The 129497-nt window shown below is 35.8% G+C and overlaps 3 protein-coding genes across 7 annotated transcripts in view; 1 reads left to right on the plus strand and 2 right to left on the minus strand.

Moving 5' to 3' along the window:
- LOC118735651 overlaps positions 1–10213 on the minus strand; it is a 61249-nt gene extending 51036 nt beyond the window's left edge. For 2 of the 4 annotated variants that reach the window (XM_036465533.1, XM_036465532.1), the window contains exon 1: positions 6736–7352. The gene's annotated coding sequence lies outside the window, so the exon portion shown is untranslated. Of the gene's footprint in view, positions 1–6709; positions 7353–9107 lie in introns of those variants that run through there. The other 2 variants (XM_036465535.1, XM_036465534.1) reach the window with 2 other exon arrangements.
- Positions 10214–22154: 11941 nt separating this feature from the next.
- LOC118735653 (sodium/hydrogen exchanger 9B1) lies at positions 22155–78112 on the plus strand. 2 transcript variants are annotated; one of them, XM_036465540.1, is made up of 8 exons: positions 22155–22556; positions 54336–54707; positions 57638–57776; positions 68625–68879; positions 68965–69137; positions 75789–76556; positions 76846–77200; positions 77585–78112. In XM_036465540.1, exons 2-8 carry the CDS (start codon positions 54348–54350, stop codon positions 77734–77736), a joined length of 2202 nt encoding a protein of 733 aa, XP_036321433.1. In that variant the 5' UTR covers positions 22155–22556; positions 54336–54347; the 3' UTR covers positions 77737–78112. The 2 variants fall into 2 exon arrangements, with proteins under 2 accessions (XP_036321433.1, XP_036321432.1); XM_036465539.1 differs by lacking the exon at positions 22155–22556 and adding an exon at positions 53619–54011.
- A 41-nt stretch (positions 78113–78153) lies between these two features.
- LOC118735652 (HEAT repeat-containing protein 1 homolog) lies at positions 78154–87693 on the minus strand. The gene is made up of 4 exons (XM_036465538.1): positions 86405–87693; positions 86102–86349; positions 82195–86049; positions 78154–79402 (listed from the first exon to the last, which is right to left on the minus strand). The coding sequence occupies exons 1-4, from the start codon at positions 87568–87570 to the stop codon at positions 78252–78254; spliced, it is 6420 nt and encodes a 2139-aa protein (XP_036321431.1). The 5' UTR covers positions 87571–87693; the 3' UTR covers positions 78154–78251.
- Positions 87694–129497: the final 41804 nt, after the last annotated feature.

The following is a 129497-nucleotide window of genomic DNA, read 5'->3' on the forward strand; positions in this document are numbered from 1 at the left end:
CAATTTTGTTGCATCGCACGAAAACCAGGCCGTTGCCTATTGGCGGCTGAAATAAAAAGTGTTACACCACGTTACAGTTTTGCTCGTCACTGTATGTCATGTAGGAGTATGGACGCGTTCGGCCATGTACGATATGGCGTATGAGTAACATTATTTCTTGCTCCTATTTCATAAAAAAAATTATTGCACATATTCATTTGACCATTCGAAACTTGTTTATTTAATCATAGATTTTCATCGAGAGTTGCGTGTCACTTTTATAAATTTTTTTCTTGTTAAAGGGCGTGTGTGAATCGGTAACAAAGTTCTATGAGGAAAGCTGTTGAATAATATTTTTACTATGGTGAGACAGTTTTGCCAATCTGCTGTGTGAAATGAAATATTTTTTGACAGCAGTAAATTTTTGATAAGCGCAGATTTATACGGAATAAAATATTACAAAAATTAATTAATTAATATTTTAAGAAAACATCTGCCATTGTTGATTGCAATTCATCAATTTAAGATTCCTTTCCTTTTGTTATCAGCTTCAACAGCAGGCAGTTAACGACAACAACCCAAAGCAACGGCGAAGGAACTCCGGTAACACAGATGAAAAAAAAATTCGGATATTCCGTATTGATAACCACCTCCTTCTTTTGAAGTCGTTTAACAAGGCAATTCTGGCAAATGCCTTTCAACTCTCCACATTCTTTCGTAACACTGTCAAATCAAATAAAAAAATGTATGTGTATTTCTTTAAACAATAAAAACTTATAAATAAAATAACATAAAATAATAAAAAGAAAATAAAGAAATAATATAATAATTTTAAAAATTAAATTAAATTAAATTAAATTAAATTAAATTAAAATATATATATATACTTTAGTATAAACAGGTATGACTTCTACAGTTTTGGTGTTTCCATTCTCCAATTTTTACAGCTTACTCCATAAAGTTTGACAACTATTCAGGTTGAAAAAAATAAAAATCAAACATGATAAAGTTAATAAAAAAAAATCGATTTTTTGATGCAAATTTTTTTTTCATTTTAATCTCTCTCACACTCTCATAGAAAGCCGAGGTAATTACGCACATTTTGATACCTTAACTGATTTTCTCCGACAAGTAGTTTATCAACTGCAAACAATTAAAAAAGATACTTCTCCGTGAGTACAAAATTTCGGGAATTTTTTTCTCGGGATTTTCGAATATCATGACGAAATAAAAAATAGGTGTATTCTTTTTTTCGATAGAGAATGTAAAAAAAATATATTTCACCAAAAAAAATATTGAGGTGTAAGTATTGTATGGAATGACCCATATTTATAAGAAAATTTTATTAAAAAAGAAAAAGTTTAAATTAAAAAAGAAGAGAGTAGTAGTTAAAAATTAAATGATATAAAACAATAATAAACAAAATTCTAAAAATTAAATTAGATAATAAAATAGATATATTTTTCATTTTAAAACAATAAAATCAGAAACCAAAACGAAAATTAAATGGAATAGATAAATAATAAAATAAAAATTAAATGAGCAATTTTTTTTTATTCAAAAATATATATTTATCTTTTTAAAACAATAAAATCTTAGAAAAATAAAAACTGAAATAAAGTAATATTCTAAAAATTAAATTACATAAAAAAAGTATAGAGTATACTTCTCTTTTTAAGGCAATGAAATCTAATAATTAAGTAAAAATTAAAAACGAAAAAGAAAAAAATCCGCTGATATTTATTTTCCTTTAAAAAGCATTCATAGCATTCAGCATAGATCATACTAAGCTAAGAAGGTGAAACTATGCGTGTATTTCTTGGCAGCGCCCTTTTTTACGGTGGCTTTTCATTACGAGTGGTGAATGAGGAAATTTTTTTTCTAAGGCTTTTTTACTAGAATAAAAAAGTGTTTCGAACTATCTCGCCATCTTTCATTTGTCTCACGAAAGACTTCTTACTTTCTTAGCGAGAATTGTTCTGTAAGAACCGCATTCTTCTTTCAAACGAGCGTAATTTGGAGTGTGTACGATAATTTTGACAAAAAAAAAATAAATAAATAAATAAATACGACAACTTGCTAAAATTAAATAATTTTAAATAAAATAATATCACAACAGCCGCTATGAATACCAAATACAACAATATTCCTCCAATTATACTGTACAATACATACATACGGAAATTTTTGTGTCCAAAAACGTTTTTTTACTTCATAAAAATTAAACTTACACCTCCTTATGAGTATGCAAGTATTCATGCGTTTGCACCTTTTTTATAAGTCCCCATAATACATTTGTCATGCTTAACAGGTTGTCGTAGGAACATCATTTTTCATTCTTCTCGAAAATCACTCAATTTTCATAGTGAATAAAAACAATACAAGCATTTGCAGAATCAACTACACACACGCAAACACAGCATTTGTTTTTTGTTTTTTTTTTTATTAGTACATTTGCATATACTCCTATAGTCATTTCGGACATTTAATGAGGTCCTTGCGCGCTCATGCAAATTTATTCCGCATAATATAAGCATCACACAAGCACCTTTACGCACACATATGCGTACATACATATGTGTTGTGTGGCATACAATCATCCCCACAGACATTCATATGCAGACGAAAAATTTGTTTTGGTGCGCCGATTGTCGATTTGACCCAAAAATGCCACTGCATGACTTAGTGCCAGCTGAGACTGGCGTTGCGGCTACATACATATGACTGGTGGCTGGCTGGCGGTTGCTGACTGTGGCAATCACACTCACACTCGCTGGTACAGTTACTGTTGCTATTGCCGCTAGTGCTATTGAAGTTGCGGTTGCTTGGCTTATGGTTGTTGGTTGTTAGCTGTTAGTAGTTAGTTGTCGTCGTTGTACCCATGTCCTTGCGGTTGCCAACGTATACAGACAGCGTATATACATATGTATATCTACATAGTATAGAAATATAATTGCGAGAGCGGGTGCATGCAAGTGTGACACTTGTCGCAGTGTTGGTGTGTGTGACACAGACATGCGTGTGCCTCCGCGGTTGGGAAACAGTGTTGCCGGCTGTATTAGCATTAGGGAGAATGTGGTTTATTTTTTTCGATTAATATTCCTGCAGTACGGGGGAGCGACTACAGGACTGATGAATTGGTAGCTACCTGATAAACTCCGTCAATTACTCACCGACTACTTGCAGTGTATTTCAGCGATTAGTTTTACAAGGCAATGTCCTAGGCGGTAGTCACGATCGGCTCTCTCTGCACTATCGGGAGTTACTAATGTAATCACTTGCGTGATTTTTGGGCGCCCTCTGTCGTGGTTTTTCGTAAGATGAAGTGATGAAGTGAAATGGGATTTGAATTCGGTTTCTGGGACTTTACGGTCATACGTATGTATATCATAGTACAACTTCACACCAAGCTTTTTACACATTCAAAGCTTTTCATGCATTCAGCGCTTTATTCTGCTATAAGTTTTATTTTACGGTTCGAGCAACGAAAACCACAACGCCAGAAAAGCTTCTTGTGAAGTTGTACTCTTCTAACTTATTAAGCATAATTACTTCTCGGTCGTTACTTCAATAGTCGCTAAAAATGGAAGAAAAATCGACTCATGCACCAACTCACGGCTAAATTTTTGATACGAGTTATTTCTTCCTAATATACGTTCTAAAAAGATACAAATCGGACCATAAATATGGATTTCCCAAATATCTCGCCACCTGCGCCACCTATCGGGCAAACCTTTTGTGGAGTTATTCCCTTTATGTGGGTAATATACATACGTTCTTAATATGAACCATATCGGACCATAATTACGATTTTTCAAATATCTCGACAGCTGCGCCACCAAGCGGATTAATTCATCTTTCATTGCAGGTGGCATTGTCATCGGGCTATGAGCCAATTTTCTAGTTTCAAATCTCTAGCTGATCGGGAAGTTGGTTAAAAATTTATTGCAAGATTTAATTACACGCGGGTGAAAATTAATGAAAGCTTGTAATATAAAAAAGTTGACAAACTTGCACTGGAGCACGCCAGAATAAAGCTTAAATTATTAGCAGATTTCATGGCAGACTTAATCTCTCAAAAGTTACAAGTGAGCCGCAGTGTATAGGTTAATAATAATTTCAGGAATGCAGTTTTGTAGCCCATTCAATTTTAGTATAATAAAGTGCATGCAATTTTTTATTGCTATGAAAATTTTGTCAAGCATACTTTATATAGAAGAAAATGCGCTAAAAACTGCATACTTAATTTTTTCTAAAAAGGGTAATTATGGAGAGAAATAATGCAGTTAGCGAAAACAAAAAAAAAAAACAAATCGTTTTGGCTATTTTTTGGCCTAATAACAATATTCATATTCTAGAAAACAAAAAAAAATAATAAAAATTAAAAATCTGTATTGCGAAAAAATCTCTATTGGGCTAGTGTATTAATGTATAATACATTTTTTTAAGTAGCAACATTTTTTCTTTTTTGTGATAAATAAAAACGAAAATTCGAAAAAAATTTACAATTTTCCTTATCAGTGCTAAGAATCTATGAAGTTTCTCTTGAATGTTTATATTGTTGTCATAATATAGAAAAACCTGCTAAATTTTGTTGCTATGTATTTACGGATTGTTAGCTACCTGGTAGCTTTTGGATAAATCTTGATATTGAAACCGTCATAGCGAGGCATGTTTTATAACATGCTTACAATAATGTTTGTAATTTCAGCGTTGATCAGAGGGCCGTATTTTTTTACTTTACTTTAAGAAAATTAAGTAAAATGTGCTTTTTTGGCAAAATATATGTAGTTCTTTGTCCATCGATTATTTTTATTTCGATTCGAATCGATTCAAAAATCGATTTTTTTTTTAATTTCGATCTGGCATCTCTACCGCGAAAGCTTACGACACTACAAAAACAAGTGCGATTGAAGTGCTGCATAAATTTGTTGGAGCTCTGTGGGAAAAATTCAACGAGTATTTTGGACCGTATTTTTAATGGAGATGATAAAAAAAATTGACTCGCATAGCGCGTGTTTCGAGTGCCGCTGTACGCGATTGTGGCTTCGAAGAAATCAATCACCCAACGTATACCATAGACCTGGCCTCTAGTGATTACTTTTTATTCCCAAATTTGAAAAAAGATCTTCGTGGAAAAAAAGTTTTTGTTGCTGAAGAGCTCAAGCCAATAAAGGCAAATTTAAAAAAAAAAAGAGAAGAGAATTTAATTCGAGTAGGGTGATAATTGTAAAGGGGTGATAATAGTAATGGTACTGTTATTGTTAACCCAGATTTTCAGCACTTCAAAGTTTTATCAGTGCCCAGCAAACTTTTATTATTTTTTTCCAGCACTTTTATGCAAATGGAGAAAATGATAATTTTTGAACGACTGTAATGCCAACAGATGGCAGGCGAAGAATTATATGTGGGTATGCAAAAAAGTTAAACTCCAGTCACCGACTCCATTTAACCATTCAAAGGCAAAGGGCACTTACAAATGAAAAGTCCTACAAAGTTTATATAAACATGTGAAGTGCATGAGGTTTTTCGTATTTTTATTTTTTAGTTTAAAATTTACAACAGTGGCAACGTTGCTGCCAATCGCGTACTGCTAACTCTGCTGCAGGCTATGTAGACAAACGCTTCTTAGCAGCGTGAAAAACATCAACAACGCCAACTCTGACACTTTGAGGCTGATCCAGACTCCTTCAAAGCTACCTACATATGTACATATGGTAGGCCCTCAACTACACCCGCAGTGCGGCAACCAGCCAGGCAGCCAGTCCAACCCTTGCTTGCTTTCTACAATTATGTGTGTACATACATATATGTGCATACATACATGCTTATACATACATATATGAATAGACTTAGCTAGCCGCCTGCTGTGCTAGGCCATGATGAACAGCCCCCAACGAGCCGAGAGCAGCGTTACGCGTCGACAGACCGAACGACTAACCGACCGACCCACCAACCGATCCAACGAATTGTGTCTCTATCGCAAAGCGGAAATGGCAACAGCAACACTGCACAAACGCATGCACAAACACAAAAACAAAAGCAAATACATTGTATCGAAATGTTAGTGGCAAATGGCTAATGGCAACAGTAACGGTAACGAGAGCACGACAGCGGGGGCTTCTTTGTTTGGTTTTTTTTTTATTTTTATTTTTCAACTTTTTCAACAGAAACAGCCACAGCGGGAAAATGGCAACGAGCCAGGGCAAAGCCAGCAAGCACAAACAACACAACCATCCATGGTAGTCACATTGGCAGCGGCAACGTCAGCTTCGGAAGCTGTGACTGTACGTGCGTAGATACGCATGTGTGCGTGTGTGTGCGTATGTGCATGCATACATATGTATGTATGTACATAAATGTGCGTGTGTTTGCTGTTGGGAAAAAGTAATGCTGCGAGAAAATGTATAGCATCTTTTTGGGCGTTGATGCCCTTTCACTTTTTTGCATCGAATTTCGTTTTTCTTCTTCGTCTGCTTCTTCTGCTCATTTTAATGCTGTGGGGAATTTTCCAGTGCAAGTTTTCTTTTTGTTCCTTTTCATCAAAGAGATAACAAAGTAAGTGTTCTATTGAATTCTGTATAGTGCTGTGTTTTTGCGTGTGCGTGTGCGTTTATGTGTGGGTACTTCATTTTGACTTTTTAGCATCTAAAATAGGGATCTGGGATTTTTATTAGCATCCTATCAGCATAAAGTGCATTCGTGTTTTTTTTTTCGCATGCCATATTACCGTTAAGATAGTCGTTTTGTTTTCACCTTTCTTTATTACTTCCAACGCATAAACGCCAATATTAGCCTCGTTATTTTCGCCATTTGTGCTTAACACTCTGGTTTCGGATTTTCACACAATTAATGCCTTATTGCCTGTATTAAGTTACAAACTTTTTCTGCATAGCTGGCAATCAGCGCAATATTTTCTTCAACAATGTTGTGTTGCAAGTATTTTTTTAGCAATATCTTTTAATTTTTTTTTTGTTTTTTTTTTTTTGCAATAACGTTGTTTGGTTTCAGTTTAAGTTTTGTAACTTTGTTTTTTAATTTTTAAATTTCTTTTTCGTCTTGATTTTTCATTGTCAGCACTCGATACACTTTTATGAATCGCGCTTTTGCTGGCTTTGTTGTTGTAAACAAATTTGCTTAACTTTAAATTTTTTTTTCTTTTTTTCACTTTTTACTTGCACAGATTTTTTTGCACATATATTTTTTTCCACTTGCAACTTGCACATCAAATACTCCAATGTACCAAAGTTAAATAGCAAATCGCAGCAGCACCGCCGTTCCGTGTCGGCGCGACCAAGCGTTCGTCTTCTCTAATTGCGTTAAGATTTGTTCACTTACAAGGATTTCGATTGAATCGTGGTTGCCGCCGACGTCCTCGTCCTCGCCGTTGCTGTCAGCAACGCTGCCATTGACTCTGCGCCGTATTTGTGCTCCCACTCATGCTTGCTCTTCTTCTTCTTCTTCTGTTATTATGCTCTCCTTTTACTCTGTTTCTGTGCTCTTGCTGCTGTGTCGTGCCTGCTCCTGATGCTGGCGCAATTTTAGTTGATTTTTTTTTGTTGTTATTGTTATTTTCACAGTTTTCGCCTCATGGCATGGGGGACAATGGAACGCAGCTAAGTAAATATTGCGCAGAAATTCTATTGAAATTGAAGGTTTTTTAAATTCAAAAGTTTTAAAGGATGCTAATGGAATTTGTAAGAGGCCGAAATTTTTGTACGACAAATGACACACTAGTTTTATTTGATCAGATACATTCCCTTTGGCCGTTTAATTTTAACATTTTGAAGTATCTTGAATTATTAAAATTAAAAATCGGAAAACTTCAAAAACTAAAAAATAGCTGTGACATACATTCTGCATGCTTTAATTTTTTTAAATTTCGTGGCACACTTTTGAAACTTCACATCACATGTTGTATATGATGCCAGCATCCATTGCCTCGAATATGAACATGCTATTTGAAAACTTCCCAAAGTTATTAATAAAAAAAAAAAACAATTATAATTTTTTCAAGTGACAATGAAAAAATTAGTAATTTGTGTACTTGATTTATTTTTTGTATAGAATTCTGTGGTCGTGAGCAATAACCGCCTAAGTTGACTTAAGAAAGAATTGAGTTATATATGCTATCGTTTTCTGCAACTATTATTCCATGTCTACGTGAAACTCCCATCTCGTTACCTATTCTATTTAAAAAGTTATAAATGAAAGTCTTTTGGTTTCCCCATAAGGTTAACATTACAACCCAAATCTTTAAAGCGCTTTTTCTCGAATTCAGGTTTTTCGACTTAGGCGATTATTGCTTATGACCACAGAATTTATGTCCAGATTTTGAATGATCGAAATTCGTTACCGGTTTTTAGTGATAAAAAAATTCGTGTTAAGTTTTTGTATATGAAAAATGTATGTCCTGCTCTTATATATTACCAAAAATTAATGTAAATTTTTAAATCATCAAAAATTTTTAGTTTTTAAATTACCAAAAATTTAAATTAAATTTTGGATTGCTAAAAATTCATGTATAGTTTTTTAATGACCAAAAATTTACTGCCGAAAATATGCCTATTTTTTATTACCTTAATTTTTATATATTACCTAAAATTTATAACGAGTTTTTAAATTACCAAAATTACGACCTCAAGCTCAATAAAAATTGTTGAATATAATTGTTATAAGGCCATAAAATTACAAAAAAAAAAAAAAAATACCAAAATTTATGTCCAATATGGAAAGGAATAAGTATCTAGTTTTTAAATGTCCAAACATTTATGTCCAAAAAATGTATGTCAAAAAACAAAAAAAATGCATGTCTATTTTTTGAATAACCAAAAATTTATACCCAGTTTTTAAATAACGCAATTATTTATGTCCACTTATAAATTACATGTTTATTCTTAAAATGGCCAAACACTTATGCCTACTTTTCATATTATAAAACAATTATGTCCAGTTTTTAAATGACCAAAAATTTATGTCCCGGTTTTATTTTAAGGCATTCCATTTTTGCACATATTTCACTTAGTCACTTGTTAATATATTTACGCGTACTTTACTCTCCACTCCTTCCGAATAAATATGTAGTTAACTGTCTTCACTACTTCACTACTTTTTGACTCAACACTTACCCCACTTTATTCCACAGTGCAAGAGCAGCTGTTATGTGGTTTTGTTGTTGTACGGGGTACGAGTAATAGGTTTTGAACCTCGCTCGCTTTTGTACACGTACTACATGTTCCAAGGGCTGTTATCCTTTGTCGGGATAACTCATTGTTGCACCACAAGCACGAGCACTAGCACGACGACGAGTACCATAAACACAACGCTGGTGCGGGTGAAAGTGTCTGCTATGAGTGTTTTCGTTAGATTTTTTTTCTTTTTGTTTTCTATTTGCTGGTGGTGTGGCTCGCCTGTGTGCGTTACGTTGGTTTATTCTGTTGTCTGTAAACTGGCTGCTACATCGGTTCGTTGGATGGATGTTGACTTGCTTGCTGGCTGCCTGGCTTCCTGGCTGCCTGGCTTCCTGGCTGGTTGACTGCCTGGCTCTAGCTGTATTGCTGCACGCGTGCTATCTATCTATGCTCTGTGTGTATCGTGGCACTTGCCTCTGTTTTGAGGCATCGCCAAAACAATCGTTGTCGGCGGCAAATCGGTGTAGTTGCCGTTGTTGCGCTGTGCACAATCACTTTTTTGGCGCATACTCAGTTTGCGGCTACGACGACTATGGCTATAAGCATTCTTCTCTCTAAACGCATTGTTCTCTGTGGCAGCTGATGCTGCGATGCTGGCTGCTTTTGCTGCTTAATGTTGTTGTTGTGCAGTAGCTATGATAAACGTTTTTTTTTTTTCTTGCCCTGCTTTGCCCACAGCTTTCGATATTTGATTCCTTTTAATTTCTTTTTTAGCCATCAACGCGATTCTCCTTAGCTCTCGCTTCTCATCGTAACTCTACATGCTATGTATGTTTGCTCTAAGTGCCCCCTCCGAGCAAGCGTTTTTATATTATTGTTTTTTCGTTGTTGTTATTTTATACGCTGTTTACTTTCAATGAGTGTCTGAAGTGTAAATTTGCTTCAATTACTTTGAGGCTTCTGCCCTTTCGAATGGACGATGATTCTACTCAAGCGCACACACACATCTTCACGCAGTAACACACTTTACTGCACGTATCCTCCCTGCCTGAGGTATGGTATTATTATTTTTTTCTCTTTTTAATAGCGTTTACTCGTAGACCGCCGCCGTTTTCAAACGACTTAAAATGATTATTTTTTCGCTAATATTTATCTGGTATTTTGGTCCAGTATGGTAGCAGCTGGTAACTGGCGACTGGAGGCTAGGGTGGCTAGTGCCTGACGACGACTGCTGTTCGCTGCTGTTTGGCACTTCGTCGACTCGTGCTGGTTCGTTTGACATCGTCGCTTATACGCCTACACACGTCCATCTTTACTCCTCTCAGACCTTCACTCTGCATCATCCTCCGGCGTCGCTTTTTAATGGTAATTGGCCTTAATTGATTGTTGTATGTGGCTTTTCACTTTTACTGTCGCCATCATCATCGCCAAGTCGTTGCTGCTGCTGCTGCTGCTGCTGCTGTGCTGCTTCGGGGCTATTTCTGATTTCTGTTCGGAGTCTACTTTTGCTCCACAGCTCCACTAGCTGTTGTCTGTTGGGGTGTCTGTCTGTCTGTCTGTCTGTCTGTCTATCTGTCTATCTGTCTGCCTGTGCACACTCAATGACGACGATTATGACGTTGAGTTTGTTGGGTTTGTTGCTGTTGGCAATTTGTTCATGCAATTTTTATTGGCGCTAGGAATTTTTGCGCTTTGCATTTGCTCATTCCTTTTTTATATGTTGCTTTACATTTTTAGCTTTCTTTGGTGGTTTTTTTTTTTGGCATGCTATTTCAACAGTTCTGCACGCGCTCATAATCACGCAAAAACAATTGAATCCAATGTTTCTTCTCACGTGAGTACATCAAGTCAATTGTTTAGCATCAACAACAATATGACTAACCGCACAGCCGCAATTCAATTTGGTCTCGTGAGCCAACAGCAAAAACGATAGCCCCTCACGTCACGTCTCACTTACACTACATTCATATGTACATATGTACTTACTAGGGTGGTCCAAAACCAGTAAAGTCGGAATTTTAATGGTCTCGCGCCCTAGGATTGTTGTATATCGGAAAACTATACCACTATTTTTTATTTTGAAATCAAAAAATATTAGAGATCGCTCAAAGCGCTCAAAGGTTTCCATGTACTTAATATGGGAAAAAACAACTTTACGTAGAAATGGTATCGAAATCTTGAAAATCAATATTTCAATCGTTCGGAAAACTCTGATTCTCCTCCGGACGCTTCCAATAATAATACCCAATTGTTTATTTAACAAATTCTTAATACTACCGATTTTTTCTTTATCCCCTCATTGCATGTTCTGGAATTTTTTGATTTCAAAATAAAAAATAGGGGTATATTTTTTCGTTATAGAACAAGCCTAGTGTGTGAGAGCATAAACATTCTTACTTTACTTTTTCACATGCATTTCTGGACCACCCTAGTACTTACACATGACGCACACTGGGGCAGGAGACCGCTGTCACTGCCCTAATATAAACTTAAGCTGTTAGATCTCCCAAAATGGATCGTCTGTTTGCTAGGATGGGGTGGGGTGGGGAGGTGAGGTGAGGTAAGGTGAGATGAGTTGAGTTGAGCGGAGGTTAGGTGAGTTGAGTTAACCTATCGTGAATTGAGCTGAGATGAGGTAAGTTAAGGTTATGATGATTTCGATGGATTCTCATATTGTAATAGTTTATTTGGCTTATCAAATAATTTGAATTGAATTCAATTAAAAAAAGGTGGAAAATTTAAGATAAAGACAAAAAACGAACGCATAAGAATTAGGGTAAATGTATGTTAAGAAAATTTATTGAAATTTTTCAATAGGAAACTAAATAAATTCAGTCATAAAAAATTTAGTTGTCGGAAGTTATGAAGTTACAGAAAGTGTGAATTCCAAAACGTCAAAATACAAAGCATCAGTGTCTTTTATTTCTAAACAGCACTTGGAGAAAAGGTCTAATTTGCGCAACCTAGTTGAAAACTAGCAACTAACCTTGGTTGCGCACATTTGGAATTACAATCTACTGAGGTTTGGAAATAAAAGATACTGATGCTTTGTATTTTGACGTTTTGGAATGCAGCCAAATTTATCGAATCATCGAAATTTAAACTTATCGAAATTTATCGAGTTTTCCATGTTTATTGAGTTATCGCATCCAGTTATTCAAATTGATCAATGCTTATTGAGTTGTCGAAATTTTTAGAGACACAGAAACTTAGTTGTCGAAATTTACGAATATTTATCGAGCTATAAGAATTATGGGTTTATCGAAATCTGTCCAGTTATCGATATTTATTGAATTAACATCATTTATAGAGTAAATAAAATTTATCGAGTTATCGTAATGCATGGAGTTATTTCGACTTATTATTTATTTTCTGAAATTTTTCGAATCGAAGTTTTTTCGAATCGAATTTTCAAAATTATATAAGTTTATCAAGTTATCACTGCTTATCGAATAGTATCGTGTTACCAGATTGTAAGAGTTATCGATATTTGTCAAGTTATCATAAGCTTATAGAGGTGTACAAAGTGTATCGAGTTATCGATTTATATCCAGATATATACATATTCGAGTCATCGAAATTCATCGAGCCCTCGAATTGCATTATCGAAATTTATCGGATTTTAGTGTTTTTAAATTCATTGGATTATCGATATGCATCAAATGATCGAAATTTGTCGACAAACTTGAATGTATCGGGTAAATTGCAAGTCCTGGCAAAGTTCTGCCTTTCCACGTTTTAGTTCCAAAGCAAGAAATTTTCCGGTTCGTAATGTTGTAGCTTACAAGTCAGTGGTCACGACGTGCTAAGGTTGTAAACCACTCCAAGGCTCTTAAAAAACTATAAAATCACTCGGATGAGAGTAATTCCAAATTTAGTAAACTCGTAAAGTAGCAGAAAAACAAAAGATTTTTTTTTTAAAGCCTCACTAAATAAGTGGATGGTGTTTATTGATTGGCATATGACTCCCAATACTTTTTGTAAAAAAACTATTTGAACCCTTGATGTCTGACGGGTCTAAAGGGGTCACTTTTAAACTTTCAGTTTAACTAAAAAAGTTTCAATAATTTTTTTAATATTCGTATGATGGAACAATATAAATGCCACTTAGTTATAAAACCCATTTATACAGTGGAAATATTTATTATTTATTAATTTTTTCTTTTATTTCACTACATGTATAACTAAACTTGTTTTAGCTTCCTAAAACTATTTAGGTAATGGAAAAAAAAAATATTAGTTAAACATACATACGTATGTAAAGGTTTCATAGTAGAATAGTTTTTTTGAATTTTCAGCAGTTTTGAGGGTATCTGACCCATTGTCTGTCGCCTTGTACACACATGCAACTGTCTGTAGCTGGAGTAAGTGGTGTAGTAATGCGGACATTTAAAATTTAATATAAAAGCATCTGACCAACCAAGTCTGCCTCTGCGCCTGCGCCTGTGCTTTTATGCACTTTTGTGCGTATGTTCGTTGCATTGCAAAGGGATTTGATCATTCATTTTCATTGCGCTGACAGTTATGTATCTGCATACTTGAACCAGGCATTTTTTTTTTGCATCATTTTAGCGCAATTTCAAGTGAAGTCACGCGAAAACCAATAGGCTGGTACTTATGTAAGTGGAGTGGTAATGCAAAAATATTGATTTTAATTTATTGATTTAATTTCAGTGTGCCGTTAGGCCTAAAATTAGCAGATAGAGCTTCTGAAGATGACAACAAAAATAAAGTGCTTGGGAGCTATAATTATGAAAATTTGTTTGGTGATCACTTAAGCTGTTAGGGTACTTTATACTCTCGTAATTGGATGCAGCTGACTTGATATCACGTGCTATATGAAAAACTGACTGCATTGTGTGGAGTAGAGTAATATTCACATATGTATGTATGTATGTAAATACTGTAGTTTTAATTGAGCAACAGTAGCTAAATTTTTCCATCAAGATTATGGGAAAAATTAATTTATTTTGGCGCGGAAGTTCAGAAATCACGGTTAGTTTCTTAGTTTATAATTTACTACAGTCTCAAAATTTACACAAAATAAGCAAATATCACTGTTCACTTATAAAAATGAACCTGACGTTAAATTTGGGATTTTTTCTTTCACATTTTTTTTGAAATTGTATCATTACATCTCGTCCAATAAGCGTTTTTGTGAAGCTCCAAGAATTACAACTGCAACGTTTGAGCAACGCATCAATACTTAGGGTGACCAGACGAGTCAAAGGAAAAATCAGGATCACCCTATCCATACCGAAACCAAAAACTTATTCTACGATAAAACAAGAAAAACTTTAATTTGCAGTTTTTAAATGAACAAATTGAAAATTTTTAAATAGGTGTTTTTAAGGGTAATTTGAGGGCACAAATCTAGGGCTAAATTTATTTTTCCATTTATTATCGAAACTTCTAGAAACCGGAGAAAAAACACCCTTGTTTATCATTTAGTTTACAGAAAGACGAAAGACCATAAAAAAATGAAGTGCGCCTGGGCCACACTGGAGACGTGAAACTTACGTTACTTATTTATTTTGTCTCATAACCAATGTATACATACACATATCTGCTTTTGCTTAAGGTTATATTTTTTCTCTTTTTTCTATCTAGATCCCCTACCCTCTACACCTGTTCGTTGAATTGACATTCATGTTATTCTGTTTTTCCATTATCTTCATTTATATCTTTATACTCTATCGATAACAAAATCGTTAATAACGTCCAACAAACTATCGATAGGAAAACCGATAGAAATATCGATAACATATTCGATAATAATTTTAATGGCAACATCGATAACACCACCGGTAGCAAAATCGATTAGAAAATCGATAAATATCGATAACCAAATCGATAAATACCGATAACAAAATCGATAAATATCGGCAATACAATGAATAAATATCGATAAAAAATCGATAACATAACTGATAAACATCGATAACAAAATCGATAGATATCGATACCAAAATAGATAAATACCGATAACAAAATTGATACATATTGATAGCAAAAACGATAACAAATCGATAAATATCTATAACAAAATCGATAAATATCTATAACAAAATCGATAAATATCGATAACAGAGTCGATAAACACCGATAAAAAATTGTTAAATACCGATAACAAAATCCATAAATATCGATAACAAAATCGATAAAAAATATCGCTAACAAATTAGTTAAAACTATCGATTAAAACATCGATAACAAAATCGATAAAAATATCGATTATTATATCGATAAGCTCCGAAAATATCGATAGCAAAATTGATAAAAATATCGACAAATACCGCTATCAAAATCGAAAAATATTGATAACAAAAACGATAACAAAACCGAGAAATATCGACTACAAAATCGATAAGTGTCGATAACAAAATCGATAAATATTGATAACAAAACCGTTAAAAATATCGATAACAAATCGATAAAAATATCGATAACTTCCGAAAATATCGATAGCAAAATTGATAGCAATATCGATAAGAATTTCGATAATAAAATCGATAAAAATATCGATAACAAAACCGATAAAAATATCGATTATTTTATTGATAAGTCTCGAGAATCCCGAAAATTTCTAAAATCCCAAAATAGTTCTGTCTCTGTGTATATCCTTTCCTCTTTTATTACCTTTATTTTAAACTTTCTTCCCCTATCTTCGTCTTTACTTTTACCGGTATCCTCATCCTCATCTTTGTTTTTACTTTTATATTTATCATTTTCTTTAACTAAATACTCCCCTTCACCTTGGCCCTTATACATATAAGTGAAGTGTTTAAATTTACCTTAATCTTCATTTTTGCCTTTATCTTTACGCATCTTTGTTTTTGTTTTTGTTTTTATTTTTACCTTCGCCTTTATCTTTTTCTTTATTTATGTACGTACTCACTTTTACTTTCATTCTTGTATTGGTCTTTTTCTAAATGTTATTCTTTAACCTTTTATTAGCAAATTTTTAGTTAAATTAATACCATGTGCATACACTCAAGAAGCAGCACTTGTTTCAGCCCCAACCATTTCCGTTGCACCATTTCCGTGTGCAATTTCCGTTGAATTTGCCAATTTACTCCCAACCAACCAACCGCCGCTAAAGAAGTTTCATTTCAATAAATACGTGCACCATAAACTATTTTGGCAGGAGTCGTAGAATACCTAAAATTGTATGATTTGGAAAGGCGAAGCAATTTTCTTGTACTATATAAAGTATGAGCCAATCGATTGCAAGTGAATATGTACATATGTGAATGTACATAACTACAAGCTTAGATAAAAAATTAAGTATTTTTCCATTTTATCTGTTGTTATTATAGTTCATGTGAATATGTTTTCGAATATGGTGACAGGTAAACATTTCTAGTGTTAAAAGTAACAAAGGCCAAGCACTCATTCGTTTATAGCATCTATAATTGTGACTTTTGGTTGTTTTATCCGAATTTCGCGATAAAAATGTTCGACTCGATCGTAAATCACATCAGAGCGCAATTAAAGGTAACCGTAAAAAAATGCTACCGCCATTACTCGTATTTTGATTGAGATTATATTGTGCGCTGTGTAGTGTTTTTGCTGTACTTGTTTTGTGGCACCTGTCGTCTAACGAATCCATGCAAGGTTCTTTCTTGCAAGCATTTTGGCTCTTTTTCTCCATACATCCAACCAGTGAACCCATATTCGAATGAAGAATAAACTTATCAAAGACCAATGTGGCCACATTCATAGTTTTAATTGAAAATCGCAGTTGTTTTTTAAGCAAGGTACAGTTTTTTTTTTTTAATTCCCCCTAGAAATAAATTACAGTTTTTTTTTCAACATTCGGACAGTGCTGCAAACCGCTCCAAAAATTGGTGCGGTTCGTCTCAGTGGGTCGAACCACTTAGCGTGTTATTATGCAGACGGTCAACGGGTTAGCTTGGTCAGTAGGTGGAAGTTGTTGCTTTCACTGCAAAACCATACCAATCCAGTGAAATTGTACCAGCCCGCTGAGATCGGATCGTTTCGATTTAAAACCGGTTTGCATCCCTGGATTTGGCATCTGGCAACACTGTTCATGAACCACACCTGTACTTGTACGTTTTATTTATTTAGATACTTATTATTAGCTTTCTTGCGCGTATTATCAGAGAATTGGTTGGCATTCAGTTTGCGATATTAGTCGAGTAAAAACCTACAAATCGTCGTTTAAAGTACAAGACCGCGTATCAACAAAATGCAAAACCGCATATGTGAGGTTGCATAAATTTTTTTCTAGAGAGTAAAAGAAAGAGTGGCTGGTATATTTTAGGACGAATGGATAAGGATTGAGCCAATTTTTGACAGCAAATGTAAGTTACGCGGTTTTGCAGAATGAAGATACGCGGTTTTTGTTTTTTTTTTTTTTAATTTAAACAACGATATGTATTGTTGTATCTACCCTGCAAACCATTTGTTCAGAGTATTCTGAATTGTAGAGAAATTTTAAGGAATTCATAAAGATCTCATCCGATTTTTTGCCGAATTTTCTAAAATGATATAAACTGTGCACGCTTCGACTATTTTACGAAATTTCGGAAGAAAAGCAATGAAAATAATGCTGCTATGTGAAGAATTTCTTGCAGATTTTTTTTTAGAATTTTCTCTATTTTTTGTACATAAATTTCTTTACGAGTTCGTGTCAATCACTTCATATAAATTTCTTTGAAAATTCGTAAAGAAATCGTTACAGAAATGAGATACTCCTAAAGATTTCGTTAGGATTTCGGGAACTATGGTTTGCAGGGTAGCCACATTTACAATTTAATGACTGCTAGATAAACAAACACATGTACTTGTACATCATATGCCATATTAACATCAAATTTTCTAATATTTATCTTAAAGTTGTTGCTGTTGCTTTTGTTGTGTTTGTTTTCTTAATTAGCGAGTTGACCGAAAAAATTAAATTTAGTAAATTCTTTTGCTAAAAATTGATTGCGCGTCAGATATTATTTGCATTTCATTATTTAGATATTATAATGTATATATGTATATGTAGTAGAGATGTTTCGAATGTCATATTTTTCACATTCGCCGAATGCGAAAGCGATTGCGAATTCTCGGTATGCGAATGTTAGGAATGACATTAAAAAGCTATAATCAATTAAAGTCATCTTTTTTATCATGATAAAAATATAGGAAGGTAGAACCGCTGAGAGACATTTTTAGCATTTTTGACGTTTTCAAGCAATTTAGTTTTAAAATTTACTCACAAGCTTAAACACACATTCTGATTTTCAATATCACACAACAAAAATTTCGAACAATTTCATATATTAATTTTCAGTTTAATATGATTTTAAAATTTTTGCAAACGGTTATACCTGTGTTTACATCATGGTTTTTATTACTTAAAATTTTTGTAAATTATTAGAACATTGAACGAGTGCTTAACCTATGCAGTGTTTTAATCTAGTAGTCAAAGTTCAAAAGGGGCATATTATTTTTTAAAAAAAAAAAAAAAAAAACAATTGCTCACTTGGAACGTTAGCGGGTGGAGCGCTCAAATATTTGCGGGCCAGATCTGTCAATTTGTCATATTTTAGTTTAGCTTTCCACCGATCGAGAGGATTTTCACCGAGATGAGCTCGTTTTTCTTTAAGATAGGGCTTCAATTGAGCTTTAATTTCATATTGTTTAATGTCTCCAGATTTTACATCCGAACCTTCGCTGGAGGAATCTAAAATTACTTCTAGGTTGCTTATAAGATACTACGTAACGGTTTAGAACCTGAAGCTAAAAGCCGGTTATTGTCCGCACCCTGATTAGACAGACTTAGAGCCATTTCAACAATATTAGAGTGGATTCTCTGCCCATGTACACATTCGAATTTTTGATGCGAATGCGAATGTCGAATGCAAATACATATTCGCAACATCCCTGATATGTATGTATGCACACTTATTAGTAATGTTTACCCCCCTACACAGTTGTAAGAATCGCAATGGTCCTCAAGTAATACTCGTAGATCGCATTCGTGCTACTTAGTACATGTGAGTAAGTATGTATGTACGAGTATATGGGTGGTGGAATTTTTATAGAGCCATATTCAAACATAAATTATAATTACCGTTGTCTAGACTCTAGAGCGCCAAGCAAATTATTTTTTTAAAAGAAATAATGACGTCGCTTTAAAGGAGCATACCCAAATGCGGTTCTTGCCCCCCCCGTAGCATACCTACAAAACGATCGAAAAAGTTTCCTTTCAATCGGACGTTCCTCATCAGACAATGGTAAACCAGCGAGTACTGCCCTTAACAAAGCGGCGACTGCCTTTTGGATGCAGTTCGTTTCGTTCCGAAACTGGTACTTTGAAAATGATTTTGTACGTTGGTACGTTGATTTTGATTTTGGTACTTTTTCCTTAAAAGCGACAGTTAAAGCCTGGTTATGCCGGCCTTAGGCTTGATTTGACTAACCTAGAAAGTTATAAACGATTGGCTCTCCATGTCTTCAGCATTTGTATTTGTACACACAAAATTTTAAACGTTTAATTTGTTTGGGGTAAAATTGAATAAAAATTACAATTGTTGATTGTTGAAGTGAAACTTCTTTAGCGGCGGTTGGTTGGTTGGGAGTAAATTCGAAAATTTAACAAGTGCTTCTTGAATATTATGAATATTGTATTAATTTAGCAAAAACTTCCTAATAAAAGGTTAAACAATAATGCCGAATTTCCGCTAGGCGTTGAAATTACAAAAAATTAACGAAATAAAACATTTCAGAAAACTTTTGCAAAAAAATTATTCGTAACCCGAGTTTTTATGGTCAATTCGAATATCTGAGAATGCAGATTTTAACAGTTTGTAAAGTATTTTTAGATCATCGTCTAGTTTATATAAGTATATGCATACATACGGCCGTTTTTGGCCGATTGTTAGCCGATTCTTTTTACTTTTTCCGCAATTTTAGCAAATGTTCATCAAAATTTGAAACTGTTCATCAGATTTATTAGAATTTTTTTTTGAGTACGCAGTTTTTTTTTAGTTTTAGTATAATACAGTGAAAGTTTGAAGTATGTAGCTAGGTAAGTGTTGATTTTTGACAATTTCTTGTTCAAAAATACTTTTTTTCATTAAAAATCTACGGTTACTGTTTATTAACAAATTCAATACGATTCTGTTTATTAACAAATTCAATACGACACCTTTATAGTCAGCAGAAGCTGCATATTTTTACTAATATGAGTACAACTAAGAAATGTGATATCGAATGAACTATTTTCTTAACATTGAATAAGAAAAAGACTATGGGACAAAGTAATGCAATGATATGTATGCATAGGCGATATACTACTTTTTATATATATTAATGTATGTACATAAAAATAAGTGAATAGATTCTTGAATGATTGTTTCGTTTGTAATGTTATTTTGTTATGTTTTTCTTTTTTGTTTCTATAAAAGTTTATCAAAAACACTTGTTCTTTAATGAATTGATATTCAGGTAGTTTTAGTAAAGAATCGGCATCGGCATCGGCCGATTCTTTGCCCTAAGGCCGATTAATTGGCAGCGGCATCGGCCAAAAATTGGGAATCGGTCGGACTATAGTTATAAGTGCCGTAGCAATTAAATTTATAAAATTCTTTGCATTTATTAAAATTACGGAAAATGTAAAAGAAAATTTACGTCAATAAATGCTCAACTTAAAAAAAAAATAAGCTCTTCCTTTTAGCTACTATTAGTATTATTTAGCTCTTTTTAGCATTTTTTTCGACCCTACTTAGCTCCAAACGAAATTTTTTTTCTGGCAACACTGATGAGGATACCGATAAAAGTAAAGATGATGATAGAGGATGAAAGATTAAAATAACACAGAGACTCAATCGGGGAACTATTTCTGGATTTTATGAAAATCTTTAATTCATTTTACTTTCCGCTTTTGTAAATAAAAACTATCTCTAACTAATAGTGTTTCTGCAATTTTTGGTCATGACTTCATACCAACATACGCTTTTTCACTGTATGAAAACTATACGAAATAAAACCAGTATGTCCGTTTTTTTTTTTTAAATTGCAATTTTTCGAATAACTCGAAACCCGGTTTTGGAAATGAACACTTTCGGAGGCTTCGTGGTAAAATTGAATAAAATCTACAGTGAATCGTTCCCTTTGAGAGATGATGTATTTTGTAATGAATTGCCGTCGTCCCTTATCAAGGTTTGTTTGTTGTGTTACTCGACTTGTGAAACTCGAAATCTCTAACGCCAAATCCACCACCTGGGCCAAGGAGTTTAGGCTAGAGCTCGACGTATACGTCAATGATGTCAAAATACTGACGGTGAATTATCCAGAAATTTTGAGTGTCACATTCAATAACCTCTTCTCACTCTCGGCGCATAACAATATTGAATGAAATGAGTCGGCTGATGAGAACGGCTTTGAACGATTCCGTCGGCTACAATATCTTGTTATTTTTAAGCCGCGTTAATGCTGTTCCCCCGCCCCTCGAAATTCAAAAACGTTTTGAAGTGGTGAATTCATATTTCAAGTATGTAGGTATAATCTGGACATCTGTTACCAGACTTACATCTTCGTAGCTGCAGGAACTAATCTCTGGTTAGCCTTATATGTACATTGGGTATAAAATTCTAAGTAATAGTTACTGTTTAATTTTCTCTCTGTAAATATGTAAATATATGCCTGTATGTAGATAGATACAGACATTTATTGCAAATTGTCAAAAAGTACTTGTACTTAAATTAGTATAGCATTGGTGTATACTTAAGTATGTATGCAGTTAATGTATTGTATCGTATTGATACGAGATCGTTGTTGCCGGCGTAATCAAATCGTTTTGTTTTATACGAATGAACATATACATATATGTATGTATGTAGATACTTCTCGTGGTTATTTGTTTTCGTATGCGATTTCGTTTGTTGATCGTTGTTGCTACATACATTGTAAGCCGATCAATATGCATGCCTGGTGTGGGTTGTGGGCTGATGGGTTGGCAAGTTGGCAAGTTGGCTATTTGGCTGTATGATCGTTTCGTTATGACTTTGAGCCTATAAAGCATCGAACAAGTCTGCGCGCATTGTCAGTTGGTGTTTGACTTAGCTGCGTCTAATACATATACGAACGAGCATCTATATTAAAGTATCGTTACAGGAATCAGAAAATTTCGAAAAGAGCAAAAGAGAGTTGATGCCGGCGCGCGTATTCAAAAAAAAAAAAATAAAATTTTACATATGTATGTTGTGTACTTATGAGTGGATGATTGTAAATTAAAGTTTAAAAAAAACGGGCATGTGTATAAAAAATGCTTAATTAACAAAAAAAGAGACTCGTAATCGAATACTTGTATTGAAACAAAAACGGGTTTTTTTCGTAAGGGTTTACAAAAGTGCATTGTGCTGGTTAAAATAAAAACGCAGTAAACGCACAGCGGCTGGAGTAGTAGTGTGAAAGCAGCTAAAAATACAAGTATGTGAGATTTCAAAATATATTTTCCTAATTAACAGAATGTTTAAATGACGCTATAAAGACTGGTTTTTGGCGAGTGAATATTCTGCTATATTTGGGGCATTAAAAAAAAAACTTAAAGCCAAAAATTGGTCTCGAAAAACTGGGATTTAATTAAAAATATTCAATTTTAAATTCTCACTAGAAAATGGCTACAAAAAAACTTTAAGTATAAGAAAAAAATTTGTTTGGAACAACAAACGAATTCGTTGACCGATCACGCCAAAAAACAAAATCAAAAAAATCTACATTAAAATAGAAAATTTCCACTTTAATTACATATTTCAAAACAGCAAAAAAAAAACAGAAAGTGGTAAAAACGTTAAAAAAATTTATCTGAAGCAACAAAAAATTCGTCTTCCGATCACTGCAAAAAATATATAAAAATTTAGTTTAAATTAAATAATTTGCTTTTTAATAACATACCGCAGGATTTTTAAACACCAGAAAAAGCTGGAAAATGCTTACAATCGTAAATACTCAAAAAAGAATTTATCCTTTATCTGAAGCAACCAAAAAATTTGTTGAGAAAAAATTTTTGAGAGAAATTTTTTTTTTGCTTCTTAATTGTCACAATCCAGCGAAGCAACATAAAAAAGATAGAAAATATCTACAAAAGTAAATAGTGAACTTAAAAAAAAATTATCAGAAGCAACAAAAAAATCGTCTACCGATCACGCCAAAAAAAACAAAAAATTTAGATTATCTAATTAAAAAATTGGTAATTAACACAAAACAACACAAAAAGCCAGAAAATGTTTAAAAAGTTAATACCCAAAGTAAAAAAAAAAAAATATTTTTTATCTCAAACAACAAAGTCTACCGATCGCGCAATAACAAATAAAAAAGAAAACATTAAGGAAAAAATATCTTTTCTTATGGTTTTTGTTCTTCATTTTTTACTAGTCAAAGTAAAAAACTATGTTATTTTTTATCTGGCAACAAAAAATTATTAGAAAAGTAGTTTTGAGAGACAAAAAAAAGTTTGCTTTTTTGTTATCACAATCGAGCGAAAAACAATAAAAAGCTAGAAAATGCCTACTAAAGTAAATTCTAAGGGTATAAAAAAAAATTATCTGAAGGAATATAAAAATTGACAGACTTTCAAAACAACAAATAAAATTTTTTATCTCAGGCAATCTTTGTGTCTTTGATCGTCTGCCGATCATGTAAAAAACAAATAAAAAAAACATCGACGAAAATCGGTTGATTTTTGTTATGGCTTTTGTTTTTTATTTTTATTTTGTTTTTTTTTTTTTTTTTCGTTTAAAGTGTCTAAATTATTACTACGCATCAATAACAAGCTTTAACAACCGCATGCGGCTGTGCACAATGTTGTGACGATGCCAACGCGGTTACAAGATCTGCGGGTGAGAAACAAAAAAAAAAAAAATATAACTGGGAAAAAGGGGGAAGAACAACGCGCTTTATTGTCAATTCTCAGCCAAGCATGTGACTTGTGGTTTGCGATGTGTGCGGGTCTCTATTTTTGTTATTATTGGTTTTTGTCATTATTTTGACTGATTCACTTTTTTTATTTTACTGAATTTTTTTGCACCGAAACGTTTGTGTTTTTAGCAGACAACAAATATTTATAACAGTGATAAAAAAGCCATATACCTACGTACTACGGGGAAGCACTAAAATATCATATAATATTTGACAATTTTTTTACACAAAAAATTTGTTTTTTTTTTTTTTTTGTGTTGGAGAAACCATAATTTTCCGAGGGCCATTGTCTGAATTAAGTTTTAAATTGTATCAGTGTCCCCGTTGTGATATCAATTGAGAGCTCGTATTCGATCATGTCCGTTCACTTGGAAGTAGAACCGGTTGGTTAACTTAATAAAGCGCAAGATTTCTTGAATTGTTGCCTCGTTTAGGGCTGCTAGACAGACAAAAAGGTGGTGGTGAAACGAGCGCCTTTTCAAACACGAAATGGCAGGGCTGCGACAGAGGTGCTGTTCTACAATCTCAATTGATTCCTCGTCGCGGGAGCTCGATCAGAAGTTATTGGCCGGCAGGTTCATTCTGCTAGCATGCCTTCCTATCAAGCAGTGATTCGTTATAATACCAGTCATTTGCCTTAGTAGAGGGCGTTCTAACCGAATGAGTACATCGGATGTTTACTTGTGAAACTGCGCCAGAGTTGCCTAGTCGTCGCACACGTAGGTTCTTCCGACCATCTTTTATTTGACTTCTCCTTGAAGGGTTCCCTTCCTTGCAAGGTCGTCTGCTGTGCAGTTACCTTGTAAGTTTCTGTGACTTGGTACCACACAATGTGGGTAGTAGACTTTGAAGCTAACTTGTTGAAGATTTTTATACATTCTATCGCAATTTTTGATGAGCTTTCATAGCAATCCAGTGACTTAATAGCTGTTTGGCTATCGGAGTATATGGTTACTGATGGCAGACTAAGAAAAGATTCGAGTAGCGAGCTCTGTTTAGAAGAAGCTGCAGAGGCCTTAGAAGAGGTCCCTCGAGTGTATCCAACTCTATACTAGTAGATTTTGTTCCATGCGTTGTTTTGCAGGCCTTACACCGAATCCTCCTCCCTCCTAATATCGAGCTCGAGAGGCGGTGTTGCGTAGTCGGGGAATTTAAAAGTACTCGAATTTTGGTATGACCCAATCCGAGGTCTTTCCATTTTGGCAGTGCACTTAGTTTTACTGCATGTACCTTGACTGAAGCCTCCCGAATCTATGGGCGGAAAGATAACTAGTATACCAGGGTTTTAGTCTGCATATTAAACAAGGAACGTTGGTAGAGGCACATCTCAGCGTGGAGTAATTTCGTAGTTTCTTCTTGGTGGCAGCCTCGCGAAATCAGTATAATCATTTAAAACTATTAAGAGTTATATATTAAAAACTGATTTCCTCTAGACCTTCATAGCTTCAGTGTTTGTTGTAAGACTCATAGAACTGGGTGTAGGAAAAGAAAGAAGTCCGATCGGGCATAGTTATATAGTTTCTCCTTTGTCGTCTTAGATTAGACTGGGCATCTATTAGAAATTCACGACCTAAAATGGAATTTCACGGGTACTTCGGATATATCGTCTGCACCTACATCGATGGCTCCAAATGGAACGCGTATCCGGGGCAGCCATTTTGCCTGAATCCCTGGAATTAATAAAATCAATCAATCTGCCTGACGTTGCAAGTGTTTTCCATGCCGAATTATTTGTTATGACTGAAGTCATTCGACTTTTAAAATGTAGTAGCTTATGCCACCGTCAAGTCGAACGAGTCGCCACTTTCTTGGACAGCTGGCTCTGACGTATTTTACAACATAGTTGTAATCCTTAAAATACACTAGATAGCAGTTAGGCTGCGATTAGGTTAGGTTAGGTTGATGTGGCAGTCGGTTCAAGTTACCAACTCACTTGAAGGTCCATTGTGGTTCCACTGAAGAACACGGGAACCTCGGTGACTATTCTTCAGAGAACCAATTTGAGGCTCTTATAAAGCGGAGAATCGGTTTTATTCCACCGCGTGATAATTCCGTAAGAGAGCTAAAGAAGGGCCTACCCAAAAAGCCTGTTCTCCTCTTGGCCGAAGCTGGGCAACTATAGAAGAAGTGCTCTGCGGTTTCTTCCTCTTCCTCATCTCTGCAACTTCTGCAATATTCGAAGGAGAAAATTCCTAGTCTTGAAGAGGCCTCAAAGAAAGAGGCTCAAATAGCCAATAACCGGTTACACAAGCCGTGACTTTCGCAATATCCTCTCTTGAGAGGCACAGCAACTCTTTCGTCTTTTTCTTTTCTATTCGCGGCCAAAGCAGCCTGGTTGTTTTACAAGTGCCCTCCTCTAGCCATGACCTGTTGGCCTCTTGGATCATGCTATTTCGAAGTTCTAATTTGCATGCCATGGGTATCCCAATAGTGCCCCTGTTTTCACATAGGGGTAGATTGGTACCCTTCATGGGTAGCTCATCAGCCCTGCAGTTTCCATCAATATCTCTGTGTCCCGGAACCCTTATGAGGCTGACCTTGATTACGGCGCTAATATCGTTTAGAGCTGCGAGGCATTCCTAAGCAACCTTAGATCTCAGCATTACCATGTTCATTGATTTAATGGCCGCCTGGCTATCCGAGAAAATATTAATCGTAGTCTTCGTTACGGCATGCGTACTAAGGTACACAGCCACCTCCTTTATAGCTAAAACTTCTGCCTGATAAACACTGCAGTGGTCCGGAATTCGGACGGATAGTTCCAGTCCTAGTTCCTTAGAGAAAACTCCGTAACCAACCCTATTATCTAGCTTGGATCCATCTGTGTAAAAATTCAAGTCCCCCCCTTTTCCATGGTCTTGGTGTTTGCCATTCTCTTCTTGAAGGGATGCTCGTCTTCAAGAGCATATAGAAGATTAGTTTCGAAGCGGAGTAGTCAGCTTCTTGGTTGTAACTACCCAGAGTGTAAAGTATGGAAGCGTGCCCAAACCGACGATCCTTCCATAGCACCATACTCTTTAGTCTGAGCGCTGAATCGGCGGTTGCGTATTTCCCCATCAGGTTTATTGCGGACAAATTGGTTATCACCTGCAGCGCCTTATTTGGGATGTTCCTTAAGGCACCTGAAATGTATAGAAACGCTGTTCTTTGGACCTTACTCAGTAGTTTTAGGTAACTGGCCTTTTGAGTTGCTGGCCACCATACAAGTATTCCATGTAAGGGTATTGGCCTGACCACCGAGGTGTACAGCCAATATGTAATACGAGATGTTAACCCCCACTTGATTCCGACCGTTTGTTTGCAAGTGTATAATGCAACGTTGGCCTTCCTTACTCTTTCCTCTATATTTGGTTTCCACGCAAGTTTCCTGTCTAATATGAGTCCTAGATACTTAACATTCTCCTTCAAGGATATCTTCACACCCATAAAGAATAGCGGGCAGACTATGGGAAGCCTGTGTTTCCTTGTAAAGAGAACTACTTCGGTTTTCTCGGGGTTTATTCTGAGTCCCCTACTCTCTGTCCAGTTTCTAAGCGTGGTCCTGTTAGAGCGCAGAATCTCCATTAGGGTATTTGGGTATTTGCCTTTAACGGAAATTGCCAGGTCGTCAACATATGCTCTATCCTCTCTAGTGCCACCAGCAGAGAGTTCACAGCCAAATTCCAGAGAAGAGGGGAGAGAACCCCTCCCTGAGGAGTGCCTCTACAGACCTTTCTGCTTATTGTGGTGTTGTCAAGCTTAGAGGTTATCGTCCTGCTGACAAATATAGACTCAATCAGCACTGCTACATTCTGGTCAACTCCAAGCTCTTCTAAGGCACCCGTTACGGCGCTTGCGGTTGCGCGTGAGACAATTCACTCGATATCTGCCTAATTTCGAGGGTAATGATGACTTCCAAGTCTTAAATCGCAGCTGGCTTATTCATGACCACTTTCGACATTACTTAACTCCAAAGATAGAAGGCCTTTTTAAACGTAAAGCTCTTGGTAACTGCGATTAATATTATTTTCCATTGATTTACAAACTTCCATTTATTTACAAATCACTTCAAGCTAGTAACGCTACTTTAGAAATAAGCTTTTAAACCCTAAAAAACATGGATGCATTGTATATGGCTGACAGACAATTTTTTGGTATGACATTTTATAGCTCATTCAATTTCAGTACAAAAAGTGAACGTTCCAAGTACCTCAAAATTCGCACTGCTTCTTGAGAATTTTTTTTGGTTGGAGGAGTTTCGCATTTTCATTCACACAAAATACTTATTTACATATGCAAAGTCGTGACTAAAATTTTTTATTTTTTTTCATGAAATGATGTGGGAGTTGTAATTCGATGAAATCGATCATATCAATCAAAAACTGGATTTTTAATTTTTTATTAGTCACGACTTTTTGAATTTCAGCGACGATATGTTCTAAAATACCCGTATTTTTATATCGAAGAAAATGCACAGCTTCGAACTTGCACCTTATTATACATAGTGGCATTAAATTGGCTATAACAATGCATGCCCAAAACTTTTCTAAAAAGTTTGATTAAAAAAGCTTAAATTTTGATAGCAAATTTTTGGAATTGGTCGAATTTTTGCGAATTTCGCATTTTCTGACAAATTTTACATAGCACAATTACTTGATTTCAGCATGATTTTTTTATGAATTACGAATGAGCGGTAAATTACGATAATGTGAACATGCTTTATAAAATACTTTTTCTGTTCAAAATTGTTAATGTGGAAACCGAGAAAATGACGATGTTTGAAAAAATCGTGTTACTTTTTTCTTTGTGTAGTTAATTTAATCTTATTTGACAAGTTGACCCAGTCAACCCCCCCCACTCCCCCCCAACCAAAAGTCTATATCCTATCCGCCACTATGTGCGCAAACGTCTGTCAGCAGCAGCAATTTGTTTGAGTGAGCGTGATTTGTGTTCGATCAAATTGATGTGAGTTAAGAATGACAGCAAAACGTGTGTAGCTAATGTTTTTCTAAAGACGAATATGATAAAAAGCGTATATAGCACATTTTATATCAATTAAATTGTAGAGCTCTTATCTTTGAACAATATTAAAATAAGTAAATTGTTTGTGACAAGAAAATTGCTAGGCATACATAAATATATGACAATAAATAAGTATGTATGTAGTATGTATTGGCTCTGAATTTAAAACAAAAGAATACTATAGCGCTTATCATAACTATTCGACAAGTTTTGACCAGCAATTTTTTTTTTATTATTTTATTTTAGTTGTTTTTTTTTATAAAAATATAGCTTATTCTATAAAAGCAGCGTTTCAAGATTTGTCCAAATATTAAAAGAACATATAAATTCAAGTTTCAAAGTTTGTTAGAAAAAGAAAAAAAATAACAAAGTTTCATTAAAATTTCACGCTTGCAATAGCAAGCAAAATTTCTGCATTTTCCTTCATATAAAAATATTGTCGAACATACATACACTGAGAAAAAATGAACCAAAAATTGGTTAATAATACCAAATTCAAGTTTGAAAAGGAAAAAAAGTTGGGATTTGAACCCGGACCGTTCATCGAAACACGGGCAGTGGAATAAAACCTGTATGAAAAATGGGTGAAAATGAAGTTTTTTCTGACCTAGCGTAGACCGAAGGCGATCAAAGGATCTCCTGAGGCTCACAAAGCCGAAATTCTTAATCTGGTATTTGTATTGACGGCACATTGACCGTTGGGGGACAACCGGGTGGAATCATCTCAACACTTTCCATTAAAATGCACAACTTTCGCACGACTGCGATCTAAACACCTAGAATCGCACTTTTTATTTAGACCGGAAGTGCTAACGCTCTTGACTTCCAACTTTTTTTACTAAATATATCTTAGCAGTTAGCGTTTGTAGTGGTTTAGCCTAATTAAAAAATCGCTTGTACGAGCTTTACAATGACGTGGATATAGTGAGAAGCGCAACCCTTTGTATGGCTTGGGCATGTCGTACGGTGAAATGATCCTTCAATACGGCAACCATTGGCGGTAGCCACGAACCTAATGGAAAAAGTGCAGTAAAACCTTTCTACTCGACTGCGACCATTGGCGAAGCTTTTTGCAGTGTAAAATAAATTTACTAAAATTTAAGTATTAAAAATGTGAAAGTTTGTAAGCGAGTGTGTTCGTTGCCCTTCGGCGCTAAAACCGCTGGATGGATTACTAAAAACCCGGACCGTTTGGAAGTTATCAAATAACATCAAGAACGTAAGACCAAACGAGATCATGCGATCTTTTTCAATCTAATGCTTAATGGCGTCTTAAGAGCTGCCAATCTGAATCGCAGCAGCAGCAGAAAATTAAGCTAACGAGGTTGGTCTAGCGGTGAATGCGGACAAGACAAAGTACCTTCTGGAAACACATAAAAAGTCATCGCGCATTGGGACACACGCATAACACACATAATGTCACACACGGCAGTCATAACTTTGAAGTAGTGAAGGACTTTGTTTTCTAAGGATCCAGCATGAACACGACCAATGATGTCAGTCTGGAGATAAAGCTAAGAATAACTCTTGCCAACAGGTGCTACTTTCGGCTCGGTAAGCAATTGAAAAGCATAGGCCTCTCTCGACGAACGAAAATCACGCTCTACACATCTTTCATTTATGCCCGTCCTTTTATATAGCGCAGAAACATGGACGATGGTAAAAAAAATAAAAAGGCTTTGGGGGCTTTCAAAAGAACTATTCTACTCAAGATCTATGGCCCCGTTTGCGTGGGCGACGAGTGCTGAAGAATATGGAATGACGACCATTTTAAAGACATGAACATAGTTAGGCAATGTGAAAAGATTCTTCGACTCCGCACCCATGGGTGGACAACAAAAGGAAGGGCGCCTACGAATACAATGGAAGGACCTGTCCGCACATGGGATGAACAACTGGCGCCAACTCCGCAAAGGAGAAAGGCAACTGGTGAAGGTTTTTTGGCCTCGGCCCAAACCGACAAACATCTGTAGTGTCAAATAAGAAGAAAACGAATTTAATATGCTCTTCTTCATCTTTTTGATTAACGCTCTACGCAACTAAGTCTAAAGTATTTTTGCATGGCAATTTCGACAAAAATATTGTTTGACCTTTTTACATTTTTTCTTATATCTTTGGCATTTAACGTCGGATCTTAAGGTCTGATATTTCCAGGTTTTTATTTCGGTGAGCGAATATTTTTGTTCCAAAGTTCATTGACCTCAAGTAACCCTTTCCAGTACTACCCAGCAGATCTCAGTTCCTACCTCTTAAACATACCACCCCAATAACAGTAAATTAAAGCACGCCAAGGATCATTTAACTTTTGCTAAGGAAGTATGTATTTGAATTAGTCCAGTAGAACTATTAAAAAAGGGAAGGGCGCCTGGGCCACACTGGAGGAGTAAAACTTACGTTACCTATGTATGTATCAATTTTGTTGCACAACCAATATGCACACGTATGTAAGCATGCACATACATATCGATAACATAACCAATAAAAATATCGATAACTAAATCGATAAATAATCGATAACTAAATCGATAAATAATCGATAAAAAAATCGATAAATAATCGATTAGAAAATCGATAACAAATCGATAAATAATCGATAACAAAATCGATAACAACTTAGATAAAAAATTCGATAAAAATTTTTATGAAAAAATCGATAATAACATTGGTAGCAAAATCGATTAGAAAATCGATAAAAATATCGATAACAAATTCGATAGAAATATCGATAACAAAAATCGATTAGAAAATCGATAAAAACATCGATACAAATATCGATAACAAAATCGATACAAATATTTATAACAAAATCGATAACAAAGTCGATAAAAAAATCGATGAAAATATCGATTATTATATCGATAAGTCCCGAGAATCTCGAAAATCTCTAAAATCCTAAAATGTTGGATCTATCTATGTACAAATATGTTCTTTTCTCTATAATTACCTTATTTTTAATCTTTCTTCCACTATCTTCATTTCTACTTTTGTCGGTATCCTCATCCTCATCTTTTTCTTTATATTTATCTTTGTTTTTACTTTTATGTTTATCATTTTCTTTATCTACGTATTCCCCTTCACCTTTTCCCGTATATAATTAAATTATTTAAATTTACCTTGATCTTCATTTTTGCTTTTATCTTTACGCATCTTTGTTTTTGTTTTTAATTCTACCTGTGCGTTTATCCTTTTCTTTATCTATTAAAGTAGCTATTCACATTTACTTTTATTCTTGTATTGGTCTTTTTCTGCGTGTTATTCTTTATTAGCAAGTTTTTGTTAAATTAATAACATACATTCAGGAAGCACTTGTTTCTGTCCCAACCATATCCGTTGCACCATTTCCGTGTCCAATTTCCGTTGAATTTGCCAATTTACTGCCAACCAGCCAACCGCTGCTAAAGAAGTTTCACTTAAAAAAAAATTGATTGCCGATGTAAGGTGTCGCCGAAAAATATAAAAAGGCGAACATTTGTTTTCGACATTGCCGTGCAAAAATACTTCAGACTCGGGGGGTTTACAGCGAACTTCTTTTTGTTTGCTTCTAAGCTGATGTTCGATAACTTAAGTATGTGTGTAATTTATGATTATTATAAAGATTTGCATTCTTAAGCCAAAGTAATATAAATAAATCTTGGTTTTAAAGAAATTAATAAAGCGAATGCTACTCTAATTCTTATCTACACATAACAAAACGAAAAATCACATAGGGAATTTTATGGAGGAATGAAAAAGCTTAATAATCAAGGGTGATTAGGCCAAGATAAGATGATCGAATACATTTCACGCATATAACCTAAACAATTATCGTTCATCGGATTAGATATAGCTGTTATGCTGAGATATCAGTTAATTTGCGTAAACCTGCACTTATTTAACACATATTGAAATATGGTTTAGCGTGTCGCCGCAGTCCGCATTTGCAATGCGAGTTAAGAGTCTTTGAACCGTGTTAAATGTCCGTACAAACACGATCTACGTCAAAAGGTTGATTGGATGGAGACAAGCAATTAGCAAGTTTGCCAATTTGATTCCACAACTCGTGCAACTTAGGGGCCATTCACATACAACTTTCTTCGCTTTGCTTGACAGTTCAAACTTTGACAACAAAGCGCGAAACGCAGAAGGTATGCTACAATAAACGCTTTGACAGCTTTTGCGTTCTCCTTTTCCTCCATATTTTTTATCTGTAAAATAGATAGCAATATAATAATATGCATTAATAATAGCAATAAAAATTCCTATTTACCCTATTTTTGTCATTAAATGCAAATGCAAGCGCACAAGAAAAGATAAATGTAGACAGCTAATTGCCAAAGCGGGCAAAAGTTGAGTGTTGCCCAATATTTTGCTTCGTTTTGCTTTGCTTTGCTTCAAACGTTTTTTATGTGAGCATACTCATGCATATGCCTACATCGATCTTATACGTCAAAGCAAAGACTATCAAGCAAAGCGAAGAAAGTTGTATGTGAATCAGCCTTTAAAGCCATTTGGTGGCTTTTACGAATTTCAGTACGTCATACAGATAGAGACAGCTGCACAGCTGCTGATTTGCCTCATCCTTTGCCATTTGGTCTACAATAGTTTCTGGTTTATGTTCTTCCCTAAACGCGTAGCGAATGTGATTAATCGAAACACGGGCAGTGGAATAAAACCTGTATGAAAAATGGGTGAAAATGAAGTTTTTTCTGACCTAGCGTAGACCGAAGGCGATCAAATGATCTCCTGAGGCTCACAAAGCCGAAATTCTTAATCTGGTATTTGTATTGACGGCACATTGGCCGTTGGAGGACAACCGGGTGGAATCATCTCAACACTTTCCATTAAAATGCACAACTTTCGCACGACTGCGATCTAAATACCTAGAATCGCACTTTTTATTTAGACCGGAAGTGCTAACGCTCTTGACTTCCAACGTTTTTTACTAAATATATCTTAGCAGTTAGCGTTTGTAGTGGTTTAGCCTAATTAAAAAATCGCTTGTACGAGCTTTACAATGACGTGGATATAGTGAGAAGCGCAACCCTTTGTATGGCTTGGGCATGTCGTACGGTGAAATGATCCTTCAATACGGCAACCATTGGCGGTAGCCACGAACCTAATGGAAAAAGTGCAGTAAAACCTTTCTACTCGACTGCGACCATTGGCGAAGCTTTTTGCCGTGTAAAATAAATTTACTAAAATTTAAGTATTAAAAATGTGAAATTTTGTAAGCGAGTGTGTTCGTTGCCCTTCGGCGCTAAAACCGCTGGATGGATTACTAAAAATTAATCGAGGAACAGATTTGGGCTGCTATACTATATATTTACTCGGAACCAGCAGGTGCCTATTTGAGCTATATGCATATATAAAATATCGGTCGAATATGATTATTCAGATCCGGGATTTACTTCAGTAAATATCAGTTATTGGTGACAATAAAATTAAAAATGAAAAAAAGAACGTAAAATGGGACTGACTTTTTATTGTGAGGAATTTCATTGAAAAAAACAAGTAATTGAAAAATACGAGTAGTAGTATGCGTTTTAGGGTGCATCACTCTCCAAAAGAAAAAAAAAATACTCGGAATTCTAAAATCTGTGAGACTTCCGCCAAAACATTTCAGAAAAATGTTAAGATTTCAGTTACCGATTTGAAAACATCTCCGAAAATTGAGTTTTTATCAATAAAATAATTTTATATTTTTTTTTTTTTCAAAAAATCTCCTCTAATTATAGAAGAGTTTAAGCTTTTATCAAACGAATCAAAGAGATATAATCTTTGCAGGCAAATCTAAATTTTTTTTTTTCTGAAATATATTAGCGGAAGTCCTAAAATGTAATGGATCTTAGAATTCCGGTGGAAAACCGCAATTCTTTTTGGTGAAGCACCCTAATAAATATATTTAATATAGAATTTTGTTAGAAATATTTAGCTAGTACAGCTAATTGGAAATTATTCTACACATTGGCATGTATGTACATATGTATTAACAAATGTACGTTCTACTTAATTTACAATCAAGTTACTATCAAACACTTTGCTGGAATTTGTGGTAAGTAGGTACTTGAAAGATATAAATATAAGTACTCTTGTCTCTTGTTAGCAGATTCACAGACAAACTTATGTAAATACTTAGGTGCGTATAAATATAAACTCAAAGATAACTTGGTCTACTAACGCCAATAGCACTTGTGCACTTCGTTAACAATTGCAATAATCAGAATTAGCCACAAGCTACGCTTACTTACCAACATTATTATTTTCCTTATTGTTTTTGGGAAGAAAATTTATTATCTCAATCAATTATGTACTTTCATCTGCTCGTGTATTACAATCACATAGAGATACATATGTATATGTACATTAGAGTGGTCCAAAAAAGTAAAGTCGGAATCAGTGGCGGATCCAGCGGGGGGAGGGGAGGTTTTGGGGTTTGAACTACGTTTCAGTCAGTGGCGGACCCACAGGGGGTGTTTTGATATGGCGCATATATATATATGTATATTATGGCGTCTATGTATTAAAACACCCCTCGTAGGTCCGCCACTGACTGACACGCAGTTTAACCCCAAAACCCCCCCAAAATCGAAAAAATAGACCCTTACTTTTAGCGCTTAATGCTTTGAGGACACCCTAAATTTTTTTTATTCAAAATAAAAAAATGGGAGTTTATTTTGTTCGGTATAGAACAATCCTAGCCGGTGGCGGCATTAAAATTCCGAATTTACTTTCTCTCATGCGTTTTTGAACCACTCTAGTGTACATACTTACATATAACGGGTGATTTTTTTGAGGTTAGGATTTTCATGCATTAGTATTTGACAGATCACGTGGGATTTCAGACATGGTGTCAAAGAGAAAGATGCTCAGTATGCTTTGACATTTCATCATGAATAGACTTACTAACGAGCAACGCTTGCAAATCATTGAATTTTATTACCTAGAAAAGTTGGCAGAAAATCCGCTTTTTTATCGACAAATTTTGTTCAGCGATGAGGCTCATTTCTGGTTGAATGGCTTCGTAAATAAGCAAAATTGCCGCATTTGGAGTGAAGAGCAACCAGAAGCCGTTCAAGAACTGCCCATGCATCCCGAAAAATGCACTGTTTGGTGTGGTTTGTACGCTGGTGGAATCATTGGACCGTATTTTTTCAAAGATGCTGTTGGACGCAACGTTACGGTGAATGGCGATCGCTATCGTTCGATGCTAACAAACTTTTTGTTGCCAAAAATGGAAGAACTGAACTTGGTTGACATGTGGTTTCAACAAGATGGCGCTACATGCCACACAGCTCGCGATTCTATGGCCATTTTGAGGGAAAACTTCGGAGAACAATTCATCTCAAGAAATGGACCGGTAAGTTGGCCACCAAGATCATGCGATTTGACGCCTTTAGACTATTTTTTTGTGGGGCTACGTCAAGTCTAAAGTCTACAGAAATAAGCCAGCAACTATTCCAGCTTTGGAAGACAACATTTCCGAAGAAATTCGGGCTATTCCGGCCGAAATGCTCGAAAAAGTTGCCCAAAATTGGACTTTCCGAATGGACCACCTAAGACGCAGCCGCGGTCAACATTTAAATGAAATTATCTTCAAAAAGTAAATGTCATGGACCAATCTAACGTTTCAAATAAAGAACCGATGAGATTTTGCAAATTTTATGCGTTTTTTTTAAAAAAAAAGGTATCAAGCTCTTAAAAAATCACCCGTTATAAAGAATTATCCGCTCGTCCATTTTTAACTGGTTCTACGTAGAGCTGCTGCTTGCGATAAATAGCAGCACACTGCAGTCGAACTTCTAATCAGCTAATAAAAGAGAAATAATACATACAATAAAGTTAAATCATAGCCTCAATCAATCAAAATTTGCGCAGAATATTGATTGATTGCTAAATTTGCTTTTGTTCTTGTTGCTTAAGTTTTTAACACTTGGCGTTGAAATGCTTTCTGCTTGATGCATATGTAATCAGAAAAGGCGATTGGCTATATAATTATGTATGTATGTACGTAAATGAACGATGTAAGTATGTATGTATGTAAATTAAACGATTTTTGATACCTAATATACATACATACATAATTGTGAAGTTATTTTTTTATTTTATTCAGGACATTAGATCTGCACCGTTCGATCGATTTTCAAAAATATGGTGTCAAATTAAAGCGCTTGGTCTGTAGATGTGAAAACTGGTTTCATTTTCATTTTCAAATTCAAATTATTTAATAATCAATGTCATCAAATTAAAAGGCTTGGACTGCAGATGCGTAATAGGGTTTTACTTTTTTGAAAAGAGTTCCCACCTTTTAAAAATTATATATTAAAACTATTTAAAAAAAAATAAATACACCATTACAAAATGGGTTTCAATGGTAATAGCTTTGAACGGCTTTGTTTATTACTTTAACTAAAGCAGGGTTGGCACCTGTTCAAAAACTCAAATTCAATTTGAATTAAAGGAATTAGCTAGGAGAAATATGTACCAGCATATGGGTGACAAACCAGAGGGATTTCAGAAGGTAATAGTTTGAAAATATTTTAAAGAGCGTTGCCACCTGCTTTAAATCTCGAATTTGATTAACTTAAACACAACTTATATGAAATATCAAAATATGGATTTCAAACGAAAGAGTGTTAAGAAATATTCAGTTTGGACACAATTATATTTTTGAAGTGTTGGAAGGGGGTTGCCACCTGTTCAAAAAGTTGTACTCAAATTATTTAAAAAGTTAAATGAATTACTATAATATGGGTATCAATGTAAGGGGCTTTGAAAAATCGTATTTCTGACCTATGTATATTTTTAGCGGGGTTGCCACATGTTCAAAAATCAAATTCAACTGAATTCATCAGTTTATTAAAATATGTATTGCAATGTCAGACGAAGGAGGGTTAACAAAGTTTTAGCTTGAAAATATTTTTTGAAAATGGCTGCCACCTGTTTTAAATTTAATTAACCAATACCAAAATTATACGACATATAAAAATACGGCAGTCAAATGAAAGAATGTTAAGAAATCTTTGTTTTGAACATTTGGAATATTTGAAGAGGGTTGGCACATGTTTAAAAAAGTTACATTCAAACTGATCAATAATATAGATTGGAGCTTTAGCAATATGTGTTTTCAATAAGTTAGATGAAATAAGTTTAGAAAGGCTTTATTTCTGAAATATGTGTTAAAAAGCAAATTAAATTTAAATTAAGGCAATTCGATAAATGAATTACATATGTACATATGTTTGTATCACGACAAGGGTGTTAGACGAAAGAGTTTAAGAAGGTTTTAGTTTGAAAATATTTTTAAAAGGGTTGCCACCTATTTGAAAAGTCCAATTTAGTTAACTATTACATAGGTTATATGAAATATGGATGTCAAACAAGAGAGCGTAAAGAAATAATTAGTTTGAACGTTTAGAATTTGTAGAGTGATTTCAATGGGGTTGCCATCTGTTTAAAAGTTAAATTTTAATTTCGTAATAAGTTAAATTAATTACACGGTTCAACAAAATTTGGTCGTATTTTATCTCAAAAATTGGACCGACCTCGTTTTTTATATTTTTTGATGCTGATATGAAGTACGTTTACAAAATGTTTCCAGCATGTCCTGTGGAAGGTCAAAAAGTGGCAAATTAAAAAATAAAAATAAATTAAATAGAATTTGGACGTAGTTTTTCTGATGAAAAAGAATGCGCGCATTATTTCTTTCCAACCATCACTATTAAATTCGTTATTTACATCTAGCGTTACAACCAGACAGTATTCTTTCGTGACAACCAGCCAACTTTTGTTTTTAATCGCTTTTTCCCTATGAACTTTGCCAGTTCGATGGCATCAGTCGCTGAGCGCCTTTTCCTAAAGCCAAAGTTATATGTGTCTCTCTACTTAAGCTTCAAGTCAGTTTTTAATTATCTGCTCGAACAGCTACCCCATGCAAAATTTAGACAGGTTCAACAGCATTTGGTCCTTCCAATGTGTTCGATTGCACCCAGATTCCGGTGCCTACCCATGAGTGCCGAGTGGAGTAGAAGGAACTTTTTACCAGAGCCCAATCCCCCATACGTAAGTCATGTCCAAGCTTGCTTTGTTTTTTTTTAATATGTCCGAATCATGAAAAAGCTCATAGAGTTCATCATTCCATCTTCTTATGTACTCGTAAGCGGGATCATAGGTCTTTCGTAGACTAGTACTTTCTCATCCTTGTTCGACTTTGTGTACGAAATAAAAGAAAGAAAAGAAAGATTTTGTTGGTCACCCAACCACGCCTAACGCAGCGATGCGAAGTTATTGGAAGATGAGAGCCATTTTCCAAGGTTCTCGGCTCCTTGTTGTGACTGCAGCTTTCCGCCTTCAAACTTTCGCTTAATAAAAAAATTCCAAACTACAGCACCCTGTAGTGTCAAAATCTACAAATTTGTACAAAAGCACCAATCGTGTGATTTAGCCATAAGTGTTAGGCAAAGTTACTCCTCCAACTTGTGGTGTAGGATTTGATGTTGTAACACAGATGAAGGAACAAACAGAACGCGATGCCGAGCCGAGCGGCTCCGAGCGAAGCGAGACGTCTATGTTTCGGCGCCACATAAAATGAACGGGCATCATGAGGGAATTTAAAGGCTCGATTCTTATCCTTAGAGGGCCCTTTGGATTAGATTTTGGTAAAGGAATGAAGATCCTACTCGGCCTTAAGACTGGTTTTCACTGTGTCATATTTTGACGCCAAAATTTGGCGACACATTTTGACACGACTTAATCTCCTTTATCCATACCTTTACCGATGATATTATGGGCCGGCAAAAACTGAGAGATAGCCGATTTCGCAGCGCATGTACACGACTAAAGACCTATCCTGATCCAAATCAATCGATAAACCGCTTTTTGTACCCATTTGACAATGTATTTTCTCTTATTTGACGACAATTTGACATAGTGAAAACCAGACCTTACTAGTTGGTTATACCTTTTTGAAGAAAATATTTCTTGAAAAATAAGCCGTGTCATTAAGGTGTTGATAATTCAGCAACCAAGTGTTATTATGTAATATATCACATGAAATCATATATTTCTATGTTTGAGAAGTATTTAACACCAAACTAGCAATTACTGTTATAATTGAAAGTTTCCATAAAAAAAAAGTTTTAAGAAAGCCATCAACTCATAACTGTAAGAACGTGCCGCGATCAAATTCGTTGAATTAAACGGCTTGCTCAGCAGATATTTTAGAAAGTACGAATCAGTTTTGAGTTCATTGGATATTTCTAAATAAGAATAAAACTGCCGGTTAATTTATCACAATTTTAAAATATGCCGTTTTCGCGTAAAACATTCCTTCTTCGACCACTGTACGGCACTCACATATTGACAAGATGTTGTTTTTTTATTTTTTATATTTGCCTATAATAGCATAGTATATTCTTTAACAAAAACCCAAGTTTCAATCTTTGTGCAACATTAAAAAAAAAAAATTCGATTTTTTAGAAATATTTTGAGTATGCAGTTTTGTAGCTCATTAATTTTCAGTATTATAAAGTGCAAGTTTAAAGTAGCTCCGACTTTTTTGTTGGCGATGTCGGCCATTTTCTTGCATACAAAGTATGTTCGACGATTTTTTGTATATAACGAAAATGAGCAAGACCTCCGACAAAAAAAAAAAAAAATCCCAAAAATTTACGGTAAGTCGGAGCTACTTTGAACTTGCACTTAATTGCACTAAAAATGAATGCGCTACAAAACTGTATACTCAAAATATTTCTAAAAAATCTAATTAAAAAGCTCGAAATTTTTACGAAAGTTTGTTGACTTTTTTCAAAAAGTTGCACAAAGTTTGAATCCTGGGTTTATTGGGTTTTTATTAAGGAATATACTATCTTTTTATAAACAACTAATTAAAATTAAAAAATATTAAGATAAATGCTCAATTCTTGTCAATATATATGTGAGTGTGGTAAAGTTATGATAAGTAACCATATAACATACAAATGTATATTCACAATCCGAGGTTGTTGTTTAATTTATTTACTGCTGTTGTCAACTCTTCATTTATATAAAAATTATATCATCGTATCAATTCTGCAGACATACATATGTATGTACATATAATGCATAACACACGAGAATTGAGTAAGTAAAAAAGTTAATAAATCGAAAGGAAAACGCATCACTAAAGCTACTAAAAGCCAAGTAAATAATGCGTGCGATACTCAATTATCACCAACAATTAACACAATTCAAATTACATATTCAGGGTATTCATCTAAATGCGTAAATGCCTCGTAACAGTGTAAACCTCGCAAATAAACTGGTTTTCCATACAAAATTAAGCAAATTTTCGAGGTTTATGTGATCACGATTTACGCGATTTACGCGTTTAGATGGATTGCCCTAGTCTTTGTTTTTTTTTGAGATATTTACAAATTCCTACGTTTTTCAGATAACAATCCAATATTGCTTTAAAATATTTGCAAGAGTCATAAATTGGACGCTTTTTTTAGTAAACAATTTGAGGCTATACATACATATATACATACAGATATATCTACAATATGTACATATACATATTTAATATCGATATGATGATTGTGATAATCAATTTTGAACATATCGATTTTGATAGACAAATACGTTACCGATACTTTATGTTTAGCATTTAACTATGTTGACCAACATAAATTGATAGTTATTGAATAGTAAATAATGTGCGATAATCAGCTAAACAATCTATAGGCGTTGAAAGCACATGCTAATAAAGAGATCCGTAGGATTCTATAAAAAATTTATTGTTAAACTCCAATTAAATTGCTAATCAGGCACATCTGCGTACATTGTTCTGTTATATTCTTTAAAGATTTTTATTCTTCGCGTTTAACCAATAAAAACTTGTTTAAGTTATAATAAGATGGCAATTCAAAGTATGCTCAGCGTAGCCTGATGTATCCTCCGGACAATGCTTCTGGAGTTTTTTTTTCGGTTTTCCTCGGATTGTATACAACAGTCATTCTCTCTCGCTGTTGAAAAATTAGCTCAGCTGGCATTTACTTACTTACTAAGCTTACTGGAGTAGCCCAAAAGTGCACTTTTGGTACCTGACATAGATTAAAACGTAACTGAGCCAATTTGGCATGCTGCAGGTAAGCTATGATACTGACTCACTAAGCCAGGATTATGTAAGCGTTTTTCTGTGTATTTTTTTCGAAGTTCCAGAGTCTACCGACGCATTGCCATTAGGCGAAGGGTCGCTAGATCACACATGGGCATTCGACTATGGAGCTGTTCATTGAATACATTAGAAATGGCCTCGGTTGAGGAACCTCGGTAGAGTTCCAGTGCCGGTCTTCTTCTTAACAGCATAGGTTGTTAACTGGCAATGTGTGAGGTGCATTAGAGGTAGTCAAGGGTGTTTACCTCTGCATTTGATGTCAACTAACTAAGAACTACTAAAGAAAACAATTTTGTAGCTAACTACAAGTTTTATATTTTATAGAAATCCCGCAAAAAACGTAACTACAAGTTGTTTATTTTTTATCAATTGATAATTTTTTCTGTAGGGCATGTACATATATGCACTCACATATACATACTCAGATGTGAACATTCAAAAACGTGCGTGCTAAATTTTTGTACGAAAATGTTATATTTAAATACGAACATTTTGAAACGATAATCAAATATAAAGTAATCATTTTTAATATGCATTATTTCCCTCAGTGTACATAGTATAGCATTGAGTGTTTCTGAAGGAATAATACCGCCGTCGGTAGCCATAATACCAAGGAACTTCAGACTCGGAAGCTATCGGCCAATACTATACTCTCTCTAAGTAAACTCAGTACACTATCCTAGGAGATTGTAATAGAAAGTAAAGTAGTATTCGAGTTGTATGCGATGTTACTCTGAATCTGCGCACTTGCTGCAGAGACTGGGGGATCAATTGGTATTTAGGTGTCATATTTGACACAAACAAGTGCCTCGGCATTGTTGACATCGAATTAATTTTGATTTTTTACCAATTAAAGCGGTGGGTTTCCGCGCTTGATCAATTAGGGCAACTGTGATATGTATTTACATATATGTAGTATGTATGTATGTATGTACACCCGTTTTTTGTGACTGAAATATTTACGTATGCATGGGATAAAATCATTTTGAAAGTAATTTGAACGTAAATTCAGTTGCGTATTTTTTCACCCCGAAAAATAACTGATCTACATACGTATATATTACATAAGTATGTACATATGTCTGAAGATATTTGCATATACCGAAAACAATTCCGATATTCATGCACATTACACCGCACCGGAAAAATGTTCGAAACACATTTCTGAGTTAATACCACACTAATGTCAGCATATTAAAGCTCACCAAAAATCATTAAAATTTTTCTAATGAAGTATTTCGATTCGAATTTTTGTTTTTTTTTTGCCTGGAGTAGGCAGTTTTTTTTGTTATAAAGTTCATTGAGCTGAAGTACCCCGTTGTAGTACTTACGTATCAATTCTCAGTTGCTACCATCATAATGTCAGCAAGTTAAAGCTCACAAAAAATCATTAAAGCTTTGCTAAGGAAGTACATATTTTGATTATCTTAGTAGAACTATTTAAAGAAAAAAAATATATTGCCGAATGTACGTGTTACCGAAAAATGTTAAATGGCGACCCCTAGGTTTGCTTGGAATTCGCCTTGACAAAAAAATGTTTAGTTTAAGATTGTATGACGAATTTTATTTTTTTTCCTTGTATGTTGGTGCAGTCTAATGTGCATACAATCAGCGCCAAAAATATGCATACCAAATTTTTCCATTTTTTATAAAAATATAGTTCATTCAACATCAAAAATCACAAGAATATTCTTATATTTTTTTAAACAGAATTCGGTGAAAATACAAGAAATTTTTATCGAAATTTTCAATCATTAAATTTTAAGTGATTAAATTTTAAAGTGATATTTTCAATCGCTAAAACTTACCGATGATTTTTGAGTCAATAAATGTTACCTTCGATAAAAATACAAAAAATTTATTCTTGTGATTTTAGCTGTGGAATGAACTATATTTCTATAAATTATAATACGAAAAATTTGGTATGCAAAATATAAATAAATAAAAAATCGACGGTAATTTTTAGCGATTGTAAATTCACTTTAAAATTTAAATCGAATTTAATAATAGAAAATTGCGATGAAAATTTCATGGTATTTCTTGCACTTAACACGAGTTCGTATATTTTTGACGCTGACTGTATATATGTAAATATGTACGCCTGTTACGAATGACATCGTCAATTAATCAGGAAAATATTTGTAGCACGAACTTTTTTCGTATTTATGTACATATATGTATACATAGCTAATGACAGTAGCAGCGGCTTTGCACAAGCCCGTGTCACCCGCGAGCTTATGAATGATGACGCCTCGCGCAAGGCATCACGTGCGGCGCATCTTGAAAAAGCACTGATTAATTAGCATTCATTGTGAGTTTACGCGCCGCAAAATGTCAACAAATTACCGCATAACTACATAAGTGCATACACACATTTGCACATACATATACATTAGGGTGCAGCACTCTACACCAAAAGAAAATATATATATAAAAATCCGTGATGTTTTTCCATCGGAAATATTAATATTTTTGCAAATTTAAAACTTTCGCCAAAATATTTCAGAAAAATATTAAATTTTTAGTGAGCTGGACCTATTTAAAAACACCTGCAAATACCAATTTTTTTTTATAAATAACATTAGATTTTTAAAAAACAATTTTGGAAGAAATCACCTCAGACGATAGAAGATTTGAGCTTAAAAGATCTGCATAAAAGAATATGATTTTTGAGTGATTTTCCAATCGGTGTAGCTTACATAAATCTTAATATTCTTCCGCCAAAGTCTTAAAATATAATTGATTGTATAATTCCGGTGAAAAAACCGCAAGTGTTTTTTGTTTGTGATGCACCCTAATATGGTACATAGATACATATGTGAAGTATATAAAACACTAACTCTGCGAAAAAAAAAATATGAAAAGTGAAAAATGGATTCGTAACAATTTACGAGGAACATCGTAAAAATGCAAAATAGCGATTTTTTACGAAAATTTGTAATATTAAATTGAAAACGTAATGTAGAAATCGAGAGTAAAAAAAAACCAATCAAATAAAGTCCCACGAGTTACGTAAGTTAAATAAAAATAGATTTTTACTCGCTTTTAGGCAAGGTTGTGAAAGCACCAAAAACGGCTATGGCCACAGGCTCGAAGGCGAGAAGCGCGAAAATATGGCTTACGTGCCACGCTTACAAATTTATGGCAAAAGACTCGATAAAAATCTGGCACTGTACTTACATGCATACATATGTATGATTTTATGTACATAAATATGTACCTACTTCATACTCAGCATATACATTGTTCGCTTCACTAGTTGGGCTTTAAGTACCCTGACGGAAATAAGTGAGTTTTTTTTTAATCAACTAATTGAAAGACTTCTTTTTAAAACAAATGCAATGAGTAAATATTTCGAATTTTTATACTCTTTTTGCTAAAAAAAAAAAAAAAACCAAAAAAAAATGTGTGTCTTGGAAGTATGAAAAAGCATCTGTGAAGTCCAGAACGCAAGCGTATTCAAACGAAACATACTGACTTTCAAGTTGTTTAAGCAAATTTCATTTTAAAGTAGTTGAAAATACATGCGGGAAAATGAGTTTGTTGCAGGTCAAATAGTGGGAATTTCAATTAGTTATCATTGAAAATAAAGTGGTTTATAAATTACTTTCAAACTAATTCAATTTCCTGCAGGGTAGTCAGTCAATAAGTCAATACCGCTAACTACTTGTTGTATGAAGTTAATTTTAATAATATCGGCTTGACAGGGATTGTCAGTGTGTTCATTTTACAGACACAAGTACGTACATATGTATGTACATACATCTGTACATTTGTTTTCAAGTACATTCGTCCCTTTGACAATTAATTTACTGACAAGTATACAGTTTAAATATTTACGAATATTTATCTACAAGACCGACAGTTAATTGTAAAACTTATATTTGAGTTGACAGACATGCTAATTTAGGGGGTTGTTAAAACAAAAACAATTGTTAAGTAGTGGAGTAAAATTAAGTGAGAATGACATAAATATGTACATAAAAATTAACATTACTAAAACTTAATTGCCACTTGTAAAGACGTAGTAGCTCGTACATTTTCGAAACACACACAAATAATAATAATAATAATAATAATAATAATAATAACAATAACTTATTTCAGTTGATATAAATTTTGTATAAGTAAATTATTTAAATCACTTGAAGTGACGTTTTTACGCGCTCACAGCTGCCACAAACAAAGTACCAAAGTAGACAATACAACTTATAAGATTGCCATAACTTAACAATAAAGCGATAAACATTTGTTGAATATCAATTAAGTAAAAAAATAATAATAACAATAACAAATGCGAACATCTACAGCTAAGCCGGAATGTTGAGCGTCTTTTCATGCGAGAGGCGTTGAAAATATGTCACATCCGCCAGTCAGCTGTCAAGTTTGTTGTCAGTGAAATCTTTTACGCTGTGAATAGCACTTTTTGCTCAAGAAGGCTAGGGTAGATTTGGTGTTACTGTTTTAGCGAGCGAGAAATGCCAATTTGTAGAAAATAAAAACAAGTACATATATGTAAGTAATTTCGTTCACAGAATTTACAGCGGTTTCGGATTGTACACACGACAGAATTGTAATTCTATTGGAATGGAATGAAATTGAATTGTTGGCGGCCGAAAAACACAAAAAGCAAATTTTTCCAAGCACCCAAGCAGTATTGCCCTTTGTACTTAAGGCCAATAGATAGGAGTGGGAATTCATTGCTCGTTCTTTCAGTTCGTTACTTGAACACCGTAGTATCTTGGCATCTATACAAGTTCTAGCTCATTCTATATTGTAACAGAGTTCAGAGTTTAGCCGCCAACTTAAATTCCTGGACTAACTTTGAAGAGGAGCGAGCGGTTTTCAGGGTTTTTAGAGCAGCTTGGCTATCACTGCAGATCCTGATTTTATGTCCGCGCCGCCTTTCGCCAATTATCCAGTCTATGAATATCAATATTGCAAAGACTCCCGATTGAAAGACCGTTGCTACCCTGTAGGGAAACGAACTAGTGCGGAACTGGTACGGTTCTAGTGCGTTTGGAACCATGACTAGTAAGCGTTAATTCTCTTTTGCATGCTAGCGACTGGCGAATTTAACATTGCAATGTCCTAGGAAGTGTCAATTGTCCCCCGTTGTATCCCTTTGGCCCTAGTTCCGAGCCAGTTCCAAATTCGACAGATGAGATCTAGTTCGATCTGCATCCCCTTTTCTTGAGTTCTAAACCAGTTCCTAATTCGTCAGATGAGATCTAGTTCGATCTGCATCCATTTTTTATAGTTCCCAACCTGTTATAAATTCCTGTATTAAATTCGATCGGTTGAAGGAAGGACAATACCATCACAAATGTTTAAACGCATTTATTAAAAATTTATAAACCACATTAGTAGTAGTAGTAGTATTAAACTTAAGTAGTAAGTAAAAAACGAGAGTGCGTTCTGCTTAAAAGTAAAAATATTAGTTCACTTTGTCTTACTTGTCTAAATTTAAGCATATTGATTTTTAAGTAACTTCAGTTCTTTTTAAGCTTATATGTATATGAAGTACTTTGAAAGTTTTTGTCGTACTTAATGTAAATAAGATATACAGTCAGTCAATAAAGTTTAGGTACAGCGAAGTTTTTACAATACCGGCAACTATTGTTTAAATATTTTATTTTTCCCTAATTTAATTTATAAAAATATGGTTAATTCTACACCAAAAACCCCAAAAATCATAGTTCCAAACCTTATGCAAAATTAAAGAAAACTCTGCAAATTTCCAACCAAATATTGCAATTTACACCATTAATATTTAGCAATTTTTTTTTTTGTTGTTTGGTAAGTTCTAGCTTCCTCATACTTGCACTTCATTGTACCAAAATTGAATGGGCTGAAAAACTGCAAACTCAACTTTTTTCTAGAGAGCGTAAATAGAAAGTGGATTATTTTAATGAAATTTTGCAGAATTTTCTTAAATTTTGCACAATGTTTGGAACTCTGATTTTTGGGGATTTTGTTGTAGAATTGGCCATATTTTTATAAAAAAATTACCGAAAACTAAAATATTTTAAAAATAGTTGCCCGTATTGTAAAAAATTCGTTGTACCTAAACTTTATTGACAGACTATATTAAGGTAGTTGTGCTGGATTGCATAAAAAAAATAATTTGCCTTTTCTTAAAAAAAAAAAAAGCTGTGGTGGCTTACATTTTTAAATAAATTTAGTGAGAAAGTGGTAATTATTTTGACACTTTTTTTAATGACTCTTTTTCGGCAACTGCATTGCCTTTCTCAATTGTCCTTCAGGATCTTGGCCTTTGTTTATGGAATCACTAAGTATAATGATTATTGAGCAATTCAAAAACTATAACAGCGTGATTACCGACGTATCCTTATGAGAGGTAGCCGCACCCTTATAAAAGGAATAAGACCCAAACTTTTCAGGTCAAATTTTCAGTAGGTTGCGTCTGTATGGTCTTTTCAATTGTATAAATTATCATTATTTTTAAGTGGAAAAATAAAGCTTTAAATTAATGATAATCTCTGCGCGAAAAAATAAAAATCATAAAATAATCATTATTTGTAATCCCAAAAATAAAAATCAAATAATAATTATTTCCGTTTGAGCGAAAAAATAAAACTCAATAATAATTCATAAAATAATGATTAAATTCTGATTTAAATTATTTTACTCATAATGATTACCTTCCCTGCTTTTAAAATTTAAAATAAAATAGTTTAGTGAAAGTAGCACATTTCATTGCTTTTGGGCCGGGGGGGGGACTAGTTACTATCGGCCTGGTTCGTTTTTGGCGAAAAAGAACTAGTACTGAAATAGAAATCTGGTTCACTAGTTCATGTTTTCCCTACAGGGTATTGCACCCAAAGCGGTAAAGCATCTGAAGTTACCGTCCAGATGCCATTCAGCTCCAGTTCCGTTTTCAGTCGTTGAGCCTTGAGCCTACGGTATAGAAAGCTTTCACCGAACTTCCCAAAAGAGTGTCAGGATGTCTCCATGGTTCCCTTCTGGGAAATCTAACGACAGCCCGCTTAACACAGACATCGTTGTCTTGACCATGCTTCTGCGCCACCATACCAAAGCAGAGTACGTGACGATTGGCCTGACTTAAGCTATGTATACCCAAAATACCATAGCCGGTCTCAGAGCCCAGGTCTTGCTAAGGGTTCTTCGACACGCTCCAAAAACTTTCAGCGCTTGATTTATCTTCAGCTCGACGTGAGCTTTCCATGTCAGCTTCGTATTTAGAGATATTTCATATCCACGGTAAGAGTTGGGTTTACGCCTCTTAGCACTGGAAGGTTGGGACCTTCTTTTCCGCGTAAACGAGACTAGGGTTGTCTTGCTGGGATTGACTGCAAGACCCTGCAGAATGCACCATTCATCAGTCTTACTCAGGGTTCTCTGTGTCTTAACACAAACCTCCCTGGGAGATTTACCTGATCACCGTGCACAAACATCATCCGCGTTAGTTTGCATGTGAACGAAGTCTGGCATTTCCAATAGTAGGGAGTCGACTACCAAACACCACAAGTCGGGTGTCTGGACGCAAAGCACGTAGAGTCAAAAGCGGTGTTGTCAAACGCCTCCTCAATATCAACAAAGACTCCCATTGTCCACTCACCTGCTTCCAGGGCTATTCGCCAAAATCCTTGATCTAATGTACTTATCGACCGTGAGCTCAAGACTTTTCAGCATGAAGGATGTCAGGCTGATGGGCCTGAAGCTTCTGCAAGCGCATAGTCTTTGCCTGGTTTGGGAATGAATACTACCCTGATTTTTGTCCAAAGAGTGGGAACGTGGCCAAATGCCAGAGAGGTCCTAAGCGCTCTTATAGAGCCCACATAAGCCTGCCTCCCCCACACTTTAGCATATCATACCGCTATTATCATACCGATTTGATTCAAATTGATCGAACGGCTATCGAGGTACACATATCGTCGTCTAAAGTACAAAACCGCGCATCGTCATTCTGCAAAACCGCGTAACTGACATTGGCTGCCAAAAATTGGGTTTGCTCACACAAGCTCTTGGCTCCATCCTTATCCATTCGTCCTGAAATATACTTGCCAGAAATGCGATTGCTTTATAAAAAAAAAGAAAACCATTTTGAAATATGGGCGATTTTACGCTACGCCCATTTTACAAAAATTTATAATATTCTTATTTTCCGCCTAAAGATCATTGTAAATATGAATTTTAAGTAAAAACGTTTCAGTAGTTACTAAAATATCTCATTTGATATCTTTAAAAAAATCAGTTTCTTAAGAATTTCAGGATTTTCAAAATCGTTGCAGGATTTTGTATAAAAAAAAATTAACGAAACATTTTTATAAGTTTTAAGTTAATTAAAACTTTTTTTTTAATTTTGATTTTTCTTTTATATATTTTCTTTGTAGCTCTTTCTTTCTGTTTCTTTGTATACTCGAATAACTTTTGAAACGAGTTCAGAACCATTTTCGTAACTATAAATTGTGAAATTTTTGGAATTTTGCATAACGTTCGGTTTTTTGATGAAATTGTTCCAAAACTAGAAATCTCTAGGAAATTTCAGGCCCTTCTTGAAGATCGAGCTCTCAGGAATGCAGGGAAGCTATAACCAGCCAAATGTGAAGATCTGGTACACAGATGGATCCAAGCCGGGAAAATGGGAAAACTGGGGCTGACATATTTGGGCCGAATTTTAAAAAATATACACCAATGGGTAGCCCCGCCACCAAAGCGGAGATTCGTGCAATAGAAATCTGCGGAACGACTTTCCGACCTATAAGTTTCACCTCTTTTTTTATGTTGAAGGTAATGGTGAATATAGAAAAAAATCAGAGTAAAGGTATGCCTTCAAGGAGGGGTTCCATATCCTCTTCTGTGTACCTTAGTAGTAGATGAACTCCTTCAGCTTCCCCCTGACAATGGTATCCGCTGTTCAGTCGCCAGCGAAGTGAATAATTTGGGACTAATCGTAGAGATCATACTTCTGTGGAAGACACATGTGGATGCGACCACCTCTAGGGCCACGAAAGCTTTAATGATGTAGAAATATCTGGCAGGAAAGTCCTAATGAGCTACTGTCTTCCCGAGGTAAGAGTAGCAGACTACAGTAAATAACACAGTCGCTCACCAAGCTACAACTGAAAGTAGTCCTCGAGTCCGAGCTTCTTTATATAAACATAAATTTGGTATCCAAAAGAGCTCTAATGAGCTTTGGTAGATAAGGATTTGGGAAAGGACAGGTTGGCTTTGCCACATGGCGCTCAATGTTGTCTTATCATATTATATAAAATCACCGTTAGTTATTGAGTGCATTGAGCAACTTCATTGGTAGGAACAACAACACCCAGTTAGCATGGGTACCTGGCCACAAGAGAATAGAGGGTAATGAGACAGCGGACTGTCTCGCAAGAGATAAAGCAGCCATCACTCAATTGGCGCCGAGCCCTTCCTAGTCGTATGTCCCAATACTATCAAGGAGGTACCTAGGACGAAGAGAAACGTATTGGGGGGCCTTAACTGGCACGGCTCGGTAGAACTACGCCATGCAAAGACTTTTTGGTATAACAGGGAAAAGATTTCCGCACCTAATTAGCGTCCCAAAAGACGTAGACCCCCAAACTGTATTTTCTCTGATACCTTTCCTTTCCGGCTTTGATAAATTTTGCAATACCTAAATCTCGACAGTAGGGGTATTCCCTTAAACTAGAAAATTGTCGAAAGCCGCAGAACTCTGTGTGGAATGTTCAAATTCAAGATAAAAACGCTTAAATAAGAAATGTACTCGTTTCGTAGTTTTCTCTCCTAGAGAACCTCGAAACTAACGTAAATGATTTTTTTTTTGTGCAGCAATACTCCTGTAGCAGCTGGATGCATTTCCGCATCAAAAAAGAAAAATTTTAATATCTGTTTTTATTTACAGTCGAGGGTATTTTTTTGACATTGTAAAAATTGTATATTAATTAACACAAATCTCCAGCGTACAGATATTCTCAAAAAACAATCTTACGAGTATAAACAAAGTTAATTTTCAGCTGAATTAACATAATTAATATTCAGTTAAAACTGTCCTACAAAGGCAGGAGCAACAGCGTTAATGAGACGACGGAATTTTACGCACGTGACAATATTTTTTGCTACGCAGAGTACAAAAGAAGAAAGAAAACAAGCACAAAAAAAAGAAAATACATATAAAATAAACGAAACAAAAGTGGGGAAAAAGCGAGGAAAAATTAAAACTAAGAAGGAAACTAATAAAAAGAGTAGTTTAAACTACGTTGAGAAAGACAGGCAAAATATAAACAATAAAAAATCGGCAATTAAATAAAATTAACTGCAAAATCGTTTAAACAGAATGACAAAATCGAGCGAGAGATGAGCCTTAGGAGAGCATAAGAAATAGAGTGGCAAAGAGTTATAGCAGCAGCAGCGCACAGTGGGCAATTAATTGAATTTAATGTTCATAATTCACTGGAGCCTTCATTTCTTAACCAATTCGATTAGATATTATTTTTTTAATGAAAGCTAATAAAATTTGCAAGAGACTAGTTGAGCCCAATTATTGATTTTTTATTTGTTTCTATTAAATTTTTTAGTGCAAAGTGCAGAAAAAGTGCCAATTTTGAAGAAGATCGATTCTCCTGTTCCAGTTAATAAATGTTACATAATAAAAGCTAGTCGAAAACAATTGTAGGGTTCTCACAAAATGAAAGAAAAATAAAAATAAATTAATTTTAAATGTGATAAAAAATTTTTACCAACGTTTTTTTTGTGTTTGGTTTCTATTTAAATTTTGGGTATGCAGTTTTATAGACCAATAAATTTTAGTATAGCAAAGTGCAAATTGCAAGAGGCTGAGGGTTCGCGTTGATTTTTAATAATACAACAAACGCTTTTATTTCCCATTTAGCATGATGATGTGCTCGAAATTTTAGCAAAAAAATTATTAAAAATCAACGCGAACTCTTAGCCACTTGCAACTTGCACTAAAATTGAATGATCTATAAAACTGAATACCCAAAATTTGTGTAAAAACCAAAACCAAAAAAAACTTTGGTAACAATTTTTTAGAACATTTCAAATTATAATTTTTTTATTTTTTTCCCGTTTTGGGAGAACCACACAATTCTTTTCAACTAGTTTTTATTATGTAACATTTCTTAACTGGAGCAGGAGAATCAATCTTCTTCAAAATTTGCACTTTTTCTCCATTTTGCACTAAAAAATTTGATATAAACAAATAAAAAATCAAAAATTGGGCTCAAATAGTCTCTTGCAAATTTTATTAGCTTTTATTAAAAACAAAAAAATAAAATAAAAAACAAATTTCTTGAGAAATGAAGGCTCCAGTGAATTATGAACATTTATTGACCACTGTGCAGCGGTGTGAGCAAGCGCCTTAAAGGCCCAATGAGAAAACGTCAAAGCCGTTAATTTGCAATGAGACAAGCAAGAAAAAAAAAATGCGATCAAATCAGATGAGCAGCGAATAAGTACAAAACTCTTACTCGATATTGCGAGATATACAAATATTCACACACAAATTGAAGCTAATTAATGCTAGCACTTTTCGTAATCAAACCAGACACATACGAGTACGAGTACCAACAATATCAAATAGAAGTGCTAAATAACTTGAAAATACTTTGCAGTACTTTAGTAATTCCAACGCAAATGTGAAGTTATGTACTTTGAGTAGCATTGCTTACAGCCTATGACATTTCGCTATTAAACGGTGAACACAACGGATCATAAGATCAATCAACGTTTGACCGATCAATCAGTGACAGCAACGGCAATCTTCATACTAAATAAGTACATACTTATAAAAGGGATTAACAGCAATGCGTTCGGATATTTATCACATCGTAAGTGAACGTGGATGGCTAAAAATGTTAAAAAAAAAAAAAAATACAAAAACTGCGTGATTGTTAAAAAATAGAACTAGGTTTTTCAGATTTTTTGCAAGTGAAAGAACTCATAAATTTGCTGCAATGAAAAAAAAAAAAGAATTTTGTGAACTGTGCACGATTTTGGTATTCATGACGCGTCACGCTAAACGGTTAAAATACATACATACATACTTACATTCGTTGGAGTAATTTGAGTTAGTTTCGAATAGATTACGAAAAAAAAATTCCAAAAAATTATTCGGCTTTATTTTAACTTTTACCACGTTCTGTGTCTTACAGAATCCCAAAAGTATGAATGAACGCGCCGAAACGGTGCCAGATGTCCTGGTCAATGGCCAAGTGAATGGCACTGTCGTATTATCAACAGCAGCACCAGCAAGCGATGGGCATGCTGGCGTACCCACACTCAACAAGAGCAATAGTCTTGCAAGTGTTAATCATAGCAATACAGGCATTTCAGTGCCGATACCAATGGCGCCCAATCAGGTCAATCATTTTGGCAATGGTGGCTCTTTCAAGAATACCATCGTTATCGATAGTCAACCGAAACGTAAGGTTAGCATTGCCTCTGAGCCGGCGAGCGAGGTGCGTAGCACAGGTGCTTACGACAATCCAGTATTTGAACAAAATCCACAACGTAAAATATCACAGGTGAGTGTAAATTTTTTTATTTAACAATCTGTCGAACTAACTACCTTAAATACATTAATACACGAAAAGATTTATAATCATATAAATTAGCTAATAAAATTCCATAGTCCAATGCTAAGTCAATATGCCGTCAACACGCTAATAAGCATTTTATTCGGTCCACTGTGTTGTTGTTGGGCGCGCGGGAATGTCCAAATATGATTAGCGGCTATTTTTTGTTGGTTGCAAATCACTTGGCAAACATTGTAAATCAAAGCTTCACTAACGAAAAGATTAGCTGTTATTACTTTATTATAGATTTGGATTTTTTTTGTGTACCTACTCATTCGTGGTGTTAGATAAGCTGCTATAGCTTCGCACTAACTGTGAATTTAGTAAACCACGTGACGGAGGTAGGGACGGAGGAATGGCCCCGTCAGAATGGGTACTTTGCGTACGTTCCGCTCAAGGATGAAACTGACAGTTGAGTAGACTGTGTGTATTTGCATAGAGAGCGTCAGATTGGCAACCCTTGCGTCGACGGACCCAACGAACGTTGGCCAACACTCAACTTTTGACGCCCGTAAGTCCGTCACTGCTGATAGTTGTATAACCCCGCGTTTACACAAGACAAGACCAATGAGAATATGCACTTAATTTACGCATTGTTTGAGTAAAGTAGGCATCCAGACAATAAACTCTCTTCGAACAGCCAGAGACAGTGATGAATACATCAAGAGAAGTGGGAATAAATTAGTAAAGAAATGTCAATGTTTTGCTATTGTATCTGAAAAATTGACTTGTGTAAACCCCAAGTACACGGCGATAAGGAACAGCTGATTTTTATTTGCAGACGCAACACCTTCATTGTGGCGTATCTCCACGGTACGTACGCCACTTCCTTCGCATACTTTTCCGTTATTGACATACAAGTACCCATTCTGACGGGCCTAGAAGGTAGCGTGCTCGTAGTGGAATCTTGACCCTGGAGTTTCCATTCTTCTTTAGAGTGTTTTCCTTGACGACGATTTTATAGGCAATTTTAGAGGCGATTAGTTGGTTCAAAAGTTGACTGCCCGCCAACTTCATTGGAGGCGATTATTAGAAAGACCGTTCACACCAGGCGATTGTTGCTTTAAAAAAAAAAAAGTTGCCCGTAAAATCGCCTGATGTAACACCGTATAAATACGATTTTTTTTATTCCCTTAGAGACTTTGAAGAGAGTGAACAACATAGAATAAAAAAACTGAGTGTATGTAGTTCCTACGCGTAGAAGAAGTGTGTTTTTTATGACTAGCTTTATTTTTAACCGACTTCAAAACGGGAGAAGGTTATCAATTTCTCGGAATATTTTTTTTTTGTTTTTATGTATGTTACCGCATAACTTTGGACCAAGTTAACCGATTACTATAATTATTTTTTTTTTTAGAGGAAAGGCGTTACGCCAGGGGTGGTCCTATACTAATTTGGTTTAGATCATGGTCATGAAGAGATTAAAGATAATCTTAAATTTTTATATGAGAATTGAATTGAATTTCTATTTTTTATAACAAACTACTTAATTTTCTTACATTTAATTATTTGAAAATTAGCTAAGTTTTAACCTTAATCTCAATTTTTTTTTTTTGCAAAAACAGAAGTACATACTTCTTTGTATTTATATCAGACTAGGAGTGCCAATTACTGTCGGAATTCGACCGTTTCTCTATTTTTTAAGACTCTTGGAGAGGTTTTCTAACTTGGCACATCGTTTAACTTTTAAGGTACAAAATTACTTACCGAGAAATCTCCTGCTTTGGAACTGAAAAGTGATTAATATTTTTTAAATAATTTAAATTTTTAAAATTCGATAACTTGACTAATTTCGATAATTCAAACATTTATATATCTGATAAATAAAGGTACATGGATAACTTGATAAACTTTGAATAATAAATTTCGATAACGTGGTTAGTTTTAATTGATACATATTTTTCAGGAGCTATCGACAAATTTCGATAACTCTTTACACTCCAGTAACACGCTAAAATTCGATAAGCAGTGATAACTCGATAAACGTATATAACCTTTAAATTTCGATAACTCGATAAGTTTTGAAAATACCATAAAACTTTGAATCGATAAACCGACAAATTTCGATAACAACCAAAAAAGTTCGATGAAGCAATAAACAACGATAACTCGAAAATTTTAAAGAACTCTGTACATTACAGCAACTCGATAAATTTCGTTAACTCGATAAATTTCGATAAATAATAATAATGCTCGATAAATATTGATTATTCAATAAGTATCTAAAAAATAATCATTAACTTGATAAATTTTCGATAAACCGATACATTTTTATAACTCGATAATTATCGGTACATTTTGACAACTAAGTTTCTGCGTCTCGATAAATTTCGATAACTCAATTAACATTGATCAATTTCAATACGATCCGATAAATTTCAATGTCTATTAACTACGGTGATAGGAAACTTGATGGCTTTCGATAAATAAATTTCTGATGACTGTATACATTTCGATTCTTATCGAAATATTACAATGCATTGCTTACCCTTTCGGTTACCTTAATTCCTATGTTCATATGTTATTTATGTATTCTCATTGTTTTCATCTTCAAATTTTACCTTCGTCATTTTTTTCTTCATCTTCACATTTATTCTTATTACAAAGTTGCATTTCAAATCCGAAGTAAAACAAAATGCAAAAACAACTCAAATTAAACAAGTTGCAACAACAATTATACATAAATACAAACATTTTAAACTACGATTTTGGCCGAACCATAAAAACTCTCCTCATCTACAGAAAAATCCCCTTGCAAAAGTGTTCATGAAATCGGTTCGGTAGAATCGCCAAACGAAGGCTAAAAAAAAAATTATGTTAGCGTATTAATATATACCACATATGGTTCTCATTCTAATTTTTTCTAAATTATATTTCAGACTTCTACACATTCTCATACGGAAATTGGACCTACTCGAAAAAAGAGTATTCTGGTTAATTCAACAGCCAGTGCAACACCATTACCACTACCAATTGGACATGACAATGAATCAGATCGAGGATCTTTACACAGTTATGGTGAGTGTTGGCGCAGAGTCATTTGTCATTAACGAAATAATACAATTAGCGTTTTTGTTTTGCGAAATATTGTTTACATTTATATTGCTTGGTGCTAATTTTTTGCAAATCCTTACTTCACGTGAAGGTCTAAAATCCAGATTTTTGGAAAAAAAAATATAAAAAAGAAAATAGCATTTCATAAATCATTTGCCATTATTCACTGTTGGGATCAGTGATCTGCCAGCAAGCCACTTGATGAATTCTCTGCGAACTCAAGTTACTAAATTCAATTAAGTACATTTGCGTTGGGGTCAGTGACATTCGTGTTTTTCAAATTACGTTATTGTGAACGAAATGATCTCCACTTTTTTACAGAATTCAGTAGTTCAATAAGCCACATGGGCATTGCGAATAATTAACTCTTTCTTTCTTGTTACTTACATATGTATGTACATTAGACTGCATCACCAAAAAAAACTGCAGTTTTTCCGCCGGGATTGCAAAATTGGTTATATTTTAAGAAGCCCACCAAAATATTTCGGAAAAATATTAAGAAGAAAACACCTCCAAAAATGGAGTTTTTTATGAATAAAAATGGTTTCTTAAAAAACTTTTTGAAAAAAGTCCCCTCAGATGACAAAACAGATTAAGCTTAAAAAATCTGCATAAAAATATTTAAAAATCTTTTCAACGGAATCGTAAGAACGAGATTTTTGATGCTGTTTTTTTACTTTTTTCAAAGATTGATTTACGAAAACCTTGAATAACTGGGCCAAAACTATTCTGATTTAGACTTAAGGGATCTCAGTGGAAAGGTATTTTCACACTGTTTTTATTTCTGTCCAAAAAACAGTCATTCGTATCCCAATTTTTTATTTTTCAAATACCAACACATCTTAATTCAACTTTGAATAACGTTCGTTCATCCTACCTTTCTCTGTCATCCTTTGAAGGAGTTTATTAGCAAAGAAATAAAAACGATGAGAAAAAACCTTTCCAATGATACCTCTTAAGTCTAAATCGGAAGAGTTTAGGCTGTGTTATTAAAGTTTTTCTTATACGAATCTTTGAAAAAAGTTCAAAAACAGCATCAAAAATCTCATTATTACGATTCCGTTAAAATTTTTATTAAATATTTTTATGCAATTTTTTTAAGCTAAAACCGTTTTGACATTTGAGGGTTTTTTTTTCAAAAAAAACTTTTAAATTATTTTTATTCATATAAAATTCCATTTTTAGAGGTATTTTCAAATCGGTCCAGCTCACTTAAAACTTAATATTTTTCAGAAATATTTTGGTAGACGTCTTAAAATATAAAAAATTTTATAATTCCAATGGAAAAATAGCACCGATTTTTTTTTGTATAGGGAGTGATGCAGTCTAATGTACATATGTACAATAGGGCGGGTCGAAAATCTAATTTTTCTCAGATCCCTTGGTAATAGTGAAAATATATTGTATCATGAAGTCAACAACAAGCCTGCAAAATATTAGTATTTTATTTTAGTTGTAAGAGCCCGCGCATCGACCGCAAAGTGACCCACAGCACACTAGTCGAATAAGACCAATTCTTGTTAAAAATTCTGGGATCGGCAAAATGGTTTGGTGCATATTATTAGATAATGAATCCGTTTAAACAAAAGATAAAGTCAAATTTCATTTCTCGCAGCCCTTTAGCTTATCGTTAATCTCAAGATTATCTGCTTTCAATAAAATTTGAATTGTTCTCTTGATAATTGCACTGGATTATACTCAAAAGATGTAAAGAACAGAATTGCTGGCGTGCTGGCATGTCGCTGGTTCCAAATATTCTAATCTTTTTTTAATATTAGCTATAGTTTGCGAATTTTTGCAAATATAGGGACAATTTCGGTAACTCTAATAGAAAAGCCATTATTTTCCATCATCGTGGAAAAATTTTGTTTATGCAAATGGGTCTGGAAACATTGGACAGGCACAACCTCTAGAAACACTAATTGGTTTGCTTATATTTATGCATACAATATAAAAATTGCAAATATAAGAAAATAACACAAAACTTTGTTCAAAATTTTTTTTTGTTTTAAAATAATTTGTTTATAATCTGAGCGATTTTAATCATATTATTATCAAAAATCGGTAGCATTAAGTCTCGCCTTCAATTTGGTAATTATTAAGTACCGATCGAGTAACATTTACCAAAGTTATATGGAAAAATTTAAGTGGATCTCCAGCTTTTTTCTAAAAAAATTTCTCTTAAATTGTATAAATAACTTTTAAATGAAAGAGCCGGATTACGGAAAAGGGTGTTAGGGAGTGACTTGTTTCGTTCAAGCTAAATGCAAAGCAATATCGTCCAATTGGAGAGTCCTCAAAAGGATTTCCCAGGATATGTTAAATACTATTGCATTTACCTACAGTCACTTTTTCACATCATGGAATTAACTAAAATATTTATGTATATCTAAACACTTATTGCACGTCCTCTACTTTCATATAACGGCAGAATTAGAGACCGCGAACAATTTTCAAGACTGCATAAATGGACTTAAAATGGGCGTTTCTCACCCTAATTGTATTATGTTAATGTATATAAATACTTATATACTTGAAACTACTATTAACTTATCAAACGATTCGTAATCTTTGACAATACATGTTTGACTTCATTCACCACAATCTTGAAAACTGACCAAATCGGCCCATGGCCCACTTAATATTATATAAACATCCGAAAACATTAGAACGTTTGAAATATATCTTGCCTCACTTTTTTGAATTTTTCACTTGGTTGCTGAAGCAATGAAGAATTGAAAATTCATAAAGGAAAATTATAGTTTTTGTGAGTTTTATCTTAATACCTTAAAAACGTGTAGACTTATTGAAAAATGATAACTGAACGTGAGATACTAAATTTAATAACCCTTAATTTGATATATCGTCCTATTTATAACAATTAACGCATACCATAGATATTACAAGCCAAAGTTAAATTTTAAAAATTCATACACTTTGATTCAATTGCGCGGGCTAAAGATAACTTTTAAATTAATCTTTCGTGGCCAATAACAATTGGCTTAGAGCTAAGACATGATAATATTACTATTACAATACGGTCAAATGCCTTTTATTTTCCCCCATACAAAATCGACCCAGCCTAATGTACACAAATATTTATATCGTCGCTTGGCGCGCAATATCTCGTTTCCTCCAAATGTAATACCACGTATGACGTGGCACAGAAAAAAAATAGTTTTGGTTACCTCGTCTCAATGGGTGCCTACTCCTTAAATTTAATGGTGAGTAAATATAGTAGAAGCCCCTATTTAGTAAGTTCTATGAAATTAAATTTTGTTTGCTATTTCGGGAAATTTTGCATTTGGCGGATTATTTGCTCACTTGTGTGCTTGGTTGCGGACATTTTGCAACTCCCGTCTTTTCTTCCATGCGGTTCCATGTTGTTGTGTTTCTCTCTCTGGGCGAGCAACTGAGAAAAGTTCCGAACGCTTTTGACTTGCGTACTCAACTTCAACTTTAGTTCAGAACTAAAACAATGAATCCGCCTTTAAAAGCTCCAGTGTTGGCCCGCTAGGAAAATATGATAGCCAGGGCTGGCAAAAATATGCCGGAAAAACCTGAAAGTATGCGCTATAAAAGATTTGATTAATGACCAAAATGTACTCTTAAATATGTTAAGTCAATGAAGTTTTATATATTTTTTACAATAATTTTAAGCTTTTCAAATATTTGAATATTTTTGAGAGAAAAACGATATGGACAACGATATTGAATGACATCGAGGTTGTTATTAATAAGTTTAGACGACGCACGTAATACGATCTCCCAATCGTAATTGGCTCTCTCATTCATAAACTGGCTACAAGAGTAGTAAAGTCTATTTCTTTAACTTTAATCGAATAAACTTTTAATATATTTTTTATGAAGTAATTTACAATATTCCCCCATGTGCCTAGGCCCAATTTTATCAGTGCCGGTGAAATCTTTTTCGCGCCCACTCTTCCTTTTCTCTTTATTTTGTTTATCGTTACTATAATTATTGCAATTATATTTGCTTACATGCATACTATAAACTGTGGCTTGCGACAAGCACGTGATTTGCAATGCCTATAATTATTGATAAAGTTTCGCAAAATAACTACATATATAGTTTCCAATTATTTCCCGCGAATAATCAAAAGCGATTATCATATAAATACACGAATGTACATACAAATATATATAACTACATCTTTTCGCACAACCCTGTAGGAAAATTTCGCGCTCCGAGTATCAGAATGGAAACGTTAAGACACAAAGTCAATGGTATGGAGCGGAAATGGGTCCTTATTGCTCGAAAACTATCAAATTTTAGCCAATGGAGACTTTGTAAGACAAAAGTCTCCACTTCCTCGTCGACGTATTATGAATAAGAGAAGAAATTAGAACTAAAATTTTCATTGAGCTTTTTAAACCTATTCATGCAAAAAGCACAGCTTTTAGCTATATTCGCCATTAAATTTTATTACGAGATTTGCCTTTTTTTAGAAAACTTCCTTATTATTTGCATATTTTTTTGTGCCGCAAATACTTACATATTTTCTTTTAAAGTTTACAGTGGATTCAGAGCAAACCAATCCTTCCAAAGAGTATAGCCTGGTCACAGGGCCCAGACAGACTCTAACGACAGATATAAATACAAAGACAAAGGCAAAGCAACAACAAAGACAAATGTAATGTAATGTAAAAATACAGACAAAGATTAAGATTGGGATCTGGAGTCTATATCGAAAGTAAAGGGGACCATCTTCGCTTCACTTTTGGGGCACATGACTCGGTATCTCAAGCGGAGGTATTAGCAATCCTCATGGCCATGAACTACGTTGTGGAAAATAGGTGGAGAAACAGGAGTTTACGTGTCTGGAGTGATAAATAGCCAAGCTGCACTCAAGGCATTAGCCAGCCCTCCAACTATTTCCAAACTACTTCGGCAATGCAAGTCTCGACTAAATTATGTTGAAAAAAAAAAACATAAGAAACTTTTCTTACTCTGGGTGCCAAGTCGCTCGGTAATACCTGGTAATGAGGCATGTGACTATTTAGCCACAGAGGGCTCGCACCAGTCCACAATTACGTTGCACTAATACCTGATGGGGAAGAGGATGAGACGGTGGAACACTTTTTGTGTCTCTGCCTCGCCTTTGAGGAAAGGCATGTGGTTTTTGGTAGCGATGTAAAGAGAGCGCTTTGAGAGATCTCTAAATATTTTTTGATTTCGAAATAGAAAAACTGGGTATATGTTTTTCGATTCGGAACATTCCTAGGGGGAATGCATTTTTGGACCACTCTAATTAATATACATAGTGGAAATTTTTTACACATATGTATGTATGTATATTAGAAAATATTTTAAAATTTTTTTCCTTTCTAAATTTTTTTCAATGAGGACCAACGCACTCAGTTTTTTTCAATAGAAAAATACAAATTACTCACACGCCTACTTGGCGTTTTCCGTCGTTTGTGTTTGTTTTTATTTGTTTGCTTTTACCTGGTTTTTTTTTTTTTTTTTTTTTTTTGTTTATTGTTAATTATTCTATCAATTAAGGCAAGCGCGTGTATTTACTCAGAATCTCACATGACATGCATGTGACTAATTTAATGCTTTAATTAAGTTAAATATTTGTTAATTAAGTAAACATGGGCGTCTGCAAACATATTTTGGGGATTTATTTTCGCTTAAAGTACCGTATTGTTATTAAAGAAGACACATATGCAAATTAGGGTGGTCCAAAAATGCATGTGAAAAGGGAAAGTGGAAACTTTTATGCTCTCACGCCCTAGGACTGTACCGAAAATTATACCCCTATTTTTTTATTTTGAAATAAAAAAAAATATTTACAGGTCGCTCGAAGCGCCCAAAGTTTTCCATGTATTTTATATGGGGAAAAACAACCAATCAAAAATCTTTAGTATTCAAAAATGGTTAATATTGAAAGCCTTCTGAAGAAAACCAGAGATTTCCGATCGAAAAAAAATTGATATTCAAGAATTCTATACCATTTCTACGAAAAGGTGTTTTTTCCCCATATAAAAATACATGGAAAACTTTGGGCGCTTTGAGCGACCTCTAAAGAGCACCTCAAGAAGATCTGAATATGATCCTTCAGTTGAAGTCGCCACAAGAATTCGTGACGGGGCTGCAAAAGCGGCGCTTTATTTAAGGAAATAAAAAATTGTGGGGCACGCAGCGAACTTGAGTCCGATATGGACACGGACACTGATAACATCACGTCATTGTGGTGCTTCCACTTTAGAGTTATTATACGATTTCCAGATAGGGAATGGTGGGTGGTATGATGGCCTAATCGACGGATAATGATGGCATTTCCATCTACACACAAAGATTCAAAAAGTAGATGGCGTGCTTTTCTATTCATAGAATCTGCACGTACGGCAATAATGTCGCCTAGATAACCATCGGAGTTTCTGCAGACAGAGATATTTGCCATAAAAAAGGCTATTTGCTTTATAGGAATATTTTTAGGAAGTCTCTGTTAGGATCCAAGATACTGAAGACAAGATTTGTTCGGAAATGTTGCTCATCGCTAGCATCACTGAGTCACATTAACGTCTTTTCGATTTCTTGACCACTGTAGGGTATTCCAGGCGGAGGTGCTGACTATCCCAGACTCCACTTGGCACTTGGCAAGAGGAGTCAAGGAGTAAATATGGGCCTTTATCTTCTATGACAGTCAAGCAAATTTTGAAAGCTCAACACAAGAGATGCATTATATAATAGAACTCTTATGGGTGCCTGGGCACCGATTGAAGATAACAGAGAAGGCAACGAATTGGTCTGGAATGTTACCACTGCTCGCATCTATAGGTAGACATAGCAATGGACACTTATAAATTACATACAGCTTGTGGTAGGAACAGCATCCTTCTGTGAATCCGCAAGGCATGCGTTGCGCTCTTGCGACAAAAAAACGCATATCTATACACTTCGGATTAAAATGGAACAAGGTATTCCGACAGGTCACTACTTATTGTGGTACCTGTTGATGCGATAGCGAAGAGGAAAGTGAACAATATATTAGGGCTGTTCTGGATGTTGTAGAAATGGTTTTGGATTTGTAGTTGGAAATGCATTGCCAATTTTATGTACTTACTTTACTTTACTTGTACCCACATATGTATATACGTATGTATGTATGTAAATTATATTGGCACTCGATTTTACGCTTTTGCAATCAGACAAATGCGATCACTCAATCAGTGATTAACCCATTCCCGCATACATACTCGTCCATACATATGTACATATGTATGTATATAATTTTATCTGCGCGTAAGTCAATTCATCATGAGCGATCGGTGCCTACGTGCGACTACTCTACTGTATATACAACTGAGTTATACATTGAATCAATGCACTTTTTTTTAAAGCAAAATCTTTTTTAAATGCAGCATTTAATTTGTCAACTTTGATTTTGATGAGCAACTAGCCAATGCCCGATTTGACTAATGCTTGAAGAAATCGAAGTGATTCTTAAATAAAAGCCAGAGGGTCAGCCGCAAAGCGAGCGGTCTGGCAATACATTACATTGTTGATGATTTCTTAAGTTAAACCGCTACATTTTTGCCTCGCATGATATGCCAGAAAATTCAACGTGTATTCGCAATAAAAGAAGGTAGACTTAAATTGTTGTGTTTACTGTAAATATAAATGTATATGCATACATACATATGTATTATATTCATTCTATGTACATTAGGATGCATCACTCAACATACAAAAGACAATCGGCACTGTTCTAACGGAATTATAAAATTTTGTTTATTTTATGAAGTAAGCCAAAATAATTCGGTAAAACTTTAAGATTTACGAAATAAAATTAGTTTTTAAAAATATTTGTTGGCTAAAACACCTCAGTTGATAGAAAAGTTTAAGCTTACAATTTTTAAACATTTTATCAACTTTTTAAACATTTTATCAAAGAATCAAAATAAGATTTTTGGAGTTATTTTCAGCTTGGTCGAGCTCACGTAAATCTTAATACATATTTTCAAAAAACATTTTGGCGCAAGTCTTAAAATATAATAAATTTTATAATACCAGTGGAATAGCCACAACTTTTTTCGGTAAGGCACCCTAATGAATACATATATACACATGTTAAAACGATCAGCAATCAATTGCGGTTTGATAGCAGCAACACGAGTGGCTGATATATCTCCCGGCCTACAAAAAGTTAGAAAAAAAACTACAATTATTGGCTAATTTTGTAGACACAACAATATCACAGTGATCTTGCAATTATTTTTTGTTGATAACACAGGTTTACAAAAAAAAAGTGTATGCATATTAAACCAAACCTATATATCCCTAAAAAAATGTATTCAATTTATTAAAAAATTTTGTTTGTTTTTGTTGTCGCTGAATCCGAACATGGGGGTCCCTTGATTCCTCAACGTCATCTAGAAGTCGTGCTAAGGTGATCCCAAGTTAAAATCCACAAGAATTGTACATATTGAATTTTCAGGTTTATTCAATGAATTTTGCCCTACTTGACCTTCAACTGACCGCGAACCTGACGTTTTGGAGGCATGGGCGTAGTCAGGTAGGGGCAGGGGGGTGCTCGAGCCGCCCCCCCCTAACTTTCAAATTTTCCTTATATATATATAAAATAGTACCCTGAAATGCCAGCTTAATAGGGTCGAGCATTTGGCCTGCACTGAAACATGAATGCATGGAATCCACGAACAAGCGATACAAGACCGGTATGATAGGCCGTCTACGCCCAAAAGCTGCGGGGCCGAGAAAAACGCGACGATACCCCGAGCTGTTGGGCTAGTAGGCGACCACTGGTGTAAAGCAGACAGAGAAGGACCGGCATAGTCACTACGACAGGCCGTCTAAAGCTTCTCGGAAGAGTAACGGCAAGCATGTAAGGCGCTGAGCTAGTCGGCTAGGTATGATACATCTCAGTCGTGCAGGATGTTGCTCAGAGACGTTGAAAGATATCTGACCGTGACGCGCTTCTCAAGCGCAGTGATTATTATGGCCAATAACAACTGAAAGGTGGAAATGTGTAGAAGGGCTGCTAGCCTCAAGATGAAGAAGATGCATGAAGAAACTGGCAGACATTTGCTCCTTTTAAATAAATGAAAGATTCGACATTGAATTGACACGGATGCCTTGAGATGGCGGAAAGGGCTCTGATCCCCATGATACTGGAGGTTAAGGCATGAATCATATTTCTGCAGAGCCAAACCACGAATATTTATATCACAATATTTTATAGCGATCCTCGTACCGAAGCCTACGGAGAAGAGAGCAGGCTAAATAACACATATGTAGGTCTTAGAACCTAGGCAAGGCTGAGTAAAGCTAGAGGTGTAGAAAATCCAGCGCCGACCTGATATTGAAGATCCTATAAATTTCCGTAAATAGGAAAATAAAAGGAGGTACACTTTGTCCAGGCTTAGCTCACTCATCAGCCAAGCACTAAATAACATAGATAGGTCTCTGTTCATTCTTTATCAGGAAATATAAGCTTTCGGACTTGTCTAGACCTAAGCTGAGAGAAGCTAGTCCAGCTGATACAGCTGATTAGGCGGCACCTGGCGCCTACCACGCTCCCTCTCCTATTGGATCTTTACGGCAATCGTTCTCAAAAGAGTAGAGTTTATATAAATTATCACTTGCTAGTATAACTCAGAATAATCTCCACCATATTTGGTGGCAGCTGCAAAAACAGGGTACAAGAATTCGCAATCTTTTCCAACGCTGCGCTTGCTCCTGGATAAACACAAAGATAAAAATTAATATTAAAGCTATGATTAATATTAAGATTAAAATAAATGTTCCTTGTTACGGGTAACAGGAAGAAGGAGTTTCACTTCGGTATGGCGGGGTTCCACACAAAATTTTTTTCTATTGTTTAGGCATTGCAACGTTTGTGATTTTTGGGGTTTTCGAGAATTTTTCGGGGTTTTCCTCGGTGGTTTTTCGTAACCGTCCTTGTTGTTTTATTTTTCTTAACTTTTTTACGTCCTTCGTGTTTTACTTTTCAAAATTTCCCGATATTTTTCGGTTTGTTTCGGGACATTTCGCGTCTTTTTAGGCCAAAATATAGTGCATACATTTAAAAATTAACTGGTTAATGAAAAATGTAAGTCGGTGAAAATAGTTAGTATCATTTGATGTAAACTTTTTGGATATCAGCTAGAGTAGAAGCTTTTAAAACTTCATATAGATTTCGTCATCTCCCCTAAACCTATAAATAGTCTAGACCGGTGGCGGGCACCTCGTCGCCCGCTGGAAAAGCTCTTTTAATCGTTGCATACATACATTTTTGTTCGGATGCCTGCAGAGGGAAAGCTCAATCTGCTTATCGGTGATCTAGACCACTGATGATCAGAGAGAGCTTTCACCTATAATGAAAGCTTTAAAAAGAGTCTCTCGCGAAAAATGTTTTGGCGGTAAGATTTAGACCAAATTTGGACACTTCATGGGTACCTATGAGAAGCTTTTTAAGATAGCTATACATTTTGTATAAAGTGGTGTAGGGTAAAATCTTTCATGGACCAATACTGATATAAATTTTACCCCTACTATCGATACCGTAAAATTAAGGCTTTGTAAAATTAATTTTAAAATAATTTTGTTTGTAAGAAATTATCTAGAGTTCGGACACAGTGCAAATTTATACGACCCCTTGGTAAATACGCTATGTAATAATAATAGGGCATTCAATCTAAAACGAATTTTCGTTCTAACCCGAACAGATTTGCATGCAACACTTCTAAAGCAATATCGTCAAATTTTATATTCTTAGGTACTAAAAAATCTCGTTTGCTCTTTCGCTATCGCTTTTCGTACAGGTGAGAACAGCCGACCCTACAGATCCTCCGCGCTCGACAATTTAAATGCAAAAATCTATCAACATCAACAAGAACAAGCTCTCTATGAACAAGGCAATAAGTTGGAGGAATCTTGGATATATACATTTTGCCTGAAATGTCGTGGCGAAGAAAATCGCCCCTCATGGGAGCCACCTTACTGGCAAAAAATTTGCCCCTACCCGCTATGTCCCTCATTTCGGCAATTCTCGCGGCTTTGTGTACTCATACTAATTGGTGAGTAAATACTTAGTGAGATGAAATTTCTGAACTGGACTCAAGGGCCACTATAACTATTAATTATAATCTACTTAAATTACAGGTGTGCTCATCTGGTTCACCGCCTATGTCATCATCGGCGATTCAGCTGCCCCTGGTGGACAGCTTTTCAATTTGGTTGTACTTGCCGTGGCAGCTAATTTTGGCGGTTGGCTGGTATCGTTGACGACATTGCCGCGTCTCATTGGTATGCTGCTCGTCGGCATAATTTTTCAGGTGAGCTAAATGAGTTCATTCTTTCGGTATATGTACATATGTAGATTTGTAGTAATCAGGCACAATCATTCAATTGTTAAAATTATTTACGACCGATTTGTGATTGTGTGGGCGAGTGTAAATTTGTATATAAAATCAGCGGCAGTCTAGTGCGCGTCTAATTTGTATTTTAAATGAGGGTTTTGACGGCTTTTTTTTTTATCTATGTATATTTTGTTAGCATTAATGATCACGAATTATAGTATGGTAATTGCTTTACTATCATATGGATGTGTACATATGTTTGTGCATATGTATGAGTGTATGAAAATATTTTGGCATGTCATTTTCGTTATTGAATTGTTTTTATCACACCGGAACTAAGAAAAACAACTATGGATTGCTTAACATCATTGTTGCTAGGGCTGGATATACATACATATGTTATCTACAGACAAGGTAGAAGAGTTTTTTTTTTTTAAAGATCGCTAGCTGAAAACAACGAACTTTCTTAAACATCTCAAGCTTTTTAATTAGATTTCTTAGAAAGATTTTGAGTCAGTATTTTTGTAGCCCTTTCAATTTGAGTATAACAAAATGAAAGTTTGGAGAAGCAATGACTTAGATACCATAGATTTTTGACAATTTTTTTTTTTTTGCCAAATATCCGAAAGTCCTAGCTACTTCAAATTAGCACTTTATTGTACTTAAATTGAATGGGCTACAATGATGCCTTCTCAAAATCTTTTTGAGAAAGACACTAACAGTACTTCCACGCAAACAACTTGTATACTCAACGAATAAGATCTTTTGATGTTTTTTTTTTTTTGTTGAAAATGATTAACCCCACAAAGATAACTCTGCTAAAAGTTGCTGAAAAGATAACCAAACGTCTGTGAGACATATAATAGTTTGCTTGCATTAATTTTATGATAATAAAAATTGTATAAACATTTTTTTCAAAGATAGGAAGTCTTTATATATTTATTTGTTATTTAAGCGCATTTTATTTAAAAATACTTTTAATTTAAAATGGAAATACCACCGATTTCAATCTTCATTTCGCGAAAAATGGAGCTAAATGTTTAAAAAGTATATTCATAAAAAATAAAGTAGGTTGAAAAAGCTTTATAAATTAGCATTTTCATAAAAATTTTCGATTTATAAAACAGTTAAAGTCTTCTTTATTTTTTTATGAATTTTGGTGTTAGATTATAAGAGAAAGCATGGTTTGTGTTTTCTCCTGCAACTGAATTCCGTAGGTCCCGATCGGTTTTATAATAGTAGAGTATAAGAGGAGTTATTGTCAGTAGATCATTTAGAGCGACAATTCATAAGCGATTGCAGCTAGGGAGTTTTAGTCCCAGGGCCTTTCTTCTTGTAAATATATCCGTTCTCGAGGTTAACTTTCTATCAAGGTACATATCAAGATAATAAGTCTCGTTACTTTGGAGGATATACCTATATTATCCTTAATTGTGGGAAGTAAATTTTTACATCATATTTTTTGACCCCTTTAACCCCAACGTCGTTGCTTATACAGTTGAAGATATCACATATAAATCTTTGGTTCCGATTGAAGTCGGTTAAGGCGTGTCGCACAGGGGTCAAAGTTCAAATTACACCATGAAGACGTCTTAACCGACTCCAATCGGCACCTTGATACCTTCGATTATGGTAGTATCGATTCGATTTTGGGTATTAAATGAAAAAAAAATAAAAATAATTTCAATTTTTTGAGTCTCTATGGAGGAACTTTTCCCACTGTGCGACAGCCCTTAACCGTCTCCAATCAGGGCCAAAATTTATATGTGGTATTTCCGATTGAGAGGGTGAAACAGAAAAAAATCGTTCGTTTCATATCAAGAATTACCCTAATGCAGGTATATATACCATTGAGTTACACGGGCGGGCAGGTATATCGTTTGAGGGTGAATGCCACCTGGGCAGATTTTGACTCATTGGACTTTATTCGCCAATCTTTTAACCAGCAAAGGTGCCGACGGCGATTCCTTCTGAAGTATGTGTAGACTAAATTTAGGATTGGGCCCATAACGCTTGCTTGGGATGCGCCTGCTAAGCATTGGTGTGGTTTGGACGGATCAATACCCTGCTTGACGAAAAAGTCATTCCCACGACAGCCGGTTCTACGTACCGGAATGACTCGGGTTTCACCCGACCAAGGGCTGTTGTTTCGGTGATCTAACCCGGTTTAGGTCGGCGAAGTATCTTAGAAGTTGTCCGTCCATAGGCTACATTCACTACGCATTCTCCTACTCAGGGCTGGCATCGAGTCAAACCCTGGGCCAGAAACATACACCTGCTGTGTATGCCGAAGACGATTACACCACAACTCCACCTCAGTCAAGTGTAATGCCTGCGAGGGGTGGAGTCACCTCAGGGTCTGCTCGGGACTACGGACACACAGACAGTGGACCACGTCGTACGTGGCCCCCTGTTGCTCAAATAGAGCAGCTTCCACGGCTAACCATAGTCTGCCCGTGCAGCCCCACACACTCACACAGCAGCCACACACAGTCACCACAACACAACAACAAAATAACACCACAGACCGTACCACAGCCACCACAGACCACATAACACACACAACCGCACCACCACCCACACGCCGCCGCCAACAACTCCTGGTTCCCCCTACAATCTGCACGGTATGTCAGACCAGGATATTCCGTAATGTGACATCAGTCAAGTGCAACACCTGCCTTGGCTGGTGGCACTTTAGGGCATGCTCAGGTCTGCGTACCACGCGAGATTGGACGGGGAACTTCGAGGGCCCGTGTTGCGCTGCTCGGTCGCAGACTCCAATTGCGACGCCCCCCACCACCACCACAGGGCGGCAATCACCTCAGCAGCACACACAGCCAACGGCGGCAAGAACATACACCTCACTCACACCCCACATCACGACACGTCTCCCGAACCACATGAAGCTCCTTCAATTCAACTGTAACGGGCTACAGAGCAAGATTGAGGAGATAACCGTCTTCATGTGTCGGCATGGTATATTAATAGCTGCGGTCCAAGAGACGAAGTTGCACAGCAATTCAACTTTGTTGAATTGCGCCGGGTACAACGTGCACCGTCGAGATCGCGAGCGAGATAATGGTGGTGGCTTAGCGTTCATCACGCACCACACCGTGCAATATCGTCTTATCGAAGCAGACATCGACCGCAGGGATACCACCCTAGAATGTCAGGGCATCGCTATCCGGTCAGGCGATGTCGAGCTCGAAATATTCAACATATACATACCCCCTGTCACCTGCTGCCCGGCAGGATATCACCCTGATATAGGTGCGCTCCTCAGAGGTGAAAACCGTATGGTAGTAGGTGACTTTAATGCGCACAACGATCTTTGGCACTCAAGCCTGTCAAACGATCGTAGGGGAACAGACTTGGCTGAGCAGATAGACGATTCGACATTCTGCACAATGAACGACGACGCACCCACCAGGATTATGGGTAACTGCAGTAGCTCGCCAGACATCACAATAGTCAGCGCTGGTCTGATAAACAGCATAACGTGGCGACCTATGCTGACTCTAGCATCAGACCATCTACCCATAGTCATCTCGATTGATAAACCAACCGACTTTGCCTCCGCCAAACACCGGACCTATATCAAATTTTCTAAAGCTGATTGGAAAGGTTACGCGGAGTTTACCGAAAACACCTTCGCATCGCTCCCCACACCAACCGACGTCCATCTCGGTGAACGTAAGTTCCGCAGGGCTATCACTGCTGCTGCAGCTCGCTTCATACCGGCAGGGTGTTTATCGGACCCACGTCCAAACTTCCCTGCCGAAGCGGCTGTTCTAGCCAATGAGCGTGACAGCCTTCGTCAGGCCGATCCCGGAGATCCCCGTATCAGGGATCTCAACGCGGAGATTCGGCAACTTGTAAACGTACATAAGCGGAAGAAGTGGGAGGAGCATCTGAAGACTTGTAACTTCACCTCTGGTGTGAGCAAGCTTTGGTCAACCGTGAGGTCATTGTCTAATCCGACGAAGCACGACGACAGAGTCGAAATTTCCTTCGGCGACCATGCTTCGTCGGACCCGGAGCGATGCGCGAGCTTTTTTAGCCGGCAGTTCATACTGCATCCTCCGGTGGACAAAGCCAAGCGTCGAGTGACCAGAAGGCTGCACAAACTGCCAACAACTTGTGCCCCCCTTGCTTTCACTTGCGGTGAAGTTCAGGTGGCCATCGGGAAGGCGAAAGCCTCCAAAGCCATGGGTCCCGACGGAATATGCATGCTGGTGCTGAAAAATTTGGGTCCTGCGGGGGTAGCGTACCTAACGGAGGACCTCAATTTGTCAATGGCCACTCTCATCATCCCAGACATCTGGAAGGTGGGGAGAGTGGTCCCACTGCTCAAACCGGGGAAACCTGCCAACAAAGGAGATTCGTATCGTCCGATTACACTCCTTTCCCCGGTAGCGAAGACACTCGAGGCCTTGCTACTCCCGTACTTCACAAATCACCTGACCCCAGCGATGCATCAGCATGGTTTCCGTAAAGTGCACAGTACAACAACAGCACTTAACGCCATAAACACTCAGATAACTCGTGGCCTTAACCGTAATCGTCCCTGTGAGAGAACGATCCTAGTAGCGTTGGACTTGTCAAAGGCGTTTGACACCGTCTGCCATTCCACGCTACTAGAAGATATAGAGGCCTCCTCTCTCCCACAGAGGCTCAAACGGTGGTCGGCAAATTATCTGAGTGGTCGACATTCGTCGGTAATGTTTAGAGACAAAACGAGTAAGCAGCGAAAAATAAAACAGGGGGTTCCTCAGGGTGGTGTCCTTTCCCCGCTACTGTTTAACTTTTATATTTCAAAGCTCCCTCAACCACCAGAGGGAGTCTCGATTGTCTCCTATGCCGACGATTGCTCGATCATGGCGACTGGGAATGGAATTGATGACCTGTGTTCGAAAGTAAACGGCTATCTCTCCGAACTTTCTCGCTTCTTCACTGCAAAGTGTCTAGCCCTCTCCCCTACGAAATCCTCCGCGACCCTGTTCACAACCTGGACGAAGGAGGTCAGGCTACCGCTGGGGATTCACGTCGATGACACACCAATTCCGACGGTGAATAACCCCAAAATACTCGGAGTAACTTTCGACAGCCTGCTCTCCTTCTCTGCGCACTCAACCGCTATTGTCAATAAAGTACAGAGCCGCAACAAGGTCCTCAAGTCGCTAGCCGGCAGTACTTGCGGCAAAGACAAAGAAACGTTGCTGGCAACATACAAGGCAATAGGCCGGCCGGTTTTGAACTACGCAGCGCCAGTGTGGTCGCCAGGGACTAGTAGGACGCAGTGGACGAAGCTACAGACTGTACAAAATACCGCACTCAGGACAGCGACGGGATGCCTCTTGATGTCGCCTGAACACCACCTGCACGGCGAGGCGCAAATGCTCCCGGTAAATGAGCATAATATATTGCTCCGCAAGCAGTTCCTGATCGGGAGCCACAGAAGTGGCCACCCAAGCAGACAGCTGCTTGCAGAGGAGCCCTCGCCTAGGCACGTCAGGAGGCATCTATATGAACTAACGGACGAAGTCCAGAGGTTCATTAAGCAACCTCTGGACCCGACAGCTTACAGACAGGCCCTGAACGGCATTCACAGGGACTCAGTCTCGAGTTATGTAGACTCTAGACCTGTGAATGCCGTTCTAGGCACACCACCCCCGGACATAGACGAGACTGAGCTTCATCTGCCTCGGGAGACACGCACTACACTCGCACAACTTCGCTCCGGCTACTGCAGCAGGTTAAACTTCTACTTGAGTAGGTTGAATGAGGATGTGCCGAACGAATGTCCGGCATGCGGAGAGACCCCACATGACTCGAAACATCTCTTCGCATGCCCGGAAAACCCGACAACCCTAACGGCCTTGTCCCTTTGGGCAAACCCCGCAGAAGCTGCACGCTTCCTAGGGTTGCCGTTAGTGGAACTTGACGACAACGACTGAGATACCAACCGATCTGGGCGGGGTTGTTGTAGCCGCTACAACAACAACAACAACAAAGTAGCGATTTTTAAGGTACGACTGAATAAATATATAGAAGTTAATTGGTAGTGTAGTTTTATTTTCATAAAGTAATTCATCGTATCAAACGCGGTCGAAAGCTTGTGAAATATCGGGGAAGGACTTGTTCAATTGTGCTGTATTTTTTCCTGAAGCCAAATTGATGATCGGCGGCAGCTGTGGTGTGATGGTTAGCAGTGCGTGCTACCATTCCGCAGGGCCAAGGATCAAGCTCGGTTCAACCCAACATAAAAAAAAAACAAAAATAAAACAAAACAAAAATAAAACAAAACAAAAAAAACAAACAAAACAAAAAAAAACAAACAAAACAAAAAAACTAACAAAAAACAAAACAAAAAAAAACAAAAAATAAATAAATAAAAAAAAAAACTTTTTTCTCTAAAAGTGCCCGCCGAGAAAATCAGCTTCTCATAAATATACAATCGCCGTTGTGAGTAGGCGTACTTCTGTAAACAAATGGAAAAAATTTCTAATTCAGATGTGTACGAAACTGCGAGTATTTGGTTAAAGTTACAATTAAGAAACAGTTACTAAAGCAAACATAACTGAATACAACATTTTCTCTCTCTCTCTCTCTCTTTCTTTGTTGCAGAATGTTGGCTGGGTACATTTGGATGGAGATTTCTCGCGCGTTACAGCACATTTGCGCAAATTTGCGCTTACCATTATACTTATTCGAGCTGGACTCGAAATGGAGCCTGAGGCTTTTCGTAAGGTCTACAAAACAATACTTAAACTTGGCATTATTCCATGGTTCATGGAGGCTCTTATCATTTCGCTTACATCTCACTGGCTCTTGGATTTACCTTGGATCTGGTCATTTCTATTGGCTGCAGTAATTGCAGCCGTATCGCCGGCTGTTGTTGTGCCTTGTCTTCTTCGATTGCGTTCGAAAGGTTATGGCGTAGCCAAGGGTATACCCACCTTGATTATCGCCGTTTCCGGCATCGATGATGCCTTATCTGTAGCACTTTTTGGCATCATAAGCAGCGTTATGTTCTCGGATCGTGGCCTCGGCTATCAGATTTCGCAGGCACCTGTGTGTATCATTGGTGGTCTTGCATTTGGCGTCATCTGGGGTTATATGGCGCGTTTCTTTCCGGAGAAGGGTGATGAATATGTTGTGCCACTGCGTACTATATTATTATTCGCTGGCGGCTTAGTTGCCATTTATGGCAGTGATAAGATTGAATACGAGGGCGCCGGCCCGTTGGCGGTCGTCTTTTCGGCATTTGTATCGAACTTGTTCTGGTGCAAACAAGGTTGGGAGGTGGAGGATAATCCAGTGGGCACAGCATTCGAAATCATTTGGATGGTATTCGAGCCGATACTATTTAGCGTTACAGGCACCACTATTAAGGTAGGTGTAGTATGAGTGTTGAAAAGTTGAAAATACAAATTTGAAATTAATAATTTTTTTAGCCGACTTCACAAAATCAATTCGGAATATACATATATATTTTTTTGGGACCACGTTACACGATTTCTATAAATTTTTTTTTACTTCACAGGTGGTCCCATACTAATTTGGTTTAAATCCGATTATTGGATCGTGAAAAAATTAACGATAATCTTAAATTTTTATATAAGAATTGAAGTGAGTTTTGTTTTTTCGCTTAAAAATTACTAGTTTTTTTTTTGCTTCGCAGATTAACGAATTGGATGGCGACATTGTCTACTTGGGCGTGACATGCATTGTGGTTGCTGCGGTCATACGCATCCTTTGCACAGCGGGCATTGCTTTTGGTGACCGCCTCAATACCAAGGAGAAATTCTTTGTTGCCATCGCCTGGATGTCGAAAGCCACTGTACAAGCGGCGCTTGCGCCAGTTGCTCTGCGCAATCTGGGCAATAATGCTAGCGACACCGAGAAACGCTATGCCAGTATTGTGCAGACACTTTGCGTTTTAAGTATTGTTTTGACAGCGCCTTTAGGTGCTATTTTGATCACTCTAACCGGTCCGCGGCTGCTGACACGCACCAAACAACCACAAGTACTGGAGGGTAAGCATTTACATATGTACACATATAAATAGTATAGCAAATAATAACAAGAAATCGTGGTGGACATTAAGCTAATAATTTTAACAAAAAAATCTATACATAAATCTCCTATATCCTTCGCCGACACAAATAAATATGTTATTTTAACGCGTCAATTATTAAGATATGGTCCAGTAATTTGGGAGTTTAGAGCCCATAATAATAACAAAAAATTGAAAAGTAATTCTCCTATATCCTTCCCGGACACAAATTATTTTAACACGTAAAACATTATCGCTTTATCGCTTACAAAGAATTTGCATTTGAATTTTATGTATTTATACATACACACAAACATATATTAAATGCAATGAATTAATTGTTTATTACTCATTTACATTAAAGGCTGGCGACGCAGTCATCGTCCATCCATTCGTGATATTAGTATTATTGACGAGGAGGAGGAGCGTGAGGATCCCGAGTTGCCGGCGGACAAGACTACCGCTAATAATACACAATCGAATGCACATATCAATAACATTGGCTACGCACATTAGCCGCTTTGGATTTTGTATTGTAACTATTTTGTATACCAACTTTTTGGATAGTTTTAAGAACAAAAAATCGACCTATATATGTATCCATATGTATGTGTCCATCCAATATAGTGTTGTTGGCATAGCTTTACGTGATTTTGTTGCTGAATATACTACTATAATACATATTTGTGTAGAATGTACGAGTGTGTTGAAATACTATTAAGTAAGCCTTTGGCAGTATAATATTATCTATTGTACAGATACTTAACCTACCGCCCAGCATAAAAACTTTCTCGTGTTATTGTTTTTTTTTTCCTTGCTTATACATTTAATGTTTAAATATAAATATATTAATTAAATATTCAGACGAATGAAGTCTGTGCCTATACTTTAATTTACCAAAGGAATTTGGCGTTTGCATTAAAAGAGAATATGAAGTTTTTAGCCATGCAACAACTCGCTTTTTTTTCTTCTTGAATATTGTCAAATATTTATTACCCTCTTTTAGCCATTCATTTTAAAGCACTCACAACTTATAAGTAACTCTGCAAGGACTCGCCGAGTATATTTTCGAGCTCCTGCACAGCCTGCCGCGTGTTCTTCTCCACACGCTGATTCTCATCCTCCAACAGCTCGGCCACGAAAGGCACCGTTTCCGGCAGCAGTGACGTAAAGTCTTCACCCAATTTGCGTGCAATCTCCACGCAGCAATTGAAGGACAATATGCGCACCTCAGGTACGTTTGTGCGTGTCTTCATCAACACTTGATAGTTCAGCTGCTTCCACATGATGTCATTCGAGACGGCTGCGGCCAACTGTGCAAGGCATGCCTGCAATGACTGCTGCAATTCTTCGTTTTCCAACACCAAGCGATTCTCCAGCTGATCAACCAGTGGCACCATGAGCACCTCAAAGCGTTGGCTGTTGATGAAACCTTTGCTGTCGTGTAGGAAGAGGGTGTGGAGTGTATTCAATATGGCTTTAACAATATTGACGGTGAGTGTCTCCACATCGGTATCAATCGCTTGTTTTGCCGCATTGTAGTCGTTTAGCAAAGTAGCCGCATCGTCGATGAAGTCGCGCGCAAAGAGTAAGAATAATGATTTGAGCGCTTCGGCGATGCGGTTGGTGAGCAGGAAGAATGTTAGAATGGTTTCACGTTGTGCCCGTTGTTTAATGGCCCACTCATACACCTTCTGATAGAATGGACGAAAACTGCTCTCGGATAGCTTCAATACCCAAGTGACGAAGGCATCGATAATAACTTTTTCGGTGCTAGCAGCTCGCTCAAACTCACAATGGCCTTGCACCTGCAAACGGAATTCCAAGGCATACAAGAAGAATGTGCTCAACTCACTTTGCACACCGCTCAGATCAGCGCTCGCTGTCTTGTTGATGCATTCGGGTAGCAGTTCCATTAAAACACCAATGTCGGCGTAATTGTGTGCATCCATTAGCTTGCGGTAGGACTTCTCGCAGCTGGGTACGAGTATGCGAACCGGCACGTCGCTTGCTATTTTCGACCAGATGGTGGAGATGCGATGCAATGCGGTGGTGGTACGTTGATCGCGCTCATTTTGTTGTTGTGCACTAATAATGGCGGAAATCGTACTCAGCGCGGTGATTACATCCACTATGTAGGGGCCCAAGAAGAGTGGCAGGGATTCGAAGAGCTTTTGGGTGCCTGTGAAAAGAGATTTAATAAAAAGTGTTATTCGAGTGAATTCACGAAACTTTTGAATTAATCGACCCTATTGTTTGCCGACATCGATGTCATTTTTTCGTCAAAAAATAGCCCTCATCGGTCCAACACCGGTAGTTTTGTGAGGAACATCTTTCCGTAAAAATATTGTGGCCAGCGTAGCTAGCCTGGGACTGGGGGGTCTATTTTTGTTGACAACCATAATCGGGCCTATTATTTCTAAATAAACTTATGTACATTAAATAGAATATTGGATTATATTGGTAATAAATTTGTTTATAGTTGCTGTTGTATAAAAGCATTTTTCTATATACATAAATCGATGGCTGAGTGGAAGATCGACCTATCTCGCCAGCCAGTTCAAAAACGCCCTATCTCAGAAAACTTTTCACGAACGCCCTGCTTCAGAATTTGATTGAATAACGCCCTATGTCAGAACTCAGTTCAAAAGCGCCCTATCTCGAACGAAAATACTTTGAAAATAAGCTGAGATAGGGCGATTTTAAATTGGCAGCTAAGATAGGGCATTCTTCAACTAAATTCCGAGATAAGGCGTTTTTCAGTCAAATTCTGAAGTAGGGCGTTCTTGAAAAGTTTTCTGAGATAGAGCATTGTTCAAAAATTTTCTGAGATAGGGTGTTTTCGAACTGGCTGCCGAGATAGATCGATCTCCCACTCAGCCATCGAAATATCGATTGGTTTATCGATATATTTACCCATATTGTTATCGATTAATTTTTCGACATAACTTTCGAGAGTTATTAGTGTCACTATTTATCGATTTCTTTATCGATATACCAATGAATAAACATTTTATTTATGCTATTCTAGGTGTTTTCGTGCCAGTGAATTAAAAAGGCAAACAAAATAATTTTCTTTCCTCCTGCTCCATTTATCGTCGATTTTCGACATATTTTTCGATAGTTGCATCGATTTTTCATCGACCACGTTATCGATATGGTTACAGCGATACATCAGATTTTATGATAAGTCACAAAATATGAGTGCTCTTATGCCTGTTGTCTGCTATCGATGTTATCGATTTATTTTTTCATATATGGGTGTTTCCAGCGGAAGGTCCACCACGACAAAAAAAATAAAAGTTCTATATCTAACGTATTTACGGGCCGATTTGTCTGCTTTTTAAAGTATATACTGGCTATGTAAGTAGAATCATGTTTGCATAAAATGGTCTTCCTAGGTGGTGCCAAGGTCGAGATATTTCGAAAAACCGTATTTATGGTCCGATTTGGTTCGAATTTGTCGTATGTAGTTGAAACATAATAAATCATAGATTTTTAATAAATTGACTCTGAATTGGCGCTGAAGTCAAAATATAAAGTATATTCTACATAAAATACAAGTTTTAATTGAGTTAAAAATTCATTTAAAAGCAATATTAACAAATATATAACGATGGAAATTTATGTCACGTGACGCCACGTCACGTCACGTTTCACACTTGGCGTTGTAAAATAGAATTGAAACAATTTGCATTAATTCGAAAAACTCTAAAAACAACTAGAATTGCTCCAAATCATATTAAAATAAGTTTCATGAAAATAGCCATCCACAATTCGCAGAGTTTTGCGATTTTGTAAGAAAAGAAAAAATCACCTTCCATTTTTTGTCACGTAACGACACTCTCTTTAAATGCTTATATTTCAGGACCAAGCAGTTCGATTGATTTCATCTTTCGGTTAAATATAGAGCTAATTATGTGCTATACAATGGCCCAAAAAAGTTAAAGAAAACAAATGGTATTCCTTTTTTGTATCACATTGAAATCGTACGACTGTCACGTGCGCCACCATGGGAATGCCCATATGTAATTTTCGATAGATTTTACAGTTATTTTTTGTCGATATATCGAGCCCTTACCGCCAAAATAACGTAAGCGTGATTTTTTTCAAAATTTTCTTTTTGATGCAGAAATATTCCTAGAGCGTCTAGATGCACTTCTGCATCGAAAATACAATTTTTAAAACAATGTCGCTTACGTTATTTTGCAGGTTAGGGCTCGATATGTACCTACATAAGTCAGTTTTCAAGTTTTATGGTCTCTTTGGATCTTTTGGTTGCTTTCTATTTAAAGAACTAAGAATTCACCACCAACCAACCAAGAAGAACCACTTGAATGCAATAAAATTTGACGCGCCTGGAATAGAAAACACTAAAGAGAATGCGAAAAAAATTGCTTTCAAGACTTGACGTGTCTGGAAGGGGACTAATTACCTATAGGCGAACGGATCTTCATATCGATACATTTGTCCAAATGATTAATTGTTTATCGATTTTTTCGATGACCCTTATTACATTGACTCTCAAATTTCTATACTTATTACAGTGGCACTCAAGAAATCTCCTTGTAGCTGCTTTGAAATTTCTTGGCATACACTCACTGTAAGGCCCCTATTATGAGTCACAACTTTGCAGATAGTTGAGTTGTAAGTTGTAAATTGGTATTGTGGGACACAACCCAACTCAACTTTGAAAACGTAGTTGTCTGTCAGTTGTCTGGTAGCAGCATCCTCAGGATTATCGGTAAAACATAATTCGTAACTGATTTTCATTTTTTTTGCATTGAATTATTTTAACATAATCAAAATAATACATATATTATTATTAAAATACCTAAATTTGTATCAAATTTCCGACTTTTTCACTGGCAACAGTCAATAAATAGTTGAGTTGTCTCAGATACAACTTAACTAAGTTGAGTTGTGAACCATAATAGGGGCCTAAATTTCAAATATTATCTAACATTTACTCACCTGTGATAATAGCGATGCACACATTGTCCGGTGGTTGCGTTTGCACCAGCTTCGCTTGATCTTGCAGAATTTCAATCATCTGCGGCATATATTTAGGCAGCAGTGCCAATGAATGCGCTTTCAAGTTCGAAGAAATTTCAACAATCGTCAAAAGAACAGTTGCCAGCACAATTTTTGAGATATTTGAACGTTGTTTTAACACCTTTATTAAATGCCCCAGTATTTCTTTAAACTCCTCGATATGTTGAAGCGCAAACATTTTCGATAAGAGTTTGATGGCAATCAGTGCGGTCTGCTGTAGGAATACCAAATCATTGGAGGAAGAAGGCGATGCAGTGCCCGAAGTTGATGGCGGCTCCTGATGCTTGAGTATGCCCAACGTGATGTCACTTAGCGGCTCAAGTAGATTGTAGAAATTATCTGGATCACAATTTTCAAAATAGCCATCGCGTTGCTGGAGTTTACTGATCAGCAATTCAATAACTTTCTTTCGTATGCTAAGTAGCTGATGTCGCATGAGCCCGTGTATGACGACGAGGAACATGTCCGGGGAGAACAGCGATATGGCATTGTCCAACACATCGTGCAGGTGGTGTAGTATGACCTTCCAGAACTTGGTTTGTGACACTTCCTCGGCTGCCTCAATGGCAGTGTTGACGACGGGAACATACGAAAGTGTTTTAATGATGAAACTCTGATAATAGGATTTTATAGACAATTGTTCGGAGTCGGTGAGCAACGCAATTTTACGCAAAAACTCTGTTGAATTGGAAATGGTCGAGAGAAACTGCATGATGACATATTTGTAGTGTCGCAGTTGCTTGGCGGTGCGAGATTGCACGTCGAAAAGACTCATTTCGGTAGAATCCATGGCTAGCGGCATCGGCTTGTTTTTCTCCTTGCTATTTCCGCCGTCTTTTTTGTCGAGCGGCAGCGCCTTGATGTAACTTAGAAGTTCTATACATGTCTCGAGCGTTATTTGTGGTTCAAAAGTGTTGGTCAACTCCAAGCAGATTTCCAAGCGCTTCGAGAATTTCTCGCCACCACTTGCCCCTGATGCTGAGGACGTTGTGGGTTTCGCGTTTTTATTCTTGCGTTGCAATAATCGCTGCTTTTCATCCTCCAGCACAATTGCCTCAAAAACAATGCAGAGGAAAATCCATAGGTATTGCTCGGCACCGAGCGTCTGGAACAGCTTGTGGTAGAGTGGCAAACGGCGATGCTCGGGCACATCCAGCAGTATATCGGAGAACACCTTTAGCACCGGTATGACATATGCGGAAGTATTACCATCGCCTTTTGCACTACTGTCCTGCGAACGCACCAGTATCGGCACGATAGACTCTATCACATTGTTGATGATGTGGAAGCTAAATGCATCATCGTGCCGCACTACCGATGAGCCCATGAATGTGAACACGTCCACTACACTATGCAACACCTGCTGCGGAAAGAGCGCTGCACAGTGAGACAACAACAGTAAGGCGTTATTCTGTGTTTGCGGGTTCTGCGCGCCTCGCACGCACTGTACGATCAAATCAATGCGGAAAGTAGACTTTGGCAGCACGTTGGTTAGCTGTACGCCGCTTGACCGCGCGTGTTGACAGCAATGGAGTATCATGGAAAGCGCCAATTGCTTCGTATACTCCACCACAGTTTGCTCCTCCTGCTCCAAACAGAAGCGCAATAGTTCGAAAAGCGGCGCCAACAATTGCTCCGACTGCACGAGCTTCTTTTTGTGTTCGAGCAACTCCAACAGCGCTACACCCTGCTTCCATGCAAAAGTGCTCACTTTCGCCGTTGATAAGCTAACAGCTTTCTGATCGCGTTTGTCAGCAGCTGCGGCTAGGGACTTACGCTTAGCATTTGCTTCTGAAGTGCCATCAACGCGACACATTTGCACCAACAAGTCGACGAGTGGCGCACAATTAACCGTACACTTTTTCAGCATCTTGTTGGAACTAAGGAAGACAGCATCATTATCTGAGGCGGCCATTGTTTTCACAATCAATTTCACAAGCTCGCTTTTATAATTCTGCGGCATCTGCTCGTAGCAGTATTCGTCAAGCACCTCGAGCAGCAGGCAAGGCACGGAACGCAGCTTGCCATTATGCGGCACAAATACGTTATGCGCTGTAAATATTTGCTCAATGAACTGCCAAGCCGCTGGATCGTCCGCCAGCACAGCATCGATTGTGTGACTCTCAAAGCGTTCGCAAATTAGCTGCAGTATAGTGCAATATGGCTCGGGTAGCAGCAGCAGTGCATCCTCTCTGCGTGCTTTCTTAAAGGTGCGCGCGCCCAGCGGTATTAAATCAGCTAACAAATTATCGTCATTTATGTGCTTCAAGGTTTTCAGCACTTGCGCTGTGAATACGGCATTATTAAGTGAGTCTTCAGCCGTGATTAGCTGCAGAATTTCTCGCAATATTTTCACACTTTGTGGCTGTTGTTTCTTCTGCGTTGGTTTGAGTATAGTGTACAGTATGAGCGGGAATTGCTCGTGGTCCATGCTAAACTCGTAGCTGCGCGCCAGTATGCTGTCGACGAACTGCGATAAATGTGCCTTTAATTCAACGCTTTCCTGCAGTACCTTTAGTGTTTCAAGCGCCTGCAGGCGTGTGGTCTCCGAGGGCGCAGTCAATGCGGTCGCGATGCGGTAAACGTGCGAGGCATTTAGTTGCAATTTGTTTTGCTTGTTTTTTAATAAGGCATTGGTTAGCTTGAAGGCACGCAAGCGTAAAAGCGGATACTCCTCGCCAACAGCAGCGTTGTCTTCATACACATAGAAGTTGGAGAGGAATTCTAGCTTCTCTTGTGCGCTATCAAAAGCGATGCCAAATACTTCTTTTAGTGTTTTCAACCATTCCATTTGCTGCTGCGGTGGATTGCGTGGATTGAAGCCTTCTTCGGATAGAAGATTGAAAATGCCAAAGAATGTGCGTAAATCATCCTGCATCTGCTCCCACTCCATGAGTTGTTCGAAGCGTGTATAACGCGCCAATGCTACGATAAAATCGGAGAAAAGTTGCAATGGTATGCAATCTTGTTTCTTTACGAAATTCCATTGCTTGTTTTCCAGTTGGCGCACTTGAAAACGGCGATAATGTAAGCGCGTCTGCGCAAATATATAACCAGCCTCAGCCCCTGTGGAATCCTTGCTCAGGCAAGCGGTTGCTAACATTAACAAATGCGCGAAATGCAATGCGCTGCTGAATATGCGTTCGCCATGCGATTCAGCGCTGCGGAAGAGACTCAAACCGCCAGGGATGTGTGGTGAATTTGAAATTACTTCGAGGAATTGGGACTTAAACCCTGCAGCATTGTAAACATCACTCTTCGCAGGCAATTTAAGCTCCTTGAGGAAGCCAAACTTCTCGCCTAGTGGGCTCTCAATTATTTCCGATATAGCTTCAAATCTTTGATCGTCAATTTCATCAGGAAATAGTTGCGGCATTAGCGCGAGTAATATAATGTTTGTATCATAGTCTGCCACAACTTCTGCGGAAGTTAAATGCTTCACGGCCGCAGCTGTTAGCGGCGCCCAGTGTGTTGCGTCCAACTGCACTTTATGTAATATACCAATCAGCGCTTCTGCTACTTTATCTGTACCCAACACCTGCACAAACTCCTTAGTAGGCAATTTCAATATTTCTGCGACAACCAATTCACTGTCATCGGCAATGCGATCGGCCAAGCTTTCGCGCAACAGATGCAAATTTTGTGGACGAGCGCGGTAATCATTTAAATTGCTGAGTAGTGTTTTTACCGCAAATGCGCGTATAGTGGCAGTGTGATGATACAACTGTTCGTATATATTTGTGGCATTGGTGTCAAATGTTTTTAATCGGAAACCTGTAATGTATAGTTTAAAGCCAACGTACTACATTATTTATATACTAGTTACCTAAAGCCATTTTAAGCACGCTACGTTTGCTTGACAAGTCATCATTATTCGAATTTAAGCCCTCTTTTATTGTTAGATCAAATGCCGCTGGATATTTCCTTTCCAATTTACGCAAATATTCAGAGTACCATGACTGGAAGCTGCTACTGGTAACATTATCATCATCATCATCGGAGCTGAGCTCAATCATCTCACTGTCCTGTGGCGGCAATAGTTTCGGCTGCTCTTTATAAGAGTTAAGAAAAGCCCTAAAAAAAAAAACAATTTTATTAACTGATATATGCTCCGAAAAAAACTACTTACTTAATTACCTCCTGGGCCGATTCATCATTCAGTTTTATATCGTCTAATAAACGCTCAAGAAACGCTTTCAACAAAACTGACTCATCATGACCATCTTGGATGGCCTTCAAAGCATCTTGCAGCAGCGCTACATACAACGAATGCACATACACATTGCTCTTAGCCAAACTTGCCAAGTGCATAGTGAACCACTTCTGAGTGGCCAAGTTAAGCAAAGTTCTCTCGCTAAATTGCGGATTAGCTTTCTTTTGATTGTCAAATAAGAAGACTAGAAATAGCACTGCCGTTGCCCGTAAACGTTCCAGCGACACAGCTGCAGCACGATCCACCAAAGCTTTACACAACTTTGTGGTTACCTGTGTGCGTGCCAGCAGCTGCGTGGCTACTATGAAAGCAGCTGCTGCATAGTCCAACACATCGGACTGTAAGCCTTTAATCAACGAAGGTAGTATTGTGATAATATGCCATTCCTCCACCCGGGATGCGTGCTCTAAAGCGCCAACAACCACTGATGCATAAAAATTAAGTAGAGTTTGCAGCGAGTTCGCCTGTGTGCCCCATTCTTTCACTGCATCCATTGTAGATTGACAGACAAATTTAAGAAAAGCTACGTCCGTGGCTGCACGGTTGAGCAATACAGATTTGGGTACCGGTACACCAGGCTTTTGCAAAGGACGCAACCAATTCCATTCTTTATCTGACTGCTTGATTCGTATGACCTGCAGGACCAGCATGAATGCATTGGTTTCATGATAAGGCAATGCTAATGCCAACAAAGCATTGCGATTATATTCTTGTATGTGAAAACGACGTATCAACCACTCCAAGCACATAAGCGATGAGCGCAGCAGGAAGTAGGGAGAGAGGCGATTAAGAAATTTGTTAATATTGCGGTCAAGCAATTTGTTCAAATCACTCTGCTCAACAGAACGTTCTAAATCTAAGGTAGATTCATTGAAGAGCGTAGCTTCAAACGATTGAAATATTGGGTTAAGTGCGGTGAGTTCCTGTAATCCGGCTATGCCAATTTCATAGATGGTGCGCCGCGTTTTCGTGCCAGCTTCCTTGCGGTCAAATAACACCGAAGCCTTGGAACGCGCATCGGCCAATGCCATGGTCTGTGGCACGGCCAGGCGCTGTAGTTGCTCTTGCAGCGAGGTAGTCATATTTAATCACTATATTAAAGCACAATAAATAAAGACAAATCTCACAGAATTTAATATTTGCAGGAAAAAAACACGCGGAATGAAAAATGTTTGAGCATGCTGGCGCAATGTTGTCAGCTCATCGTGTAATCGGAACAGAGGCACAAAAAAATCCCTGTTTCTAGCTTTTGTGATTTTGCGGAATTAGTGGGCATGTTTACTCTAAACGAAGAGGCAGTTATAAGGTCAAATCTTTTACAATTACTTTAAGGGTACATAAATACCATAAACGATGCGTATAATGTAAATAAATTTTGTTCCCTTTCTTGGTATTAATTTTGGAAGAAACCACACTTTTCTTCCGCACAGCTGTTCAAGTGGCAGTGTTCATTGTGCAGTAATATTGTATTTAGTCACAGGGTGTCACAATAAACTGATTTATACGAATTGTTTATTTTATTAATTACAGCGACTTTAGCTTCCATAGAATATTTTTTTTATCATTGCTGTAGTACTTCTTTATTTTACAGTCAAAACAAGCACTTACAACCAATAAAGTGCATTATTTCATGAACTTCCGCCAGCAAACCGAAATTTTATTAACGAGTCACATGCAACTCTGAACACATCCTTTTCCGCTGCCATATGTAAATTTAGTTTTTGCGCCAATTTGTGAAGCCTTGGAAATTTCTTATTAGAACATTATTAGATGTGAATTTTAAGTGAAAAAGTGTTTTTAACAAAGATACTATACCGTTAAATCGTAAATTAATGTATTAATAACAGCAAGAGGCTATAAAATCGTGAATGCAATGGGATTTACAAAAGCCGTGTGCGTCGCATGAGGCCCCAGGCTTTCCGTGTAAGTTTTGTTTTTCATTTGCTATTCACCCTTCTTAATAATTGAATATGACTTAATTTCATAATGATTGCAATTAAAATGACTTTGCCATATTAAATCTCGCAAACAATCAAAATAAAACGCTTCTTTCATCTGCTATTGTTCTCAACCGACACCCTCCGCTCATCATCGGCCGGTCGAGTGCGCTCCAGCTCATTTGATAGCTATTTGTAAATGGCAAGTGAATAGAATGCAGACATTGAGATAAACCGGATTCGGTTTGAGTGTCATCAAATTAACAATGGCCTCAATAATTTATCATTTGCTCTTGAGGTTGATTACTAGCCGACCAACCTGCCTGCTTGCTTTGGTAACGTCAACAAAGTTACATATGTACATACTCGTACTTATCTTGCTTCCGAAGGCTTTCTGCAAATCATGTCAGTACAGATTTGGAAATTCATATCTGCCACTGCAACTACCCTTGTGCCAAGCAATAGCCAAAAAGATTTGTACACACTTTCCGTCAAATGTGTAGGGCTACGGAAAGTGGCAGGAAAGTAAAAACATAAACGAAGGAGTATTCGTGCTGATAGTTTTGTCAGCAGTTGTTTTGCTGTTTAGCTACATACATAGTATGTACGTACATACATATGTACATATGTATGAATATGGATGGTTGTTGTGATTACTGCTGTTGGCTTGCATTTAGCATGGGGGTTTGAGGGTTCATGCCTACTTTATTGTGGCTGACAAAAGCGCAAGACCAATACAGTAGGCGAGCACAATGATTATGGCAGGAAAAATCAATGGTTTCGTATGCTTCATGAATCATAAGCAAGGCTCAACTATTTGTTGCGGGGATTTTCGCCGCTTCTTGCTTTATTATTCATATGCATGGAGGATTTGTTGACCGTTGTTGTTGTTGCTATCACTGATACGTTGCAGTTGGCAAATACATATTTTGTTAAACAGCTTTTGTCTTCTTTGCTCTAATAATTAATGTATGAATATTTTTACATTTACTGTCATCGATAGGATTACTCTGAATCGGCGTTGAGATGTGAAAGGTGACATTAGGCACGAAGGGTGGCGGTGAGTAGCTGGAAGAAATGGATTTATTTTAATTTTTAATTAAATTTATCAATAATTCCCTACTAATGAGTTGTAAACAAAGCAAAATATGATTTATACATAAATTTACCGGATCTTCTTGGATTTAGTGCTGACCACAATAAAGCGGTTTTCGGCGCTAGTTAACGATATGTTTTGCTTATAAAAAAGTTTAATATTGTTAAGCACCCATATTGTCAAAGTTTTACGTAATAGATAGATACTATGTACGTATGTATGGTTGCATGTATACATACATACATACATACATACAGTATTGGACATATCTATAGCACCCCCCTTTCAAAGTGATATTGTTTGCCACTTATTTTTAATTATTTGTTTTTAAGAATTTTCAATTAAAATACTGTTAATTCTCTAACAAAACCCATATAAACCAATGTTTTAAACTTTTTAAAAGACCAGAAAAAAGTACAACAAACTTTCTCTTAAATTTCAAACTTTTTTCTCAGAAGCTCTAGAATTTTTTTGAGTACACAGTCTAAAAAATCAACGGTAATTTTTAGCCACTTGAAACTTGCACATTATTAGACTAAAATTGAATGGGCTATAAAACTGTGTACTCAAAAAAATTCTACCGCTTCTGAGAAAAAAGTTTAAAATTTGGGTGAAAATTTTTTGCACTTTTTTGCGGTCTTTTAAAAAGTTTTAAACTTGAGTTTATGTGAGTTTTGTGAGAGAATGAACTGTATTTTAATTGAAAATTCCTAAAAATAAATAAATAAACATGAGTGGCAACCCATATCACTTTGAAATGGGGGTGCTATTGTATTGGCCAATACTGTATATGTATGTATTTAAATTTTTTCTTTTTCTTTTTTGTTGAAAGTAAATGAAGTTAGTACCTTTTAGAGGTAACCGATATATGTATGTTGTATGCCTTTATATATTTTCGTAGTCCCTCATTCATTAAGAAGGTACAGCGGGACAGAGCAGAGTATCGGCCATACAAGAACGAAACGTTTTTGTATCAGTACTTTTTGCCTCCAAACTGACTTAGACTTTTTCCTATCCGTCTTATCTAGCCTGACGGCTGCAGTGCGGCCAGGTTAAATACAATCCAGCCGTGGAGAGACCTCAGATTCGGACACGTAAAAGTACTTGAAACTCTACCACTCCTCTACTCTGATTAGACAACAAATTCTCCACAAGAATCCCAGAGAGGAATGAGTGGGAAAGGGCCACAGACCTTAACCCAGGGTCTACGGCCATATATACAGATGGTTCCAAGCTTAACAAAATAGTGGGTAGCGGGATCTAATCTGACGAACTCGCGCTAAACCTCAGTTTTCTCTTACCGGACCATTGTAGCGTTTTACAAGCAGAATTAAATCCCGTAATGGAGGCGGCTCGGTGGCTTATAACCTCCGCCCCTTCAGGAAGGCGTGTTGCTATCTATGCTGACAGCCAGGCTGCTATCAAATCGGGCGATTCTATCGAGATCCAACGTCCAAAGTAGCCATAGAATGCAGGAAGACTCTCAACCTGCTGGCATCAAAATGCTACTTGACTGTTGTATGGGTGCCTGGACATAGGGACATCCCTGGCAACTGCCTAGCCGACGCGCTTGCAAGTAGGGGGACGGAAATATCAGAAGTCAGTTCTGCTCGGAATGCGGGCATACCTCTAACCTCCTGCAAATATAGACTAAAGGAACTCGTTGAGGAGGTAAATATAAGGTGGGCTGTGGAAACCTCCTGCCATACTACCAGACAAATTTGACCAAAGATTGATATAAAGCGATCCATAGCTGTTACCCGGCTGGACCGCTCCTCTCTCAGATTAGTAGTCGGGATAATCACCGGACACTGCCTGATGGGCACACACGGAAAAAGGCTAGGATATCCCACCAACGATTTCTGTCGCAGCCAAAACGCGCAACCAATTCTTCAATAAGTACTTTCTAGATTGTTTAGCCGATTTGAACTCGGCGAACGTGCTCGACTTTTTGTGCTATATAAAACACACTCAGTGGTTCAATTACTAAGGGAGGGAAAGAAAGAAATGTCTTCGGCCAGAGGTATAACAATGGGCTTTTCCAGCCCACGATAGCTCCGCGCTTTGCGCGGGCAGCCACTCTAATCTAACTAACCCAACCTATGTAGCCTGAGTCCCAGAAATCATTTTACATATTTAGTTGACGTAACTTAAGTCGGTTCTCAGTGTAGTTATAAAAATACAAATAAGTTAAACTGTTATGAATTCAGGAACTTGTTATTTTTGTTAAAAAAAAATGTGTTATGATTTTGTAAAGAAAACAAAAAAAATATATAAAGAAATTTACTTTTTTTTTTGGAAAAAAATTTTCAATAAAAATGTTTCTGGTGAAAAAGATTTATTTTTCTAGTTTTCGTAACCTTTTTAGGGGTTTCTAACAAAATTTCTCTGGCAACACTGGCTTTTATCATTATCATCATTATTACTCTCACTGTTACTATTACTATTACCATTACCACACCATTGCCTTACCATTACAACTACCATTATCAGATCCTTACCACCACCGTTTCCATTGAAATTACCAATACTAAGATCGCTAGATTTATCATTACCAATACCATTCCTTTTACCATTACTATTACCATTGTCACTTCAATTACCATTACTTGACCATTAATTTCACCAATAGCGTTATATTTTCAATTACCATTTGGATTATCATTAAGTATTATTACCACTAAATTATCATTACCATTACCATAAAAATGGTAATTACGATAATCATTAGCATTACCATTATTATTATAGGTACATTTGTATGTTCAAATACTATAGATACATATTAATACCATTACCATCATTCCGCTAACCATACGATTTCTACTAGCAATATAACTGCTATACTCATTACAACTATCATAACACTTTCCATTGCCATAACCACTGCCCTTATCATTATCATTGTCAGTACCATTATCATCATTATTACCGTCATTATTGCCACTTGGTAATGGCCAACTACAACAATTATCACGCCATTAACACTACCATTGCCATTACCAAGCTGTATCATTACCAATACCATTCCTCTCACCATTACTATTACAAATGCCATCACAATTACCATTACTTAACCATTACATACCTTCGCCAATAGCATTAGCCTTTCAATTACAATTTCGATTAACATTGAATACCATTACCATAATCATTACCATTACAATAATCATTACCATTACAATAATCATTACCATTACCATTAAAGTTATGGTTGTAATCACGATTATCATAACCATTGCAAATACCATTATTATTTCCATCCAGCCATTACCATCACCATTATCATTGCCATTTTTGAATTACTGTAGAATTATTCCCACGCACGTAACTGTGGTTACATTTGTATGTCTATACACATACTGCATATGCACATACTTTCATACCGACTAACATACTAAAAACATCACTTTTGTTTTAAATTTTATGGTCTGTGTTTTCGGTCGACAATTTCTGCCCTGCCGGTCATTCAGAGTATAACACAACTCCCAACTTCTGGAAGCCGCAGCTGCTGAGCAATGCGATGATGACGAGTGGGCTGCCTCACTGTAAACAACTTACAACTTAAAGCTGTGGTAAATGCCACGCACATACATACATACATACATACATAGGCATTCAAGTGTAAACTTTGGTCCTTTGGTGGCACATTTTGACGCTGACAACTAATTTAGCACAATTATACTTAAAACTTTTGTTAATTTGCGTACAATGCGTTTGACAATTGCTTGCTCGCTTTGTCTCTTTATGTGTTCTAGGTGCCCAAGTTATCTACTATGCCCTTCATGCTCTAAATATGGCTTAGTAATAGTTTTAATTATGACAGCTACAAGTTTTTAGTGATATTACTTACAGTGAAATGTGGTTGATGCTTTATGCGCTTGCAAATTGGTTTATATAAGAAAGTTTTCGCATAAAAGCGTGAAATCCTTACCGCGCTCTCATGCATTTTCATGCATCTATAAAAGCATCAAAACGTACAGCAATGAGAGAAAAGTCGAAAATCAATTGCAAATATTGCATTATCACTGTAATTCTATACTCTTTCGTATAGCAGCGTTCGCAAATTGCCGTTATCATCTTGTCCTTGCTACAACTCAATCTCGAAATCCCTCGACATGCGTTCCACAAATCACACTGGTCTTTACTAGCCATGCGCGCGCTGCCAACCCGTCCATAACAATTTCCTATGCCACCAGTTCAATAGGCCTGCTTATCAACCTGTTTCGTGCGCTGTCCATTTTGCCTCTGACACTTGTTCAAAAATAATAACACTTAAAAATCTTTTTCCGCTTTTTCGAAATGTGGTGGATGTTGAGAATGGATGTGCGCGCATTTGGTGGTAAATGTATGGGAACTACAATAACGAGTGCATGCTTAAGTGATTTCCGTTTGTGTTTCATGTTTTGGCGTTGGTTTTTTGCTTTTTGCTTTGCTTTATTATTGAAGTGCGTCGTGTGACACGTGGCCGGGCGAGTGCTGTTTGATTAGTTGATTTACAGTGTATTGTGGCAACCCTTGTTTTGATTTTTTTAAACTACTCCTAAATATGAATATATTTATACTTCAGTACATACATACATACATGTATTTATGTAAATACTTTTCACATTTGTTATGTAATCCTGTTCGCCCTTCCGCTTGTGTGTGGCTTTTTTTTAAATGAAGATATCTAAATCATCAAATAAGTATTACTGCGTTTATGTATGCTAATGCGATAAAGCCATTACGTTTTATAAAAACAAAGTCTAATCAAAAATTACTTAAAAACCGAGTGTGGGAGTTGCTCACTAGGATTGGATTACAACTAGCATTACTATTATAACACCATTATAATTGCAATTACCATTACAATTGATTATCAGTACATAGATTATTACCATTACAATTACCTTAGCCAGTACTTAGTACTACCAATACCGTTAACATATCCATTACAATAAGCATAATCATTATCAATACAATTTCCATTACCAGTACCATTACCAGTACCATTTCAATTCCAAATACGATTACCAGTACTTAGTAAAACCATTACCATTAATATATACATTATCATTACCATAATCATTACTAACACTATTGCCATTACCAGTCCATTACACCACACATATCCATTACCATTACAATTATAATTGCCATTACCATTATCAATACCATTCCTATTAGTATCAACATGACGACTTACATATAATTACTATTAGCATAATCATTACCAATACAATTACTATCATTACCATTACAATTGCCATTATCATAATCACTACAAATACCACTACCAATCCCAATACTATTATCATTACACTTACCATTACAATAACTCATCACGGTACCCAGCCATTTCCTAAGCCCTAATGGATCCTAAGCAGTTCACTGATGGCGCAGAGTGAGTTATTGTTGCCCCTGTCACAGCTCTCTTTGGTGCATTAGTCCCGTGTGAATTCTAACTGTTCTAAGGAATCATTCTCTGCTGCTTACAACTCTCTCCGCTATGATGAGGAAGTGTTTTGATGTTATTGGCCGAGTAAGCGGTACTACTTTCACCGTTGTGTCTGCCTGCGTATTCTACTCTATGCCTTTATATCCCGAGACCCACATTAGTGGTACTGAGCTGTGTTTCCTTAAGGTATTCTCATACCCTATGTGCTATTGAGTCATATGAAGATGCGACTAGCAGCTTTATTGTATCCTCAACTCATTACAAAACTTCATCTAAGACACTATAAATTTCAGAATATATCCTAGTGCTAGGCCGTGTAAGTGCTCATCTCTTGGTCATAGACGTGCTGTGCACCTCCCTCTTCTACGTGGAATGACCCCACACTTCAGGAAGCGGTACAATGTTGACCCTTTGGCGGAATTTGTATAGCTTGTGGAAGTGGCCTTTTAGCCTACAATAACCCATCTAAAACCTGTAATAATTCTTACCCTCACCTTGGGGCGGTTTGTCTTTGGGTTGTATCACCCCAGTAAGCTCTTTGCTTGACGAAGATCCGTGTTGTTTCGCCAATGCAGTTCCCTTTGTTTGGTGTTTGCCTTTCTGAGCACGTCCTTTATCGTGCCAGGAACTAAAGCAAGGAAGCGTACAGTTACTATCGTGGTCGAGGCATCAGACCTTCTGGCTAACTGATTAGCTTCCTTATTTCTTTCGACTTTGACTTCCATGTGCCCTGGTATCCATATCAATTGAATAGCATTTTCCTCAGCAAGGGTTTTAAGCTTCTCAATACACTCCAGAACCAATGAAGATTTGATCTTGAAGGATGAGAGAGAAATATGTGCCGCCTGATTATAACTAAATATAAGGATTCTCTCACTACGATAATTCCTACGAAGATTAGTCTCTGCGCACAGACTAATGGCATATACTTCCGCTTGGAAGATGCTTGAGAATATTCGTTACGACACTTAACGTTTCAGTCTAGGACCATATACGTTTGCTCCAATACCCTCAGGGGTCTTAAAGCCATCTGTGTACCATTGTACACCATGAAGGAGGTGAGACTTATCGGCCTAAATCACTTAGCGCGAGAGTACTCCCTCTTACATACTTTCGAGATAAAGATAACTCGGGTGCTTTGCCACAGCTCGGGAATGTGGACCAGTGCTAGTCTGTCCCTCATGATGTCGAAAAGATGTGGAAGTAGAAGCTCTTTGCTCTGTTTCACAAGCTCTGGAGTGATACTATCAATCCCGAGGGCCTTGTACGGTTCAACAATGCCCGTAAAAGCCTGACCCTGTGTCCTCGTCGGATCTCGATTTATCTGAATATCAACTTTAGGTAAATATTTTCTCGAAATTTGTACACTCGACTATGCCATCCTTATTATGTAAGTATTTACGCACTAAATTTGTTTGAGTTTACTTCACTTTTACCTGCTCTGTCCACCTGTCCTCTTGGTAAATAGAATAATAGGTTTGCCTGCATGAGGTTGGCTAGAGTCCGATTACCATTAAGAACTGAAGATATGCCACCACTCGCGATGATTTATACTACTCGAACGATGCCACTACATACAGAATTGACAGCCAGGCAAAACACTGTTCCTTGGAAAAGGGTGATAAATAGAGCTAAGGTTCCTTGCTCTTCACTCCTTCCATAGCTATACTCCGCAAGTTTTATCGCTGTTGGATTAAAATTTTTTGATTTTGCTAGATATTTGTAAAGAGGTGGAGCTTTGTCCTCATAGAACTCCATGTGCGCTTGGTTTTTCTTTTTACTTTGCTGCAGGTAAGTATTTACGTAGTTAGAGCTGAGACGTAATCTTCCCGGTTTCCAGTACGCTTTGCCCGATGTAAGCGATTTCACTAGGAAAGAGTGGCAGTCCACTAGGTCGGGTTTTTCCCTTGATGCTGTTGGTACTTGCAGCGTTCAAGCTGCATACTTTAGCCTATAATTCCGTCAAGCATTTAGATTTGATATGTATGTTTGTGTCGATACAAAACTCAAATCAATAATCGATATAGTTATCGATACGTTTATCGATATAATGACATAATCGCTGTTTTTATCCAATAATAATTCGTACCGTTATCAATAATAATAAACAAATATCATTAATTGATATAGTTATCGATATTTAACGATATACCGTTATCGAGATTATAGTTATCGATAGATTTATCGATGTTAATTTTTAATTATTGTAAAGCCACAATCGCTGTTATCGCTATAATTCATTACGTTATATGTGTAATCATCGATATTGATCAATGTTTGTATATTTATTTCGATATATTTATGTTATCGATGCTAATATTTTATATACCGAAACCAAACATGTATGAAACATCGAACCACCATCCACGGAAGGCCGGCCAAGGCACTCTGACCCAGTTAAGGTCTGAACTCGTATCCGTCCAGACTCGACCCTGACATACATACCAAATGCATGTCCGGAATGTGGAGATTCCCCACACGATGCTAACCACATTTTAACAAGTCCACTGCAACCTACCCTTGGTTGACCGACAAATCACAACAACATCCTGCCCAGGCACTTGTAAAAGTTTTGCATTTCCTAAAAGAAAATAGCGCTAATATCTTTCCGCTCTTCTCAATGAGGGAATCAATTCTATGGTTCAAAATAATCAAATATTTACTTAATCACTCCCATTTTGTATTTTTCTTCATGAAGATTAATGCCCTTCATCAACCTGTCACTGTCTCAAATCAATGTTTAATAAATAATACGTCTCCGTTGGCTGAGTTAAGATAATAAATTAATCTTTATAAATTACAAATCATCTCACACGAAATGAGAGAAAATCAGCATACAACTATGTAACTGTATACACCGAAGTAAATAGCAAACAAAAACAAGAATGACAACTATTAAGCAAATTGGTAACGATGTAATGTCAAGATTCAAAGTGATGACAAAAGCAATTAATTAAAGTGAGAACAGAGCATAACAAATGCCAAAAGGCAGGTAAACGTACACACGCGGACACACAGAAACACTAACAAATGAATTAAATTGAAGGTGGCTACATTCGATTCGCGTGTAGAAGGGTAAGCGCAGTTTGGTTTGGAGTCGCCTGTGAGGGAGGGGCAGGGGAAGGAAGTGTGCCCAATACCGTTGTTAAGTAAATGAAAATGAATGGCGAGCGACATTATTGCATTCCACTGCCGCCCAATACTACCCCCCCCCCCCCCCCCTCTCCATTGCAACGCAGTCGTTAAATCACCAATCAAAGCATTTTAGCTGGATTCAGTGGTTGGTTGGTGGGTACGGAAGCAAAGTTTGTTGGCCAAAGTTTTTGCGCAAACTTTCTTCAACTGTCAAGCAAATTCCTGTGCTTACATACTTGCATAAGTAAAATTTATTTGAGTTTGCAATATGTATGTATGTATGTGTGCAATTAATTATGCGAATCTGACAAAAATTTATCCTTTTCTGCTGAGAGTACCTGTATACGCAAGTTGGTGTAATTTAATTTTTCATCGCACATACGCGGAATATACATACATATGTATGAATGTACACCGCTCCTTTGTCAACGTGTAAGTGTTGAATTTTAAATTATCGCTATCTAATAGGCGGCTTTGCTTCTTAGTTAATCCCATACAAGAAGCAATGTAATTAGTGGGCTTAAAGGATTTTCAAAGCATTTTCAAAAGCTTCGAGTTTACAAAAGTCTGAAAGCATGATTTGACCCTGCAGGAAAACAATTAGTTTGTGGGATGGAGAAAACTGCTTAAAATATGTACATTTGTTACGCTTTTACGCTAAAGCGGCTGGACTTATTTCAATGAAGTTTGACATACAGATAGATTACAACCTGTATTAGCCTATAGGATATTGGTTGAATAGTGTTGCCACACTTTTAAAAAGTTAAAGCAATTGATTAATAAGTTAATCAAAATAGTACAACAGTTTAGATATTAAACGAAAGGGGTTCCAAAAAGAATTATTTCGAACATATTTTAAGGGAGGTGCCACCTTTTTAAAAAGTTAAAATCGATTAATTAAAAAGTTAAAGTGTCACAATAATGTGGATGTCAAACGAAATAGGTTATAGAACGCTGTACGTATTACGAAAATATTCAAGAGAGTTGCCACCTGCTGAAAAAGTTAAATTAATAAGTTATGTATATGTAATCAATTTAATTGACAAGTTAAAAGAAATATTTTAATATGGCTATCAAAAGAGAAAGGTTCAAGAAAGGTTTATTTAAGAACATATTTTCAAAGGGTGCTGTCACTTGTTTATATATTCAAAACCAATTTATTAAACGGGTTAAATAAAATATATAAATGAGGGTATAAAACGATAGGGGATTTACCAAATCTGTATCTGTTCGAAAATATTTTTGCTCAAGGGTTGCCACCAGTTTAGGAATATAGTTGACAAGTTAAATAAAAATTTGACTAAGGCTATAAATATGAAAGTTTCTGAGTGAGAGTATGAGGATGTTCGTTTGCCTTTCTTTGTATGAATTTTGGCATTAGATAGCTTATGGCCTGGGTTAGTATTAGGTATACTAATAGCATATTTTTTAAAAAGGGATACCACCTGCTTAAAGAATTAAATTCTAATTTAAATTATACGTTTATCGAAATTGTACAATAAGGATGCCAAACGAACGAGATTTTAAATTCTTTATTACGAAAACGTTTTTAAGAGGATTGCCACGTATTTCAAAAGTCAAATATAATTTTACATGAATGAGGTTAAGAAAGCCTTGCTTCGAAACATTTTTTTAAGAGGGTTGCCACCTTTTAAAAGGCCAAACTAAATTGAGTCAGTAATTAAAATAAATCATTACGAAATTATCAAGCCAAAAAAAAAATATTTTAAAAAGGCCTTATTTCGAACATATTTTTTGAAGAGGGTTGCCACCTGTTTAAAAAGTCAATTTAAATTTTATAAATGAGTTGAATTAGGTACATATTACAAGATGGGTGTCAAAGAAATGAGGTTTAAGAAAACTTTGAGTCGAAAACATCTTTAAAGAGGGTTGCCACCTGTTTATAAGTCAGACTAAATTTAGTCAGTATGTAAGTAAGTAAATAAATGAAACAGTGAAACGAAGGCTTTATTTTGAAAATAATTTTAAAAAGGTTGGCACCTGTTTAAAACTTTAATTCAATCTAATCAGTTACTTTCCACATGCACATATCGTTTAATATGTCGATAATAATAACTACATCGTTAATTTGTCGGGAAAAGTGCATATATGTATATCGATAACTATACTGGAAAAGGTGCCAATAAATATGTATATCGATTCAAATTTCAGCACAAAAATGGACTTCCTTTAAAGGCAGCAAATTGACCGATTTGCGTATGTGTTAATCGATAACTATTCCGATAATTGATTTATCTTAAATGTTGATAATTATATGATAAAAATTTCCATTAAAGCTTCTTCAGTTTTTCTGATTTTCTTAGCTGCCTTTCTGTTACCCAGATGGCAACATTGCTTATAAGGCTGTAAGTTGCCCAGGTAACTGCACTTGAACGCAAATATGTAGACATAAAATACTGACATACATACATACATATGTACACGCCTATCTAACTTGCCCGAGTAGAAGGTTCGAAGTACTTCACGGGATATGTGAGACCAACTGAAATTCTGTGGCAACGACGACGGCGACGACAAGTTGCTTTTACTAACTGTCGCTCGATGGGTGGCATGGGTGGCTGGCTGCTCTTTGACGGCTGCTTAGTGCTAAAGGAGTTAAGCACATAAATTCCCTTAGGTGACAGCGCCAGTGCTGAAGGAAGACACAATGAGCTGCAAGCCAAGCAAGCCCAGGCTGTGTATGTAGGCGGAAAATGCAAAATAATTGTGAGACAAAGAGTAATGTAATGAGACGAGAGTGATTAGGTGGAGATAGGTAGTGTATTATTCTGAAATCTCAAATATTTCTGCTGCTGCTTTCAATGATGCCACAGTAGGAGCGCAGTAGGAAAAGGGGAGGGCGAAAAGTGTAAGTGTAAATTCAATGGGGAGCTTAATTGAGCGCCATAAATTAAATGTGAAACTTATCAGATGCGAACAGAGGCAGAGGCAGAGTCGGTGTAGGCAAAGGTGTATGTATGCGGTGGTGCGTTCGATTGAAGCGGAATCTGCGCAGAAATTTTTGTATGGGGTATTTGTATACATATCTATATATGTATACTAAGCTTCATTGCAAGCCCTCACCCGCCGCCGTTCAATGCCAAAATAGCAGCAGTTAACTTTGAAATAGGAATTTTGCTTGCGCGATTGCGAAATGACATTAACTGCGCTCATTCTTGGTTTTCAATTAAAAGTTTTCAAGTGCATAAATTTGAAAGTGATTTTTTTGCAAAGCGCACGAATACATATGCACATATAAGAGTATGCGCACACATATAGTAGATATACGCTCGACTGTGTAAGCCAATTTCTTAAAAATAGCAAGACTTATTTAAGTAAACGAAAAATATTTTTACACAATTAGCAGTTGAAAGTGAACATTTTGCGATGCGTAAAAGTCAAAAAACAGATGCCACTTCACTTTGGCATATTGATGGCATCAATAAAGCACTTGAAATGCAAAGTGTGCATACCACACATACATACATACATATGTATGTACATAACTTAAAGTTAAAAATATGCAATGCCTGTTGCAAAACGAAGTAAAAATACTAAATTTGCTACAAATTGCTTCGTTGGGGTATTGTCAGCAAGATTTTCAGATTTTCAGTCAAAACGACAAATTGCTTGTTTATATGTTTTTCTGTTGTTTGAGTTTTTATGTATGTAGTATGTACATTCATACCAACACATATGCTCGCTAACACAAATTAAAATCTCTGTTCAGACAACATTCATAATAATAATGTAGCAGATGGACATTGCAAGTTATCTTATATGTTTGTATCTGTTACGAACAATGTCCATTTTGCAGCGTTCGTATGTATGTATATACATATTTATTTTATGTTTTCACCTTTGCATGTACATACATATGTATGTATGTATGTGTGTACTACATTTACGTGCAATTAAGTATGCATAACATTGTCAAACTTAAATAAACAAATAAACAGGATATAAACAAATTTTGCATCATAGCTGTGCAAGAATTTCAAATTCAATTATGCACAAACACTCTCACACACTGGAAAACTAAAATACCCGTTAGTTGCACTTCTAAACATAAACCTAAATTTGGGCAGTCTGTTTGGGACTTTCGAACTTAGTATAATTTGTTGTAGATATATTTTTCGAAGATTTATAAATTGCATGATTTCGCAAGGGGGGGGCGCATTATGTATTTAAAGAAAAAATTTAAATTGTTAAACTTGTATTGCTTTGCAATAGTAAGTAGTTAGTAAACCTTAGCTAAAATCGACATCGATTTATTTATCGATACTGTTATCGACATCGATTTATTTATCGATACTGTTATCGATATATTATTTGGTATTGTTATCGCTATATTTTTCGATATTTTTATAGATATTTTTTATATCAGAGACCCTAACGGTTACGATCTTTATGTATAGTAAAAATCATAATTTGACTATTCAAATTGGATTTCTATTTTTACTTTATTTTATAATTTAAATTTTTTTTCCATCAAAAAAAATCGTTTTTTGGATTTTTATTTGTTCGGAACCGAGCTCATAACGGATAGTGGAAAATCCCGGTTAAAAGAGTTTATGCATTTCATTTCGATGGTCGCTGCAATAACAACACAATTCAAAATTCAGAAAATAAAGTCCCATTTTCTTGAATGCCTGTTAAATTTATCTTCAGGGTAAATGCGTCGACTTCTTTTTTTGTCACATACATATAACAGGCAGTCGATAACGTCGATAACGATGTTTACCGGTAAGATAAATTTAACAGGAAGTCGAGAAAACGTCCCTAATTCTTGTTTTTATTTACACTGTGGGCAAATAACAAAATCACGAGTAAACTTGATCGAGAAAATAAAACTGCATATTTGACAATTATTCTTGATCGTAAAAATAAAAATCAAAAATTAACGATTTTGCAAAGATCTAAAAATAAAAATCTTGACATTTAACGCTTATTTTTCGGTCCTTGTTTGATATCGTTATCGATATAATTTTCGATGTCGTTTTGATATATCTACTATTTTGTATCGTTTTCGATATAATTATGGGTAACTGTACAATACTCGGATTCATATTTGGCATATTTATCGATGCCGTTATCGATATCGGCATATTTTCAATATAGTTATCAATATCATAACCGGTATAGTTATCGATATCATGAAAGATTTATTATCGTTAAATTATTTTCGTTACCGATATATTTAATGGCCTTGTTACATTATCAATTATCTATATTACGTTATCAATTTGTTTGTTAATATTTTAATATATTTTTTAAATTTATATATATTTTTAATTGTATTAAATTTTTGGAGAGGTATTTTATTTTCTAATATATTTAATTAAATTTTTTTTTATTTTTTCAATATAATTTAAACTTTGGATTTAGATTTAACTGTTTTTAAAAGAAAAAATAGTTTTTTATTTCATATAATTTACTTTTAATTTTAAGATTTTGTTTTAAAATATTTCATTTTATTTATTTAATTTTTAAGTACTATTTCCTTCGTTTTTGATTTAATTTTTTCTTTTAGATATATATATTTTTTTGATTTTTAGATTTTATCAAATTTTTAAAAATAGTTTTATTAGTTTTTGTTGTTAAAAAAAATATTTTTTTAACTTAATTTAAGTTTAAAAAAACTCTGCTTAAAGGCGAACAGGTTGTTGGATGTCGAGAACGTCCATTTGAAGAAGGTTGCCACGTGTTTGAGTTGTCGAATTTTATTTACTTTTACAAAAGTTATATAAAATACCAATACGGGTGTCAAACAAATGCACGCTAAGAAATCTTTAGTTTGAAAATTAGAATATTTTTGAGGGATATGAAGACGGCTGACACCTGTTTAGAAAGTTAAATTAACGTTTCTTAATAAGTTAAAAGGAGTATCATCGAAATAGGTAATTGAAATATTTACCACAATATGGGTGTCTGATCTTTTAATGGCTGGAGTACACTTAGAAGTTTTCCATTGCCTGCAGAGAGGCGACCGCTATTAGAAAAAAAATTTTGTTGGTTGTTGCTCTGACCATGGATCGAACCTCTAACCACTCGGCTATGGCGCCCGCCTCATAAATTACTAAAGAAAAAAAAAAAATTGTTGGAAGCAGGTCTTTGGCGCTAATGTTTTTTTTTTTTTGAAGAAAACTAAAAAAACTTGTAATCCGTGTCTTATCCTCGGATGTGCCATATTTATTAGTATACATAGATTACATGTGTATGTATGTATATGTAATTCATTAAACACCAGCTAACTTCCTACATATTTAGTGTCTAGTTAAATCCATTGAGCCTATGAAAATTTTAACTAACCAACATCAGAATAGCAACAGTATTACCGGGGTATAAACAACTAACCATTGTTGAATTTCAAACTACAAAACTAGTTAGGTAGTTAAGCATTAAACCCGGCAGTTGAATTGTTTCACCACAATTTAGAGAATTCAATTCACGACATGTTTGTATTAGCAATAAAGTTTTGTTTGTGCTTAGTGTCCTTTGTTAGTCAGTGCGTGTATAATTATAGTTGTTTTGGTTGTTTTGGTTGTTTAACCAAACTCATTTATTGAGTTAACAAATTTATATTTGTTGCTGTAAAATTTAGAGATTTCAAAGTGCACAAACACAAATGCTTTAGTTACGTTGCATACATTTGAATGTATTTAGAGCAGTTTAATGTCAAATACAAAACACGTACAGGACGAACAGTAATTAAGTATGCATTAAGACGAGTATTTTGAGATATATAATTGAAGAGTTTGACATTTAAATAGTTTTTGGCCAGCCATCAACCAAGAAAACTCATTTGCATTTACAAACGAGGAGATGCATGTGCAAAGAAGGGCACCAATGGGGACTAGGAAACCTGTAAACAGCCCAGATTCGCCAATGAAAAGGATGAAAGTGGGAAGCGGTGCATAGTATTTTTAGTCGCTGACACATGCATAAAAGTTGTTTGCTCTTTAAAACTGTCAAAACTTGGTTGATTCCATTCTATTATTTGTTTAACCCAAAACTTGGTAAAAGCCATTGAAAGGATGAAAGTAACCGAAAGAGATAAGGAGTATGATTCTTACTTTATAAATACACTAGTCGGCCTTGTACGCGCGAGGTTTCGTTTACATAAGTATGTAAATATATGCATTTGGAGAAAGCAGGTGAGCAACCCTGTTAAAAAAATAAAGTCTTATTGCACACCTAATGGCTAAGGCCTTTGATTTGACAACTCATCTTTTTAGTCCAACGAACACCCACATTTTATAAATTTTCGTACAGGTGGCAACCCGTCTTCGAAAAAATAAAAATCTTATTGCACATCTGAAGGCCAAGCTCTTGTATTGCACACCTCATTTTTTATAATTGAATGAAGTATGCAAATGATGTCATTAACAAAAAATGCCGTCCCGTATTATATGTAAGGTGGTAATTTTTACATAGGTGGAAAACCCACTTAAAAAGTTTATTGCCTAGCCCAACGCACGGTGAAGATCTTATGATTTTTAAAAAGGTGGCAACCCTACTCAAAAAATAACACGTTATCGAATATCTAGAAGCCAAACCCTTTCGTTTGACATCTCAATTTTTGTAATTCAACGAACGGATCTTTAAATTTTTTTGACAGTTGGCAACCCTACAGAAATTCTATATACTAAAGGTATTACCTCTATCGATATAGGTTATATTAAACAAAATCTCTTCCAAATCCATTCAGTAATTTTCGATATTAACGTAAAATCTCTTGACTTTGCTTAATACTATGTAAGGATAAAATAGTAATTTAGTAGGTGGTAAACCTACAAAAAAAAACTTAACGTACATGTGAAGGCCATGCTTTTGAATTTGGTATCTGATTGATGAAACATGAGGGTACATTCCGTACAATGGCCTGATATAAATCGAAAATTTTCTGTTCTATTCATTCTTCGCATCAGATGAAAATTGTCATCTAATCTTTTTTCCTTTGAATCCCCTACCCTGATTTTGGTGAGGAGCACCAGTAAGTCATAATGATAACAACTTATCTTGCCTCGTTATCCAAAAAATAACGATGTTAGCCCAAAGTTAATACAAGTTTTCAAGGCCTCAAAAGCTTCCGGCACATAATGGTCGGATGGGCGATGTTTTACGCAGGACGCAAAAACGGTTTGTAACGTAAAAATTATAAGTTTATGTCGTAGCGACTGAAGAGCGGAACTTTACTTACTCATGGGCCAATAATAATAGCGCTGAGATACCATATCGTATATCCACTAGTCTCCTTCGAAGCTATGAGCTCTTATTTCCACCTGCGAGCACTCAAAGGTTTGCCGAGAGTGCATAATCTTCTTCTATAATCCTGCTGTTCCACAGGATGAAAGAGTTTTCCTGTTTAAATGGGGTCATTGATATTCCTACCATATTCTTTCTGATTCGTCACGCTTCTTCTTGATATGTATACCGATGATCCGTTGATGTGCCTACATAGGGTATCTGTTTCGCTAAAATAATTTTGCGCTGCTTTGTAGCATACTAAATGGGAACACAAGCCGAAATGTACACTTTTTGCATGAGTACCTACCGAATATTTTTACTAATTAAGTTCCCCTAGTTTTGTAAAATTCCACAATGAATAGAAGCAAACGACTTGAACTTACTTGGAGTTTACAGGCGGCAAAGTTTATTTTTAAAAAGGAAAATAATGAATGTCGCACATTCTAAAGCGCATTCCAACGACTTTTTTGACAATAAGAAGAGTAAAATGATTTTATTTATTTGATCTGCAGTAATTTTCGTAAGTGGGAATAGTATCCGTCTAGTAATCCGAAACTGCTTTACGCGCTTTAAGCCTATTTGGTCAAGTAATAAATTATATTTACTATTTATTTTAGTCATTCCATAGCCGATTCAGCGCTCCCACGAGTACTTATTTCCATGATACTATTGTGTTTGTAAGTAATTCTCTATTTTTGTTGGCATACGTTTTTTATTTGCTTCACATTAACGTCATTTCACAATGTATGTACGTATGTATGTATGTATGTATGTATTTGCATTTATCTCCGCGCCTCAATTGGTTGGTATTAATGCCCACTTATGCGACTTACACGTACAAAATAAGGTTTTAATAAATATGTGAGTAATTTAAACATACATACATACATACATACAACTTGCATAAAAAAGCGGAACTTTATCTATTGATTTAAAAGAGAAATATTACATTAATTGACGTTAACACCCAAACGGCCATATGATACTTTAGATGTGAGTGACGAAACGCAATGCCGACGACCCCCCGCCCGGACCAAGGCGCGCATACGATTCCCTCGCTAATTTACGAAAGGCGGGTCGGTTGTCGAATCGAATGTTGAATATTGTTTTTCGCGTTTTCTTGTTTTTTGTCTTTGGCTTGCTTGATTGCTATCAACCGTGTGCGTTGTAATTTCTCAGCCCCCTTCATTGGCATTTGTGCTTACACACATTGCTCCCGTGCTCGGGTGGCGGTCTAGCTGATGCACAGTGGGTGCAATGGTCATTCTAGCTGCTATTAATTCAAAATTTTGATGATTGGAGTAGCATTTTTTTACCTACGGTGACAATCCGTCCTGTTTTGTTCGAGGCAGTCCCCTTTTTTTGACAATTGTCCTGGCAATTTATTTTTACTGCTTGTATTGTGCCATTGCAAATGTAATTCGGACCCAATATAATTTGGAAAAATTCGCGATCTTCATCAAATCGATGCTGCATTGTTAATTACTATGATTGCATTGAAAGTTTGAAAACGAAAATACAAAAAAAAAATTTTAAATAAATAATATTCCAATTAAAGTCGTAAAAAAGTCAAATTATTGAAAATCGGATATGGTACCATCGGATAAGCAACAGCCGAGCTATTAATTTACATAAATGATTCCTGTAAATTGACCGTTTCACCAAGCAGGCACTAGAAGTCTTTTATTTATATAGCTCATATTCAAAATAATTTTTCTAAATAGCTTGTTATTATTAGGGACCGAGAACAAAAGGTATGATCGAAACTAAATGTCGTTCTTGTCGTTTTGTTCACATGAACGCTTAAAAACCCAAACCGAAATGAGAACAAAACCTTCGGGAATGTTTTCACAAGAACGCAAGTGAGAACAAAACTGTGGATAACGTTCTCAACGGGAATTATATAAGAACAAAACCCTGTGAAATGTACCCAAAAAGGACAAAATGCGAACAATACTATCGGGAACGTTTCTAAAGCGCAAAATGGGAAGCAAAGTTTCCGAAACGTTCTGGCAAAAAACAAAACGGGAACAAAAGTCTAAGGAACTTTTTCTCGAAGGACTATTTCTGGCTGAGAACGAAACATGAACAAATCTTCCCTAAACTATTTGCGAAGAATGGGAAAGAGAAAAACACTTTTCTCATTGCGTTCCATTAGTTTGAAATGTTTGAGTATTAAAATTAAACAAAAACAAATTGAAAGATAATTATGCAAATTAAATTAACGAAAGACTTAAGACACCAACTTTCTTACACAGAAAATGAAAAATTGTTTCATAAATGTACAGTACGCCCTAATGATAAATGATCTGAACCAGTGATGCCAACCGAGAGAGAATTCCCCGATTTTGGTGGAATTTGAATTTCTCAGGGGAATCGGGGAGTGACTTAAAATTTTTGGGAATTCAATATATAAACGATTTTGATTAAAACATTCCTATTGAGTATAAAATTGCATTTATGAATTACAAATTGTGATAACAATCTCTCATTTTGCATCACGGGTTTGAAACATTACGTAATTGCCTCGGGCAACCATGTGGATATTAAAAAAATTGTAACTGTGCAACCCTTTTATATTATAAATATATATAATGTTAAAAAGACTTTCCTTATTACATACTTATATCACAATTACACTTGACACTTGTTGTTTTTTTTTTTAATAAAAAATGAGCATGAAGTGCCTTAAATATATAGTAAAATTTATATTGGGAGAATTTGATCGAGAATAGGGAAATTTTTTCAGAATTTTCGGGGAATTTGCCCCAGGGGAGTTGGCATCTCTGATCTGAATTGAAACGATTTTAAATCTCAACATGCAGGCGCCTCTCCCAATCTTAACGTTAAGTTCTCAAAACCTTTGTTCTCGTTTTCTTCTCGAGCAGAACGTTCACCAGATGTTTGTTCTTATTCGATCCTCCAAACCAGAGCGCGTTTTGGGTAGAAAAAATTTATGATAATTAATTACGTGTCGGCATACTAAAAGTACATACAATTTTAATGAAAATCGTATCAAAATTAACAGAAATATTATAAGATCGGGTTTAGGTCCTATATACTGGAACTATACTATATTGTGATCTGATTTATCTGACACGTTGCAAGTATATGAAAAGATTTATATTTTTTATAGATTAACGTTCCTGAAGCTACGGTGCATATCGGATAAGAAACAACTGCGATATTAATTTTTGTTCTGCTAGACTGGCCATTTAGGCCACCGTGCGATGGCAATAATTGTGTACTCACTCACAAGCTCGGTGGTGCACACCTTAACGCCTTAAACCTCTTGAAACATAACTCAATTGGCTTGAATGGTGGCGGTGTGGTGGTAATTTTTTACCCTCTTAATCAATTAAGTCATCATCGCTATTGGTGTTTGCTTTCGCATTCTGCTTGCTTTTGTCGTATCTACTTGCATCTCTTCATAGGCGCTCATTGTCCTGGGTATTGACTTTTTATTGTCGGTTGTTTTTTTTTTTATTATTGGTGCCTTCACTTAGTTTCGCTTCTTTTTTGTTTTTGCTTGATTTTATTGCTGTTGTTTTTGTTGCGTCGAAAATCAACACGTGTCTTTGTATACTTTTCCCATTGTGCCTATTTACTTGCTGTTTTTTTGCCTTTGTTTCCAACAGCAGGAGGGCATACATCATCTTCCTTGTTTTGTATTCTGGTTCGATTATCAAGCGACCGACCCCTCATCCATCGCACACTCGGTGTGCGGCTAATTAAGATGTAGCACCAACGTCTACTAAATTATTTGATTAAATAAGTAAACATGAAATGAAGTGAATTATAATTAAATAAAAATTGAAGTTGTCATATGCGCGTAAAAATAGATTTTATTTAGTACTTCGTGTTTTTGTTTTTTGTTTTTGTTACGTGTATCTATTAATATAATCTTGTTATGTTAGAAGAGGTCTATTAAAATTTATTGGCATCCGCATTTGTTTTCCTGTCATTTTGCACTCGGCTAAGTTAATTGATGTTTTGTATTTAACCTCTGACTCATTTCAAAGCGACGTTTTCGAAAACAAATCGGCGCTGCTTTTTTTCACTGTTTCATGCGCTATCTTAACACTTATATATCGAAACATTGATAGATCCAAAATACTCGAACTCCGAAAAATATTGCATACAAATTTTCTCAGCTGCCTGCGATTTCAGCGAGTTTTGACATTTTCGAGCCCCCTTTTCCAGTTGAATTGGATAGGAAGGATATATTGGAGCAGATCTCGGAATCCTACACATATATGTGTATGTGTATGTATATTTGGCTTAAGAACTGGCTACAATACTAATGCCGAATTTCCACTAGGCATCAAAATGACAAAAATTGGAGGAATCTTACAAATGACATGTGGAAATGAATTTATTGACTACATTTTTAACGTAATGGCAAAAATATTTTTTAATGCCCGAGCTTGTTATTGCAATTTATGACATTTAATAGCTAGTGGAAATCCAGCATTAGTTTTGTGCAATTACTGTACTTATAAGATGTTTTGATATTTCTTATAACATTTTAAGCCCTTCAGTTTTCGTTTGTTTGGTTACCCGTAGTTAAATTTGTTTAGGAACATTTTTGAGCAATAATTTCGTTCTGGAAAGTCTTTGCACACTTTTCAAAAAAAAAAAAGTGAGTCAAAAAAAAGTGAGTCAAAATGATCGCTAAATATGAACTTTTTCAATTTCAGGGGGGTTCTTGAACCAATGAAGTACCAAAAATTAAAAATTAGATGTGTTTTATGACAAATTATATACCGTATAATGCAATGAAAATCAAAAACTTAGCAGGCCAATATGTGAGTGACGCAATAGAACAAAAGTGAAAAGAGAGCTGTACATAATTTTTAAACATATGAGTACTTATACATATATCTCTTGTTTTTTAATTTCAAAAGTTTGAATTTAATTTTATAACAGATGGCAACTCTTTTCAGAAAAGTAAAACCTTTGTGCAAATCTACAGCTCAAATACTTATGTGTCAAAATTTTTGAAAATCGAACGATTATTAAATAATTTGAACACATTTGTGGCAATTCTTTTCGAAAAAAAAAAAAAATAATACCGTTTTGCACTTCTGCAGAGCCAAGCTTTTTAATATGAAACCTCATCTAACGAATGGTGCAGTGCAGATCTGATGACCTGAACAAAAAAATCCGTTCGTGTATTATACATACGTTTTTTTTTTTTTTTTTTTTTTTTTTTTTTTTTTTGAAAAATTGATTTGTACAATAGAATCAACCGGATTTTCACTTGATTTATTTATACACCAGAATCTAAAAATTCTGAATTTTATAAATTTTATGCTAGAAAATTTTACAGAAAATTATTTAAAAAATAAAAGAAAAACCGATCGCAAATATTTCACTTTTGTTTTTGTTGCAGCAGCTTACTAAAGTTTGTGATGCACATAAGTAAGCATGTGTTAAGGTGGTTAGTGTCGTCGGAGCTTGTTACTCAAATTGGATTGAACAGCTTAACCTGCTGCAAAATCCAGAAAGGAAATGTGTCAAAATATCGCCAGCTTCACGAAGCAACTCCAAGCTCTTCGTTTATGATATCCGATCACGGAATTCAAGGGGTGAGAGTTGACGAAGGTGATTCTCAACGAATGGCCTGTCTATAATAGGCATATACGTTCGTGGCCACGCAAACCTTACAACCACTTTTTTTTCAAAAAATTCGGTAGAATTTTGTCTTTACAAATTTCCATTTTTCGGACAACTCGAAAACCGCATTTAAAAAAAAAGGGCGAATAATTGAACATACTAGTAAGTAGGCTTATCTAACTATACTGATTTCCTGTCTGCGGGAAAATGTTCCATTACTTCCTCTAAGCGCTTGAATAAGTTTGCCTCTGCTTCATTTTCAAGCATTCAATGTATACTTTCCTGGCAATTTAGAAAATAAATACCTTCCAATTTAGTTGGGGCTGAAAATTGCAAACTAAGAAAATTTGCATAACATTTTTTCTTTAATTTGATTGTCTTTTCCGGCTGCAGCGCCAATGATTGATTTCCAAAGCTGTCGCAAATTTTTTGCAAACATCAATCAATAAACTTGTTAAAAGATTTTCTGCGACACGTGCGAATTTTTTTTTTTTTTGCGAGGCAAAGCACAGCTGCGTGTAGATGTAAAAATGGAAAATTACAAGTACGAAATTTAAATGAATGAAGAAAATATGGAAATTTGTCAAATGCAAAAAAAAGATACTACTCGTAATATTTGCGAAAATTCTTTTCTCAAAGGACTTCTGTAGAAGCTGTAAGAACGGAGACGAACAACAATAATAGGAAATGGTAGAGCAACTTCTGTGCAACTTTATCAACCACGCTGGCTGCTACTGGCATATCAGTTCGAGGTTTAGGGCACTTAGCTGCAATTTGGGACGAAAAAACCTTTCCCGCCACAATCCTAATCTAACCTAAGGTAGTTAGTAGATTTCTAAATGCTAAAGCGTCCAGGAAATGAAAAATAATCGGTAGGTTTTCCTTTGTTTATTTCACAGATTGACAATGTAATGAAATGCTTCGAATCGTTCCAAGATTTTCTCAGGATTTTTTTTGTGATTTTACGAGATTCTTTTTGTTTTACTTTTCGGCATTCTTTTAACACTTAACATACCAACCGCGCATACTCGGAAGACGCCAAAGAGTGATTTTATGTGATTCTGCCGTAACTACAACAAACAATGAAGCCCTTGGTTTTTATTTAGTGACTAGCAAGTACCCGGCGTGCTTCACTGCACCTTAAAAGTATTTTTGTGTATTTTGAAACCTGCATGGTCATATTTCATTTATTTCAATAATTTATTAAACAGGTGGCAACCCTCCTAAAAAATATTTTTGGCAGTAAACTTTTCCAAGCCTCCCCATATACCCATAATGCAAATTTCATTTATCTTTTCAATTAAATTAAATTAAATTAAAATTTTCAAACACGTGGCAACCTCCACAAAAATAATTTCTCTTTCTTAAATAATATTACTTACTATTTACTTTATCTTATCAATTTACCTAAACTGAAAATTTTTCAAACAGGTGGCAACTCTCTATTTTTTGCTTTCTCTGTTTTAAGTTAGACCTCTAGCAATACATCTTGGAAAACTGTATTAAATTTCATGCATTAGTTTCTGAGTGATGCGTGTACAAACATGTAGACAGACAGAAATCATAAAAATTGTTGATTTGGCTCTTACTGCTTTAATAAATACCCCCCATATTAATTTTTCTTCAATATCTTTAATGTACAGACATTGGCCTGTTACTATTTTATTATATGTATAGCTTATCTGAAATGATTACTGAAATATATGTATGTATCTCCAAACACCCAAAACTTTAATTTTAATAACCATCCCACGAATACAATTGAGAAAAAATTAAAAAAAAAAAAAACATTGACAGTAACTTGGTATGTTAAGGGTAAAGAATTTCGGGTATTTTGTTCGTGACCTTTCTGTATATTTCCAGGACTTTTCGGGATTCCTCGTTCTATGTTTTTCAAGTTCTTGTGGAATTTTACCAGTATTTTTCGAGACATTTCGGAATTTCGAGATTAGTTCGGGACTTTTTCGGAACTTCTTGGAATTACTTTTGTATACAATATTTAGTGAAGCTATAAATACTAAGTACTTAAGTATTAAGGGATTTTTTCGGGAATTTTTTTTTTGGATGCCTCGTTTTAAATTTTGTAAGATCTTGGGGGAATTTTACAGGGCATTGCGAAACTGTTCGGGATTTCGATATTATTTTGGGGCCATTTCGAGGCTCCTCAGTATTACTTTTTTATTCGGTATTTAATGAAGCCACGAATACTAAGTACTATTGTATTCAGGGTTTTTTTTAGGAGCTTTTCTTTATTGTTTTAGTACTTTTTGGGATTCTTCGTGTAAATTTTTCGAGTTCTTTTGGTATTTTTCCAGAATCTTGTGAGGCTTTTTGACATTTCGGGATACTTCTGGGACTATTTAAAGATTTTAGAGACTTTTTTAGGACTTCTCGGTATAACTTTTTTTTTGTACATTATTTTATGTTGACACTAATACTCTAAGTACCATTGTATTGAGGAATTTTTTCGTGGATTTTCTTTATTTTTTCCTGGGGTTTTCGGCACTTTTCGGAGAATCAGTGTTATTTCGGGATCTTGGAGATTATTTCGGGACTTCTCTGCATTACTTTTGTATACAGTAGGTACATAAATGCTAACCACTATTACTTTCAATGACTTTATCGGCACTTTTCGGGATTCTTCGTGTTATATTTCTCGGGATTATTTCGGCACTTCTTGAGACTACGTTCTGAAACAGGTTTTAGTGAAGCCATAAATACGAAGTATTTAGTATTACATTCACTGGTTAACTGTAATTTTATACCTAATGTAATTGGGAAATTTCGTTTTTCCCTAAAAAGCTGCGTTTACTACAGATTTTTCTTCTTTTGTTTTTAATTTTAAGATCACACTTTTCGGTTGATTAACAACATAGATATTTCAAAGTGACAACTAAGAGAGATAATTAAAAAATAGATTCCCAAAAAAAAAGGACCAGCAAAAGCAAAAAAAAAAAATTAATCATAGCCACAATTTGTCGAGTGACAAATTTTTTTTTTTTACATTTTTTCTTTACGTTTTGGGCAGCAAAGGGTTGCTATTTACGTATTTATTTGCATTTCGCACAGCTTCTTACCTCGAAATCGAGATTCTGTTCATGCATATGCATTTACAGGTTTGTATGAATGTAGGTATGTGCGCCTCATTACATATTCACAACTCGTCCGCTTTAGCGTCTGTCCGTTTTGCGAATTTCATTTGAGGACATCATTTTTTAAAATGTTAACTGCCACGCATAGTGGAAAAATATATTAGAAAAACAAGATAAATGATTTAGTAACAAGCAGAAGCAGAAGCACTTAAAAAAGCCAAGCACAGAAATAAACCACTACGAAAAAAAATAACAAACAAAAAAATTGAAACCAAAAAAAAGGATAAAGGTTGACACTTTCATTTAGCAGCATATTAACCAAATGAGCTGGACGTGCGTGACAAAAGGCAATACATACTCGTATAAGGGTGGGGGATGTTAGAAAAATAATTTATTTGTACGCTTTGTAAATTGCTGTTTTACCTATAACTAAATTCTCGAATTACTACTCTCGAAATGATAGCTAAATTGGATACAACGCTGATTCTTTTGTTTTTCTACAAAGATGGCTAGGTGTTCATTACTTTCAATTCAGTTTTTTAACATTCAAAATAAAAGATTAGCTGCTACTTTTCTTTCAACCCAAAACTCTACTATTCTTCCGTTGTTGATACGAGTACTTTTCTTTGTATACAAAAATTTGCGACGATCAAAACATTGAATTATCACAATTCATGACCAGCCTTCAGCCTTTAAGCAAATATTCCTACATGTAATGTACACACATAACCATAAAGTAAACTCATATCATATCGTATGGGTATTACTTACTAAGTATATGTATATGTAGGTATGTAAGTATGTATGGGCGCATTCAATTGGAAAACCACTATTTGGACATATGTTGGCATGGTTTACGCTGCTGGCGCTTAAATATCGCACAAGCAAGCAGGGGTCATAGGGTGACTTACATTAAACACATACATATGCACATTTATATGTACATTAGGGTGGTCCTTAAAAAATCAAATGAAAGATTTTTTCAGTCTCACCACCCCTAAATCGGTAATACAACTGCCACAGGTATCACATATAAATTTTGGTTCCGATTGGTGAGGGTCACACAGGGGACAGAGTTCAGATTCTTCTATAGAGACTCAAAAAATTTAAGTGTCGCAGAGGGGTCAAAGGAAACATGCCTCTATGGAGACTCACAAAATTAGAAATATTTATTATTTTTTTCATTTAATACCCAAAATCGATACTACTAAAGTTGAAGATATCAAATATAAATTTTGGCCCCGATTGGAGTCGGTTAAGACGTCTTCATAGGGTAATCTGAAGTTGGACCCCTGTGCGACACACTTTAACCGTTTCCAATCGGGCCCAAAATTTATATGTGATATTTTCGACTATAGTAGCATCGACGTAGGGGCGTAGGACTTAGGAAATCTGATGTAAAAAATTTGCTTCCTAAATTTAAGGACGACCCTAATGTACATCCACATACGGCCTCATAGATCATTGCTATGCTGAAAGAAATTAAATGCACAATGTTCGAAAATCGAGTTCACGACAGATGGTATAAACTATTTTCCATATTCGCGACTTTTAGTGACTTTTTGGTTTTTGTTTATTTTATTAGAAGTTGACTATTTGATTTTCATTCAGTGCGCTTGGTCAAACTGTTTTGTTATTTAGAAAGGAGTAGTAGTTGCACTCCCCGTATAATGCTTGCTAGACCTGTTAACAGCGAGATTAGTTATGTCCTCTAATAACTCTGCAGAAGCGGGATTCGCGTGGAAAAAAAGCACAATTACGTACCTCCTATGCCACTTCACTGCCATAGGACCCGAATTCTTTTTAGAGGCTTGTTCCCAGAACTTGTTAATCTCAAGTCTACGAGTATAAAGATTAGAAATGTGATGAAAATCATCCAGGATACTAATTATATACATATGGGTCGATCCATGTCAATTTGACTAATGGTTAAAGTCGACCATTTTTGATTTAGATAAATTTTTGTTCGAACTTTTCCTTTATCTTATAACGAAGTTGTGTGAAAATTTCACAAATTGCAAGTTTATTTCTGGATTATTTGTATCAAAGGCAATTATAGTTTCAAAACTGGTTCTAATCGCGTTCTAAAAAAGTGATATTTGGGGCTATATAAAACAATGTGTACCTACATATCGTTCCTTAATATAGTAAGGCGATGGGAGATAGGCTCACATCGTATCTGAAATAGAGAAAGTCGTAACTAACGACGACGTGAGATGTGGCCCTTCTATATTAAGGTAAGAAAAAAACTTTGGAAGAAAAATAACGAAATTTTGAAATTGAAAAAAGCGCAAAAACAAAAACTTACATACATAAATTTTTTGCTCAGTTTTGTTACAAAAACCTCCAAATTTTCAAGGTAGTTCTTTAGAGATATGAATTTTTGAACTTTGAAAAAAAAAATTCAAAACTCTAAATGAAATTTAAATTTAAATTAAATCAAAGTTGTTGAACATACCTATATTTACATAGAGTTTCACTCACAATGGACAATTTTTTCTCCGAGTGACTGTATGGAAGATTCCACACACGATCTCCTACAAAAAAACAAAAAAAAACAAATGTTCAAAGTTAACAACTTTCTATATTTAAAAAACACTTTGAAATTTCAGCATCTTTTAAGATCAGTTGAAGGTATTGGCAAAAAATTTTTTTAATTTAATTTTTTTGAAATTGGTTAAAAAAAAAATTTTAATATAGATAGCCTCTAAAACGAGCCCAGAACCATTTTTGTAACTATATTAGCTTTTTACATATTCAAAAGACAAACTTGCAAAATCCGGGAAATTGTGAACTTTATAATTTAGCATCATTTTTTTTCTTTTGGCTAAACTTTGCTACGTAATAAACGAAAATTTCTGACCCAGTTACTAGTCAATTTGACATGGATTGACCCATATGTAAAATTTCATAATACATATATATGTATGTAAAACCCGTGGGAGGCAGCTCTTCACATAACTCAAAATATGAGAAAACGCTTTCAGTTCGCGTGTTTGTTATTACTATTCACACTCCTTGTGAGAATTGCACACACCTTTTGAGTGAATGAAATAACAAGAAAAGGCCGCAAGTTGCTTAAGCACACGATGTTGCTTGATTTTAGGCGCATCATTTTTATTTATTAGCGCTCAACTCACTAAAACAGAACATTTAAATCCTTTCAGGACTGGCCTTCTTTTCGTTTTGCATTTTTCTTTAAATTCAACCTTCGGTGATGATTTTCACGTCACCTTAGCTCCACATCTGATAATTTTATAAAATACCATTTGCATATTTCATTCATATCATAACAACAAAATTCAAGCCAAGTTGGCTAAAATATGTTAGATGACCGATGGCCTCTATTTATTGCACAATTATCGACCAAATGCACGACACACGCCCACCAGAGCGTAGGTCAAAAGCAAAAAACCCAGTTTGTAAACACCTTGCACCAGAATGGGTTGGCAAATAAGCCCAACCCAATCCACGCCTGTTTGGTCAGTATGCCAACTAACTAACTTTTCAAGCATACGAGTACTATAGTTATTAGGCGCTTAGCATTGCATGCATTTAATGTCGTCCATGATTTACTTGTAAACGGAAGTGTATCGCCATGAAATTATAAATTATTAATAAACCAACAGACTAAACAAACAAATCGTCAACAAATGGTGCATGCCGCAAGTTTTCTTCTGTTTTGGTTTTTATTATTCGAACGCCATGCGCCTAAATCATAAATATGTTCGAAAAGGAAGTAAACGAAGCGAGAATAAACAAGTCTCAAGTATTCTAACGATGTTGACTAAAATCAAACAAAATCAAGAACCGGCAGAAGGTTCACTATGGTAGTGCAAAGTTAGTTATAGACAGGGCTGGCGAGGAGACTTACAGGGTCGGAATGGACTAGCGTCGCATGGAGACGAGCATTCTAGGAAGGTTATTACTGCTCTATACGCTTGCAAATCAGCCGTGGTGAAGAAGCGGGGGCTAATTCTGTGACCTCAAATTTGTGGTGTGCGCCTTGATGTTTTTACGCCTAAGGAAGAGCCTACAGTTTTACGCCGCCGCCGAATGCCAAATAATTTTTAAGAAAAGCTTTTTTTTTGAAAGAAATACACTTAGAAGTTTATAGGCACCAAAAAACAAAGCATGCAGAACTCAGACTCCATGCCAACCAATGAATTGTTTTTAGTCCCTTATAATCTGTTTTAAATCTGCACTATGTACGCACAAACCTAAGCTTAATGAGAGCAAGTAACTAGATCGACCTTCTGAGATCGTAGGCAACATGAGTTTCGATGCCTCCCAGTCGTCGCTGCGCGAAGTATTCACTCAGTTTCTGACGGTGGCTTCGATGGCCGAAGGTTAAGGAACTTCTGGCTAAGAGAATTGAATGGTGACAGGTAATAAGGTCAATTGACTTTATTTCGCACCATTATTACCTTTTCAAAAACGAAATAAAGTCAACAAAAATTTGGAAATAAAGTCATTGACGCTATTTCCTCATTCAAATGGAAATAGCGTCAAAAATGCTTAAAGTATGTCGATTCATAGAAAAAAATGTTGTTCTTACAATAAACATTGCCCCCTAAGTGTTGTGTTTTTAGAGATGAAAAAGATGATTACCAAATCCTCAGTGTTGTGATATTAATCCACACACAATCATGAACTACCACCAATTGATTTTATTAAAAAAATTTAAATGAAGAATATGTAAAAACACGATGCGAAAAACTAAACGCCTGCGCACAGCTGGAATACGAGAAATATTTGAAAAAAAGAGTGTAGAAATGATCCAGAACTTGCAAAACATGTTTCGTTTCCACAAAAATAAAGCGAACACTATTAAATTGAAGAAACAGTCCATGTCCAAAAACCCCGGAGGAACACTGAAAGAATTCTGTGTTTTAAATTAGCATATTTTGAACGAATTCGGAATGTCTAAGGTGGAAAAGAAATCCACTATTTCTATAAGGAAACAATTATAGAAAAGGAATTTTCTTACACTGTATTCATGTCTCCGCCAGAAATTTGTGACGACATCATTTAAAAGCAAGGCGAACGACGACACCCTTTTCTAATTTATGTTTCTTAAAATTTTAAATTTTTTATGAAGAAAAATATATACTTTTTTCACATCATTTAATTTTAAGAAAATAAATTATTTTTTTTTGTTTTTTCTTTGTTTTTTAATTAATATTTTTTTTAAGAGAGAAATATTTTATTTTTATTTTTTATGTTTAGGAACTCATTTTATTGCTGTCCTGTTGTAATTTGATCTATTTTTTTAAATTTAATTCAACGTTTAAATTTTATTGTTTTAAAAAGAATTTTTTTTTTAATTTGAATTTCATGCAATTTTTATAAACTTATTAAATTTAAATTTTCTTTTCAAATTAACTTTTTTTCTTTTAGTTTTTAGTTTTTATGGCTTTAAAAAGAAAAATATAATTTTTTTTATTTAATTTAATTTTTCGAAAACTTGTTGCTAAAAGACAAACAGAATAACGCTTAGACCTCCTCGTTAGCAAATCCTTCAATTAGTATTTTACTTGTCTTATCTTAAGTCGGTGGCCTAAACCCCTTTGAATAAGCACTTTCCACCATGCCCATAGACGCCTTAAATGTGGTAATGAATCAAATTCCGCTTGATGTAGATCATTAGTCAATTTACATTTTATGACCACCTCGAAAATGAATATTTTCGCCGCTCTCAGACCACTGTGCGTCGTCTACCACATTTCTTGGCTGACTGTTAGGTCAGCCTTATTCCTTCCGAGGGATTTCAAAGGTTCGGACAGAGCCACCTTCCTCATTAATTGTCCGGGCAGTCCAGGGCATGACTTCAAATATTTACCGTGCTCGCCATCAGAAGCTTTATTTTACTAGCTGAGACTTTCTTTTACTATTTATTGGAACCTTTTTGAATATATTATGGTGGAATTTTTAACAAAAGCTCATTATATAAAATTTACATACATATGTAGTTACATACAAATATTTACATAATTTTATTGCTTTTGTTATAAATAAATGAAATATTTTCTACTTCCATTGCTAAACTCTATGTAAAAAACTCCCTTCTGTCTGTCATGTTTACCCAACACAACGGCTTAGTTTACCTACTCACTAGCATTTTGATGAAATATTTGTTGACATTTCTAGCCAGTAGAATTACTATAATTAGTTGATTTCGAAAAATGCAGGTTGTTTCGAATTTTTTTCATTTTCGTTCTTGTTGTTGTTGTTGTTGTTGTTGCTGATAAGCATTTGTCGCGCTGTTGGCCTTCGTGTCAGTTCATCACGTCCTGTTTGCACCCATGCGGCCGACAGGATAATAATTAGAGCATATGTAAGTAAGTGCGTATGTCTATTTGCACGGGTTGCCTGCCTGCTTGCATTAACAAATATTGGGTTATAATTTATATCGGTGCCTTAACCAGTCACTCGTCCATCACTCTTTGTTCGTTCGTTCGTTCGTTTCGCTTGGTGGGAGTGTAAATGCGAATTAATCAGTTTGAAATAAATATTTATGCAAACATATGACATACTTACACACATATCTACTTTTTTTATATGGCTGACTGATGCCTGAAGCCGTGTATCATTCATTGAGTTGACATTGTTGATGATGAAATATGTTTATTCTGGTGGAGTTAATTGAATGACATTTGGGCGGTATTTTGTAATGAATACCTTCCGGTATTCTCATAAGCGATAATTTCGTGTAAGGCAGCAGGTATTTACGATCGCAAGTTTGGGTGTGAACAGTTATGTTGTAAAATGTATTAAATAATTAAAAAATACTTGTCACGTATGTACTTACATTAGACCGAACCACCTTACAAGCAAAAAAAAAAAAAAACATAGTTCGCTGTACACTCTGATTTTGAAGTATGAGTATTTTTGCAAGGTAATTACGAATATTTTTTTTTTTTTTGTGGGCCGAATCTAGAGCATGGTTGCCACTCGCCAACATTTTTTTTTACCAAAATCTCATAAGAAAAGTTACCAAATCTTCACTACCAAAATCTTCACTTCTTCAGTGAGAAAAAAATATATTGAATAACACTGCTTTATTTCATAACAAATATGTATGTATATACCTACAGCCCGGTTTATCAAGATTGAAAATGCTATTGGCAATTATAATAATTTGTTTTATTAGAAAATATTTTTCTATCAATTAATTACTGCATGTGCCGTTATTCTCATTTTCGTTGTTAGTGTTTCCGACAGGGTAGGAGTATGATGTAATGTGGCACGATTTTCCATCATCCCTTGTCAAATTTGGTTTGGTGACAAACCGGTTTCGGCGCTGTGCCATTTTCAGTGTAATTTTTCGTTCGGAATGTGCCGATACTTGGACCTGCGACTCACGGAATAATAGCACCGGCACACAAAAAAAAGTGGCGGATGCTTTTAACCGTCGGTTTGACTCATACAAAATTTCGAGTAAATTGCGAAAATTGCGAAAATTGCTCATTTTTTTTCTATTTTTTCGGTTTTTCATAATTTACTGTACGTCGAAATATATGTCGATAGATGTCGGTAGATGGGTCTGGTAAAAAGCACGTAACATTTTTTTTTTTGCCGGAATAATCAAAACGATTTATGGATCTTACCAAAAATTGCCGATGGCCAGTATTAAAATGTGAGAGGGTAGAATTCAAAATTTATCGCAAAAATTCGAAAGTTGTTTTAAAAGTGCAGCCCTTGGTGCTGCCACTGTAATTTAAATATTTCCAGTATTCGAATATGAGATGACTCTAATTTAATCGAAGTAATTTTATAAAAGTGTCAGTAGTGCTGCCACTGAAACTCGAAGGATTTTTATAATTACGCACATTCAAAACATAATTCATTTCTTTCTAGTAATGCAAATAGATGTTTAGTTGCAAAAGTTACCAAAATAAAATAAAAGTTACCAAGTTACCAAACCGTTTAAAAGTTACCAATTTTGGTAGAAAGTTATCAATTGTGGCAACCATGATCTAGAGGCCACCTATATTCGACAATAAAATAATTCTTAGCAAAATTTTAATGAATTGTGGTGAGCTTTACAGGGCATTTCTGACTAAGGTAACTGCAAGTCTTTTGTAAGACAGTGCGCAAGATATGTAGTTGAAATGATTTTGCCCAATTCTGGTATGAAAGCACTGCACTGGCGCGCCATTCGAGAGCTCCGGGGTTCGAATATTCGGACAGCGGATTTTTTAAATTGATTTTTTATACCCGAGCGCACTTGTGCACAAGGGTATATTAATTTTGTTCACATAACGGTTGTTTGTAACAGCCAAAGCGAATCGAGATAGATATAGACAAATGTATACATAAATGATCAGGATGAAAAAATAAATCGATTAAGCCATGTCTGTCTGTCCGTCCGTCCGTGTACACGATAACTCGAGCAAAAATTGAGGTATCTCAACGAAATTTGGTATGTAGGTTTCCCTTAATCCAGGGTAGGTTGGTATTGAAAATGGGCGAAATCGGACTGTAACCACGCCCACTTCCCATATAACGGTAATTTCCAGAAATACGAAAACTGCGATATTTTAGTAACTGCTGAAGCTAATTCACTCAAAATTGATATTTACAATAATTTTCAGACGAAAAATAAGAATATTATAAATTTTTGGAAAATGGGCGTAGACACGCCCACTTATGGTTACATGTGTATATTTTGGTAACCGCTGCACCAATTTCTTCCAAACTTGGCACAGTTGTTGACCTTCACACAGCATACCAAATGGCCGAAAATTTTTAAAATCGGACAATAATCACGCCCACATCCATTATAACGGTAATTTTCGCAAATACGAAAACTGCGATATTTTAGTAACTACTGAAGATTATTCACTCAAAATTGATATTTACAATAATTTTTAGACGAAAAGTAAGAATATTATAAATTTTTGGAAAATGGGCGTAGCCACGCCCACTTATGGTTACATGTGTATATCTTAGGAAATACAAAATCTTCGATAAATCAGTAAATATTGAAGCTAATTTATTCAAAATTGATGCTTGCAACAATTCTTTACCAAGAAATACGTTTGTGGTAAAATTTTGGAAAACGGCCGGAGCACCGCCCACTTATGATCACATATATGTATATCGGTAACCGTTCTACCAATTTGTACCAAACTCGGTGTGGTTATTGTGCTTGCCACATGAAAGCAAAGCATTGAAAATTATTGAAATCGGACTAAAATTACGGCCGCTTTTCATATAACGGTAAATTTCAGAAATGCTTGAAACTTCAATATTTCGAAATTGAAGGACGCTAATTTACTCAAAATTGATACACCCCGGCTTACCATCTAGCGGTAGGTTTCGGAAAGGTGAAAAAACATTTATTTAATATTTGACGCGGGTATTTAATGTTCGGCTCCGCCCGAACTTAGACTTTCTTACTTGTTAAATTTAATTTTGTTAAGATTTTTAGATGTTATTGTTTTAAAAAAGAAAATATACAAACATAAATTAATATTTTTTTAGTTACATTTAATTTTTAGAAAATTATTTTTATTTTTTATGCTTTAAATAATTTAATAATTATGTTTTAAATTTCGTTTTCTTTTAATTTTTACATTATATGGTGTTGAAAAAATATATGTTTTTTAACTATTTAACGGAATTTTTAGAAACTTGTTTTTCATTTTTTAATTTAATTTACTTTTAGTTTTTAGGTTTTATTGTTTTAAAAAGAAATAATATTTTGTTTAAATGTTATATAGTTTTTAAGGATTTTATTTTATTTTTTTTAATTAAATTTGTTTTCGTTTTTAATTTAACTTTTTTCAATTTTTAGATTTTATTGTTTAAAAGAAAAAATATTTTTTTTTTTAGTTTAATTTGATTTATAGACTCTTATTTAATTTTTGTTTTCTTTAACTTATTTTTTATTTTATAAAGAAAATTTTTTTTTTGATTTATTTATTTATTAGAAAACTTATTGCAGATCTTTTAAGTACCCTTTCAAAAGACAGAAAATAGCTTTAAAAATAGTTGCCCGAGTTGAATTTTTTTACCAAAGACTTTTGTCTTTCGAAAAACCATTTTGAGTTGAAATACAGTTGCCAGAATTGCACTGTTAATTTATTGACGTAAGGTGTGGTCAATGGCAAGAACATCGATATATTATACATAAATGCCGAAGACATGACGAAACATGTAAATAGGCACCCCTACGTTCTGCAAAAAATCTGTTTTTTTTTAATTATCTTGCAAAAATGTGTACTGCTTTTGACTAATTTATTATATCTGAAACACACAAAAATAGATTGTATTTAAGATATATTACCTTCAGAAAACCTAAATTTCAACGTCGTGCTTTCCTAATGCTCGGAGAAGGTACCTTAGCTACATAGGACACTCATTCGTGCGTCATACATAAATAGTACATACTCACATTTTCTAACCTTCGAATGTTTTCAATAGTTGAGAACCTAGAAATTTGCAGCTGTAACTCCTAATTATATCAGTCGGGCTAAACTGAAATCATTGAAACTTTAAAGATCTCTTGGCGTAAAAAATATTGGTTCGGTAGACTTTGCCAGTTTGGTTAGGCGTTGCCCAAACGCTAGATCCGACGGTATTCCAAAAAAGCATAAACTACATTCAGAGATAGTCCTTTACTAGCGTCAGAGACTCTGTCAGAGATGCTGTTATTGGAGCCTAAGAAACAGCCATCGCAAAGGAAAAGGTTTACCTGCCGCGAGTGACCCGTGTAACTCTGGCACAATTAAGGTTTGGATACTGCAGTCGACTAAACATTTATTTATCCATACTCGCCACCGGCATACCCAATAAAGCGGTTTGTGAAGGCTTCCCCAGAACACCAATCACTTCTTCTGCTGCCCACTCAGCTAACACCTCTATTCCTTTGGTCGGACCCAGTAGAAAAAGCACGTTTTCTTGGCCTACCGTTTGTTGATGCTGACGACAATGATTAGATGGAGATCACTACTGGCCACTACCGAATAAAGACCACTGCTTTATCAGAACATATGAGGAGGTACTAAATTAAAAATATAGTTTATGTTCATCCATAGTAGACCTTCCGGCTTAGTTTTGTATCCAGCTTAGAGCAATGATTAATACCAATGTTTCCGATAAGATAAAGGTCTCCATGTACTAATTAAATTTTTTTACCCTGTTTGAGGAGAGAGCGTAAATCCTGGCTCTAAAAAATAGTAGTCTTGGTCTATGTTAGATCAAATCTTGTACTATGATCGATTTGATCTCTCTGTTTTTTTACATATCAGAAACCATTCATGGATTTGGAAGCCAATCAACCACAGCTCATTAGCGGGTATTTAGTGATGAAGTATAAACTTCTGTATGAACAAAGGTCCCTTGTTCACAACCAACAGTCTCTCTCGCACCATAAACCGACCCAAATTTGTATTTCTTTACTTTGCAGCTATGCTAGACGCCAAAGGCTTTCACAACTTGTCCATCCATCGTCTTCTTCGATCTTCTTGGCTGAGGGTAATCTAATGAGAATATCAAACAACCAAACAAGGCACCCTTCCGCATTAAGCGATTGGGTATTCCAGTTGAATACTTACAAATCATAACCTCTGAAAAATAAAAGTTTATAGTAGTTTAAGCTTTGCCTTCATGTCCTGGACCATAAAAATAAAAGGAAGATACTTGTAAAGGAAGTTAGGGTTGCCCCTAGATATCGGTCCGCTTATAACCGGACCTGCTGCTGGCCTTCCATGGGTCCTTAACTCAACTACGTTGGATTTGTCTTATTACAACTCGCCCCGAAACGGGCTGTTAATCGCTATCGATAAAATAGCAAAACTGAAACTGAAACCGTTTGACATGGTTTTAGGCTTTTTAATGCTGCATGCTTGATCGATGGGATAACCTCAGCACTCGTTCTAAAAAGACTTTTTCTTCAAGCAAATACTTCAATTTCCAAAATTTCCGCAGTGGGTTGGTTAAAACTTTTCTAAAACTTAGATCCGCAGTATCATCTACATCAGGCTTGGATTTATCTATAGCCAGCTTGTGATTCTCCAGCCTCACCTTCTCCTTTGCCCACTTCTCCACCACCCCCGTCACCTTCTCGTCTCTTGAAAATCTTTTTCCCCCATGTGAACGTTTAGGGAAGTAAACAAAGTGCTATCTGAAGCCGGCGGGTTACGCAAATGCGTGGCGTGGTACGAAACGTTCCATCCAAACGCGCCAAGGAGTTGCTTTGTGGCGTTGGTCGTGTGAGATCCGGTATTTCCGTGCAGCAGGCAATTTCCATTTGCCAGCCTGCCCGCCCACCATTCCCATAAACAGGTTTAACCTCATTAAAAGATCTCAACTGTAGTTTTGCCTGCACAACGAGATAGCGAATGCCTTCGCGGATTTCGCATTTGGCGGGAGGTTGGATCGACATTTTTCGCAAGAGATGCTCCTGGCTCAAGAATTTTCAACATAAATAAGTACTAACCCCGAATTGGGTTCATTTTGAAGGAGAGGAGTCAGGCTACGCATCAGTGTTGCCAATATATCGAAAAAACATTTCCTACGGTGCGGTCCCAGTACACTTGCCAACCCTCTGGTCGTACCTCGTGTATGTATACTTTTATTTATCCTTCTTAAGATGGCCAACGTTCACACTAAGTACATACTCTACCAACTGCGCAAAAACGTATTAATGAATTAAATTTTCTTGATCACTTTCACTTTTCCCAATTCAATTAAAATGTTAAATATCTTATGACTTCTTGATATATTAGATATTCTTAAGCGTCCAGCGGTTAGCAGTATACCTTTGCGTCCAACTAATTTATTGTCGTAAATCACGTAAATATCATAAATTAGTAACAAGGACCAGCTAAGCAGATTGCTCCACTACGACCGCGCTGAGCTGCTGAGCTTTTTCCCTCCTGTGATTGCTCGTCACATACATAGCTAGCGCACAAGCGAGCCGCTTTGTCGCTTGTTGTGAACCTGTTTATTAGCTGCCTAATATCTACATACAATAATATTCATTGATGTTTGAGGGTAGAAAATTATTTCCATCCTTGGGGAATACTTAAGCCAAAGTAGTCAAGTCGATTCGAGTATGGTGGAGTAGCATTGTGTTGAGTTGAGTTGAGTCCACTCGCCGCCTATTCCGTGTCGCATTCAATTCACCTAAAACGCCAAACAAATGTGACCTTTGCGTCGCAGTAGACACTAACAGCCTCCGCCATTGACAACGAGCGTATACTATAGCGTCGTGCGAGTTGGTGAAGGCGGTTTGGATGCGGCATTGAATTACATTGCACGTCTCAGCTTTCAAAGCGAAAATCTGCTACCTTTTATTATATGTATGTGTGCACATAAATACATTTTCATTTGCAACAAAACAATAAGTATGAATTCATGAATAGCTAGCCCTCAAAGCCAATTGTATGCGAAACAACTGAATTTCCGCTGGTCCTTGCGCCCGTTTGAACGGTGGGGGGTGTATGACTGGCAGTTGAAATAAGATAAATCACATTTGTGGACTGCAACAGCAATCACTTCAGTTTTTGTTGGTAATAATTTTTACTACATTTTGATTTTTATTAACGAAAAGTGATTCGTATGGTTGCAAGGCATTGGCTGGCGTGAAATATGAAACAAATAAGAAACAATAAGCTTAACCAGAGTGCTTGTTAACTAAAGGGCTATGAACAGCAGGGAGAAAGAGTGTGGAAACCGCATTGGTTTGGCACTAATGAGGCAATCCAATTATGGCTGATTTGTAAATTGAGCGCAAAGTTTTATTTAAAATTTTTCTTTTTATTTCAAATGATATGTGTTGTGTACGTGACCACAATACAAACGCAGGAAGACTCCTTGAATCCTTTCAGTGTTGCGAACTGGCTGATGCCAACAGAGCATAGATTGAATAATATCTACCTTTTGGTGATGTTAATTTAGATATATAAATATGTACATAGGTATTATTATGAGTTGTATTCTGTGATTAACGGATCTATTGAGCAATCAACTCTTCTAAAACTCAAACTCAAAAAAAAGTTGTGTGTGAATAGGTACCTCATACGACTTAAGTGAAACTGTTTCATCCTGTTATGTGTATAGCTCACAATTATCTTAATCTCAATCTCAATCTCAATCTTAATCCTAATCTTAATCTTAAACATAATTTTAGTTAATTTATTAACTTTAATCATAACCTTAATCTTAATTTTAATCATAATCTTAATCATAATCCAAACCTTAATCTTAATCATAATTTTAATCTCAATCTCAATCTGAATCTTAATCTGAATCATAATCATAATCTTAATCCTAACCTCAATTATAAGCTTAGTCATAATCTACCCTTGAATTCAATCTCAACCTTAATCTTATTGCTTAAACTTAATATTGATCTTAACCTTAATATCACTATCAACCTTAATCATAATCCTAAAATTAATCATAATCTTTTTCTCAGTCTTAATCA

The sequence above is a fragment of the Rhagoletis pomonella genome, unplaced genomic scaffold (assembly GCF_013731165.1).
Source record: "Rhagoletis pomonella isolate Grant_MI unplaced genomic scaffold, Rhpom_1.0 Rhpom_scaffold_00003, whole genome shotgun sequence".
In the NCBI taxonomy this organism is placed as follows: Eukaryota; Metazoa; Arthropoda; class Insecta; order Diptera; family Tephritidae; genus Rhagoletis; species Rhagoletis pomonella.

Bases quoted from the DNA above. Each gene is read 5' to 3' on its own strand.
- LOC118735652 (XM_036465538.1), bottom strand. From the start codon at position 87,570: ATGACTACCTCGCTGCAAGAGCAACTACAGCGCCTGGCCGTGCCACAG. The intron at 86,050-86,101 runs GTAACTAGTATA...TATACATTACAG, and splicing joins CGTGCTTAAAATGGCTTTAG to GTTTCCGATTAAAAACATTT. The intron at 79,403-82,194 runs GTGAGTAAATGT...CTCTTTTCACAG, and splicing joins GTGCATCGCTATTATCACAG to GCACCCAAAAGCTCTTCGAA.
- LOC118735653 (XM_036465539.1), top strand. From the start codon at position 53,988: ATGCGTTCGGATATTTATCACATC. The intron at 54,012-54,335 runs GTAAGTGAACGT...TGTGTCTTACAG, and splicing joins GTTCGGATATTTATCACATC to AATCCCAAAAGTATGAATGA. The intron at 57,777-68,624 runs GTGAGTGTTGGC...CTTTTCGTACAG, and splicing joins AGGATCTTTACACAGTTATG to GTGAGAACAGCCGACCCTAC.